This window comes from Camelus dromedarius, chromosome 1 (genome assembly GCF_036321535.1).
Source record: "Camelus dromedarius isolate mCamDro1 chromosome 1, mCamDro1.pat, whole genome shotgun sequence".
Taxonomy (NCBI): Eukaryota; Metazoa; Chordata; class Mammalia; order Artiodactyla; family Camelidae; genus Camelus; species Camelus dromedarius.
In genome coordinates, this window is record NC_087436.1 from 94147964 (window position 1) to 94279477 (window position 131514).

The following is a 131514-nucleotide window of genomic DNA, read 5'->3' on the forward strand; positions in this document are numbered from 1 at the left end:
CCCAATGTTCATAGCAGCAGTACTTACAATAGCCAAGACATGGAAACAACCTAAATGTTCATTGACATATGACTGGATAAAGAAGATGTGGTATATATATACAATGGAATATTACTCAGCCATAAAAAATAAAATAAAGTCATTTGCAGCAACATGGATAGATCTGGAGATCATCATTCTAAGCGAAGGCAGAAAGAGAAAAAAAAATGCCATATGATATCACTTATATGTAGATTCTAAAAAAGAAGGACACAAATTAACTTATCGACAAAACAGAAACAGATTCATAGACAGAGAATAAACTTATGGTTATCAGGGGGTAAAAGAGGTGGGAAGGAATAAATTGGGAATTAAAAAACTGCACCTCTTGGGGAGTGATGGAAATGTTAGCTATCTTGAGTGTGGTAGTGGTTTCATTGGTATATACATCTATCAAAATTCATCAAATTGTACATTTGAAATATGTGTAATTTATTGTACAGGAACCATACCACAATAAAGGTGTTAAAATTTTCTTTAATTAGAGTATTTTCTAACACCATATCAAAATATAAACTCAAAATGGATTAAAGACCTAAATGTAAGACTGGATATTATAAAACTCCTAGACAAAGATATAGGCAGAACACTCTTTGACATAAATTTCAGCAATATTTTTTTCAAATCAGCTCCTAGAGTAATGGAGATAAAAGCAAAAATAAACAAAAAGGGACCTGATTAAACTTAAAATCTTTTGCAGCAAATGAAACCATAAACAAAATGAAAAGACAACCTGGAGAATGGGAGAAATATTTGCAAATAATGCAACCAACAAGGGACTAATTTCCAAAAAAAAAAAAAATGAACAACTCATCCATTTTAATATCAAAAAAAGCAACTCAATCAAAAAATGGGCAGAAGACCTACATATACATTTCTCCAAAGAAGACAGGCCCATGAAAAGATGCTCAATATCACTAATTATTAGAGACATGCAAATCAAAACCACAATGAAGTATCACCTTACACCAGTCAGAATGGCCATCATTAAAAAGTCTACAAATAATAAATGCTGGAGAGGATGTGGAGAAAAGGAACCCTCCTACACTGTTGGTGGGAATGTGAATTGGTGCAGCCACTATGGAGGACAGTATGTAGGTTCCTTCAAAAACTAAAAATATACTTACCATATGATCCAGCAATCCTACTCCTGGGCACATATCTGGAGAAAACTCTAATCTGAAAAGACACATGATCCCCAATGTTCATAGCAGCACTATTACAATAGCCAAGATATGGAAACAACCTAAATGCCCATCAACATATGACTGGATAAAGAAGTGGTATACACACACACACACACAGGAATATTACTCAGCCATAAAAAGGAATGAAATAATGCCATTTGCAGCAACATGGATGGACCTAGAGATTATCATATTGAGTGAAATAAGTCAGACAGAGAAAGACAAATATCCTATTATGTTGCTTATACATGGAATCTAATTCTATTTACAAACCAGAAATAGACTCACGGACATAGAAAACAAACTGTGGTTACCAAGGGGGGAAAAGGAGTGGAGGGATAGATTAGGAGTTTAGAATTAACAGATATACATTACTATATATAAAATAAACAACAAGGACCTACTGTATAGCAGGGGGAACTGTATTCAGTTTCTTATAATGAGCTATAATGGAAAAGAATCTGAAAAAAATGTATATGTATAACTGAATCACTTTGCTGTACACCAGAAACTAACATTGTAAAGTGGCTACACTTCAATAAAAAATAATTTAAAAGAAGAAAATTTCTGATTTTAAGTTATATTTCCCCAATTCCTTCTAATCCCTGCTTACTTCTTTTTCTGTCTAGCAAACGCCTACTCATCCTTCAAAGCCCAACTCAAATGTTACACCCCTACAAGTCTTTCCCAAACTTTCACTCAAACAGATTAATTGTCGTTGTTCCTATGACATCTGTCCACACTTCTGATAGCACTTTTACAGCACATTGTAGTCTATTTTCCTAACTGTCTCCTCTACTAAACTACAAGCACCATGTAAGAAACCAGAGGTTGTAGCCATGTTTTATATTTGTTCCCTTCAAGGCTGACATAACACTCAGTATGTAGTAGGTGCACAATAAATATTTTTAAGAATAAGTAAATGTAAGAATAAAAAACAATGTCTATATGTTTAAACAAATGCCATCCTCTTTTTTCTAGGTTAACCGCTGTCTCTCTCCATGTCTGTTCATTTGCTTGTTTTTAATTGATAAAAGAATAGTTGAGGAATTGGGAATTAGGGAATGAGTATTAGTACTTGTATCATTTGAATCAAGGTGAGAATTAAGGGAATTTGAAGACATATTTGATTGAAAGTAGGGGGAAAAAGTTGAGAAGCAGAAGAAGTAATTTAGGGCCAAAATTCAGAACTATGAATGAGAATCCCTCAATCACTACTATCCTAAATCATGATTTGTCATGGCCAAAAGCAGTGTGGCTTTAGCAGACCTGGCCCAAACTCAGAGTCACAGTGCTAAGGGTTTATAGCCCAGCTGTAAGTATTATGTAGTTGGATGTGGAGGTAGGTCACTTAACCCACCTTCCTCTGACAGTTTCTTCCGCTGACAAAGATAACTAGAAATGCCTGCCCACCTAGCTCACAGAATTACAGTGAATATCAAAAGTCATCAGACTTGTGCCTAAGAGTTGCTATGACACCCAATGCAAATGTGAATCATGCAGCTTTACTATATGTAGGAAAACATAAATGTTTGGTAAATAATTGCATGAATGAATAAATAAGCCCAGTTTGCTAATGATCTCATTTAAATCCAAGACTAAATGCAGAAACGACTTCATCTTTAAGGCTTATATAAAATATAACCAACGTATTTAACATCATCATTACAAAGAAAACCCTCTTCCCCATTAAGTTGCTGCTGATTCTTAGACTTTCTTCATATGGGACAAGATTTTTTGTTTCATCATTTAAGATATGGCTTGAAAGGCACCAGGCCTGAGAAAAGTAACATTAAGACTTAAATCACACTAAAGAATACATGGCAAGTTTCCTTTTTCAAAAGTATGTTCTAATATGGACTAAGGAGAAGATGAGTTTCTTTTGTTTTGCTTTAAGTTTTAAATCAAATGTAGTGCACTTTGTTACCTGCACTGCTAAAGGGGCGAGTAATTGAACTAGAGGCCAGCCACCTACCACTTTGGTAGACTATAAAAGGGGTCTTTCTGCATTTCTTCCATTTTCCTACCCTTGAAATTTTGGACCTCCTGCTTAATTTAACCTGACAGCTAGTTATAATATTGCTCTGAAGTTAAAAATAAAAAGATAACATAACCCCTAAATTATATATATTTGTGTATGTGTGTGTCTATAGATTTAGATATTTCTGACTTGGAAGAGCATTAGAGTAGATCACAGGGAATTGTACTGATTTATCCCCACTTACCAAATACTCACTAATCTGCCCTTGCTATGATCAAAATAGTCATCACAAACACCATAATGAAAAAAATCCACATAAAGAATCGGTCTATGACTTTTGCCACCTTTTTCCATTCGCTCCCCTTGGAATTGGTGGCCCTGTGGTCTTTGAGGCACTTGGCAATGTATTCAATATTCTTTGTTAGTACTTGATACCGTGCACAGTAACTGTCAGCATCCTGCGGATTCTCACCCTGGTATCCCAAGTCATTCTTTAAGAGTTTGTTCATTTCCTTCTTTCTGGGAAGGTCTTTGTTTCTGGTCGTATTCAGATTAGGTTCTGGAAGTTTGCCATAAACCTTTGTGAGGTGGTCCCGCTGCCTGTCGTGGCGGGGGCTGAGGCAGCTCTCACCCACGTCGTAGACAAACAAGATCCTGGACATGTATTTCAGGATGACCACCCTGGCCCAGTGTGGCACTGGCCGGGCCTCAGCCCCGCAGAAGTGGATATTCATCACCATAATGGTCAAGGCAGTGGAGGCTGTGATCAAGGCCATCGTGGCTATGTAGTATTTGCCTGGGAAACAACAACCACCAAGTTAGCTTAAAACTGTCCTCATGTTTGGCTCAAAAAGAAACAAATGCCTCTTCTGAGGAAGCTGTATACACTAATAGTTCCTAGTACAAATATTTGAATAAAACGGGGTTAAAATCCGAGCTCTGTCACTCACTAGACTTGCAACCTGGAGCACTTTATATGTTCCTGGTAAGCCTCAGCTTCCTTCTCTATAAAATGACCACATTAATAGTATCTAACTCATAGGAATATGGTGGGGCTTAACTGAGAAAATACATGTAAAGTTCTCAGCACTGTCCCTTGCACTGAGTTAAAAGGTTTGTAAAGTTTTGCTGAGATCATGATGTGAAAAACTGCTTTGAACAAACAAATAAGCAAACAATGAAAAATCTTGGCCAGTTCTCAGAATTGTCTTTGGATCTCATTAATATAAAAGCTCACTACTATTGGGGAAGAAAAGAGACACTCTGTCAGGGTTAGTCTTTAACATGTGATTACATAAAGCAAGTATTCATGAGAAAAGAAAATTAAGGAAGAAAACAATAAAGATAGGGTACAAATTTAAGAAATATAAAACAAAGAACCTAAAAGATGAACAAAACCAAAAGCAAGCTATTCAAAAAGAGTAATACAATTGATGAACCTTTGATAAGGCCGCCCATGGATAGAGGTGGAAGAGAAAAAAGATGCAAAAGAAAAAAATGAAAGAATAGAAATTTAGAAAATAATAAAATAATATTATAAATAGCTATATGATAATACATTTGAAAACCTAGATGAAACTTCTACAGGTATATAGACTATCACATTTAGTGTAAGAAGAAAGAACGCTTGAAGAGAAATGGGAGTTAGTCAAATACCTCTACCCACCCACACCCAAAAAGTTCTAGAGCCAAAGGTTTTATAGGCAAGTTTCACCAAATTTTTAAGAAACAGATAACTCATATCTTATGCAGGTTGTTTCAGAAATAGAAAAGAGGGGAAAATGCCTAGCTCATCTTATGAAGCAAATGTAACCTTGATTTCAAAAGTAATAAGAAAGAAAGTATTTAGGCCATTTCACTTATAGACACATTTGAGAAAATCCTATATAAATTACTGGCTAATTAAATCCTGTCTTTAACTGATAATTCATCATGATGAAGAACTGTTTGGTTCAACATCAGAAAACAGTAGTGTAATTCACTACATTAATGGAGTAAAAGAAAAAACTCCTTTATCTTAACAGATAAAGACAATGCATTTGATATTGTTCACCATCTGTTTACTATTTGTTGAAAGCTCTGAGTAATCTAAAAATAAAGGGAATCTTTCTTAACATTGTAAAGGCTATGGGTCAAAAGTCGGGATCAAATGCTATACAATGAAAAAAGTTAAACACATTTCTATGAGATTGGAAGTACATTTCATAAGTGATACAAATAACAAATTGTGATTATGAATTAATAGTCTCAAGATCTGTGTGCACCCTTCCTAAAAACATACAGTTCATATTATCACAGAAAAAAGTAATGCTTATAAAATTCTTGAGACATGTCCTGAGACATCTGTCTTCAGAAACTGAGCCAGCTTGCTTCTGAATGTCACTGCTCAAGAAGAGAGAGGCACCTGCCAATTGATCCTGCCTCAAATATGGTTATGATTGGATGTCATCACTGTCAATCATTTCTGCCTTAGGAGAGGTAATAAAAGTGCCAATACACCTCTTCCTCTTTTTTAGTGGTGGTGAGAAAGGAGAGAACCTTCTGTATCTATTTTTCAAAAATGAGAGAGAGAGAGAGTGGGGGGGGGGGCTTGCTTGGAGAGACATAGCAACCAATGTAGTAATAAAGGCTGAATATTGCATAATACTAGATTCAGTAGAGGGTAAAAAGGCAGTGTGAAATCCCTTTTATATTTGTCTCCAAGTCCTTTGGTGTTCTGAAATTTCTCCTCATTGCTTACTTTAAAGAACCAAAAGTTAGGTCTAGCTTCTGATCCTGGTAAGCATCTATTACAATAGCAAGTCACTGAGATAGAGGTGTTGGATCTAGTGTTACCCTTGGTGGCAGGAATTAGGTATTAAATGTGTTAGGAGGGATCTCAGAACGAGGTAGGTAAAGGAAAAGAGGGAGGGATGGTAGCCACAGTCTACGCTCCTACCCTTAGAAGGACATTTTAGTATTGCAGATTTTTGAAAATGTGGTCTTCTTTTAGAATCACCTCAGGTTCCCAAATCTTGCTCAAGATTCCAAAAAAAAGAAAAAAACCTCTTTGGGTGTAGAAACCTGCATTTTTAACAAGCTCTCCCACAGCTATTATTCCCAGTAAAGTTTGAGAATTACCCTGTTAAGGGTGGATGGCAGGCTTAGAAATCCAGCTCATTGTTTCTATCACATTTACCACTCTTCCTAAGAAGAAATCCCTTGTGATGTGAAAAGATAATAATGGTCACTGTTTGCTGGGTGCTCACATGCCAGGCTCCGTGCCAGGCACTGGCATGATGAGGTAGCAATTACACGGAATTTGCAGTTGATGAAGCAACTTGCTTAAGGTTGATCAAGGAACAAGTGGTGAAGTGAGAGTTCAGATGCAGACGTCTTGGACTTCAAAATCAGGGCCTTAACCTAAAAGCCAGTGGTTTTTAGACTTGAACAAAAAGTGTATCAAAATCACCCAGAAAGCTTGTTAAAACAGTTGGCCAGACCTCACCCTCAGAGTTTCCAATTCAGTTGGTCTAGGGTGGGCCCTGAGAATTTGTATTTCTAAAATGATGCAGTTGCTGTGGGTCCAGAGACCACACTTTGAGAACCACTGCTCTAAATTCTATTGCTGGCATTCCTCTTTTGTGTAAACCTGGAGACCACGAGACCAATTTTGTCTCCAACAGCCACATCTGTATTCAAAGATGCCAACTGAGGACACTAAATGAAGGATGTGACAGCCCGTGTTGAGTTTGAGGTTGACCTAATTGTTATCCTAATTGTTACGAGTTTAGAGGCACAGATATAACCCCAGTCACTACAAAGCTAGGCTCAAACTGTAAGACACTTGAACTCACCTATCAGAGGGACATTCTCTGAGGCCGGCATGATCTCTGCCACCATGAGCTGAAATACAGTCATGGCCAACAGTATGGTCACTCCCAGGGAGACCTTCTCCCCAGAGGCTGCTGGGAGATAAAAACTCAAGGGAGCCAGAAAAGATATGAGGACGCATGGGATGAGGAGGTTGACGATGTAGAAAGAGGACCTCCTCTTCAGAAGGAGAGTGAATGTCACATCTGGGTAAGGCTCAGAGCAGCAGCCGTAGGAGATCACATTCTTCACAGCAGGCATGCCATGGACCTCCCACTCCACATCTTCGATGAAGTCGGAGAGGTCTCCACTATCCAGGGCGTTGAATATGTCCACCTGATTGCCATTGTAGGTCCAGGAACCAAAGGTCAGGTTGCACTGCTGATTATCAAAGGGGAAGTAGGTGACATCCACCACACAGGAGCTTTTGGTGATGGCCGGTGAATCCCAGGTGATTAGCCCGTCATACCGCAGGACCACATTGGTGTTCACAGGCTCAGAAGATTCATCATCAGCCCTGAAGGTCAGAGGAAGAAAGTGAAAGCTGTACCTTATTCTAGACAACTCACCGTCCTATGCCCATCACTGCAGTGTCTTTGGCAATGGATCACCATTCCTGTCACCATGGCTTGAAAATCTGGAATCAACTCTAATTTTGCCCTTCTTCCTCATCTCCTGTAACTAGTCAGGGCTGGGTTCCTTTTGATTCTTCCTTTAAAGCATCTCTGCTCTGTGTCCCTTCCTCTCCACTTCCAGTACCACTCTCCTGGTCCAAGTATAACAATTCCAACATCCAGCCAAAAAGTAAATGAGGCTAAAATGTGACAGGGAGGCTCTGCTTACCTGATTTTGTTAACTTTGGGCACAAGAATAACAAAGTAGCTTTTTGTTGCTGTTGGAAGAGCTGTATGTGCTTACTGCAGAACATTTGAAAAACACAGAGAAAATTTATTCACCCATAATCTAAGAGATAATAATTTATTCTAGATATATCTTCCTTTTGCTTTATCAACATTTATGCCTGGTATTTGGGGAGTACAGAATTGCTGTTTTGCTTTAAGGAATGACTCATTCTCCACCATCATGAAGGCAGATGAAGCCAAGTCCTGGATGTGGGACCCAAGTTAGATCCAGCTGCTTCACTCTCTCTGGAATTTAGATCTTAAGCAGAGGAATCCAAAGACCAAAAAGAGTCACCCTGGTGATGGCTTCCTATAAAAATCAATTAATTTTTTTAAAAGATCAATAGTCCCTGCTGTCTTGAACTATAGAGTGGTCCCAATCTGTCCTTTCCAAGGTCTGGTCATTGACCTTTTTTTCCCTTTAATTCAGTTAGCTGTACCATGTACTTCCAACATATTCCTTTTATTCACAAGTTAGACAAAGTCAGTTTCCAATGCTTACAGTCATAACTGATATGCTGTTAACATTTTAGTGCATATTTTTCCAAGTCTTCCTTACAACTTTTTCCCTACAAAATATATTATGGCTAAACGTAATGTGGTATTCAGGATTAGATCCTGGAACAGAAAAATACATTAGTGAAAAAAGCTGCTGAAATCCAAATAAAGTCTGTAGTGTAGTTAATAGTATTATATTAGTTTTGACAAGTGTACTATGGTCATATAAGATGTAACATTATAGGAAACTGGGTGAAGAGTATACAGAAACTCTGTGCCATCTTTGTATCTTTTCTACAAAACTAAAATTATCTCCAAATAAAAAGTTAATTTACCAAAAAAAGTTGAGACAAAATTTTAAAATGTATTTAGTCATCTGTTCATATTCTTCTGCAACATTATTTTTAAGACTAAATGGTATTCAACTATATTCCATTATAGAGATATGCCATAATTATTTAACCAGTTCACTGATGTTCAACATTATGGTTGTTTCCAGTTTTTACATTTATAAGCAATGTAGTAATGAACATCCTTGTGGTCAAATTGTTGCATTTATCCATTGACCCTTTCCTTAGGTTAAATTGCTAGAATAGGGTGTGGTAGATCAAAGAACTGGCAGGTTATTAAAATTTAGGTACCACAATGTTAACCATAATGGTCTGATTGGGTCCACTGTAATCAGACCATTACAGTTGAATTACGGTGCTCAGTTTTTAATGGACGTTTAGAGAGAAGATCTTTAATGTAGGTCCTGTGAAGACAACAAATTGAATTTTTTGAATGCCTGAACATGATCTCTGTAACAAAGAGAAGTATATACAGTCAGTTATATGAGAAGTGAGAACTGGAACATCACTCACCCATCCTACCTTCCGTGGAGACCTGGGGACCAGAAGATCCAAAACAAAACTGTCTGCAATTGGAAGGCAAAGAAGACTAGAGAATCAACCCAGAGGAACAGAGAAGAGTTGATTACTCAGTGTGGTGAAAAGGTTCTATGGGGAATAGTCAGCGGGATCGGGGCTATGATTCAAGAGGTCATGATCCCTGGGCCAGCTCTCTGAAAAAGGACTGAGACTAAAATCCAGACTGCAGCCTACCAGTGCTGCTTCCTGAAGGGAAATCCATGCCCAGTAGAAGGCTAAGCTCCCAGCAGAGTCACCCTGAGCCACCTCTCATTCATCTTGCTCTGGGTCAAAGGGGAACCTTTCCTGACTCTCAGAAACTTGCGTTTCAGAATAAAAAGACAGAGGACCCCCTTTGACAACAGGTGGAGCAACTGAGCCTCAGCTGTGACAGAGCAATCTGCTTCCTTCTCAAAGTGCGGTCCATGCGCCAGCAGCACTACTCTCTGGAGCTCGTAGAACTGCAGAGCATCAAACTCAACCCCAGACCTACTGAATCAGAATCTGCATTTTAACAAGTTCTTCAGGTGGTTTACGCACACGTTACAGTTTGAGAAACTTAAACCTTACCTACCCATTCACCCAGGCCCCTTACTCTCAGATCGAGAAAAGGCCAACTGGTGATCTTATGGTCTAGTTCACCTTCCACTCCATACAAAGTCCAAAACCCACAGGCCAGTTTCTAGCTGGCCCATTCTGATTTAATCTTAGTAGTATCATGTATTATTGATACACGACCTTAGACAAGGGAGCATCGCTGTTACGGGTTGAACTGTGTCTGTGAAAAATTCATATGTTGAAATCCTAGCTCCTGGCACTTCACAATGTGACTTTATTTGGAATAGGGTCATTGCAGATGTAATGAGTTAAGAAGAGGTTATACTGATGTAGGGTGGGCACCTAATTCAACAGGACTGGTGTCTTCACATGAGGGAAAATACAGACACAGAAAACACACAGGGAGAACGCCATGTGAAGAAGGAGGAGGAGACTAGGGTGATGCTCCTACAGTCGAGGAACCAAGGCTGCCAGCAACCACCAGATAAGCCAGAGGAGAGATATGGAATAGAGTCTTCCTTGCAGCCCTCAGACAGAACCAGCTTTGCCAATCCCTTGATCTTGCACATCCAGCATCTAGAACTGGGAGATGACACATTTCTGTTGTTTCAGCCACCCAGTTTGCAGTACTTTGTCACAGTAGCCCCAGCAAACTAACACAGCTTCCCATACAGTTTCTCACCTGAAAAGGGGACTGTGACTCTAAGATTTTATGACCTATTTTTATCATCTGAAGCTTTATGATCATCACTTCAGGGCTTAGGAACACGAACTGACTAAAATTCATGTGTGTTTAAAACATTCACGCTTTTTTTCATTATGTTTCCCTTCTATTAAATCAACAAATTCATTCCTGAGAAACTGCTGACTTGCATTTACTTGTTATACAGGACAATATCCGGCCTCCACACCAGGTCGCTGGGGATCCTGATGGAGTCCAGCCCATCATACTGGTCTCGATCCCACGTGAGATATGCGTCGTGCCAGATTTGGCGGATCCATAAATAGGCCGTCAGAATTTGGTTTCTTTCATCCTGCAAAATAAACCCAGATGTAACTTTGTCCTGGAGACACCTCAACTGAATGCCCTTCGTTTCTACAACACTTGTCTTCAAAACAGGATTTCCAGGAGCACTCATTGATTTCCAATACGTGAGTTAGAGTTTTCCAGTCTACCCGTCCTCGATGGACTGCCAAGGCCATATTTTTTTTTTGCTTGATTTAGTGTTTGGAATGTAAAGTGGACAAATATTTAAATCATCAGCTCTTTGCATGGATCAACAGCTTAAATTTCTCTGAATATTGATCAACTGATGATTCATTTGAATGAAAAAGTCAGGAAACATCAACAAGGTACAGAAGAAAAGCCTTTCAAGTTTCATAACTTTGTGTAGTTAAAATATAGACACTAAGTAAGGTCTGTCATTTTAAAACACCACCTTTTTTTAAAAATTGGGATAAAAATTCACATGACATGAAACTCACCATTTTAACCATTTTAAAGTATACAATTCAGCAGCTTCTAGTTTATTTACAATGTCACGAAACCAATGCCACTCTCTAATTCCAGAACATTTCATCACCCCCAAAAAGAAACCCTATGACCATCAAGCAGTCAATCATCATTCCTCTGTCATTCCCACAGCGCCTGACAACCACTACTCTGCTTTCTCTCTCTATGGTGCTGCTGATTTTGCAAATTTTGTAGAAACGGAACACATAATGTGTAACACCATCTTGCTTTAGATGTGAATGTTAATGGCCAGGATTAGGTCATGTTTAGTGAAATTAATTTTGTAGAAAGCTTTCTTCCCCTGGAATTTCCTTTTCCCACCAGCTTGTCCACAGAGCTGCCTGTTCTCATTTCCTCTCAAATTCCCAGTTTAAGACATTCCCTTTGGAAAGCACTGTTAGTTTCATTCTAAACAGCACTCCAAAGAGTCACCGCTATATGCTACTCACCATATCCTTGATCTGAGAAAGTGTAATCTGGAGCGTGACATTCAGGACTTTATCTGTATCCTCTACTGGACGAAGAGCGTTGGAATAATCTTCAAAAAGGTCATTAAACAATTTCTGAGCATATTTTCCATCTGCTGTTTCTACGGCTGCTCGAAAAGAGGGACCTGGATCAGACTTCAGTGTCGTGTATTTCAAGGCAAAGACTGAGGACTAGCATTGGAGACGACCCAGCATCAGAGACAAGCTCTGGGTCGATCGATGGGAGTTATTTTTCTGGCATGCCCTATGGGATCAGCATGAGTTGGGAAGAAGCTGGATTACTCCCTTGCAGTTAGAGCATTTGTTCTGTTTCCTGATTCATCCCACATGCCACCAAAGAAGTGCCCCAGATGAGTCAGGATAGTTACACACTTACCAGCCTCTTACCTCTCAGTCTTGAGGCAGCAAAGTAAATCCAGCAAAAAGAGATGCAGGAATGGGGCCAGTTCATCTTTTCCCTAAGCCTCTGTGAATCCCCAGCCAGGCAGTGCAGTCTTCCACTTCCTTCCGTGAATGGGAAGGGTCTGGGCACAAAGATCCCACTCCGCTGCTGTCCCTGCACAGCAGATGGCTTGCAGCACACAATGGGCTGAGGTCCTGAGATCCCTCCCCCGTAATCTGAGACCGGCAGCTCCAGCAGCTGAGATACCAGGAGCCCCCATGGGTTAGGTCAGGCAGTGCTGCTCTGTGGGGACTGTCCCAGTTGAGGATCCCTAGTTACCTTCAGCAGAAATATCCTGACCAACCTTTCAGGGGAAGAGAGGTAGGAGCTGGACACCCCCAAGATTCCACCTAAGCAGAATGGGCACTTTTTGCACCTGCAACAAGAAGATTCAGCCTGAGTCCGTGGACTAAGGAAAGCTGAACCGACCCAGCCATGAGATAGCTGTCTGGAAAGGCCCTATGCTCTTTGAGTGGCATTTGATAAAAGGAAAGAGAAGTAGTTCCATGATCTCCAGAATAGGTTGGCATTTGGGTTTCTTCTCTGCCTTCTGTTTCTCATCACTCCTTCAGCTGTCCCACCGGGCTCGGATCTTGTACAGTAATATGTGTGAGTCTATGTGTGTGTATATTGGGGGCCGGGGAGCACTGGATGGGAGAAGAGCAAACACTCCCTTCAGAAGCAACAGCAGCACTGTGACTTGGATTAGGAGTGGAAGACCTAGGTCTGACAGCCAACCCAAACACTTCTTTGCTTTATAATCCTCAGCTTCCCTGAACTAGAGACAGGAAAATAATATTCCCTCTCTCCAAGAGCTACTGGTATCACAAAGCACTCTGCAGATTGTAAAGCACTATGTAAATGTTAGTAATTTTCACCTCTGATTAGCTGTGCAGATGCAGAATTCTGTACTCACCAAGTCACTTAGGGTTTACTAGCTCTAGGGGAAAACAAAGGTTCAAGGGCTCACCAAATCAGCACAAAAATGATTCATAACTAATGGTGATATTACTAAGATGTTATCCTTTTACATTTGAAAATGCTACTTTGTATAATTTCAGCCATTTCTCATATGTGATCTGATATTCCTCACACAAAAGAATGTCAATTTCCAATTGCCAAAGCCTGCTTCTCCTCTTGCCTGGAGTGGGGGGGGAAACTGCCTTAGAAAACCAAATTAAGATCATTCAGTTGCCTGGAGTCACTGCAAGGGAATTGCATAGCTCTATTTCCTCAGGTTACAGCCACCTGATGAGTCACCAGCCCCTCTTCAGGAATACATCCTACGAATGGAATAGACAGACACTCAAGCTGTCAGCTACGGGTTTCCTAATTGCCTATGCCCTTGTGTTGATTGCGAAGATGTTATTTTTCTAATGCCCCTCGTCTGACTCACCCATCAAATGACACAGTTCCTGGTGCCCACACTCAGCCCTCCCTCTTCCAAAAAAACCATCCGCTCTGGAATCTCAGAAGCTGAGGGGCCTTTTGAAATTGAGTGAATGCCTCATTTTCACATGAGGAAACTGATGTCTAGAGATGCGAGTGGCTTGCTTCCAGCAGCACTTGGCCACCGAGACAGAATCCAGGCCACCCGCCCCAGCCCAATGTGCTCACCACAGCCTCTCCTCCTCCTTGTCGTCCTCCACCCACACAGCACTTGATGCCTGCTCAGTGCTGACTTACTCATAGTGAGAGCCTCTCTCCCTTATGTGTCCTCAGTGCCTCACATCACAGGGAGCAGCCCCTGGAATAGGAGCTCAGCGAATGCATGGGGTTCGCTACTGCAGCTGCTGCTTGAACGTGGCCTTGAAAGTGGTCACCTTTGGTTGTCTGATGGCTTTTCATTAACTCAGTTCATTCAATTGGTCACTTGCAGTTTTTTTTTTAAATGGTAATAGCTGATACTCACCTATCAGTGTTAACACAAACGAAATTAAACCAATACTTTAGGGGGGTGCAATTCTGTTTTTTATAGCAAAGACATTAATGACTAGAAAGCAAATTCATTTTAAAAACAACCACTAGGTGTTTTCCTAGGGGACCTACTCTTACCCAACCACTACCTTTCCCTTAGCTCCAAACCATACCCAAAAAGAGAGAGACCTGTAACATAGTGGTCCTGTCACCTGCAGGATACTAATGGAAGGAGAAATCTGTTGAATTCACCATTTTAGAGTTCAATATGGCTAAAAAGCAGGCAGAAAAAAAAAAAGGCAGGCAGATATGCTTTAGACTGATTTTCTAAAATGTAGGTTCAGACAGCGAAAATAATCTGAATAAACGTCAGCCGTCCAGGAGTTTGGAAACTCCTACTTTCCTGAGCGCCCATTAATTTAGGATTAGTCATATCTGTTGGCATATTAACTCAGGTTCACAGAGCATGAAACCATTTAAGTTGGGAAGTTCATGCTGTTCGTTGTAGTAGCTGCCTTTTCCCTGCTTTTGGGTAGAAATTCTGAATAGCATTTCACCATAGTTTGTGTGATATCACCATGTGAGGGCAGTATACTCTGTCCAGAAAAAGGGACCCACAATTCAGAGAATTCGTAGAAAGCACAATAACCTTTCTAGCATCTGTACCCTTTGAGAAGCAGCACTCCTTGCCACAATTAAGTGTTCCAGCCATTTCAGGGTCACTGGGAGCCAAATCCTCCTCCGTGGACCAATTCTGAAGGACTCATCTATTTCCAAAATATAATATTAGGATATCAGAGACATTCTGTAAGATCTTAATATTTTTAAACACGGTTTTTATTATATAAGCAATACATGTCTAGTGTAGAATGATTAGAAAGTATAGAAAAGCACAATGAAGGAAAAGAAAGGAGAAGAATCCAACCAGGCAGAGATAGAGCATCTTTTTTAAACGCTCATGGCACTGTGCTGTCATGTCCTGTGAGATCTGGAAGGACATCAATCAGTAGCAAAATTCTGCCTTACTCCATGAAGATTATGAGCACAAAGAAATGCACATGATGCTTCTAAATATCCTTTCCTGTTCTCAAGGGGTTGCGTTGTAGTTCACACAGGATCTCCCTTGAATGGCCTCCCATTCTTTTCTACCCCTCTCCCTCCCCTCAGAGTCTCTGCTCAACCCTTTTTTGGCTGAAGATGCTGAGAACCCTTTACCCATTGGGGTCAATCCTCCTGGAAGGCATCCCTGGCTCCATCCCTGGAGGAGGATGGCCGTGCTTCCACTCTTTGGAACAGAGCTCTTGCCTTCCCCCCAACCCTTAACGAAGGCACTAAGGGTTGAGCCCAGGATCTCCTGCATGCCAAACATGCTCTCTACCACTGAGCTTTATCCCCACCCCAAAACATCCTAAATTTTATTTGTTAATGAAGGTAATGGGGATTGAATCTAGGACCTCGGGCATGCTAAGCATGTGCTCTCCTACTGAGTTATACCCTCCCACCCCAGTGCTTGGCTGACAGAGAATCCTAGTGAATTCTTTTGCAAAAAGGCCCTCTCCCCAGTAGCAGAGCAGGGGAAAAGCAGGGAGGGTGAAGGAGTGAAGAGGACAAATTCTGTTACATGTATTTTTTTAAAACAAAAATTGCAAAAGTCAAACATAATATTTTGTAAAGGATATTTTCCCCCACAAATTAACATGGCATGAATATTTTCTCAATTTCGTTAAGTTTAGAATCAGAATATTTTTAATCCTTAAAAAGCTCACAGAATCCATCTAGCTGACCGCCTTCATTTTACAGATGAAAAAACTGATGTCTGCCAAAGATGGGTAGATGGGACAGGACGACAACTCTCCACTGAGAGCCAAGCCAGAGTCCCTCAGCCTCCCCTAGGAGGCCAAACTTTCAGCAGAGGAGAGCTGTCCTGGGTGATCAGAACTGTGGCACCTAACCAGTGGCTCCCAACTCAGAAGATGCCCAGACGGACCTCTGGGTCTGAGAAACTATTTCACTGCTACTTTCTAATGGATTCATCCTGAGCATGTGTCTCAAAGTTTAAAAACTCAAAGCTTTTTTAAAGGAGTAGTCTCCAGATTCTTTCACCATGCACCAGAGTTTGGGGTAAGAGTTGGTAGCTGGGATGTCAAATCATGCCCAAAGTGCTGTGGCCTACTGAGGCCACACTCTCTGAACAGTTTTGGGTTTGCTTTGTCTCTATTTTTATAACCAAGGAAAGCAGTATAGAGTTAAAGAACATAAACTCTGGAGTCAAACTGCTTGGATTCAAGCCTGCCCACCACTTACTAGCTGTGTAACTTTGGATGGATTACTTAACCTCTCTGTGCCTCTATTTCTACATCTACAAAATGGGGACAATTACAACAGTACCTGCATCTTAGGGCTGTTTTGAGAATGAGTTAAATGAGTTAACATATGTGAAACCCTTGAAACCAAGCAGGACCTTGGTGGGCTTTCCCAGAGACAGACACGTCCGCCAACCTCATGTCCCCCACCTCATATCCCCCACCTCTTGTTTGTAGAGAAGCTTTAGCATCCTTGGCCTCCCACAAGTCCAGAGAGCAAATTTAATCAGAGAAGTGAGAAAATGAGGGAAAAAAAGATAGAACTCAAGCAAGACAAAATAACAATAGTTTAGCCATAAAACAAAGCCTTTAGTTCCTCCACAAGGGCTATAGATAATATCCTGAGCCATATCATTGAGTTGTTTTGCAGATACTAAACCTCCCACATGTAGAAGAAATTAACTGAATGCTGACCACCAGCACTTAGACCCCAGACTGGTTGGTACCAGAAGGTTGATGATGTTGACTTCCAAAATACCACCCTGTTACCTCACCACCAGCCAATCAGAAGACTTTCCATGAGCTGATCGGGCACCCCACCACCCTAACCCCTAACATTGCCTTTCCTTTCCATGAAAGCCATCAGGGAGTTTAGGTCTTTTGAGCATTAGATGCCCATTCTCCTTGTTTGACACCTTGCAATCAACGCTGTGGTTTTCTTTGCACAACCTGGTGTCAGTAGATTGGCTTTGCTTCTTGTTGAGTGAGAACAACTCAGATTTGGTTCTTTGGTTCAGTAACATCCTAGAAACAGTGTTTGATCATAAAAAGTGCAAAATAAGGATAATTAAAGGGGGAAACAGGCAATTCAGCACTTTTTAAATTGAGCATGTAACCTGTAGCCATAATTCACCTATCTCCCTACCTACCTATTCATTTCTCTCTCCTCTTCCCTGCCTCCTTCCCTTCTCTCTCTTTCTGTCTCTCTCCACCAACTTCTTGACAGACCTGTTTAGAGAATAATTATTCCATCTGACAAGCAGTTTGTACTATGGGTGGGAGAATATCAGTCCTGCCATCTTCTTGTTGTCTTCTTTCATTGCAATATTAATGTTGTCAATCCACTGTGGATTTACTTACCTACTTATTTTTGTAGCCATCTTTTCAATCCTCTTCTCCACTTTGTGAGAGTTAGCTGATCTAAAATCTATCACAGAGGTTGGCAAATTCTTTAGGTAAAGGGCCAGACAGTAAATATTTTCAGCTTTGCAGGCATATGGTCTCTGTAGTAACTACTTTACCCTGCTGTTATGCTGTGAAAGCAGCCAAACACTATGTGAATGAATGGGCATGGCTGTGTGCCAATAAAACTTTACAAAAATAAGAGGCTGGTCACAGTTTGCTGACCCTTGATCTAAGTCATCAAACCCTTAAATCCACTTAACCAGGCTCAAGCAAACTGTAACAGTGGTCAGTGTCCCCGATGAAGACAGAGCACAGCCAGAAGGGAAAAGAGAGCTACGATGCACAGGCTTGATGTGGGCAGATGCGTAGTGAGGCTGGGCTGACACCGAGTGCAGCTCAGCCAGTTCAGTGAAATTCCACTGTCTCCCAGTGCAGGCTCCCAGGGGCCCCGGACCAGATTCCTAGAGAGAAGGAGCTTTCATGCATAAAAGGAGCCTTTCCATTGAAGAGCCAGAAGCACATGGGAACTGGAGAGTCCACGGCAGCCCTGTTGATGTCTGGAGGCTGGACAGGCCTGCTCACTTCCATAGAATGACCATTAGAATGTCCTGGGCAGGTAAACCACAGCTCCCAGATAGGGGTGACATACTTAGTGATGATAGAAACCATGGTGACAGCCAGGCCAGGGGCTGAGAGCAGTGAACAGCAGGGCATGTTCACTCACTCATAGGAGTCTTTCTTGGGTCCCCAGCAATGAGACAGAGAGACCCTGGAGGCAGGACTCCAGCAATTTCACTAGGTGGAGACCCAGAGCACTGGTCTGTTTCTAGGACAATGACCCCTATCCCTCAATTGTACCCAAATCCATCTGGCTAGGAGAAATGCAGGCAAAATCAGACCAAAAGGAATTCTGGAAGGGAAGGAAGGAGGACTTCCTGGAAAACAGGAAAGGAGCTACATATCTCCATATGGGGCTGGAACCCCAAAGTGTACATGCTGGTGTGAGGCCAATTCTTGTGTCTCACTCTTTCCCTGCAGTCTTCTGGCAATGTTAGAGGTGTGCATTGGACTGGAAAATTCTTTGTAGCAAAACCCAGCAGGACAACCTCTCTTGGTGCTTCTGAACATGGCAATGAAAATGCCCAACTCCAGAACTTTTCTAACCATGACTTAAAACAGGCCACATCCCTGGGCATCCTCTCTGACTCCTCTCTCTCTCATGCCTGATATCTTAGAGTGTGGGTCCACCACCACAAAATATCACAGACTGGTGGCTTCAACAACAGAAATTCACCTTCTCACAGTTCTGGAGGCCAGAAGTCTGAGATCAAGGTGGTAGACAAGGTTGGTTTCTTCTGAGGCCTCTCTACTTGGCTTATAGGCAGCTGTCTTCTCTCTGAGTCTTACCTGGGAGTATCTGTGTCCTAATTTCCTCTTCTTTGAGGATACCAGTCATATTGGATTAGAATCCACTCCATAAACTCACTTAACTATGTCTTTAAAGACCTTATCTTCAAATACAGTCACATTCTGAGGTACCAGGGGTTGGGATTTCAACATGGGAATCGGCGGGGTAGGGGTGGGGGAACACAAGTCAGCCCATAGCGCCCCACATCCAACCTGTCAACAAATCCTGGCTTCTCCGCCTTCCAAACACACTTGGCATCCAACCACCTCCCATGCCCTTCACCACCGTCACCCTGGTTCAGACCACTGCCAACTCCCAACAGCACCAGCGGGCTTGTCTCCTAGCAGCAAACACTGCCTCATGTCCCATTCTCCATGTAGGAGCCAGGTGATCATTTTAAAGCATACATCTGACCATGTCACTCCTCTGCTCAGCCCTACCCAGTGGACCTCATTTTGCTCAGAGTAAATCCTCAGCAGCAACTCCAAGGCCCCTGCGATTCCATCTCTAACACTCTCCCCTCGTTTACTGCACCCCAGCAGGCTGGCTTCTTTGCTGTTCCACAAACCTGACACCGCTCCTGCTCAGGGCCTTTGCTCCTTCTGTTCCCCTTCCTTACAGTGCCCTTGACCATGTCCTCCCAGTGCCCTCTCTCTCCTCCTTCTTGGCTCAGTTCAAATGCTACCTTATCAGAAGTTCCTTCCAAGACAACCGTGCACACAGCAACTCCACCACTCCACCCCAATCTGTCCGTCTTCCCTGCTTTACTGTCTCGTCCCACTGAGGACCATGTGCGTGTGCACTTGTGCTTGTTTATTGTCTGTCTCCCTACTAGAAATTAAGTTCCCTGAGAGTTGAGACTTGGCTTTGTTCTGTGCTGTACTCCTTGACACAGAGAAGATATTTATTGGCTGAATAAATGAATAACACCCAGAATGAGAAAAGAAATCTAAGGAATTAGAAAGCGGGGGAAAAGCCAGCTTTCAGACAAAGGAGTGTAGATATATTTCCTATGATTCATAAGCTGACTAGAATCATTTCAGCACTCATGGCTGGGGTGTTATGTACAGCCTCACAATGCTAGTCTACTGCGGTATTACATTTTAACCTGTATCAAAGCAAGTTCCTTAAGAATATGGATCGTGACTTCTAGCTCTTTGATATGTTGCCTGTGCCTTGTACGTAGTTCTAGATCAAAGGGAACAACTACCAGGAGGAGGGCAGGGGGCATCCTCCTCATGTCTCTGCTGACCTGATACAACAGAAAGAATATAAAGACACAGGAGGAGTCCTGGGCCCGAGTCCAAATCCTGGGACCACCACTTACTCATTATGTGAGCTTAAGCAAGTCACATAATTTCTTTGTGTCTCAGCTTTCTCATTTGTAAAAATGATAATTAGAATATTCACTTAAAAGGGTTATTGTGAGGATCAAAGAGAAAACATAAAGTGCCAAACACATGCTTGGCATACAGCAGGCTTTCCATAAATGTTAATATGATTCCCCTGCTGAACCACATGGGCTCCAGCAGTCAGCAAAACCTCCCCTGATAAAAAGAGACCCATTTATGTTGCCAACAGAGGAGCCGAGTCCATGAAGAGCCCTGAGCAGGTGATAAGGGACGTACAGTTTTCTGGGTCAGGAGAAGAGCTGACACACGATCCAGGGTATCCTATGTGTCCGGGTAACTATCCGGGGACTGGCGGGCTCTGGTGTCTGCGCTTTGTCAGAGGTCGCACCCTCTTCTCCCTGAGATCCCCTAGGGGATATATTTGAAAGCCATAGCCTTCTGGCCGCCTCTTATTTCTGGGGTCCGTCCTCACCATGTGCTGAGGAGCCCCATCCATGAGACCCTTTTGGCCTCTTTGCTAAGCCACTTGCTTCTTGGGCCTTTTTGGAAACTTTTCTTTGTTCTCGAGTTTCTGATCCTTTTTCACTCCAGTATGTTCTCAGCGCTGGCTTTACTTCCTCTTCTCGCAGCGGCTTGTGTGGTTCCTATTGCACAATATTTTCCTGCTGTTTGCAGTCACCATCTCTCTGATGATGACGCAGAGTTAGGTGAAGGACAAGCGGGGAGGAGGCAGGAGGGGACCCTTGCCTCTCGTGGACGGTAGCACGATACTTTCAGATCCCTAATCCCCACCGAGGGGAATGCGGGAACGCCGGGCCAAACTCCGACCCTTCCAGGCCATTTGGGGTACACTCCCACAGACCCGCGCCACCGCGAAGCAGCACGACCCCGCGGTCCCAGATCCTCACCTCTCCCACCCCCAGGCCCTGCCCTTTTCCTGGTAAACGGGGACTAGGGGGACGTATTAAATCGGGAGAGAAGCGAGAAGGGGCTTTTTCACAGGAGCAACGCCCTCCTCCACCTCCCATCCCCACTGCCCTCAGAGTCCAGCCTCATGGGCTCAGGCCCCCTCAGCAGAGAGCAGCCAGGTGTGAACCAGCGCTTGAGGCCCAGCTTCCGAGAAGCAGGCTTGGGAAGAAGGCGGAGGAAGGAGCGTGCGGAAAGGGCAAACAGAAGGCAAACAGAAGAAAAGTCCATCCCCAAGTTTTTCCCCAGGGCCACTTCAAAATTTTCTGTTCTCTCTATATTTTTCTTCCCTACCATTGCCCTTAATCGAGGATCCTTACACTTGACCAGAAAGAGAGGAGACGGGGAGAGACACAGGAAGGACAGGGAAACCATGGGTGGGCAAGGGGGGGGGGGGGCTGCATTCACTGAGCATGCGTGAACCCCGTCAGTGGCTAGGCCGTCAAATTCATGAGCTCTTTTCCGTGCCTTTTGGAGCCAAATGGGGGCTTGAGATAAAAATGGAAAATGGATAATATTGACGCTATATTTATGACTTTGATAATTTTGTTTATAATGAATTTTTTGCACTATTTTGACTGTTTAAATTACTGCATTAAAATGTTACCTATGTTTATCACTGAAGTTTTTCGCATCTCCATTCATTTGCGTTTGCCTCGGCCTAGTCCTGGCCTTGGGTAGATTTAGCCCAGCTGATGGTGCTGGTCAGTTCACCTGGTTGATGGTTTCTTTAAGAAAGAAAGGCTAGAAGCTATAAAAATAATCTGAAAGTATTGAAGTCTTTTTTTTAATGCATAACTGCAATCCTACGAAAAGAATTGGAATAAAGAACGAAATTCACAAAAACAAACCTTTCTGACACAATTCAAATCCTTTATTTTCTAACAAAGCCGGTACTTCACCTTACCAGCCACCAGGTGTCTCTGTAAACTCCCTGCAGGTCCCTGCACAGGGCGTTGGAAGATAACGTCATAAGCGAAATCTGTGGTTTTTAACCAGCTCTAAAGAGATGGCACAAAAAACAGCTTGAAATGTTGACAGCGTCACTTACCAAATCTACAGAGATCCATCCATTTCTGCAGGATTTCTGGCTAATAGCTAGAAATAAACTAAATGCTTATGATAATACAAACTACTAACAGGTTTAAGCTATGTAGTAGATTATTAGTGTCTCCTAATCAATACACTTGCTAGAATGTTCCTGCGTTATTCTTTGCTCATTCCTTAGCCAGATCACTTTCTAACACAGCACAGTTTTTCAAGACCAAAACAAAATATTCCAGGAAGGTCTTAGAAGAACTAACTCTTCACCGGATTTGTAGGACTAGATTGCTCACTCCTTTTGGGCAGAGAATTTCGAAAACAGTATTCAAACTATTTGCTTATGTTTTAAAAATGCATGAAGTGCTATGGTCAAGGCCAGAAAGCAAAGCAGTGAAAGAGTTGTGCCATTCTTTAAAAATCAGTTTACTTAGGCGTGTTATCATCCTCTCCCTTCAACCACTCCACCTAACCTCAGAACCGGAATGTAATCACTCCAGTGAACAGAGTGTTTCCTCTGACCTTAATTTTTTTTTTTTTTTGACTTTATTCTGCAAATCAGCCCACCTCCATTCAACACCCTAGACGGACCATAGCGCCTTTCTCAAAGGGTCCAGGAAAATGACCCTTATGGGAAACCTCTGTGACGATGCTTCTTGGGCGGCAGGCATTTTTTCTTCATTTAATTACCATGAATAATAAACACAACAGGAACAATGGCCAGTGTTTATGGAGTGCTTGCTACGTGCTTGTCAGTGTGATAAGAGAACCTGACAAATATTATGTCTTTGGAAGGCCTTTGCTCTGGGTTTCCATGACAGTCAAACTCTTGTTTTTCCCCCTAGATTTCTGGGCAACTTGTCCTCATCTACTTGCTCCTTCAATATTGGATTCTTCAGATTCAGCCCCAGACCCTCTTCTCTTGATCAATGTAGCAGAACATCTTAGCAGTTAAAGTCTCAAACTATAAGAAAAGAGGGGGAACAATAGTGGATTTCAAGAGGGTAAATGAACTGCATGACCTGAAGAGGAGAGCCGACCGCAGGCTTGGTGCCTCATCTCCAGGGAGATGAACTCTTCATATTAGAGCTTCTCAACTTTAAAGTGCAGTCAAATCACAGGGTAGAAGGACGTGGCTGGGCTGCACCTCCCAGGCCTACAAAGCCTGTACTGGCCCAGCTTCAAGACCAAAGAAAGAGCCCAGAGTCAGTGACAGAGACATCAGGGGTTTAACGGATAGGGGGGCTTACATGTCTGAAGCCAGGTCTTAGAGCGACTCCCCACTGAGTCCAGCAGGACATGGCGGCCGGCTTCGCTGCCAGGGTGCAGGGGGAGGTTAACAGTTATAGGGGGAATTGATGTCAGGTTGGCTCATTGGTTACCAGGGAAACCAGCAGAGGGGCACGCCCCTCACCGCCCCTTGATGAGAACAATCAGTAGCTGGGGCAGGGGCGAGCATCTAGGAAGGCCAGTCCTGTGAGCAGGGTACGGTTGAGCCGGGAATCAGCCACCTTGAGTGGCCTGACCGCACAGATGTTTTGTTAAAATGCAGGTTCTGAGCCTGCTGGTCTGAAGTGAGATTCTTCGTCCGTATGTTGCTGATGCTGCTGGTCCATGAATCCCATTTTGAGTAGCAAGGCTCTAGATGATGCTATTATAATGAGGTATTAAAAAAGCATATCTAAGTTGCCAGTTACAACAGCAGACCAGATCAATCTATTATAATGGCTGAACTGTGGGATGGGAAATACAAATTGTGAAAATGTTAAAGAATACATGCTTCTGGTTTCCAAAACTCAAAGTCTATTTGAACTTAAAAAGGAACTTAAAAGTTCTATGACATCAGAAATGAGCCTTGATTGTTTTTAAAAAGGCTCAACCTAAAGACTAATTTTGCATATTTGAATTGCTAGGTCCAGTTTCCTGACCAAGAATCAATCATCTGACAATTCATGATCTGCCAATTTGGCTTGTATGAATTTTTTTTGGTATGGGGGGGTGATGTGAATGATTATTGCAACCACAAATTGATACAGAAATAGAAATTCCAGGAAGGTATAAATTAAAAAAATAAGAATTAAAATATGGCTGACAATGGAGATTATGAACAAACAGCCTTAAATCCATGATAGCAACAATTTAAAAATAAATTTTACACAATAATTTCTGTAACCATTGCAATAATTAGTGTGTGTTTTGTCAGTTTTCAAGGCGTTTGATGCATTTATGAAAATCCAATGAGTTCATGTTGTGATTTTAATTAAGTGGTTAGAAGAACTCAATTTGGGCTTGCAGTCAATGCTTAAATGTTTGGGGACAATTATTTCCTTAAAATTGTAAGCTTTGCTTTATTAGTTATATATGTCCTACAGAGAGAGAAATACTGATTTTTGACGATTTAAAAGAATGCTAATTGCATAATATATTTACGACACTCTTTGACTGTATCAGACACTTCGAGTTCTCTGCCAAGCAAGACTTCTGCAAAGCCTTTTTCCTAGAAAGCACTGCCCCCATTTCACATGTCTGTTTGTGTCTGGGTGCACTTAATGACTCTTACCCTCACTGTGAACTCCACACCACTGTAATCCTCAGAGCCCTACAAAGTTATTAGCATTATCCCACAAACAGATGAGGAAGGAGGCTTGTAGTGTTTTAAGTAACATGTCCAAGTGGCAGAGCTGGGATAGAACCAAGGTCTGTCTTACTCATGAGCCCGTGATCATTACTGTTACACTGAATTTAACAGACAATGCTCTCTAACGCTGAACAGTAATGCTCCTCAGGGAGCCAGCTGTGGTCTGCAAACACAAAGTCACACGATTACAGGAACTCCCAGAGCTCTCCCCGAAAAGAAGATTTGGGACAAATCAATGAACACTGCTTCCCTGAAGACCAGTCATGGAAGAACACAATGAAAATATACACCTAAAATGCAGCCTTAATATAAAGTATGCCACTTGCCTTTTACAAAATCCATGCACTGATAAGAAATTGAAGGCCCTACAGAGTGACATTTCCTCTTTTTCACATGGAAAGGCAGCATAACACAAGGAGTTAATTGTTGCTTACATTTGTCTAGGTTCAAATCTGAGAACTGCTACTTTTTAGCTGAGTGGCCTTGGGTAAGTCACTCAAACTCCCTGTGTTCAGTTTACTCATCTCCAAAGGAGGCCTAATAAAGGATCTACCATGAGGTTGCTCTGAAGATTGAATGAGTTTAAAACTGTGAATGGATCTCTAAAAGTCGGTAGCAAACATTACTGCGTGTCAGATAATCTGTTATAGACACCCCAGTTAGTTGAGGAATTAGTACTTGAACTCAGGATAGTAGACTCAGCACCTCTGCTCCAGATCAGATCTCTGCCTTATCCATCTCAGCCAGGCCTTGCTAACATTTGTATCTGCAGGCACGAGATGCCCTCCCTGTGCCCTCTTCCTTGCTTCCATTGCTGCATTTCTTTTCACTGTGTAACTGAAATCCCCAACTGCAGAGAAGGTCTATTTATAGCTGGAAAAAATTAGTGTTATTTAGCCTGAGCTTTTCTGCAACCATCAGTCCATTACTGTAAGAGCATCTGCATTTGCATTGCAACATCGTTCTGTTTTCCCAGTGCCCTGTAATCATTAATTAGCTACTCAAAACAATGTTTATTGAATGTGTACAGAGAGAAAAGCCTGATCTGGCCTTCTCCCATCAGAAATCTGCCTTTTTCTGGAGCTCAGACTTCTACATACCAACCGCTTACTAGGTAGCTCTACCTCAATGTCCCACGTGCGATTTAGACAAGGCCAAAATTCAACTCACCCACCCCTCACCTCACCTTCTCCCCAACCCCGCCCTCCACCATGTGCTCCTGATTTTGCTGGATGAGGACACCGTCTCCCTCTCCCCATGCCCAAAATGGGAGTTGTCCTAGACTCTCCCTACAAACCCCCTCAGCCCATTCATCATTCCCATCAGCTAAGGTCATGTGGCCCCTCTTGTCTCTCCTGACACAGGACAGGGAGCATGGCCTGGGCTACTCTGATGGCCCACCGCGGAGCTGGTCCCTCCACTTCGGGCTCGTCCTCCTCCACACTGTCATCACGTAGACATCTGACATCTGACTGAGTTACACTCCCTCATCGTCTGAATCCTTCCATGTTCCCCCGTCATCCATAGGATGGAGCCCCGCCCTAAGCAGATGAGGACCTTCATATTCTCAGCAGTGTCTTCCCCACCATTCTCATCTCTGGCCGTCCACCCGTCATGTCGCTAACAAGTGGATTTCCTGCTCTCCTTTCTGTCCCCTTGCTGCCGTGTTGCTTCATGCTCCTTGTTGTCCACGTTGTTCCTCAGCCTGGAACACGCATCCCACCTTACCCAACCAGTAAATAACTTCTCCTCTTTCTAGACTCACTTTGAGGGTCACCTAATCAACGGAGCTTTTTCCAACCTCCCCGGGCAGAATTCTGTACCTCCTCCTCTGTGTTCTTGAGGTTTCTCATATGTGCTTCTATTATCATGTGGGTCCAGTTGTTTGTTTATGTTTGTCCCCCTAGCCAGACTGAGCACCTCCCAAATGCCCTACTTGTCACCATATTCCCAGTGTCTGGTATACAAGAGGCGCCCCTAGTAAATGTTCGTGAAATATATGATTGGAGTGGCCAGAGCCTGTCAGGAGATCGACACCCTCCCAGATTGCACTTCCCCCCAGCAGTTCTGGCCTGCTCCCCCTGAGGACTGGCACTGTCTGATACCCACTGTGGGAGGATGGTTGAGTGCTTTGGGTCTTAACTTGACTGTGAACATCCTTGGGCCAAGCATGGCTCCCTGGAGGGTAGCCGTAAGAGGAAGATGAAACAAACCCGGATGTAAATGCAGCTGGTGGAGAAGCCAGCTCCTTATTCCTAGGTCCATCAACGTCCCAGATTGTCAGAGCAGAACCCTGTGTTTGTCCTGGGAACCAACAGATTCCAATTAGAACAGAAGAAGCTAAGTGAATTTAGATTCCACCTCTGACCCAAATCCAGTGTTGTAACAGCTCAGCTATGTATGTGCTCAAGATTCTAAGCTCTAGGAGAAGGACATCTGGATAAATTTATCTTAGGTTGCAGACCCCTCAGTGGGGGGTTAAAATCACTTAATTAAGTGTTTTTGATGAGAATAAATGTTCTCAGATAAAAATTAAAATTGTTTGCTAGTTTCCTAGTACAAACAGGCCCTGGGAGGTATGTTCTGATCAGAACTCTGCTGTTCAATTCACTCTTCCTGCAAATATTTACTGAAAGCTGGGCAGAGAGTTTACAGAGGAATTAAAGTATCCTTTCCTTCAAGATGCTTGTGGGCTATTTGGAGAAAAAGACAAACTTCTAAGAAAAATTTAATAATAGTAAGAGAGTTAAACAAGTAATATAAGAAGAACAAGACTTTCAGGGGTGACTCACTGCCAAATGAGAAGTTCAGAGAAGGGAGAAGACGTTGGCCCCCAGGGTGGACTGACAGTGGGGCTCTCACCTGACAGGTTGCACCGGCAAGACAAAGGGCTTGGGGTAGCAGGAGGCGGCATCTTGGTAGAAAGAAAAGAGCAGATTCTTTGGAATTTGGAGTTTGAGTTTCTGTTCTGCTACTTATTAGCTAGATATTATGGGCATATTTGAACCTCTCTGTACCTCGGTTTCCTCATCAGAAAAACAGGGACAATGTGATCTACCTCGTGGGCTCCATACAGCAGTTTAGACCACCAACATTTAGCACAAAGACATGTGCTAAGCCCTGGAGTACAAAGATGGAAAGAGAAGGGTCTTGCTCTCAAGGACTACCACGTGAGGAGAGGTCAGTAAATATTAGTCCCCCTCTTCTTTACCCTCCAGGCATCTGTCACTTTAAAGGAGAGGCGGCCGGGTCCAGTGGACCACGATTAGGTGGAATTCAGGACATGTGTTCACAAGTTTGGAGACAGAGTAAGCTCTTTACTTAACATCCTGCCCTCTGGTCCCACCTTCTACTAGGAAGTGGATCTGTACCTCCTGAGGCCAGAGCTCCTGATTTGCAGCTTCCCCTTTGAGCTTTGATGAAGTTTGTAGGGAGCCAAGATCAAAGACAGTAACCCTGAGTCAACTGCTATCATTACCCGAAATGCCTGCGGTTTACTCCCTCACTTAATTTTTGTTATTAGAAAAGACAACCACGAGGGGGCGCAGGAGCGAGAAGCTGAGAACCAACCCCGTTTATCAGGCAGAACGCCTTTTGTTTTCTTGCCGAAAAATATACATTGTGGGCTGAGAACAATACCTTCTGCACCTTCTGCAAACTCTTTGTAAAGAACATGGCTCTCTTGAGGCTAAAAAGCATTCTTAACTCAGCCCACCCTCCACAGCCCATCAGGCTGGGCGAAGGGTTTCTCAGCTCTGACTCCATTTTTCAGTGTTTCCTCCTGATTAAAAGCCCCTTGGCTCAGCAGGATTGTCTATAACGATAGTAAATGGCTCACATGATGATGAGGCAATCTTTTCACATCTTGAGCTGCAAACCATCCTGTAAAGCCTCACCACTGTCAGAATCCACAGCCCTGGATTCTCAGGAAAGCCATCCACCTGGGTTATTGGTTTGGGCTCTTATTCCCCACCCCCAACCCTAACCTGTTTCCCACACTATTTACAGAGACTTGAATAGTTATCATACGCTCTCTATCTATGTCAATCCTCATTAAAATCAAGCACTTCTTTGTCAGAAAACAAAAAATCTCGGATCCCTATGTGTCTCTGAGGTCACAGTAGCTCAAGTCCCCATGACAAAGCTTGTTTTTTCCTTGCAGGAGTCTGCTTTCACAAGGGTTCATCTCTTACGTTTTCTTTGAGACACTCACACACACTCCAGCAACAATGGAAAGGAACATGATTTCCCAAGCAGGTTGCCTAGAAACCACTCCTGTGTTTCTGAAACTAATTTAAACATGAAAATTCAGTTCCTGACTCATGCCAGGAATGCTTGTAATGGTTTTCTCAGTATTTTACTTTCTTTTTCTTTCACATTACAAAATAATGCATGCTCATTGCACAACAATTGAAAAGAGTATAAAAACATAAATGTCCAAAAAGAGAAAAATCCTCCATAATCTTACCGTCAAAGGCAACTACTGTTGTCATTTGGGAACATTTACTTCCAGGCTTCCCACCCCCCATGCATTTTTAACATCATTGATATTAATACTGAATTTACATAGATCTTGCTTTTTCCACTTAGCATAATGTTAGCATTTCCCCATTTGGCTAAAATTTTCAGAAAAAGGATTTTTTTTTTTTTAATGGCTGCATTATATTACAGTCCATTTTCCATTATTTACTTAACCATTCTCTTCATGCTAAACATTTAGGTTATTTCCAATCTTGCACCATTTTAATAAATGTTGCCATGATCATCTTAGTACAAAACATTTACTATATACTTCCTGAGGGTAAAAATCATAAAAGGAGTTTCCAAAAGCCTGAACATTTAAAGACCTTTTTTAAAAATATTGAACTGTTGATGATTTTAAAAATTTTAACAGTACATTAAAATGTAAATTTTCTTCTCTCTTATATCTAGTACCGCTTCCTAGAGGTAACCACTGCTACTAGAAATTTTCTATGAATATAAAAGAACATATATATAGTTTGTTTATTTGACACAATATTTGTTCTACCACTTTTTTTTTCACTTATTGCATCTTGGACATCATCCTACATCAATCTAAATTGATCCGTTCTTTTTGGAGTTGTGCGATATTCCATTAGATGATGTACTGTCACGTATTTGCCATGGGCAGAACGTCTTAATGCACTGGCTGCGTCTAAGAAGCAGTGCTGCTTAATGCCCTGCTGGGCTCCCAGCAGCGGGTCGGAACCGACACAGCTCCATTCACATCACACCTTTGCCGGGAGAGGGAACAGATGGTGGCAAAGCTAACAGCTTTACCTCTGAAATTAGTCAGTATTATGGTCTATAGGGGCTGTTAAACTTTTCCTTTTCTGTTCTTTTTTTTTTTAGCCTAAAGTTTGTACCCTTTTAACTAATCTCTCCCCTATTTTCCCTACTCCCCAGCCCCCAGCACCCAGTTCTACCCTCTGTTTCTGAGCTCAACTTTATCTGATTCTATATGTAAGCAATACCATATGATACATGTCCTTCACTGTCTGACTTATTTCACTTAGCATAATGCCTTCCATTCATTCATATGAATCCAGAAATAGCAAGATTTCCTTCTTTTTAAAGGCTGAATAATATTCATCTATATATTATCTATATATCACATTTTCTTTATCCACTCATCCATCCAACAGACATTTAGGTCGTTTCCATAGGTTGGCTATTGTGAATAAGACTGCAACAAACATGGGAATATGGATGTCTCTTCAAGATAATGATTTTGTTTCCTTAGGATATATACCCAGAATGGGATTGCTGAATCATACAGTAGTTGTATTTTGAATTTCTTGAGGAACCTCTATGCTGTTTTCCAAAGCAGCTGTACCAGTTTATATTTCTACCAGTAGTGCACAAGGGTTTCCTTTTCTCCACATCCTCACCAGCATTTGTAATCTGTTGCCTTTTTGATAACAACATCCGAACAGGTGTGAAGCAATATCTCATTGTGGTTTTGATTTGTAGTTCCCTAATGGTAAGTGATGTTGAGCACATTTTTCATGTACCTGTTGGCTATTTGTATGTCTTCTTAGAAAAATGTTTATTCAGGTCCTTTGCCCATTTTTAAATTGGATTACTTGTTTTTTTACTGTTAAGTTGTATGAGGGTTTTTTGTATATTTTGGATGTTAACCTCTTATCAGATAGTCAGTTTGCAAAATTTTTTTCCCATTCCATAGGTTGCCTTTTAATTTTATTGATGGTTTCTTTTGCTGTGCAGATGCTTCTTATTTTGATATAGTCCCACTTGTTTATTTTTGATTTTTTTATCTCCAAACTCTTCTGATCTCCCACACCTGATGATTAAAATTTTGAGCATGTACCCCCTGCCATTCAGGTATGTTTGTTTATTTACAGATATATACCTGTATATTTTATTAACATAGTATTATTTATATCATAGAACATACACTAAAATGGACATTTTAATGGATTAAGTTAAATTTATTTATTTATGTCTATAATAACAAAATTGTATATGATAAATAATAATAAAAGCATTGTACTCTTTTGATAAGAGCAATGTGATTGAATATGCTTCATTATATTTAAAATATTAGTTTAACATCTTCTATTACAGATATTCTGGGGTTCAGCTTATTTCGGTGGTTGAGTTTAAGGGCTGTCATTGCAGGAAGAGAGCCATCACAAAGATCTCAACAGAAGAAGAGAGTTGCCGGCCCCACTTAGAGTGCTGCTCACCAAAAATGCAAAGTTGTTTCGGAAACAATGTTGTGCCAGCATTATTAAGTTTATCTTTGATTCATAGTTACTGTGGAGAAATCTAATTTTAAAGCTACTTGTCCATTTTATACGTTTTCGCTTAATTAAAGTCAAATAATACATTCCATAAATCCACCTAATCAGGCACTCATCCGCTTCAAACCTGCTCCTCCCACCATCTTCCCGTCTCAGTTACTGTCAACTCCATCCCCGCGGGGGATCAAGCCAGAAACCTTGTGTCTCTCCCTTACGTCCTTTCCTTCCCTTGACTCCACCTGGGAGTCATCAGGAATCCTGTTAGCTCTACCTTCAGGACAAAGCCGGAGCTCAAGGACTTCCGGTCCTCTCTCCGGTTGTCCAGCTCTAAGCCACCATCTTCTCTCGCCTACAGGTCATTGCAGTGACACCCTAACCCCTTGCCCTACTTCTGCCCTTTCCCCTCCAGACCCTGCATCACAGCAGCATGTGTGAGCCTTTTAAAGATTGTGTGTGTGTTTTTAAATTTCAAACTTACAGAAAAGTTATAAAAATAAGAATAGGACAAAGAGCATCCTATTCTGTCATCCCGTAGCCCCTATGGTTAACATCTTGCTTGTCTTTCTAACTAATCATGTATCCATCTGAAAAACATATATCACAGCCTTTGACTCCTAACCACTACAGTGCGCATTTCCTAAGAATAAGTATATAGTCTTACCTTCATAATAGTAGTTCAGTTGCCAACCTCAGTGAATATAACATTGATACGGTAATTTTATCCAAGCTGCCACCTGTCTTCCTAGGTTGGCAATTGACCCAATGATGTCCTGTATGACATTTTGTTTCCTGTAGTACAGGATCCAGTTTGAGATCAGGGTCAGGTATAGTATTTAGTTGTTGGGATCCTTGAATTGACTTTAATTTGGAACATTTTGCACTGTCTTGTCTTACTTGTGATACTGACATTTGTGAAGAACATTCATCCTTGTGAATTCCTGGCCAGTGATGTTCTATCCTTCTTAGGGTAAAACATCTGGGAGCACACAAAGTCCACCTGCCCCTTATTGGCAGCATAAATTTTAATCACCCAATCAAGGTGTTGTCTGCCTTCTCCACTTATAGTTATTGCTTTTTCCCTCGAGACCAATAAGCAATCTCTGAGTAGGCACTTTAAGATCATGCGAATATCTCGTTCCTCATCAAAATTTCTACTTAGATTTAGCCACTATTGATGATTCTCAACTGAGCCAATCTTTTATTGGATGACGGTAAATGTTAATTTTTGAACTCCAACAAACGCTGCACATTTAGGAGTCAGCCCCCCGCATTCTACTGTAAGCAAGATCCCTCCTTTCCAACATTGGCAACATAGCATTGAAAAATGTGGATAAAGTTGTGCCAACGTGGACAGTCATCAAAGCTGACATGAAGGAGGTCAAAATGTTGCACAGCTCCAGGAAAGAAATTGCTCTCATTTAACTGAAGCCAGACAGTTTTTACTGGTGTCTCAGACACACCGCCTTGCTCTAAAACTGTCTGGATCCCTTCCCCTTTGATTCCAGGCTTGGTCTTCCTGGCCCCAAGGAGTCATCCTAGTCAAAAGGAAGATGTTATTCCAGATGCTTCACCTGGGAGTGCCTGTCCTTCTCATCAGACTGGCCGGTCTCTGGGAAAGTCTCTCTCAAGTCAGAAGCAAGGTTCCCTGTGGCTGAGGGACCAACAGGCATGTAGCCTGGGGCCTCATTTCCAGCGTGGATGTCCTATTTGGTCCTCTTCCTGCCATCATACAGCTCATCCACGATGTCACATAGAGCTAAGAAAGTAATATCTCAGAGCCCTGATGACCAACCAGCGAACTGGTCCACTCTCTGGTCCCAAGAAGCAGACAAGGTGGCATTTTTATTTGTAGATTAACCATTTATTAAGGCTCAGAGGCTAATGTTGGTTGGCTTTTATAAGGAAGTTACACAATAGCAGCTTATATTTTTCCCCCTCCGGGTGAGGGAGGAAGTGTTTTTTCAAACACAGTGTGTCTTAGCAACTGAAAGGAACCCTAAAGGGCCCCTTTCTGGTCTGTGGCTAATACAGGTGCCGTGGGATCCCCATTTGCTCGAGATTAGCATGCCCACAGCAGACAGCCTCTTTGTCAATTGGCTACATGTGCTTCCTGTCCCAGCGGTTTGAGATGGGCAATTGCAGCCACTACTACTGGATATAAACAGAGACTTTACAACCATGAGGTTCCTTGTCGGTTGCTTTGGCCTTCCTGCTTCCAAAGCTCAATGGAAAATAAAGTTGATCTCCTGGCCAACCACTCCATTTCCCAGCCAGTTCCTGCAGGAAAGATTCCCGCGGAAGTGTGACATGGTTAAAAGGATACCTGGGGGCTGTAATTGGTTATCTATCCTTAATTACCCATAGCATTTAGTGGTCACAATGGAAAGGAAAAAGCATATGTTCATCTTGTATTTAACTGCTTGATTATGGACGCCAAGACAGTGTTGTAAGAAATCATAATGTTAGAGCAGGGAAGGACCCTGGACACCAGATTAGAGAAACTGAGGCCCTGGAATGTCAGACTTCTCTCTGGAGGCTGTGACACTGGCTAACAGTTGAGCCAGAACTAGAACCTCAATGTCCTAGCTGTGGTCTAGAGCATTGTCCCTGACACCAGTGGCATTTTAACGATGGCAGAAGAGAGATGTAAGAGCTTGATTTTAATCCTGGGATTCAATCCTACTTGGGTCTGATATTTCTGATAACCCCAGCAAAAGGCTTGTGGAAGAGATGCTAATTGTCTCCAAAACCCATTTTCCCACTCTTTGCTAATAAAATACCAAACGTTAGCAGGTCACAGATTGCTCAGGAAAGAAAGTCACATTTCCTAGTATGCCTTGCAAATGAACGCATGTCAGAGTCCTGGCCAGAAAGATGTAAAAGATTGTAGTGAGTGCTTTAAAGGAGTAGTATACCCTTCTCTGGCCCTTTCCTCCTAACCAGTGACTGGAATGCTGACCCAAGTTCTGGAACTGCAGCAGCCGTCTTGGGCCCCAAGGTAGAAGCTGCATGTTGAAGAGGGTGAAAAAACAGGACAGAAGGAACCTGATGATCAGGAAGCCAACATACCAGCCCTGGGTTTCCTCTGTTTACAAGAGAGAGAAATACTTTAAAATCTTTTTAAATCCACTGTTATTTTGGGTTTTCAGCCTCAAGCAAAATAATGTAACTCTAACACCAGCAGTAAAACTATTTTGAAAGTTTGTTGTGGAATTCCCTGGGAAAAAATAATAGGTTTTCATTTCCTGGATCTAGACGCTTACTTAAAGAGAAGGGTCTGTTTCATAAAGAAAGGTGGGAACCAAAGAAAGATACCGATCACAAACATACAGCCACTGCTCATTTGAGTTCCTTTGGTTTAAACCAGTTCCTCTTTTAAAACAAGTGTCCCTTGGGAAAGCTAAGCTTATTGGTGATTCTCAGATGTGAGAATCAGAACATCCTCCTTGTAAGGAGTCTGGGGAAGGGGAGTTGTTGTGACTGGGCTGGAAGAGGAAGTGACACTATGGGGAGGGTAGGCCAAGGCTGGGTGGGACTGATGAGGGTGGGGGAGTTCCGGAGGCAGGGAAATGAAAACGTGAGAAAAGGGCCAGAAAGGGAGGGGCACGGGTGCTGGGTGCTAAAGCTCCAGGGGACAACTTTGACTTGCATTCAGGACACTGAGACAGCCCATGACCACGAGAGGGCAGCAGCGGGAGATGCAATTCCAGGTCCCCAGTGTAACCCAGACTTCCTGTCCAACCTGGGTTTCTCTGCTTTTCTTTGTCCAGAGTTGCGCTCCTTAACCAGGAGGAGTGGGGAGGAGTTGCTTCCCTGAGCAGAGGAGGCTGGGCCAGCAGCTTCCATACGTATCAGTTCAGGGTTCCCTCCCTATCACCTTTTGCCATCATACACATGTTAACATTTTATCAAGATAGACTTTAAATTGGATTTTTTTTAACTTAGCCTTGCCCTAAGCAATATAACTTGTGAATGACGGATCTGTTATGATATTGATATATATATATATGGCATAATTATTATATTAAAAAATGTCTGTATCACCAGAAAATCATATGCATATCATGCTTGGAGAAGCATTATTTCATTCAGTCCCGCCAGTGATCCAACAAAGTACTAATCCTAGCCCCACTTTTATAGAAGAGAAAACTGAGGCTCAGTGAGGTTAGCTAGCTTCCTCAAGAGTTTTCATCAGAGCTGAGATTTGAACTTAACAGAAACAAAATTCAAATGACTAATTTTGAAGATGGACTTGGCTTTATTCAATGATTCATGACTCGGCATCCCATCTAGCGAACAGACAGGAGCTCTGAGCGGCTGAACAGTCACAGAGGGGAGGGATAAGGGAAGAGAAGCTTACATCATCTTCCTCTGGGGGAGGGGAAAGGGTCTATGTGGCAGATTACCTCCTTGGTGCTGACCAGAAAATTCCAAACTGGAATTAAGATGACATTCCTGGGGGATGTTGAAACTGCAATTAGCTTAGGTATTAAGTTTCTGTTTGGTGACATGGGCTTAGCACAAGTGACTCCATTTGGGGCCTGTGGTCACTTTATTACCAGAACCAAGGTCTGTTTGACTTAAAAGGCAGTGGTCTTTGCTTTCTCCCAGGAGAAGGAAGGCAGAGACCCCTAAAGCTAAAGAGGATGAGGAAGAAGGGCCAAGACTCCCAGCCCTATATGAACACCCTCCCTTCAGCTCTCCCCTACTCCCCCCTTTTTCTTCTTTGTCTTCAGTCGCTAAGAATGTCTCCATCTCACCAAAACAGAACATTCCACAATGCATCCCTTATGAATGAAGACTGCCAACTCCACGGCAGAAAGAAATTTCCCTTTGGGAATTTTTATCACTTCTAAAGTGATGATAAAGAAATTCAGCTGTAGTTCTGGATGCACCGGGAGAGAGGAAGAATTGAAGTTTCTCGGGAGCCTCACACACACCTGTGGGAAGCAGAGTAACGTGCGCTTATCCCATGGAGCCCAGAGGACTGCTGCAAGTAGAAACCTTAACACGTGTCTGAAGCAACTGCTTGTAACTGAGAATTATGGTGACAGGTATGGAAGAAACAGAAAATCCCAGACTCTGCAGACACTGACCAGCTGTGTGACTGAGGGCAAGCCACTTACCCTCTGAGCTTCGATTTCCCCCATCCATAGAGAGGATGACAATGCCTGTCTCAGGGGGTTATCATAGCATTGGACGAGGAATCTATAACCTAGTGCTAAAACACACTACCATTATTATTATTTTTTAATTACTGCCAGAGTAAAGAGGGTCTTCATATTCAGAACCCAATCAGCTTCAAATAAATTGTAGCACTTGGCAAATGTTGCCTTTTCTACTTGGAAACTTCACTTAAAAAAAAAGAAGAAGAAAGGAAAAGGCAAGGTGAAAGATCAGAAGGAAATTGTTGCCCTTTGACCTATCCCTGACACCAAAGTCCCACTTCAGACACTGCTTCCTCTTTCCCTAGTACTCTAGCCCAACATGCAAACCCTTTGCTCCCACCCCAGGGCCCCACAGGAAGACAGACAGGACAGACGGGACATGTCTTTGCCCAAATTAGTTTCACTTCCTCCCCATCAGGCCCAAGTCACAGAGATGGAAAACTGTTTTCCATAGCACTGATGGCTGCATTTCTGTTTTTATCAGTAAGAGGAAGGCAAGAGACTTAAGTCAGACAGCTGGGTGAGGCAATGTATTTTCCAGCTCCCAACTACACATGTTCCCAGACTTATGATGGTTCAAGTTCTGGTTTTTTGACTTAACGATGTTGCAAAAGTGATACACATCCAGCAGAAATCGTGATTTTGAGTTCTGAATTTTGATCTTTTCTGGGCTAGCAATATGCGATACAATCCTCTCTTGTGATGCTGGGCGTGGGCAGCAAGCCAGCCAGTCCCCTGATCACGCACATCAACAGCCGACGCCCTAACAACCATTCTGTACCTAGACAACCATTCTGTTTTACATTTTCAGTACAGTAGTCAAGAAATTACATGAGATAGTCAACACTTTATTATAAAATTTATTATAAAATAGGCTTTGTGTTAGATGATTTAGCCCAACTGCAGGCTAATATAAGCATTCTGAGCACGTTTAAGGTAGGCCAGGCTAAGCTAGGATGTTCTGTAGGCTAGGTGTATTAAATGCATTTTCAACTTACAATATTTTTAACTTACCATGAGTTTATCTGGAAGTGAGTCAAGGAAGATCTGTACACTAGTACTTCATCACATTTCCTTGTCTTCCTTTCTAACCCCATGTTCTCATTAACAAACCACCTATTAGCACCACCGATAAAAAATGAAGAGCGGAAGCTACCTTTGTCTCCTGCCTATCTACCATCTGACCTCACAAGATGAAAGCTACGTAATGAGAATAGCAGAGAAAAAAGATGGAAGGAAACTGGGTGCCCAACATCATGAAGCCAAGCCATATACCAGCTCTGGAAATCTTATATATGATGAAATCACCAGGAAGCCCTCTGAAAACCAGATGGCCCTGGCCGTCTCAGGACCACTACCATCCCCTGTAGTTCTCTGAAACCTGATCTCCAACCTCAGCCTGCACTAATGCCAGCACAAAATAAGCTCTGTAGAACTACAGATAAGCTTGATAGCATCATTCTCTTTGCCTCATCAATGTTTCTATTTTATATCCTTCCCTGCTCCTATCTGGAGAATGATATTCAGTCATCTGGGACTCATTCTGTAGAAAGAGCTTGAAATGACCCCAAAGAGAGGGCACCATTCTTGTCACAGCCTGAACGTAGACATCTGGGACCCCAGCCTGTCCCTTCACCACCACTGACATGTGAACAGCCCTCACCTTAGGTAACTTCTCCATCTCTGAGGATTTCATCCGTCTAACTAATCAACATAGTGTTGAGGGAGTTGGGTTTGGAACTGTCAGACACCCATCAATAGCTGAGAGAGAAAGAAATATATTAGCTCTGTTAGTAGTCACATTGTGCCAAACAGAAATGGCATGTGTCTTATGCCTAAAAAGCTGGTCTTTGATTTTGTATGGGGTTTTGCTGATGCTGTTAGAAAATACTTTACCACTAAATGAAAGTAAAGATGGACTGTTTCTCTGAAGAGTCAGAAGTTAAGAGAATTTTAAAAAAGGAAAGTTGATACAATTTTGTTTGATCTTTGATGGCATTACTTGTCCCAGAATATTGCGTTGGGAATTATTTTCCCCTTTGATCTTGCAGAACAGTATGAATGGACATCTATATAAAATACCCTGGGCATGAACAACAAAATAAAAGAATTTGCCAGGAATGGGAAAAGCATACCTATTTAAATAAGCAAAAATGTTAACTCCTCTGTCTGGCTAACTATTAAGTTGTAATTCCTTCCCTACTCCATGCCATACCAACCAACTCATCAGCTGCATCCTACAATGTAAAGAGCATAATAAAATTGATCTTTCAGTTTTATCTCATCGTGCTGCCAGGTAGCCCCTCCCCATGTGTATCTGCTACCTTCCTCCTCCAGAATCCCTTCTACCTCAGGGACCAGAGAGTCACACTCACCCTGCTCTTTGGTACAGTGTGCAGGCCTTAGGAAGATCCGAGGCAGGTATGAAGTATTTTTTAACATGTCTCTCTCTCACATTCTTTCCTTGTTTTCCTGCATCTATTACAGGCTACCCTCCTCCCCCAGATACTTCCATCCCCAGCAGTTCTGTCCATGATCTTGCGTGCCTCCTCCTTCTGATTAGACCAGCCTCAGAGCATCCATGAGGCTGCATGATACGAAATGAACACGGGTCACCAGAGTGTCAAAATCTTGGCTTTTTACTTCCAAACTGTGTTATCTTTGTCCAGTTAACTTTTCTTAGATTTTCTGCTTTAAAACAATAGGTATAATACTACTTCATTGGATTTTTGAGATAATTAAGTGAGAAAATGTATATAACATTTATAGCACATTAAGTGCTTATTAAACAATATTTTTTTCTTCCTCATTCTGTTCCCCAGAATATTCCTGGTTTGGAGAACTCGGTCATAGGCAAACTAAGTAGTTTGGCTTTATTATACCCAAATTTCACTCAATACTTTCATTCATCATTCTAAAGAACACAACAACATTGTCATTTTTGGCACTAGCCTCTGGGGAGGTAGTAAGTTCTTTTTTTGGTCATAGGTCATTTTCATAACTGGCCTTTTACCCTCACATAATACAGCAGGATCTGCTCAGATCGAAACTGTGAGGCCCTTCAATGGTTTCACACTTAGCACGGAAGCCTCTTTGGACCCCTGGGAACCAGAACAGTACCAACCAAGAAGTTTCTACTTCTCTTCCACTCAGAGGGCTCTGCCGAGAAAAGGTAGGAGGGCTGCCCGCTCAAGTGTGGCCTTCAAAGACAAGCTGGAGATGAAGACTAGATGAGAATGTAGCCTGTGGCCCTGAGGAGCCATGTGGACAAACCATCCACAGCCAGAAAATGGTACCTGCAAACACAGCCTGCAAGACATGGCCAGGGCTTTCCAATATTGCTTTAGCCATAAAGACGACGATTCTGCCTCATCTCAGCCGTCAGTGTGATTTGACTTGATGCTGGCCACACAGGTCCCATTTACAGGGAAAAACAACTTGCAAAATCATATTTTCTTTTCCTTTATACCTCCATTCCAATTAACCCAAGGGCCACGGACTCAGTTGCAAATGGGGATGCATTAGTTAAGATACAGTTGAAGCTGCTGTGAAAAAGAGACACGAGAATGGAAGTTAATTTTCCTGATGTAATAGTCTGAGCATAGGTTTTCCAGAGCTGGTATGTAACTCCTTGATGTTGGAGACCTGGTTTCCTCCTATTTGCTCTGCTATTTCAAGACATGGCTTCCATCTTGTGATGTCAGATGGCTGCTTCATCTCCCACCAGCATGTCCACTTCCTAGCTGGCAAGAAGAAAAAAAGAGCAAAAGAGGGCATGCTGCTTTCCTTTAAAAGCAGTCCAGAAGTTCCAAACATCAATTCCAGTTTTATACTATTGGCCAAAATTGTGTCACATGATCAGACCTAGCTGCAAGGGAGGCTGGGATGTAGTCCTAGAGGGGCAGTCATGAGTCTAGCTGGAACATTACTATAGAAGAAGGACAGATAGTAATATTGAGGCACAGTTAGCATTCTCTGCACAAAAGATCAGATAGGAATGTAAGTCAGTGAAGACTGCTAGGTATAAGGGCACGTGCATATTTTATGTAGGTGACAGATCCTGAAGCAAACAGGAGAGCCCCAATTTGAGGGGCCACCACTTTCACCCTAGATAATACTGTCATGCAGAAATTCAGACTCAGTGTTCCAGATCTGTGGTTTTCAAGAGAAGCCAGAAATCAACTTAAAAAAAAAAAAAAAGATATCTCCTAATTTTAAAATATTGGCTCAAAAAAATTTTTTTAAGCATTGTGTGGGCCAAATATATCTGTGGACTGACATTTAAGGCCCTTTATTATATTCAATGTGCATGAAAGTGTTAATTGTGCTTCACTCTCTGCCTGAAATGCAAAACTTTTGAAATCCAAAATTGGAGCTAAAAGACAAGGTTAATAATAAAGAGTTGTGATCAAGATAAACTTTTTAAAGTAGGTAATGTGTTTGTTAGTTGGGCATTTAGATGAGAAAATCATTTGTTGACCAAATGTCATATTTCACTTTTAGGTGTGAAATAGTTTTAATCTCTCTCTGGGTTGCAGTGACCAGGTGTTTTTTAACCAGATAAATGAGTTGGAGGAAACATTCAGGCTCCTTTCTTCCTGTGCAAGATGGAGATGATACGCCTGGCAGCCACAAAATGTGCTGCTTGGATCTGCTGGGGAGACCTAAGTGACCGTGCCCCAGATGCCCTCTGGGTCCGCCAGCATGTTTACATGAAGACAAACTTCCTGAGCTGCTCACAGCTAATAACTGAGCACAGAGGGTGACTTCTCCAGGGGTCGACTTTGGCTCCAGGACTTCTCATTGGCCGAACCTTTCTTGTAACTGTGCTACAGTCTAGGACTCCACCAGCCCAAGTCGCCTTTCTTTCACAGGTATCAGAACTTCTCTTCCCACTTTCTCTTGCTCCCTCCTCCTTTATTCTGCACAGGCTTTCCCCCTCACAAATCCCTCCCACATCTAATTCCATCTTAACATCTGCCAATGAACATATTGCTAATGGTAGCGACAGCAATTACAGGAGCAGTTACACTTTACTGTGTGCTATGTACTGTGTTTACACAAGCACATTCCCTGTCAATAGTAATAACAATAATGGCTAACTTCCTTGAGTATGTTCTAGGACTACGCATTACAGCCTTACATGTATTGTCTTCACAAAAATCCTAAGGTGGGTAATGAACTGCCATTCTTCTGATTTTACAGATGTGGGACCAGATTAAATAACTTGCTCAAGGTCATGTATCTAGTAGGTGGTAGACAGCTATTCAAAGTCAAGTTTGTCTGACTCCAAAGCTTAGCTGCTCACAGTCAGACACTTATGTGCTCCCTCCCCAATTTCTACCATATCCAAATATCACCACATACCATCCCTGTGACTTCTTTATAAATAGCACCTGTACATTTATTTACTTAATATTTTTCCTTAAATTAACTGATTTTTAAAACCTGAATAAATTTATTTTTAAAAGAGACATAATATCCCTAAAATAAATGGTAAACTTCTATCCCTTGTCATAAATTAAAGATAATCCCCAAAACAAACATAATAAAAAACAATATTATCAAATTTTATCTAGAAAATAGTATAACATTTAAGGAGATACTAGACCTAACCAAAGACTCCAAATCTGAAGTCTGTATTCATTTTATGTGTGTGTGTTTTTAACGGGAGATTAGTGAGTGTTAGACGTTAAAGAAATGCTAGCTTCAAATGAAGGTTTTTCTCCTGACAAAACCAGAAAGACTGAAAAAAATTTAACAGGGACTAAGTTTCTCAGTCTGTGACTCAATGCTCTTTAATGCTCTGTCCACATATCCCTAAAAGCCTCGGGGTGGTATGCTATGGGAAATAATGACTATGGGAAAGCGAAGAATGCTCATTTGGATGGAAAAACACTTTTATAAAATTGTCCCTTGCCCCCCAAAGAAAAGAAAATCAATTTCATTCCTTTTCAGCCTCCACAGGTTCTCAATGCACACAATTGTACCCTCTGGTTTATCTGGAGGGTGCAATCTTTCAAAAGTACAACAAACCAGAGCCTGCAGCATGAGTGAACACTGCGTTTTGGGCAGGTGTATCCGGTAGAGAAACAAAACACCTCTCTCTGTGGTTAGGCCGCCTAGTGCACTAGAGTTCAGCACATTCACAAATCAGCCTGCCTGGGAGGAGGTGAACCGCACACATCGACAACGTGGGGCCAGTGAAAAACCTCCCACCCTCTTTGGGCTTGGAAGACAGCGCTGATCCCAAGCTGAGCAACACTGATGGAAGAGGGCCGGCCATGCCACCCACCAGGCTCTGCCTTGGGCCCATTCCAGCCACAGCCTCCAAGTTACTCATAGAGACAGTGGAAGAAATCCTGCTGCAATAGATCACAGTTTTCCTGCAGTGGAAACACATTTCAGTAAATCATACCCCGACTCTCCAAGGTTTAACCCAAAAGGAAGAGATTAGATTCTGGCCATTTGGGATTAGAAAGTGCTTTAAACCCAGCAAGGAGGTGGAGAGGGTGTTTCACCAGCCCCTCTTTCTGACTCTGAGTACCTGAATCAGTTTTCATTGTGTAGCGTTTGTGTTTGGTTTGGTAAGCAGTTTGCAAATTTAGTTGGACTTGGAAATAGAGAAAGGCCTGGGATGCCATAGTAGAGAAAGCTTTCAGGTCCTCCATTTATCATCACAAAGTCCCAGTCTTGTGCCCATTTTGCAGATGGGAACCTGGAGTCACAACTGAAATTTCACAACTGAAATAAGGGCTGGAGGCTGAGGTCTGACGGTGGCTCTATGGCTGATTCCTCATTCTGAACCTCCTTAGACCTCCAGGTCTTTAGCATGTTACCCTTTTTAATAGATCACCACTCTAGCAGATGTAAGTAGTAAAGGTGGAGGAGGAACAATTAACATTTGCTGAGTGCAAAACACCTTACATGCCTCTTCCCATTTAAGGCTAAAATTTCTGTGGAATATACCCACAAAGAAAAGAAAATCATCCTCTCTCTGCCAATGAGAAGACTGAAACACAAAGAGGTTAATCGTTAAAATCACCCAAAGTAAGGTTTCAAGCCAAAGCATTGGGGTTCTGACCCCAGTGGTCACATTCACTGGGGTTCTGACCCCAATGGCCTTTTGAGTCAGTCATACCTGAGTTCAAATCCAGGCTCTATCTGCTAGTTGCTGTGCAACTTGGGGCAAGTCACTCAACCACTCTGACCACCTTTTTCTTTTCTGTAAAGTGAAGATAAAAATAGTGCCTATCACTTAAGGCTGGTAGGAAGAGTAGTTAAATGAGGTAATGCAGGCAACATGGTTTATATGGTGCCCAGGACAGAGGAAGTGCTCAATAAATGCTGAGTATTATTGGTAACATAATTGTGACCCAAAGGATTGATCCACTTCCTCTTCACTTCTCCGTTGGCTGTCCTCCTTCCAGTTACTACCTGCTGTTGACTTAAGTAGAGCCTTCTGTTATACCTCAGTTGCCACACACAGCTGTGGGAGGGAAAGCCCACAACACAGAGGAAACTCGTCCAGCCTCCTTATACGGCCTTTCCCCTGTGAGGCTCCACGCAGAGAATCATGGCGGCCCCACAAAACACGATCAGAACCAAGGATTTTTAAAGACAATGACAACATCCAGGAGATAGGTGGCATCGTAGAGCTGTTTGTCATAAAAGGTAATGCACCCAAAATCAGGGCCTCGGAGAACAAGTCAGAGGGTGCCGAAGCTCTACGTGTGCCCAGGACACTTCAGAGGGTGAGCCCGCTGTAAGAGCGAGCATGGGGATGACCGTTGTCTGATGAGAACTGTAAAGTTTGCAGAGTTTCTACATGTGATGACATTAAAACAAGTCTGAATTCTTGGACACTCCTCACATCAGGAGGAAGAATCTAATTCCCTTACACGTGAATGTGGGCTGGACTTAAAGGACGCTGTGTGACTTCCGAGGCTGGATTATAAAAGATGTTTTAGCCTAGCTCTCCCTCGGGGTGTTTGCTCTTCAAACCCGGCTGCCAAGGTTTGAGGAAGCCCAGGTGACAACGGAGAGGCCAAGTATGGATGTTCGCGTCCTCAGCTCCAGTTGAAACCTGAGAGAACAGACAGCCTTTGAGATGCCTCTGGCCTCAGTCAACATCTGACTGCAACCTCATGAGAGACTCCAAGTGGAAACCACCTCCTGAGTCCGATTCATAGTAAATGACTGGTGTTCTATGGCAATAAATAATTGGAACGGTACAATATGTTTCACAAAGCTCTGCCTACGGGTCACTCGTAGCTACCATGAGCTTTACTTTATGTTTCTTAGAAACTACTAGTTTAGCACTTACTCTCACTATACAGAAAAATTAAGTTTTGTTAGGTATTTATCAAATATTTTTATGATCCACAGTAATCATTTTTATCAATTTTTTAAAATATAACTGTAATAAGAAGTGGAAACCTGAGTCACTTTATATGAGTTCTCCTGAGGGACAAGCAGCTGGGTAGGATTTCCATGGAATAAACCTGAGAAGTATTCTTTAGCTCCCCACGCCATCAAAAATGGGGAAACTTCAGAGTGAATTGACCCTTGAAGGCCTCTTTGGAGCAGGACTGGAGCCAACAGACAAGCAGAGCCTTGATCTGCAGGCGGCCCCGCGTGTCAGGCTGTGGAATGCTAATACCGAGGTTGCCTGCAAGGTGTCAGCTAACTGCCAAGTGATTTCTAGGAGCTAAATTTGTCGTCGACTCTTGTGTATGTAAAACTTCCAGCCCTCAGCAGCCTACCAAAACCAAAAATGGGTATCTATATAAACATTCACACATATCTACACACACAAATACAGACACGCACACACAGGGACACACTATCTTACCTATTGTGTGTCTTGAACAAATTACTTAACCTCTCTGTGTCTCCGGAGGGTTTTTTTGGCCTCTAAACTAAAGATAATAATAGAAGGGAGGAGCTCAAGCGGTAGAGCACATGCTTAGCATGCATGAGGTCCTGGGGTCAACCCCCAGCACTCCTCCAAAAATAAGTAAACTTCATTACCTCCCCCCAACCAAAAAAAAAAAAAATACATTAAAAAAATTTTTTTAAGATAATGGTTACATTTTCCTCATAAGATTGTTGAAAAGCAAATGAGCTTAGGCTATTTTGAGCCCTAGAGTAGAACACACTCAATGAATATTAGTCATTATAATAATTCATACACTACATACAGACATAGAAAAGGGACTGTAAGAAATTGCACCAAAAAGTTACTGTGGTTGTCTCTGAGTTATGGGATTAGGGATGCTGTTTATTTTACTCTTTATACTCTTTTACACTTTCAAAACATGTTATAATGAATTTGTATTTCTTTCATTAATTTTTTTAAAAACATCATTTCAGTAGAAACTATAAAAAAATTTAAAATGGATGTGGTTACTGCAAAGATGATAGGATACCTTTTTTAATGTTTTAAATTTATTTTTCATTATTTCAATTTGACTTAATCAGTAGAAGTTTTAGGTCTAAGGAAATGAAGATGGAGGATGAATTCATGCTCTGCCATGTGGTACAGATTCAAGATGTCACAGAGTCTTACAGATTGTTAGGTGGAGATCATTCAAGATGGCAGCAGTCATGGTAGACTTCTTGGACGTGGTGGAGCTCAAGGTAGATATGGGGGGGTGAGGGCCTTTTTCAGAAGATGGGTCCCATTCATGGCACAAACACACACACACACACACACAAACACACAAAGTTTTGAGCTTCAATTACACCAGTTGCTGAGGGAATAAAGTTTTCAAAAGAATTCTCTGTTTTCAAAAGTATACTGCCTAATGCAGAAAGTGTACACATAAACAAGTAATCTTTCGATTTAATGCAATAAATACTAACATTGTGACATGCACAGGATTCAGTGGGACGCCGCAGTCTGCCCCACTTCCCTTGGTCTCCAGCCTGCCAGCCTATGCTCCAGATATTGGACTTGTGAGCCTCCACAATGGTGGGAACCAATTCTTTAAAATCAAGTTCTCTCTCTCCATTCTCCATATGTACGTATACTACTATTACCATTTTTATTATGTATACTGTTAGCCAAATTGTAACAACTTATAAATTCAAATCTACCACATTTCTTTCTACAATGGTGAGTTCAGAAGGTGGAGCAGGTCAGGCTCTTAATTGACACTGCTAAGTCATGGCTCTGATGACATGGCTAGCCTGCTCAAAATCTGTGATGTTTCTCTGTAGTCTTCCAATAAAGCCCCAATTACATGGTCTAACATTCAGGGGTCTCTGTGCCTAGAGTTCAACCTCCATTCCCATTCCTACCACTTATGATCTGATAAACTGATTATTGTGCACCAGTATTCACCCCTCCCCTTCCAATGGGCTGTTCATAGGTGTGGCTTGATCTGGCCTTGACTATGCACATGAGGACCAGCCACTGCCAGGGATGGCAAAGCAACAAGACAGAAGGAACTGTGGTTTGAAGTTCCTTCTTCTAACCTCAGTAGGAAGGAGAGCTGCCTCTCAGCTTAAACACGGAAGAGAGATAAAGCCAAGTATTTTTTGGGTAGGGGTTGGGGAGGCCAAGGGAAGAATCTTATTTCAGCAGCTTGCCCTGAATCTTAACTAATACAATGGCAAAATCACTGGGGGACTTTGGGAAAATGGAGATAACTATTATTCAATGTTTTTTAAATGTGCATTTTTCTGTGTTATAAACCCTCCATCTTTTGACTTTTGGCAACATGTGCTACAAACATAAAGGCCTGTTTGAGTGAAAAGCTTGGTAGAACTCAAGGAGAGGCTCTGGGTCCTGTAGCTGGGCTGACAGAGCAGGAGCTCCGAGCCAGATTGCCATGGCAACACAAGCCCACCTGAATTCACAGACATCTCAGGGAGGGCATCTCATCACACCAGGTATGGAGTGGAGAGATGATCTGATTCAATCTAGGCCCTAGCGGTCAGGATAACTCCTACGAACACCAGTGATTAATCCAAGAAAGCAGGGATATGTAGTGATTAAGGGCACAGACTCTAGAGTCACACTGCATGAGTTCCAATTTCTGCTCTACCACCTACAACTGTGTGACTTTGGGGGAGTAACTTAAACCCCTAGCCTCAATTTCCTTATCTGTAAATTGGATATAATAATAATGTCCACCTCACAGTGTTATCATAGAGAATGAAAAGGAATAATGTGCATAAAGCACTCAGCAGAGTGTGTGAGATAGGATGACAGATCAATATGGATTAGCTTTTATTAGTAATAATAATATTAATTAATTTTATCATGATATTACTATGAGACCCTAACTATCGTTCAAGGCTTAGAGAAGAATCATTAACTCTGAGATGCCTTTGGCAAAGTCAAGGGCTCAGATGTTCCTGACTTGACCGGAGGAAAGCAGGTGGGAGAAGGGCGTCACTCCAGCACGTGAAGTGTCGTCGCAGGACCAAGTGCCAATAGCTCCATTGTTCAGGTGAGAAAACAAAGAAGTGGAGAGAGGTGCCTGAGGAAGCAAGTCAGTGGCCGAACTAGGACTAAAACTGGGGTCTCAAACCACCATTCTAGTTACAAGACATTTTAGCAAAGCCAGGCTGAGCAAAATAAGAACACTATTACCTGCAGCTTCATGTGCCCGGGGACCTGCCCGCATTCCTTGCTCCGTCTTCCCATTGTGTCCCTGCTCTCAGTCAGCCACCTGCCATCATCACTTAGGGACTCAGGCAGGAAAGCCACAGTCGTTCTGTGCTTCCTGTTTTCCCTCCCCTCCTACTTCTAATCGGCCCTCAAGTGGTGTCTATTTCGTCTCAGAAATTGCTCTCAAAATCCACCCATCTCTTTCTACCTCCACCCCCAGCCTATTTCAAACCACCTACAGTAGCCTCGTAATTGACATCTACACTTACTTTCTTCATTTTCCTCTCCTCTTGGCAGCCACAGGGATTTTTAAAAACCCAAATATCATTATTCTTGCCCTGCCTAATACCTCCCATCAGCCTGCCACTGCCCCAGGATGAAGTTCAGACAGGCTACCTTGTTAGTGTTAGCTCATAACACTCCCCCCAGCTCTCAAAGCTCAAACTGTACCAGATAGTTTTTCTTTTTCTATAACAAAGAACAGAGCCCCCAGCCTTTGAATGCTGTTTCCTCTGCTTAGGATGTTACTGAACTCAGTCCAGCTGCTCGCTGCTCAAAAGTCAATACCCAAGAGGGGCAAATGTTAATAGAAAGGAACGTTGCTTTTAATCAGAATGCTGGCAATCTGGGGAGACGGTGGACTCAGGATCCCCATAAAACCATCTCGGAAGATTCTGCTCCACCATGAAAGAGTTTAAAGGGAAGAAGGGAAGTAATCTCAGTTAATCATTGAGACGGGGTCAGAGTCCTTGCCATCCTTCATTGTGTGCAGGCTTGCAATTTTTTCTTTAGATGCTTTCTCGTTCACACAATTTTTTCACGAAGTTTATTCCTGAGATTACCAAAGGGGAAGCTAGGGAAGAGATCTGGTCATCTGTTAAATATTTATTCTTCGTTTCTACTTCTTTGATCTATGCAAAGAGCCAAAAGGCTAGGCAAGGTATTGTGGATCAAAAGATTTGAAATGTGCTTGAGCAGGAGATGAGCAGAGCATGAGAGCATCTGAGTTAGTTACAGTGTAGCTTTGCTAGAGTGACAGGCAGACCGGGTTTCCTGCTGAGGGCGATTTTCTGCAAAGAGCTGCTTACAAATCCCCCCCCTGTCAGATATCATCCCATTTCTACAGGATTTTGGGTGAAATTCTGTCTTATGTAACTACATCAATTTGAGAAAGAGTGTCGTGGTCTTAGAGTCAAATATATTGACATGGGTTGAAGCAGCTCTTCGCTGACAGTTTTAGGTGCCTGCTGACATATACGGGCAGAAAAAGCTACAACTATTTTGATGCCCACAAAGATACAGGTTACTATGCGCAACAGTATTAATCTCATTCTCTTAAGGCCAGTTCTCAGACTTGTGCTCGCCACAGATCCAGGCCTGGGGACATGGAGGGGCCTTTTGTACTTGGCGGGGTTGATAGGGTTCTGCTCAGTTCCAAGGTCACTGTTTCCTTCTCCACCTCCCTTCATTGAACTCATTCATTCATTCAGAAATATTTTTCATTTTTTATCAAGCTCCTACATATGCCAATCACTGTTCTAGGTCACAGAGATAAATAGCCTTTTTTTGTGCTGTGATCTCTATTAGAAATCTGGCAGGAAACTGTGGACCACTTTCTCAGGCTAAAGTTTTGTTTTGTTTTGTCTTTTTTTTTAAGGATGATGAATTTTACATAAATATCACTTTATATCAGTTTACTTATTTCACTTGAACCTCACCACTATAGTTAGATACAGTAGATATAATTGTACCTCCTCTTTTTCCCAGCATAATACAAACAGGGTTGAAAAGAATATTACAGTTATGGTAGGCAGAATAACGGCCCCTCAGAGATGTCCGTGCTCTGTCCCCTGGAGCTTGTGCTGTGCCATGTTATATGACAAAAAAAGACCTCCTGAATGGAACTGATACCAGGAGATTATCCCCATATGGAGATTACCCAGTATTATCCAAGTGAGTTCATTGTAATCAAATGGGCCCTTAAAAGTGAAAGAGGAAGGAATTGGGAGTTTGGGGTTAGCAGATACAAACTATTAAATATAAAGTAGATAAACAACAAGGTCCTACTGTATAGCACAGGGAACTATATTCAATATCTTGTAATAACCTATAATGGAAAACAATATGAAAAAGAATATGCATATATATGTATGACTGAATCACTGTGCTGTACACCAGAAACTAATCCAACGTGTAAATCAACTATATTCCAATAAAAGAAAAAAGAAAAAAAAGTGAAAGAAGAGTTTAGCCAGAGAGATAAGATGGAAGAGGAGGCAAAAGAGATTTAAGACTTGAGAGAGACTCCATCTGCCACTGCTGGCTGTGAAGATAGAGAAAGAGGGCTGTTACGGGTTGAATTATATCCCAGGCTAATGCTTTCTAAATGCATAAAATAAACACAGAAAATTATAAAAGAAACCAAGTGTGTTGGAATAGTTACCAAACTATTTTAAAATTGTGATAAGGTAACGTATACGTTTCTTTATTATTGCCTTAAATAATAAGACCTAGCAGTGGGTTTAAGAAATACTGTGACTTCATATTAGCAGCCAGCATAAGTGACATTTGAAGATATCTATAAAACAGTAGTCGGTGACAAAGTCTCGAGCACAATTCATATGGCTGTGGTTTGTTGCCGACATTCACGATGGAAGGAAATGCTAAATTTCAGTTAGGGGTTAGAAAAAATAAAGATGCGAGTTTTTTCTATCTAAATCCTTAGAGCTCAAATGCCCACCAAAGACTCCAGAGGGGCCCCAAGATTAGGTTCAATCCAAGGAGAATAGTAAGAAAAATAGAAGCTTGCATTCTAGTCGGGGAAGTTGAATAACAAACATGATGACTTCACATGATGATGAGTTGTTTAAAGACAATAAACAAAATCATTGCCGACCATAGTGTATCAGTTAAAGAAAGTAAATAAAGTGATAGAGATTGACTAGTATTGAGGGAGGTTGATTAGAAAAGTCCTTCCGAGGAGGTGACCTTAGCTGAAACCCAAAGGAGGAGAAGGAGCTGGTCTCATGAAAAGCCAGGGGAGAGGGTTGCAGAGTAGAGACGGTACAAGGAAGCCTGGGCTTGGCAAGGGAGGGAGATGAAGTCAGAGAAGGCACGTGTCAGTCTTAAAGGCCAGCGGAGGAGGTCCCTGAGCAACTGCTCCAGTTCTCTCCTCCTGAAAACTAGATGCCATGGACACCAGCATCTGGGGTTATTCTAGGAGCCCTTGAGATACCGGCAGAGAAAGGACCTGGTGAAATAACGCTCCCTGGGAGCTTCCCATGGGTCACATATCATCCATCTCCTTTAACCCTATGAGTGCACGCCGTTGTCTCTGAAGTGCGTACTGGAGAGTCCCTACTTTTCCAAGAGGTTGGTCACATCGTCTGCTTAAGGTCACATCGGTGGTACATGACAAAGCTGAGATTCCGCCAAAGCCCTTTCCCTTGACTCTAAAAGCCCTTTCCCCGGACCATCACCCTTTCTACCTCTTGTCTATGGATAAAGCATAAATTCTTTCAAATCAAATTCACCCGCCTCCCCAGTGGCTCCTCAGACACGCCCATCTGCGATCCTTTCCCCCCCTGCAGAGCAGCGTCTCCCGGAGAAGTTAAAAATCCAAATGCAGCAGCTAAAAGCTGGAGGGCCTGAGGGAAGCCACTTAGCCCTAATTTCCTAACTGCTAAAACCAGCATAACCATGGCAACCCACTCCCAGAGCTTTTATTAAAGAACCCGACAGTGAAAATCAGCTTAAATCAATGTAAAGAGGAGGAGTGTTCTGTTCTCCGTAAGCGCAGCTGGCTCCATCCTCCCACAGCACCATGAGATGCTAAAAGCCTCCCCACTGCAGGGCCGCCGGCCAGCCCACCAGGCACTCCTCACCCTTTTCTGAGACAGAAGCTCCAGTGAGCACTTCTGTGCACTCGTGCGCCCATCCCCTTCCTGGGACAAGTTTCTCTCACAGTCGGTAAGGGTCCAAATGAGGGGTTAGACGTGTGCTGTGTTCACCTTCCTAAAGCAGCTCCAGCACAGCCAGGGAGCGTCTCCTTCCCAGTTTCAAGGAGGTGGGGAAAAAAAGGGAAAATCAGGCAGAGCGCGAGGGTCCAGTCAAAACTTCTCTACTTTCACTCTCTCGTTTTTCTCTCCCTTTTGCCATTTCTCCAACAACTTGACCTCAGAGCCTTCTCCTAAAAATGTCCCTCGAGATCTCTGTCTGGTTGGCGCTTCAGCCTACAGTATTTGGGGTACAGTTTCTCCTGCTTCATCCAGGTGTGTTGGGCAGTCAGATCCCTGCCTCCAGGATGAGAAGAGACACCAGCAGCTCTGTGCCTGGCTTGTTTAAGGTCTTGGACCAATTCACAAAGACCTTACTGGACTGGGAAACTTCAATGTACTGGAGGCAATTTCCAATGTACTTGGGGCAAAGTACATTCCATGCACTGTGGGCAACCTATTTCAGACCAAGTGGTACATCTTCTTACCTCTTGTATTTCTCTGTCACCAGCAAGACTGAAGATGCCCCAGAATTAACAGAGGAGAACGTTTTACTGTGTCTCCATGTGACCCACCCACATGGTAAGCGCATTACCTTTATTTAAACTTATTTACATTGTGAGGTGGGTACTAACATTATCTCACACGATAAAATTATTATTTCATAGAACCAGAAACTGATATTTAGAAAGTTTAATAAGTTCCCTAAAGATATTTAGGGTTTTCAACTCAGGTCATCTGACTCCATGGATTTTACTTCCCCAGATAATGTCTCCTGGTCAAAGAATGAATCTAGAACGTTACAGTGCTAATTAACCAAAGTCAGCTGTGGGCGCAGAACTGATTTGTCAACATGAGGTGATATGGGTGGCATTGTGTCATGGGGATTCTTACACATGTACTGTAAAATGGTCACGGATACCTTTGTGAATGGAAAATATTAACTGCCCCGAGATTGCTGCAGGCGCCTTGTGGAAACCAGGGCTCTGACTGACTCAGACGTACAGTGGTACCTAAGGGTGGCAGCAGCCTCCTCTTTTGATGTGGCTTTCTTCTCAAGCCTATCTTGCCAAACTGCTAGAGAGAAAGAAAATTCCTTCCATGGGACTCAATTCCTCCCTGTGTTGGCCACAGCACACAGGTTGGAGGAAGGGCAAAGAGAATTCAGGAGAGCGAGCGGGTGAACTTCTAGCTGTGGCTCGTAAGGAAGATGGGCTTCCCCAAGCTGCACCACCCGATAGTCAGCACTCAAGATTGACAGATGGAAAATGATCAAAGGGTGGTTGGAAGGTTCCTCTCAAACTGTCTTCACAACACAGCAGACAAGGAGCATTACCAGGGGGAAAAAAGCAAACACTGTGAAAGATGAAAATGGTCAGAACAAAAGAGAGGGTTCCTCAATTTCAGCCTGACACTGAGAACCGCAGCCCTAATGCCTTCCTCCGCCCTGCGCCCTGGCACACTCAGGATGCCCACTTTCCTCGCTTGGCTTCATGTTTTCCTGGGTGGTGGCAGCTCGCTGAGGGCAGGGATGCGGCTCCCTGTTCCGTTGTCACCCCCGCCCCCAAGCCAGCACAGCACCCACCACATGGCAGGTGGTCAGAACCCCTTTGGTGAGTAAGCGCATGACATTCTCAGACCCAGGAGGCAGCCTAAGGAATCCTTTGAAATCAAACCCACTTTCTCTTGGGAAACATAAGCCTTTGGTAGCAACGTGGGAACAGAAACTAGAGTGGGATCAAAGCAGATGAAATCTAGAGAGACTCCCAAAAGGAAAATTATGTGTCAAAATATAACAGGTTGTAACAGACCATACTTCAATAAAAAAAAAAAAAGACACACACAAAAAAAGTATCAGAGGAAATGAAAAATATATATGTAACAGGTAATTTCATAATGCGATAGGAAGTGCTGCCCCATACTTTCCATGCCAGCTTTTGTTTGTCCTTTCTTTTGTTGATGTGGTGCATCATGTTGATTTGTGTATGTTGAACCACTCTTGTGTCCCTGGGATGAATCCAACTTGATTGTACTGTATGGTATTTTTTAATGCTGTTGGATCCAGGTTGCTAATATTTTGTTGAGAATTTTTGCATCTATTCTATATTCATCAGAGATATTGGCCATAATTTTCTTTTTGGGTAGTGTCTTTGTCTGGTTTTGGTAACAAGGTAATGGTGGCTTCATAGAATGTGTTTGGGGTTTTATTTGGATTAAGAACATTTCTATTTCCTTTGAACGTGAGACTTACATCCCCACTTAGGTACACTCAGACTCAAGGCTGAGTTCTGGGAGGCAGCATGGTGAAGGTATGAGCAGTCAGGGTCCCCACAGTGCCATGTGTGTGTCTGTGTCTGTATGTAGAGAAGGCTATAGAGTGTGTACATATACGCACTCTAATCGTAACCACAGTACCATTGAGGCCTCTGAGGCTGTCCCTCAATGAATAATATTTCTCTTCCCTACCTGGGTCTGAACAAGTTAAGAAATAAAATAGAAGAGAAAGCTGGAGGTCAAGATGTCACCTTTGTTACTGATAAAGCTGGCTGGAAGGACATGGCTTAGTCTCCTAAAACTATGGGTTAAATGAGCTTGCTTCCTGGATGCCAGAATCAGGTGGATTTCCCACCCATTCTCAGCAGTGCTCACCAGGGGCAGGGGGTGGATAGAGGCCAGCACCTGCTCTGGGAGAGTTTTCAGCAGGAAGGGTCAGAGAACATGCACTCTCCTTGGCCAGGCCTGGCCCCAAGAGTATACGGAAAAGGACTGAGCCAAACATACCCAGGTGTTTTCCCCAAATTTAACAGTGAGATCATTTGCCTCACCTTCAAAGTGTGGTATGTATAAAAGGGCAAAGAGAGAGAGAGAGACCCAGAGTTACATTAATCAATCTGTAGCATTTAATCACATGAATTAAATGTTTATTTGCATATTGTTCCCTACTTTTGAACTGAACTCCCTTCAAGGAAGGTTTTATGCTTTATTTATCTTTGTTTGTCAAAGCCTGTACTTGGAAGGCATGCAAATGTTTGCTGAATGAATGTGGACCTAAAGTTAAGACAGCCCCAGGGTCAAATCTCCTTCTCAGCCAATGACGGTGGAAACAGGAACAAACTATTTACCAGAGGTTGCAAAGGGCCCACAGACCACATCCAGCCCAGAGGTGACATGTTCAGCCACAGAGTGTTGGCCTACCACTGTCTTAAAAGTTGTAAATTAGTTGCTAATACTTAATACTCAGGAAGATTTCACATAAAGATCTAGATGTCTGGCTTCTCCTAGAAACTTGGAATATTGGATATAGCAGATAGATCTCTAAAAGGGCCTTAGTTCTTCACCCCTCCCTTTGTCCACACACTTTGCAGTGTCACCCTACAGCTTTTCCCATAAAAGGGCTGGAGTTTGTATCCGTACCCTTTTCCTCTGGATCAGCCTTGTGACTTGCCTTGGCCAATAGGGTATGACAGAAATGACAGTGTGCCAATCCTGGGCCTGGACCTAAGAGGCCTTGGACACATCTCTCAGAAACCTGCTAAGACCCCATGTGAACAAGCTTGGGTTGGCCTACTGGAAAGTGGGAGATCATATCAAACAAAGATAAATTATCTCGGTTGTCCCAGCCAAGACAGGAAAGAGCCTATCCAAGTTCAGGAAAGCCAACCCAGAGCTACCCTGCCAGCTGATCACACCTGCATGAGTGAATCCAGCCAAGACTAGAACCACCCACCTGATCCACAGATTGTGGATAAATAATCAATGCTAATTGTTTTAAGCTACTGAGTTTTGGCATAGTTTGTTATGTAGCAGTAGCTAACTGATGTACCTGGCCATACTGGGCATGCTGTCCCACATGGCAGCACTTAGCAGGGGTAAGCAGCCCCCTGAGATGAGACGTGAATTCTGCAGCTCCCTACTGCTTCTGCCACTGTTCCCTATTTTCTCTCTGATACAGAAGCCGAGTGATACTTGACATTAATTGCCTTTTTTTTTTTTGAGTTATATACTCTTTTGCGGTTCTATTTTCTAAAGGAACAGAACAATGATGAGAGTTATGGGACCATCATCATCATCATAATAATGTTTCATGGTGGGTAGCACTTACTGAGCAGTTACATGTGCTTCAGTGCGTGACCTCTCTATACAATGCGATGAGGTAGATGTTATTGCCCCATTTTAAAGATGAAGAAATAGAGGCTGGGAGCTCAAGTGACTTAACTGTTTGAACCACAGGCAGGCATGACAAAGTCATGCCTTAAACATTACCTACAGCCACTTTACCTATGAACTTCAACAAGAATGTTCATTTTCCATTTTAAATTGTTTGTGTTGTCTAATTGAGAGACTTCGACTCTCACTAGTAACATTTCATTAATTGTCATTCCTGAGGTGGTCTTTTTCTCATCATTGGGTTAAAAGTAAACTAAAAGTGTTCTTATAACCATGACTATTAATAGAGATTGAGAGAGCTATATATTATAAGCAAAATGAGAGAGTGGAGGAAAAAACTGTCGTCCTGTATTGACCGCATCTATATACCTCAGTTTGAGCTCTTGATTTAAACCCTCTTGGCTTCAGTTTTCTCTGTAAAATGGGGTTAATTACACATGACTTAGAGGAGTCTTTAAGAATTGAGTTAGTTTTAGCAAAACAGACAGTGGTCTAGGGCATAAACTCTGGAGCTAGACTGATAAGGTTTAAAGCCCAGATTTCCCACTTATTAACTAAATCCATGCGAATTGCTTAGAGAGATACAAACTGCCCCTAGTAGAAGCTCAATAAAGTTACTTTAGTCCCTTTGCCTTGTGAGAATTATTCTAATCTTTACATTGTTCTAGTAAATGATTATCAATTAAAGCTAACTTTAAAGGAGATTATTATTTTAGAACTATCCTAAGAACGGATGGGGACCAAAACAACATCAAGTGGTTAAGTATTGAATAACTTTGATAAGAATTATGAAATATGTATACCTTCTGACCAAGGTATAAACATCTATTGAAGAGACCCCAGAGAAATAAGATAAAGGCAAAAACATTTAGATATTCACGGCATCTACTCAAGCAATGAAATATTTAGCCATAAAATGAGTATCACCATGGGAAAACATGAACATTTGCTCAGAAAATAATGTTAAATGAAAAAATATGTACACAAAATAGTATATACACATTAATTGCCATTCTACAAAGATACAACTACACATTGCAAATGATTGGAATGGAATATTGAATAATATAAATTGTTGCCATTCCGGGTTTATAAGATTTTAATAACATTATTAACAAATATACTATAATTTTAAAGTTTGGAAAATGCAGATCATTATGCTACACTGTCATAAAAATGTAAGTATTTGTAGGCCATTGCTCAAAGTGAATCACAGTATATTATTTTACTGGTATATATCAATAAATTTGAGTATTGGTATGTTTTATTGCAAAATTTTTATTTTTATAAGCAAAAAATTTTTATTCTCTTAGAACCTGCAATCCGATATTTATACTGGGATTCTTTCTCTCACTCCCACTCCCAAACCCACATTCATTCCTTCTTGTTGTTAAAAAGCAAACAGAACAAAACAAAATCCCACTTCTAGTGCTGGATCAGACTGTATCAGGGGAAATAAACAAAGGTTTCATCCTCACCAGGGACAGAACGCTGTGTTCAGCCAATCAGGTAAACAGCATAATCCCATTTCTCCCGGTTCCAAGTTGTGCAGTGGAACGTCTGCACACTGTATGTCACAGCCACACTCACACTCGGCATGCCCCCTCTGGTTGCACATGGAAAGGAAGGGCTCCCTCTCCCGGATTCTACCACCGAGTAGAAGACCCTCCGTCCACTCTAACATTCATCCAAAGGAGGGTGTGGATGCTTTTGTGGTTTATTTTAACGATGGAAGAAGGGAGCTACTGACTAAAGACAGCTTCATCAACGAGCAGGTGGGACGTAGTTCTCTTCCTGTTCTTACCAGTTGAATATAAAACTCTGGTTTTTCCCATCTGTAAAACGGTTGATTCTTTTTGCCCTTTCCTACTTCATAGATGATGATGGTGTTGGTCATAGTGGTAAGAGCAGCTAATGAGTGCCTACTATGTGCCAGACCCAATGTTAAGCTCTTAACCCTCATTTACCTCACCTAATTCCCACAAAAACCCATGAGAAAAGTATTTGTATTATCTCCAATTTTATGTTTCAGAAAGCAGGGATTTGGAAAAGCTACATAATTTGCCTTTGGTCACACAACTAACCAAAGGCCATGAAAGAACTTAAACTCAGATTCATCTGATGATGCTAAAACCTGGCTTTTAAACTTTATATCATATACCCTTGATATAAATTTATAAAACATCATAGGAAAGCATGTTAAATATCCAGAAAGGCTGAAAGAGACATATTAGAACATTAATGAAAAGACAGTTTCATGTTACTATTCTTTGTATGTACTATGGGTTCCAAGAAATGTTCACTTCTGACACATTCTTCCCTTCTTGTTAGGAAGAAAAACTAGAAAAAAAAAAAAGTTTTTAAAAAAATAATTGCTCTCAACCTGTAGAACTTACAGTCATGTGATACCAGCTCAGAGCACCAGAAAAGACTTTCAAGGTCAGAGATCCCAGTCCCCTCCTTTCATAAGTGAAAACACTGCAGCTGGGAGAACATAGGGCCATGGCCACGTGGAGCCAGTCCAAGCTTGATTTTGCCAGGCTGTGTTTTGTTCTCTCCTGGCCCCTTCCACAAAGTTTTAATCTCTGTTCAGATGAATCTTGGAAGCAATGAAAAATTCACCTGCCCTCTCTCCCTCTTGGTCTTCCTCCCTCCCTCCTCCACCCCCACCAACCACATCCTTGTGCCCTGGGTCATCTTCAGGCTGTCTGTACTTGCTGGGCTGTGTGATCTTTGATTAGATGCTGAGAGAATCCCCCAGACCTCATCTATTCTTAGCTCACCACGTTGCAGGTAGTCTCATCACTCAGCCGCAGAGAGTGAGTCCCCCCACCAATCTGAAGGCAACTGCAGAACTGCGTCTCCAGCCTTCGCCCAGATTCATGCAGTAGCAAAGGTGTGAAATACAGCCACACAAAATGCAGAGTGCTACAGAAATCCAACCGATGAAGGTCCCATTCTTTAACATTTCAGTTAGACCCAATCGAAAAATTCTCTATGGAACGCATGCCAATCAAGCCTTTGCCAACCCCTTTCGAATGAAACTGCTCTTGATAAGGTGACTACTATGTTAATAAATCCAAAAGCCAATTCGCAGTTCTCTTTCACTTGAACATCAGTAGCATTTGACACAGTTGAAAACAGTGCCCAGACAATGATGTCACTTGGCTGAGAGGTTCATCGACACCCCAGGAACAGAGTTTTAGTAATTAGTATTAAAGTGGACCAGCATTCCTTGTAGTTGTTGAGTATATATTTGTAAAGTTAACTGTGTCTATGTCCCTATATGAAATAAGTTCAGCTATTTTTATTGTCTTTAGGAAGTACATTTGTCAAGTCTATATAAATCTGTTAACAGAATCTGCTAAGCCTAAGAGGATGTAATACTACAACTACTACCCATGCCCCTGCCACATGGGGAGCATTCACTATGCACCAGGAATTGCAGTCTGGTGGTTAAGGTCACAGACTTACTGGAACTTTCTGGAGCCTCACTGCTGGGCTTCAAATTCTGGTTCTGAGGCTTACCAGCTTAGAGGTCAAGAGAAATATAAAACATGGAAGGCTACCATGAGCAGTTGCCTCAGTTTTTCACTGCATAAAAGTACCCAGCCAACAAGTGAGTAGTGGCTGCAATTCTACCCACAGTCCTCTCACCAAGCCCTGTGTCCAGAGCAGGGTGATGTCCACCGGAAGCAGGGGGCTCTGCTTGCAGAAGTATGTGCCCATAAGACGCATCTCTTCAGAGGAAGTGACTTTTTCTAATTTACACAAAGGTGTGGAATGCCCCACAGCAGCCCTGAAACTGGGTTCTCAGGAGGCATCTCTGAAACTGGGGCCACTGTCTTCAATATAATTTGGTAGTGGGATCAGTTACATTTAGAACCTCAATGCCCAGAACACCACCTGGCACATAGCATTTAGCCACACTTATTGAATGAATTAAGCATTCTGAGAACAAGATATAAGTGCTAAATGTTGTGAAATATAGCAGTTTCTCAAAGTGTGATTCAGGAACCCCCAGGGCTCTACAAGACTCTCTGTGATGTAAGTGCTCATAAATTTGCTCAAAAAATGTCAGTTATTTAGAGTGATAATGCCTGATAATGCCTTTAAAACGTTTGAGGATGTGTTATATATGTGAATTTTCATGAAAAAGTTTTAGAAATAATAAACAGTAAATTGCTATAGAATCCTCAAAAAAAAGTTTGAATTATTCATAATAATACTAAGGACTTACCTATTTCATTCATTCTCCACAAGTATACAGATTTCATAGAGATGGTTTCAGATTCCACATTACAACTAACCTTTAAGAAACTGTAATATCAATTTTTGGAGTACTTTCAATGAAAAATATCCACAATGATCTGAAAATGCTATTAAAATATTTGTCTTTGTGTGAAGCTGAATTATCTTCATATATATTTCATCCAAAACTATGCAATGCAACTTGCCCCAGATCAAATGCAGAAACAGATATTAGATGCAACTATCATCTATTAAGTTAGACATTAAAATAATTTGCAAAAATATTAAACAATGGTACTCTTCTCATTAAAATTTTTGTTTAGGAAAATATAGTTATTCTTTAAGAATGTGTTGTTTATGCTAACATTTAATGGCTTTATTATTATTTAAAATGAATTAGTATATATTTTGGCATTTATCCATTGTCATTTTAGTTTGGTTAACATTAACTACAACCCATATCAACGAAAACTCCTTAGATTTTTCAATGATTTTTAAGAGTGTAATTAATTTTTAGGCTTAATTTTTAAGCCTAAAAATTTTGAGAACTGCTGATGTAAAAGGCAAACTAGATTATCAGAGCCATCTAGGGAACTTTGTAGGGCTACAGATTCTGGGGCCCACCCCTCTAGATTCTGATTCAGTAGAGCTGGGACAGAGCTCTGAGAATTTGTATTTTATAAGAACTCTCCCAGTAATTCTGATCATCAGCCTCTGGTACAAACAGTGAATATAATAGAAGTTTGGGGAAATACAGCCCTGGGAGGTGGGAAGTCATGCACTGTAACTGTCAGGGAAGACTTCGGTTATCCAACAAACATTTATCAAGCACTTACTAAGTTCCAGGCAATGTTGGGAATGTTGGCCAGACACAGGCCCTGTCCTGAAGAAACTCACTGACCAGCGGGAGAGAGGGACAGGGCAGGCAAGAGCAACAGCACACAGTCATGGGGTCCATGGTGGGGGAAACGGGGTGCTGTGGGAACATAGAACGTACACCACTTCAGAGAGCTGGCCTTAGATGATGAGAAGCTTCTGGGAAATCAAGGAGAAAAGGGTGACAAGGGTCTAGGTTATGACTGAAGACCTGGAGGCAGATGGTCATGATGCCCATGTGGTGGGCAGTACGTAGACCAACCTGGCTGGCATGCAGGGCTGGCTAGAGAGCAAAGCAAGATCAAGTCAGAGAGGCTGGGCGGGCCAGATGATGGAGGAGTCTAACACCAGTGAGCTGCTTGGAGTTTGGTGGAGAAAGATACACTTTAGGATTACAATTCTGGTGACCTAGTAGAGGATGAGGGGTTAAAAAACAGGACGCCTGCTGGTTGGCAATTAGAATAATGTGATTCTGGGGGCCATCCAAGCCAGACAGGGAAATAAGCAGCAGCGTTTCTGCTCGTGGTCTAAAAGAAACTAGATAATCCTCTGAAATCAGACAGTGGTTAAAGTAAATTTGATAAACCCTCCCTGCAATTTCTGTGCCCCTTTTGTTTGGATTTCATGAATCATTTTATAGCAATGGCTCTTGAGGTTTGAGAATCATGGACTCTTTTGAGAATCTGATGAACATTTTAGATGTTCTCTCCAAGAGGGGAAGAAAAGAATTAAAGCAAAAACTTATGTGTGGCTAGGCAGGATTTTCTCCACTCTCGTGTTTCTTTGCCCTCTTATCTTTTTTCTGTCTTTCTTCCTAAAAGAGGTGTCATTTGGTAAGAGGGAAAAAAAGAGATTCTTTCAGCAGAATGAGGCACTAGAGTTTTCCTGTAAGAGGTAGTTGAATATTAGTAGTAGAAATGCTGAGAGTGGAAATTTCACTCTGAAGCCCAGGAAGCCTCTTCCTAGGGAGCTCAAAGGAAGGGGGACAGAGTCCAAGTTTGGTGGAAGAGAAGGGGGAGAACTAGATTACACAGGGTTTGACTGATGCCTTGTGGAGGAAGTAAAGGGCTGTACTCTGAGTAAGAGGAGCTGCCTAGTAATGAGGCTTCCTCTCCAGAGATGGACTGTATCTTATACACACCAGACATGGTAGCCATAACCAAGGGTAGGTTTACCTCTTCTCTTATCTCAGTTTCTTGTCAGTCCTCATCTTTCACAGCGTTTGGGGCCAGTCTTCCCCCAGTCAGGACTGCTGGTCCCCGTCGTGCAGGCTGTTCACTGAACAAAACTCTAGGTAGAAGGGACAGTGGAGACTGAAACTGAGCCTGTGCCGGGCTTGCCGAGCTCTGTGGGCTGCAGAGGGGCCATGTGCACCCAGAGCAGGCACATTTTCTAATCCTTACAAAGGTGCCCTGCAGGCTAGCGGCGCTGGACCAGCTGCCTCACCCTCAGATCCTCCTGCCTCCTCCTCTTCCCTTTACCACAGGGGCCATGGCAGAGAACGGTCGGTGTGTAAGTCTCCACCGTATAATGTGGGCTGGGGACATGGGCCAGACTCCCAACTCCTCTCCTCCCTCTCCCTTGACCGCTCCTCCATCTCTCCCTCATGCCTCTTCCAGGGCCTCTTACACACAGACCTCACTTTCTCAGCAGAAGGAGATGGAGGTTGAAGGAGAAAAATTATTCACTACATAACAAGTGATCATCTTCTACAGAGGGCAGAAAGAAGGAAACAGACCCCGCAAAATACTGCAGCCTCGCTGGGCCCCTAGGCCCGAGCCTCGAGCTAAGAGGAAGGCTGTGGAAGAGGACAGCCCAGAAACGAAGCCTGGGTAACAGCGTCAGAACTGCGACCACAGGAGGCCGCTGCCTCCTCCCGCAGCTGTGCGGTGAGTCGGCTTGGCTGGCTTCCAGCTCAAACACCTGCTGTGGCCCAAGTCTTTCAGCCAAAATCAGCCCCAAGCTGATTCTAGCTTAGTTCCCTCCCCTCTACCTTTGGGGGAGCTTTGAAAGTGTGGGAAATGTGAGTACACAAGTCTGGTTGACTTACCCACTTCAGGCTGCCCCCGCCTCCCCCGAGGGACTGGGCTTTCGCTGCTCTAGGCAGTCGCTTTTCTGAGCCCCATGGTGAGATCTGTTCCTTCTGGTTTCATTCCTATGAGAGCAGGCTAAGACCCAGAGCTTCATCTGGAGCTGAGGAGTAACCTGGTACCACAGGGCTTCTGACTTCAAGGAGACCAGGTGTGCACCGTCATCACCGTAACAAGGTGAACACTTGGTACACTCTCATTACATACCAAGCTCCTTCCATTCAGTGCCTCACCTGATCCTCACAACCTGAGGTATTACTCTCTTCATTTCATAGATGAAAAAACTGAGACTCAGAAATATTATAAAGCTTGCTCCCACCAACTCCACCAACCCATCAAAATTCTCTCCTCCTGTCTCTTTAGATATGATCATGTGTCAAACTGTATTTATTGCAGCCCTTCTTCAAGGGAAAGGGTCCCTAGGAATCCATTTCAAAGATTCACACTTGACAGGAATGGCCAGAGAATCAGACTAGACACGGAAAGAAAAGAATGTATAGCTAAAGGTCAACTAGACTGTTGTCTGATGGTCAGCTGGGAATGCGGGAAGGAGGTGCAAGGGTGACTAATTTCCCAGAGCAAGTCTTTATCTCATTACAATCTGTCAGAAAATTGCGTAGGTGTTTTATTGAAAACACTGATTTTCTTCCCAGAAGGAGGTTTTGAATTACATCATACATGGAAAGGGTCTTAATCTGGGACAATTTTTCTTTTTAATGCTATTACAGTCAACATCACATTATAATGATGTATTACATGACTGTTGCAATTTAAGTATGTAGTAATAACACAAAATCATGTGTCAGAGTAATCCCAAGAAAGCAGGATCAACCTACATACCCCGCCTATAATAGCTGCTTAATAAATGTTTATTCAGAGAAGAAATGAGTGAATGAACTTTCCCAAACAGAGAAGGAATGAGTGAACTAGATCAAAGCTGCTCAAAGTGTGGTCCAAAAACCAGACAAGGCAGGTCTGCAAACTGTTACTGGACCACAGCAAGAGAAGCACAGAAATCAAGAGTATGTATTTAGAAAATTTTTTAGCAGTTGGGTAATGTCTGTTGAATCTAATATTAAAAAATAGGACTTGCGTATTTCGGTCTTTTTTTACTTCATTTTTTTCCTTTTAATTCTTTGTCTTTTTTCCTTCTAGGAATTTATTGTGCTTTTAAGCAGTTTTGGTCTGCAATGATTGGAAATTTTAAAAAGAAAGAAAAGGTCTTTTACCGCAGTAGTTTAATCAGATCACAGACCCATCAGAAAGGCCAGATGACTCTGTCACATGAAAAGTTCCATTCTGAGAACACCCTGGCAGAGAAGAGACCCTGAGTCCGTTCTGCACAAACCTCCAGCCAGTCAGCTCTAACAACAGCCTCAACCAAGATGACTGTCATTTTTTGGAGGGGAGGGAAATAGTGTGTCCATTCAAGAGTCCTCATCGAACAGCTTCTCAGAGCCACGCCACAGCTTAGAGGCTCAGCCACATTCATGCCCTCCTCCCTTCCCCACCCCCAAACTTCAGAACGAACCAGGGAGAATCAGAGATGTTGGCATCAAAGCAGAGCAAAATCCGAGGCTCTGTGTTGTGGCAGGATGAGGGTTTTCTTCCCCCCTCACCCCTCTTCCTTCCTCCCCAGAGCCCCCTCCCAGCCCTTCCTGGGAGGAAGTCTGGTAAAATGGAGGAAAGTGGCTGTGAGAGCCTAACATCGAATAGTTCTGTCTGACACGTGTCAATAGTAATCAAGGGAAGGTGTGTTTGTGTCATAGCTGTTTCACTCTGAAGGACATAAGCCTCCACCAGGGACCTTCTGCATGGAGTCTAAGCCTACAGGAGGGGCAGAGAAGGTACAAAAAGATGGGAGGATGGCAGAGGGGAAAAGATGGGCAAAGAAGACCAGAGAAAGAAGAGCTGGATGGATGGTCGTCAAACTCTGTAATGAACTCACAGGTGACTTGATAGGAAAGTAAAGACATCTCTGGACTTCACATCTGTCATACTAAGACTTTTCTTTCTGGGACTGGGTGTTCCTACAGGCCCTCCCAGTTATGTAACCAAGGAGCTGGAGTGTGGAACCGTCAGGAGCACAGACTTGAGACAGATTGCCTGGACGGAATCTTGACTCTGACACATGCTAGGTGTCTGACCTTGGGTAAGTTTCCTTATCTGTGAAATAGGGATGAAAATAGTACCTTCCTCTTGGGTGCTCACAAGAAAACAATTTAACATACATAAAGTACATAGTGCCAGATATATCTGTGGTTTTTACTGTGGCTTTAAGCAAGGCCACACACACACACACACACACACACATATTTCCAGTACGAAGTTCAATAGATGCCCACAGATGCAATTAACAAGCATGTCGTTACAGGTTCCTCGGAAAAATCTGGGATAGTTACCATACTGCCTGTACAGACAACAGCGTAGGAGTATGTATACTCATTAACAAGCTGACATTAAAAGCTGTTCACAAGACAGTAAATGAAAAAAAAACAGATTGGAAATTAGGTTGTACCATACGATCCTATTTTTGTAAAAATACACGTGTATGCATATAAGAAAAAATTCTGGAGAGGTAAATACAAAAATTGACGGAACAGGGATTATTGGAGTCATTTTAATTGTCTTTTGCTTTCTAATTTTTTCAACAATGAGCCTGCAATATTTGTATAATCTGGGAGAGACAGATGTAGAAATATATACCTGTGCAAAGAATCTTTCCTTTATAATTCCTTTAACCTGTTCCAACCAGGCTGGCTTGCAGATTTCCCTTCTGAGCATTTGGGTGGAGGAAGGAAGAACATCCTTCAGGTTCCCCCGGAGCCCATGAAGCCCCAGCCCTGAGTGATTCAAGGCTCATAGCTCTGACTGTTGAGCTTATAATAACAGGCAAGGCGGCGCTGCTGGCTGGCTGCCGTGTTCTGGGTCTTTCTGCGCCTCTACTGTTGCTGGTTTCATGGGCTGGTCTTTCCCACTGACATTTTCTTCTTTTTTTTTAATCACCTGCCATTGCCTCTGACATTTTAAGAGAAGGGTAAACCTTTAGACTTCTATCATTAGAAAAGACCATGAAAAGGAATATATATATATACCTATATATATAGATATATATATATATAGCTGATTCACTATGCTGTACACCAGAGATTAACACAACATTGTAAACTGACTATACTTCAATTTAAAAAAACAAAATAAAAATGAGTGATAAAAGGGAAAAAAAAATAAATTTCCATCATTGAAACCTGAAACAAATGGACACGGAGTCTAGAGCTCAAAGGTAGAGGCTGGGAGACAAAACCTGGGCCTCAAGTCCCAGTTTTTCCTGAAGCCACGTGTATGTCCCTGGGCAGCTAGAGAGTCAGTTTCTTCGTCTGCAAAGTGATGAGGTTGAGCTAAATCCTCCCTGAGGTCTCTTCCAATTCCAAAAATGTGAGCTAGTAATAGCATATTAATATAATATAATAATAGTAATAATATACAATATAATATACTATATTATATTATATAAACTAATACTATATAGTATAATAATTGTAATAATATGACAAAATAATAGAGAAGCAGAAGAAAATGTTCCAGCCATATTGACTTAGATCTTAGACCCTGAATGGAAGTATATACACTAACAGAGGGAGAGAAAAAAAAACTCAGTGTGCATTTTCATGCAGTATCCAGAGAAGTATTACAAACATGGTTTGGGTACTGGATTAACAGATAACTTCCTTCTTTCAAGCTTTTCCATTTGTCAAGCAGAGATACAATCTATGTCTGTTAACTCATCTAATGAGCGCTTAGTAGACAATCACACAGGAGCGGGTTCAATTCTTTTGCTAAATGTGTTCTGATAATAAGGATGATAATAGTGACCGCCAGGGCTTAGACACAGAGACCTCGCTTCTGGTCAGCAGCTGCGTGCGTGGCCAGGACATGTCACATCGCCTCCCTGGGTCGCATCTCTCTCTCTCCTCCTTCACAGGGTCATCTGGAGCGTCAGAAGAAAGCCTAGCAGAGCAGAAGAAGGGGAGTTTGGAGCCAAGAGTTCCAAGTACGATCCTGATTCCGCCAAGTATGAGTTAGGTGCACAGAGATGAGTCACGTAGCCCTCCTGAGCCTTAGCTTTCTTGCCTATAAAACGGGCCAAATAATAATAACCCACAGCATTGTTGTGAGGTCATCTGAGACACCATATATGAAGTACTTGATCGTTTATAGAGTGCTAAGCAAATACTGGCTATTTCCATAAGACATGGAAAAGCACTTTGGGCACTTTCAAAGTGCTATATGAATGAATGTGTGAGATGACGGTAATGAGGATTGATTCACTCAAGAAGTAAGAGTTCTGCATGTACTGTGGGCACAGCACAATTTTTGATGCTGGAGATACCAAAGATGGGTGGCACGGGTACCTGGCTGCAGAGAGAAATGATGAGAAGGAGAAAGGGAGAGGGAGAGATGTACCTGCCTGAGAAGTTCATGCACACAGTGGAGGGCTTTCTGAAAATTTTTTAAAAAATATCTTGAATCAAAATACTCAGTAAATCTTTAGTTCCCTGAGATTACAGCTTTACAATCCAACAACTGCCCTTTGGTTAATTCCGGTGACTCACTTGTCAATTGCACCTCTGCCTTTTTCCATCAGTGTGAAAGTTCCACAGACAGAAGACAGATTGGGGCACCTTACCATGTTCTATTTAAACCATAAAGGGCGAGCTCTCCAACTGCATCAGCAGATGGGCTCTAGCTTGCTGTAACATGGCTGCTTCTCAAGCCCGTGCTACCATGTACATGGACAGATTCTTGGAATTGCTCTACAGGGCCCAGCAGGCAAGCTCTTGCTTTACTTTGAGTCCTATCTAGACCCTGAGTTCTAGTCATTTCCTTCCTTGTTTTCAGAATCCATTGGAAACTTTTCTATGTAAGCCCCCAGCACCACCCTGCTTCTGTAAATCCTGTCACTTTTCTATGCCAGTCTGTTTGCTAATCCATCCCTTGGAACAGCCCTAACCCAATAGTCAGTTGGGTTGGAATCCCCAGTGAAGTCAGTCACTTCTGGAGGGAACTGAGTATTGAACACTGATTATTGTGAAAAGCATATGTGTCCCTTTTTTGAGGCCAGCAGAGAAAAAGTTAAGCCTGCTTTCTTTTTCAGAGGGATGGTTTATTTTTAAATGATGTAGTTTATCTACATCATCCAGGCTTCTCAGTTAGAAGAATAAACTATCCAGTGTTCCCTCTCCCTTTTCCTAATTCATTTCTTTATAGCACTGACCACCCATCCACATTTATCTGATTTGTTTGCATAATTATCTGCACATACACAGCTATCCCCACCTAACTAGATCCTAAACTCCATAAAAGCAGCAGCTTTGGCAGTTTGCAGTCTTGGTGCTAAAAATGTCCTGGTCCCATGGGGGAATGGAAACAGAAACACATAGTTATGAAACAACATGGTAAATCAGTGATGGCGAGATGCTCGGGTTGTTATCTCATTTAGTGACTGAGTCCTCTACTTTGAATCGCCCCCATAGCCAACATAAGGATCCCAGTAAATGCTGAATGAATAAACCGGTGAACGGAGCCTTTGCTGATCCCTTCTATAAAATGCTGAAATGTACCTGCTTCGTGCTAAGAAAAAATCTTGCAAATTATAAAGTACAGGAAACTTGGATTGAAAAGTGAACTTGTGAAAAGTGAACAAGTAAAACAAAACCTCTCTCTTCATGAAGCTTAGAGAAAGAGCACCCAAAGGGTGGTAGGGAGAGTGAGGTGGGCTGAGTCTGCCACCAACTCACAGAGCTTCGGAAAGATCTTAATGTCTTCATCCACCACAGAGCAGGATCCTCCCAGCTCTGCCGTGTATAATATGGCAACTGAATGGTATAGCTGCCATTTATTGCAGACTTAGTATGTGCCAGACGTAGTGCAGCCTTTACCTGTATTCATTCCTTTAATCCTCACCACCCTATCATATTATTTTCTCCACTTTACGGATGAGGAAACCAATGTGCAGAGGCTAGTTAACTTGCACAAGGCTGCAAAGCTAGGGAGTGTCAGAGCTGGAATTCAAGTTCTGGCAATTTGACTGTAGAATCTGAACTTTTTAAAAACTTTCAAAATTATAAATTATATTAGGCATACACAAGAGTTGTAAAAAAACACGTAAGTTTTTGAAGAATAAGTAACAGAAAAAATTAAATGATCATTCATGTACCCACTTCCCAAACTTAAGAAATAGAACATTACCAATACCTGTGACACCCCTGGGTGACCCTGCTCAATTGTATTCCCTTCCCTCCCCAGAAGAGGTAACCACTTATTTAAATGCTGTGTTAATCATTTCCATGCTTAAATGTTTTTGACCCTATTATATTAAGTTTTGCTTGAATTTTAACTTCATATAAATGGAATCATACTATATATATATATTGCTACTAGTTTTTTAATCTTTTCTTTTTCTTTCTTTTTTTTAAATGGAGGTACTGGGGATTGAACCCAGGACTTCATGCTGCTAAGCATGCACTCTACCACTGAGCTACACCCATCCCCCACTACTTGCTTTATTTTCAACTTTGTCTACATTTATTTATATTGATATGTATAGCTATAGTTCATTTTGATTGTTGCATAGTATTCTATGTGTGAACATACCAACATTTAGACATTCCCTTTGGATGACAGTGGGTTCTTTCTAGTTTTTGCTATCCCCTACAATGCTACTAAGAACATTCTCATACAGGCTTGCCAGGAAATCTATGCAAGCATATCTCCAGGGCATGAAATATCTAGGTCAAGGGTGTAAAATATTCAACACTACTTAGCAATGCCAAAATGTTATATTAATTTACATCCCCACAAGATGCATATAAGTTTATTGCTTCATATCCTTGCCGATACTTCATAGTCATACTTTTTCTCTGCTAATGTGGTGGCATGACAATGATATCTCATTATGGATTTAGTTTGCATTCCCCTGACTCCTGGTGAGACTGAACACCTTTTCTGTTGTTTATTGGTCATGCATATTTCCCCTTCTGAGAAATGGCCATTTTAAAACTGAGCTGTTTTTATTGTTGATTCATAGTGGTTCTTTATATATTTATAGCAGAGCTTCTTAAATAAAAATATGCCATTAGAAGACCCACAATTCTTGAACCCTGCTATTCCAGAATTACTCTTTTGCTTATTCAGATTAAAATTAATCAACACACTCCATTCTCTCCCAAGCAAATAGAGATCAAGCGTGGCACTTCCTCAGTTTTGAGGCTCAGGACAGTGCAGTTAGCCAGGCTGTCAAACCCATATCCTTCAGAAGCAAGAAGCCATTACTTACCATGAGGGGCATGGTGAGGAAATGCCATCCTGGAGCCCCGTGGAAGTTGGAGGCATAGAGGAGAAGCTGCTCAGCAGGTGTGAGGGAGTCACAGCTATTGACAGATAAGCATCACCAAAGCCGGAAAAAACACCCAACTGTTCTTTCCTCCCACCCTCTGACTTCTAGCCAAAGTCTCCCAAGAGCTGCATCCAAGTGGAAGCTAGCCAGGAAGAGATCCTGGGTGACGCAGTCCCAGGGTTAGCTCCCCAGGCACCGGGAGGGCAGCCAAGGGTAGAAAATGGAAATGGTGGGGGGAGGGGCGGGGGGGGAACAGCCAGCAGGGACCACCAGGACAGTGGGGTAAGAACCACCTGAGACTTTTTAATAGGGAAAAGGATGAAAGGAAGCTCTCGCAGGAAGGCTGCCAAGCCTTAATCATCAACGTGTGACAGGGATCATTCTCAGCATCTTAGCTAAATTAGCACGCGCAGTGAACTTTAAATATAATTCACCATATAATAAATAAACTGGTCAAGTTTAATTACACCAAAATTACATGGCAAAACTGGGACATTTTGAAAAGTAACAGCATGAAGGAAGTATCTCCATATATCTGCCTGAGCCTCAGTTTCTTATAACAGAAAGAGAATATTATCCACCTTATGAGCATGTTCTGAGGATTTAATGAGAGGAGGACTGTAAAGTGCCCAGCACAAACCCAGAAGCAGGAGGCATTCAAATGTAGTTTGTCGCTATTGCCACCGCATGCCATTTTACTCACTGTACCCTGTTGAACGTTGCTACCAATGGCGCCTACATCTGTGTAGGTTTCCCATCTCGTGGCTCACTGCTGACAAGTTCTGGAATATTCTGATCTTATCCAGAATGTTCAGCCTATGTATCTGCATAGACACATAAAAAATCCATACTGGCACCAGCATTTGAACAATAGTTCCACAATCATTATTGTGCTAATTCTTAGAGTAACCCAGGAATTAGTATCTGTTTTAAGTTAGGGAAACTGAAGCTGAAAGACACATGACCCAGACTTTGTGACTCCAAAACAGATCACAGCTGTCTGGACTCTTACTGCCTCATCATGTCTGTCCATTAAGTGTTAAGTTCCATGTCAGGATGTATTTTAGAATCGACCACAAAAATTAATGTGGACTTTAGGGTGACTCGAGTGCTCTTTAGGAACTTTACATCACAAGTGATTTCTGTGGTTTATTTTATCTTTTCTGTTGAAAAACTGCTGAAGATCTTGGAGAGTGTGTATGCATCTTTCATTTATCAGAAGAGATACAGACTGAGGAGAAATAGGGCCCTACCTACCCTTGAGTTGTTCTGATCTGACTCAATCCATAGGAGAGCCTTCTCGGCTTCGGGGATGAACACTCACAGATGCCCAGTCCCCTCTGTGGTATCACAACCCAACAGGCGTGGCAAGCGGGACTCCTTCCATCCCATCCCATGATGGGTGAAGTGCCCTTCCCTAGTACCAGATCTTTAAACAGAAAGAACCAGGCTCTCCTCTCCCAGTCACTCCCTCATTCAAAGGAAATACCTGAGACCTGAGGGATGGAAAAGTAGTGAGATAAGAAAAAGAGAGTATTTTCCAAGCTTTTCGAAGCATCACAGCATGATGTATTGCATCTCTGCCAATTCATATGTAATCAACCTACGAAATTATACTGAAAAGCCAAGGGTTAGAGCAAACACCTTTGCAAACGACGGTGCTCTGTAACTTAGGTCCCTTTCTCATTGCTAGGAAGAAAAATAAAAGGGGGGATGGACAAAGAATTGAAATATTTTATTAAAAGCAATTTTTAAAATACAGGCCACTTGACTGGTAGGGTTGGGACCTACAAGGTTACATGAGATCGGATGTGGCAAAACCACATGGTTGGGCTGCTCTGGGAGGAAGTGGGGCACAGTGGTTTTGAGCAGAGCTTTGGAGTCCAACAGACCCGCTCAAGACTCCTGGTGCAGCCACTCACCTGCTGTCTGGCCTTGGACTTGCCGGTCAACGTTCAGTTTCCTGTGCAATATGGTACTCACAGTGTGGCTACCTACACACCACGTGGTGAGATCACACACACACTCAAGTGCTTAGCACAGGGCCTGGCACATCCAAGCCCTCAATAAACTATAACCATTGCGATGCTTTCTGCTTTCTTATCAGCCTAATTTCATCACACTAGCTTGTGCCACCGTATTTAGATAGTCAGTATAAAGTAGAACAGAATAGGATGAATTACTCAACCACTCAGCCAACTCCTTAATGTAAACAAGAGCATATTTAATGTTGCTACGCGGGATGGTTAAGAATCAACATACAATAGTCCACAAAAAAAGGTACTGCAAGTTTTGAAGTGTAAGAAGCATATGCCTGCATCTAAGCAGGAGAAAGAAATACACAGTCATGTAGAGCATAAACTGCATGGATTCCAAGAAAATGGCCTATTTTCACTTCTTACCCCTGCACAGCTGGTGAGGGTCTGCTTCCTTCCTGTAACCGCTTTGCAGCACATCCGTCCAATTCTTGACTTTCTCTCCAATTCAATTCAACACGACTTTGTTTAGCTGCCTTTCTTTCCCTGAGCTGGGCCCTGGGGACACTGAAATGAACAGGAGGTGGCTCTGCCTTCAAGAACTGTAGTCTAATAAGGGAGAGAGATGCTGACTGGCTTCAATTTATGCCAGTTCCTATCACTGGGGAGAGTTTACACGTGGATTCCTATTCTTAGGTGTGAGGGTTCTCAGAGGGGGCGTTTAAGCTTGGCTCCAGCCAACAGGCAGACGGCTCACCTGTGTGTCTGCCCAGGTGAAGGCAAAGTCACCTGGCCTCGCCCTCTCTGGCCTTCCCTGGTAATACCACTTCTGCCATGGAATCACCTCCTCTCCCCTCTCTTAGAATCAGGTAACTAGGCCTTCCCATTTTCAGATCCTGGCCCCCTATCCCCCAACCCACGTCAACCAATCTCTATTCAACAAGAAAGAAAGAAAAGCTTGGGGAAAGCTAGTTGTAATGATTAGAAATTGATTCCTGCTATTGTGTTAAATACCCTCCACCCTAAAGACTGACCCTGAAGGAAAACCTGCACGTGTTCTTTAAGACCGTTGGCGATTGATGGAGAAGAGGAGGAAGGTCAACAGGGATACTGAGGAGATGAACTCCCATCGCCTCACCTGCCTGGCCAGCTTTGAAGCCCTCCAACCCTCTGGCTGCCCAGCGTGGAGAGCTGGATATGGTAGTTCGCAAATTAAGGCACACAGGTGATACTGAGGAGAGGATGAGCTGTGGGCCTGGAGAGCTGGAGATGTCAGGGTGAAGGTAGCTATGTCAGCCCCAGGGAACTGAAGGAACCCGGGCCCCAGAGATGAAGACCCAGGTCCCAGCCCCTTTATTGGATGTGGATGAGCAAAGAGGAGAAAGAGAAGGCAATGTGGAGACAAGCACACGTTTGATTTTGACATTGATTAGCGCTATAAAGAATCGACCACATAACAAAAGTCTAATCATGGTCATTACGCCAACTGCTCACCGTTGGTGTGTGATGGCGTGTTACACCCTAACCACCATGAGCTTTAATAAACGTGATTCAGAGTGGTTCTAGGTTTTATTTGATTGGGTGAGTAAACGAAACACCTGGGTTCCAGCTTTTGCAATTTCTGAAGCGACATAGTCCTCTGTTCTCAACTTTAACATGATCAATGCCATTGCTTTTAAGCTATTAGATAGAATGGGGGTAGGCAGTGTTCCTATTTACTCAGTATTTCTCCTGATAACTTTTTATTATCTAAGCAATTGCTATACCGTTTTCCTGTTCCCTGTGCTTGAAATTTGTGATTTTTTCTGCTCAGGTGTTTCATATTCATGAAATTAGTAAAAGTTACAAATTCCACCTTTTTTCCAACACAGATACATATACACCTAGATATCTTCCCAATGATTCTGATTAGATCCTAAAATTAATAAATTATGTTGCCATGCCAGCTCAGGTTAGAGTTCAGACAACAAATCTGCTGAATTGCCGTCACAGAGAACCGAGTCTGGTCTTTCACAAGACCTACAACAAGCTAGGAGTCCCAGGGTCAGAAGACGCTGGCGAAGTGCAACGGTCCCCAAAGTGAAAGTCAGACTTCCTTGCGTCTGCTCCAAGCTCTGCTGCCATCGCTTAGAGCAGTCTGCTCTCTACCTGGAAGACGTTTCCTTCAGTCTGTTTTGGTGAATGAGAGAGGACTATTTAGTGCATAATTGGAGTTCATTAGGTGAAAGGCTATACCATAAATAAATGCTTTTAAAAAAAATAATCACAGAGACATATGACAGCTGTTTAAAGTCATTAGACAGTATCAAAGTATCTTACGGCATTGAAATGTATTTTATATACAACTCTGAATAAACAGTGGGTGGGAAATTAATTGCAAGAATCAGTTGACGGTTGTTTTAAAATTTGATTACCTAGTAAAATCTAGCAGGCAAGTGGTCTCAACAAAATGACTACTTCAGGTGAAAACAGTACCACTGCAGGCATGGCACAGCCCAGTAAGCTCATTTCACTCACACATCAGCTGGTGTTTGTGAGTAGGTAGGAAGACTTTCCAAGTGTAAAAACTAATTATATCCAAGAGCTATTCATTTAGTTATTATTTAAATAAAATGTCTTTAAATACAGAATGCTTTGGAAAACTCACTTCATTGTCCAAAATTATGGAGACCGCTTTGGTTTTTTTAGTTGAAGATGGAGTATTCATTACAGTTGCTCAAGGCATCTTCTAGTTGGCAAGGGCAAAGAGTCCATTTGTAGAGTTTATTTTGTAAAAACATCCAGTAGCCAAGTCTCATCAATTGTATCCAAAAGGAAACACTTTTCAGGAAGGAAACGCTGCTGTATCCAGAAAGAGTATCAATCCTTGCTGGCTTGTGGGCTCTCCCTGTCTCAGTTAGTCTTTGGGCAGAGGAAACGAGTGTTGAGTAAAGTCTTTGGGGTTTAGAGGATCTTGCATTCATTAATGGAGAAGAACCTCCTTCTGTTGCGTCTCCTGGCTTGGTTGACAGCAGTTCGGACGGCACACTCAAATACCTGCTGTACCCCCCGATTGCTGAGGGCTGAGCACTCCAGGTAGCCCTTAGCTCTCACATCCTGGGCCAGTCTCTTTCCTTCTATGGCATTGACGCAGGAGGCCCTGTGGGGCCCCACCTCCCGCTGGTCAGTCTGGGTGGCCACCACCAGCACAGGGGTGCAGGGCAGGTTGCTCCTGACTTCACCGATCCACTTGTTTTTCAGGTTCAGGAAGGAGTTATGGTTGGCCACGGAGTAGCACATCAGCACCACGTCCGCCTGCTGGTAGGACAAGGGCCGGATACTCCTGAAGGCATCATTGCCGGCTGTGTCCCAGAGCCCCAGGCTGATCTGGATGCCATCCATGAAGACGTCCACGCCTGTATTCTCATACACCGTGGGCCTGTAGGCCTCCGGGAAGGTCTCTGAGGTGAAGCGCACCAACAGAGAGGTTTTCCCCACCGCAGAGTCTCCCACCAACACACACTTGATGGAACTCAGCATCTTCTCAGCCTGGGTTCCTAGTTACAGTTCAGAATCCCGAGGGAAAGAGCCCTCAGTGGGCTGCTGGGGCAAATGCCATTCAACACAGGGAATGAAAGCCAGATGGGCTTGTGTTCTCAGGACCTCTGACAGCAGTTTGCAGAATGTCACTTTGCCCGGTCCATCCAAAGGAGATGCACGATCTACTCTGGAAACCTCCAAAGGCTAGTCTTCAACTGGAACAGAAAGAGAAGGGGAGAAATTGAGTCTTTTTTCCCTTTCTTGATGATGGGCAGCTTCATCATTGGGAAACTGATTAAACAGGGGGGCCTCCTCAGTGGAGCCGTCCGACCCCACTTGTCTAACTCACCCTTATCCTGGCAGTGAAAGCTTGGACCTGTTATACCCCAGCACTTACACCCACAACCCCACCCAGTCAAGAAGCAGAAGCTGATTTGATCTCTAAAGTCAGCCTAGCGGTAAAAACACCAGCGACTGCTCTGGTGGCAACATGAAAAAGACCTCAACAGCAACCTGCTGTGTGAATGAGACGTGTTCAGACAGCTCTCTGTCAGCTTCTGCACCAAGAAGTGGGGACCGTGGCTGACAGCGGTCTTGGCTGTTTCAGTTTCTAGTGGATCCCAGCCACTTTGGGAACGGCAAGAAAGAGCAGTGTGACAAGCCACACATACTATAAACACTTCCCCTCATTTATCGATTAATCAGCCAGTCCTTGGTTTATGTGCTGAGGTCAGAGAGAAGAAATCACCAGAACTCTAAAAATTTGCTGTGGTTTTTCCCTTGAGGTTTTTTCAAAAAACTGACTACAGGTGTAACAGAAAGAGCAATGTCCTTGGCATTTTCTGCATCTGAAATCAGACTCCATCACCTATACAACAACACGGCTTTGAGCACATTGCTTGATCTCCAAGCCTCAGTTTACGAATCTGCAAGATTGTTACAAATTTAGGAACTACTTCTCAGAGATGTTGTGGGGATAAAATTATTTCTTTTCTGGACAGCTACCTATGTATCAGGAACTCTGCTAAGCTCCTGGTTAAACAAAATAACTTGCTTAAAAGCAACCATATTCAGTGCTTGTCACTTAAACAGAACCACATAAACATGACAAAATCTGAATTTCATGAAAGAGTTAAGTAAATTCTCATTCACTGCAGGTGGAAGAGCTCCAGACTGATGAGATCAGTCGTGGAGTTGGTGTCCCCGTCTGCCAAGGGATGTCATCACAAGGCCAGCCCAGCTTCAGACAAAGGAAATGTCTTTCAGACCAAATTTCAAAGTAAAGGTTATTAATACAATCTGGGCTTTTAACCTCCCCCACTGGCAATCTTCCTGCCATGTCACATGTAAAGTAATGTAAAACAGACCTATATGTCTGCTTCAAAACATAATTTTTAAAAAACACTCCTCTAAATCTGGACATTCCCCTCCAAGACAGTTTTATCCTTGTCAACCCACAGTCTGTTTAATTAGACATAATAGCCTTTGCAAATGAGTTAAATAAATAATTCACAGGATTTTCATGTATCCATTTTTTTACCACATATAAGCTGAGTGGCCTTGGTCAAGTTACTTAACCTCTCTGAGCCTTGGTTTCCTCATAAAAATGGAAAAATAAGAAATGCATCTTCTTGATGAAATTACTGTAACAATTCAGTATGTGGAGAGTCTAACAGCACAGAACCTGGGACATGGGGTCTATGAGCAGGCACCATATTTTACTATTTATTTAAAATACCAAATATTGAATGTCCAAGCATAGGGGTTGGGGTGTCAAACATTTGCCTGGAGTCTCTCTGAAGACTCACATCCAGTCTCTCTCATACACAGTGGTCCTGGACACCTCTTTGTCACCAGACCTTTGAACAAGGTCCCCTTGGGTGCTCATTTGGGTCTCAGACTTCAGCTCCTTTTACATACAGATGACTTAAATGAAGCTTTTGTGACCCTTTGTTACTTAGTCCAGCCCTAAGACCCATTAAGACATGTTTTAAGTTTGATTTTGACCCTAATGTAGCAGGAAAAACATGCATGTAGTCAGGCTTTCGGTTATGAAAAAAATTTCTTCTAAGATATTGAGTAAAGCCAAGTTTCCTGAGTAAATATTGACAAAAGGAAGTCACTGGGGCAAAACTGTTAAGAACACAGACTATAAAGTCAGGTAGATCTGGAATTGCATCTGGGCTGACAAACTGACTACCTTAGAAGTTTCTTAACCTCCCTAAGTCTCAGTCTCCCACTCTGTAAAATGTGATGTGATAATATCTATAACACAGAGTTATTGAGAGTATTAAGTGTGCTCAGATGTATAAAATCCTTAGCATAGTACATAAAGTAAACATACTGTAAGTACATAGTCAGCAGGTAGAAAATACACAATAGTCCTCATTACTAATATCACTGTTAAATAGTAATTACTAAATATAATGATAAACAATTATTAATTGTAAGTGAGGAATCTGAAGTAGCATTAAAGAGGTTTCTATGGCAAAGGGCGCTCTGTGTGTCTTATACCCAGCCATGACTACAATACGTATAGGCTGCAAAAAATATATTCTTGTAGCATAAAAATAAGAATATGATATGGACAAAGAAATTTGTGTCTGCATTTTGCTGCTCAGAGAGCTACAAAGATTCAGACTGGAGAAAAGGGCTCCACTCAATCAAGTGACCTTCATTCCCAGCCAGCTGTGGCCCTAAGAGGCACATCGTGTCAGTTCTCAAGGCCTCAGTTTCCCAAAGCATAAAGTGATTGGTCAAGATTAACTCTCTCAGTTAGTTTCTATTGAAACTGAGGCCAAAGAAGAAAGCTTTATTGCCTGCCACCATGTATACAAGAACGTAAACCTCTGCACTACTCCATAGCAGCAAAGACGGATGATGAAACTTGATGACATGCACAGTCTTCAGCAGATGGCTAAATATGGAGCTAGGAGAAGGGGGCCAGGGGAGGAGCTCCAGTCTGGATTAGAGCAATACCCTATATAGACAGGACAGATCACCTTCAGACGGTGTGTCTCATGTGCCCACAGCGGGGCCATGATAGGTCACATAATGTGTGTGGAAGGCTTATGGGCTTGATTTCAGTGGAATTTCACCTAAAGAGAGAGATTCTCCCTAAAAGAGCCTCTAGGGGAAAAACAGAAGAGGGTTTTCAGTGGTATTTTGCTATACGGAGGCGTTATAAGAGTGAGTTCAGATAGCATCGTGAGCGATGCACTGAGTGACCCTTTAGGACTTAAATCAGACTGGAATTAATGAACCTTCAATCCCAGAACCTCTCAGGTCTCAATAACTTGATTTCTCTTCTCTCTCTCCCCTTTCCACCGTTTTTACAGAAAGGATGCCTTCCCCAGGCCCCCAGGGTGCACACACAGAGAGAAAGGGAGGGAAGGGAGACTTCATCTTGTAAAGGCAATGGTGTCATCCACAGCAAAGGCACAGAGGCAGGCAAGAGGGAGGGCTTAGAGATGAGGTGTCCTAGTCCATTCCACCTTCCGGAGAGCTGAGGGCTGTCCCATAGGAAGTCCCCATTTCATTTTAGCCTCAATTCTCATCCCATCTCATCCCAACAGATCCCCCACTCTTTATTCTCTCTCTCTCTTCAGACACACTCTGTGCTACTCTATTTACCTGGAAAGACCTGCTGTCACCCACTTCGACCGTCTCCAACCTCCTCTTGAACATCTTTGATGGCCTGACTCACTGCTGGACCAGGTGCCCCCTCTGTGTCGCTGTGATAGCCCTGCCCTCTACCATAGCCATCTCCACTCTGCTGAAATGGCTGGTCCTCCTGGGCTCCTCCCCTGTTTGAGAAACTGAAATGAGAACTACCCTACCTTCCTCACAGGGAGCTTGTAAGCACCAGATGGAAATGACAACCACCCAGCAGTAATGTGTGCCTGTACTCCGACAAAACGCTGTACTTTTGGGAACACTCTCTTGATTATCTTATGAGAAAGCCCCTCCAGAATGACAGAGCACAATATAAAACTAAGATGAAATTATGACTCTAATTATTATTATTACACATTTTAGGTTATCTGGGCTTTGACTGAGGTGGCTTACTTCAAAATGCTGATAAAACCCTCATTTTTTTTTTTTTCAAAAATATGAACCCATGGCAGTCATCAGCCAGGGACAGCCTATCAATTACGGAGAATACATCTAAATGTCATCCTTCTGGAAAGAGTTTTGGGCAAAGGACCTGTGCTGGCAGCAGCCAATTTATTCATTAAGAAAATTGTTTCTGCTGCGAATCTAACACACTTAGGTGATTAGGAAATCACATTTCTCAGCAATTCATCTCCTGCCCGCACCTTCTCTCAGCAACCCTTCCACAGCCTAGCAAGGACACCACAGCAAGAGCAGGCCCTGCTCTGATGAGTGATTCCACGTCTGGCTTGGGGGGGTGCTGGGGGGGTTGGGTGCTTCGTTTCGTTTCTTTCTCTTGCAGGGAAAGAGAATCAATTCAAAACAATCTTAAGCCACTTGATAGAGGAAAAGCATAGCCATCTCTCAACTTTATTACTCCAAATATTATTCACTTTTCATTCTCTAATAAATATACACTTGTGTATATCTTTTAAACTTTTTTTTCAATTTAGAAAAATTTTTATTTTCAACATAGTCTACATGCTTGCCAGGTTTTAGCTCAATAGCTTGCCATTGTTTCAACAATTCATAATTGCCCAGCCATTCCCCACTGTTTTGAGTCCTTTGAGCAGCCATTGAGTTAGTTCCAGTAATTCACCATAATTAACAAGTGCTACTTTATACATAAAATATATGTGCATATACACATGTATAGAAGTTATTTTTACGTGAAACAATTTTCCTGGGGGATATAGTCACAAATGTGGCACTACTTGATCGATGGGTCATTTTGTGACTTTTATTTACATTATTGAGCATCTTCTAAGGACTGTATGTATTATTTATTGATTATTTTATTTATTTAAAAAAAATTTGTTTTGAGCTTCCTGCATGGCAGGCACTGTATCAGGTCCTGAGAGCCTAACAGTGAGCAGGACGGCTGCTGTCTTCATGGAGAGGACCATCTCACAACTGCAGAGATGTCGGCCAGTGAAGAATCTTGCCTACGGTCACACAGGGAGACACTGCTGGAGGCAAAGTTAGACCCAAATAGAGTCTGACCCCACAGCTGCACAGCTCCACGTGGCACCCACACCTCATCATTCTCATTGTTCTATCCAACGCATCTCACATAAAACTGTGCTTCCTAAGCAAACCCAGTTTCGAGACACTGTTTCTAGCCATCCCTTCTAGCTGGGTCCCTACTCCCATTCTCCTCTGCAAATAAGGAGTTCTTAATATTTACAAGAAGTGTCCTGTGTCTTAATTCAGAAGTTAGTTCCACAAGTGTGTTCAGTTGGTGAAAATTAATCAGTTTGCAGACCTACAACGTGTTCACTTTTCTGTATGTAAACTTCAGCAAAAAAGTATTTTTAAAAATTAAGGCTACCACCTTCTTAGGGAACATCTTCTCAAAGAGTATTTTATCTTAAGTTTCATCTTGCAAGGGTTCACTTCACTAATTCTCAATCCTACTTCAGTAATACCCCACCCTACTTCAGTAATTCCCCTTAGCTAGTTTCTAATTGCTACAAATAATGATTAAATTCCCCCTGCAAATCACAAAAGGAAATCACTTTTAAATTCAGTTTATTTTTATACACAGATCATCTGTATTCCAAATGGATTTTATTCTGAAAGTTTGCCTTTAAGATGCTGGTTTGCAACTCTCACCACATGTTCTCCAGAGTCAAGGTTCTAAGCAGTATTTGCATTCCTAAGCTTAAAGCTGATTTAATCCCATTATAGTTGAATGAAACCAGAATGTCATCAACCCCTGAGGCCTCTTTGAGCCCTGCCCCTCAGACTCCAGGCCAAGTAGGGACCCTGGCACCTTCCCCTCCTGTTCCAGTCCCCTGCCCTGACATGTTCCTTCCAATCCTACGAGCACAGTAATTGGATTGTCACCACACCAATAGAGTTCTCAATTTGGTCTAAGTTCAGAGTCAAAAACAAGGCTAGCCAGCCAGGCAAGTGCCCAGAGCACCATTAAAAGACACTAGAATCTCATCTCAAAACTAAGGTGATGGGGAAATGTAGTTACCGCAACCTCTCTCAACGTGTTTGGGCATACATGTTTGGGGTCCAAGCTGAATTGTTCAAGGAAAGAAAAAGCAAAGAGGCAAATATGTGCATATCTAACCATTCTAGGATATAAGGATCCTATGAGGCAAGGCTGGCAAACTATGGCTCACCTGCAGTCAAAACCCACCACCTGTTTTTTGCATGGCCCATGAATTAAAAATGGTTTTTAGATTTGTAATGGTTAAAAAAATCAAAAGAATAATATTTCATGACATGTGAATATTATATAAAATTCAAATTTAAGTGTCCATAAGTAACATCTTATTGGAACACAGCTCTTTCATTTATGGCTGCTTTCTTGCTACAACTCAAAGTTGCAAGAGAGACTTAATGGCCCACAGAGTCTAAAATATTTACTACGTGGCCGTTTACATAAAAAGTTTGACAACCTTTGCTATGTAAAAAAGAGGCAACTCAGCGTAGGAAGGAGAACACAGACCATGGGGTTAGGCAAGCTTGGGTTTGGCTCCAAAATTTGTTGCCGGAAACACTGGAGGAGATGTGAGAGGAGAGGAGAGTGTGGTATTTCAGACTGGAGTATCTGCTGCCAAGCCAGAGAGATTTCAGGAGAGCCAAGGGGGCTGTGGTCACATTGCAAGGGATGAGAATGAGTGGGAAAGGAAGACGGATGGCAGCAAAGAGACTTCTTCTCCCATGAACTTTGACATGAAATATTTAGTTACACACATGTTCTTGCCTACACTGTTTATGATGACAAAAAAAAATCATTCAAGAACAAGTGGTTAAACTAATTAGTTTATCCCTATAATTGATACCCTTTAAAATGTCAAGGCACGAGGACATGAACTGACACAGGAAAAGGGTCCCTGAGCTGAACAAGAAAAAAGCAGGTTTCAAAATATGCACGGTATGATTCCAGAGATATGAAGTCTCGATCAATATATACCAACATGTCAAGGTGAATTCACTATGGTCCTAGGATGGTAGCTGATTCTCATTTTCTTCTCCTTGTTTCTGTGCACATTAAAGTATTTCTAGAAGCATGTGTTATGTGTGCAGTTATGAAGTACTTTGTGTTGTTTCTTAAGTGTGGTTGGAAGGGAAAGAAAAGGTTGACCTGAGGCCCCTTGAGGCAATAGAGAATTTCTATGAGCCCCCATCAGTGTCCACAGACAAAAATGTTCTACATCTGAACAGCTGAATTTGTTTAAAATTCCTGAAAGCACTGTCTCTGGCTTCTGTTTCCTTTTTAAAGCTCTAACTTGGAAAGAAGACAAGCTGAGCTGAGTAACGATGCCTCCTCTAACAAATGTTCTAAGTCCATCTCTCTTTTTCTTGCTCATGAGAGAGTTTTTAAAGTCATATATATATGTGTGTGTGTGTGTGTGTGTGTGTGTGTGTGTGTGTGTGTGTGTGTGTGTATTTTAGATACTCAAAGATTGAATACAACCTGGATGTTTGATAACATTAAGGAACTATTGCTAATTTTGTTAGGCAATCATCATATTGTGGTCATATACACTTTTAAAGTCCTTCTTATTTGACAGGTGAAATGAATATGATGCCTGGGATTTATTTCAGATTATTCCAGAAAAGAAAAAAACAAGAAGTAAGGATGACGGATGAAATAAAATTGGGGAAATATTGAGAACGTTGAAGGTGAATGATGGTATGTGGCAGGTATATTAGTCTCTTCTCACTACTTTTATGTATGTTTCAACTGTTTCATGATGAAAGTTTTAAAGGGTGGGATCTTTTGTTTTCTATAGCATTTTGTCCAAGCTGTAGTATCATTCTCATCTTTAGTTATAGAGAAAATGCAGAAAAGTATCACTAAAAAATAAAAAGTATACTTTATACTACAGTGACTTGAAGAAATGTTGGTGCAGCAAATAACAAGTGATGTAAAGGTAGGCAGTGCAGAGGCTGAGAGTCTGTGTCTTAGTGGAAGGGCGATGGAGGAGGAAAAGTCACAGTCCTGGGTGAGGATCCCCAGCCAAGTCATGAAAGAAAGCCTTGAGCTTCAAGTACAAGTTCTAACAGCATCTCAATAAGACATCACCATCTGTCCCTGGGAAGTAAAGGCCACGTCTAGAAAACATTCTACCCAAAAGATACTCTTAAAGTTACTTTGAGATTACCTGAACTTCCTAACGGTATAAACGTTCGTTACCCTCCCTCGGCCCTCCTTGCCCCAATTCTGCAGAATTAGCTCTTCGCAAAAGCGCAAAAAGTAATAATGAAAATAACTTAAAAAGAAGAGAAAAGAAACCCAAGAGTGAAAATGGATTACCCACACAAAGCCAGATCACAAATCAAAGAAACCCTGAGAATGAAGAAGACCTTCTGCCTTGGGATCGTTTTTGTCTGAAAAAGTGAGGGGGCAGTGGAGAGTTTCTACTTTCAGATTTTACGTTTCCCCCTTAGACTTAAAGTAGCTCTGTCTGATCTTTTCTGACTGTGAAAATATGAAATCTGCCTGATACCTGGTTGACCTCCACCAAGCCCAAGATACCTCCCAGCTTTAAAGTACCATCCATGATGAAGAAAACCATCCCATCCCAGGGTTTGCCCATCCCCCACACCGGAACCACCACCATCATTCAATACACGTCTTCAAACCATTAGCGGTGAACAGCGTTTCCTTTCCTATTCGCTGATGCAGTCAGACTGAAGATGGCTTCCTCATTCTGGCTAACTTCTCTCATTTTCTCTGGATCATTTCTACATACTTTTTTTTTCTGATTATAAAAAGTAGTTCATACAGGTTACGGAACTTCTCAAAAATACCAGACTACCTAAAGGCCCTCAAGAAGAAAACCAACTACCACCAACAACCAAAAGCTGTGAGATATTAGTGTACCTTTTCCTGTTTCGTTTTTTCAGTGTGTCATTTTTTTTCAAAACTAATGTAATACTTTGTATATAGTTTGCCATCTTGCTTTTTTAATTTAACATTTACATCCTAAATATTTCTTATATCATTGAGTCTTCAAACATAATTTTAATGACTATCATATTTCATTATATGAATGTAACATTATTTATTTAATCAACTGCCTATTATTGGACAGTCATTTCTAATTTTTACTATAACACTGAGTGAACATTTAAAAAATAAATTTATGTGGGGAGGTGCCAAGATGGCAGATTAGAAAGACTCACAGCTTGCCCTCTCCTACAAATACACCAAGAATTACATCTACAAACCCACTGAATCACACAGAAAACCTACTGAACTCTGGCAGAGTGTCTCTTGCTTTGAAATACAGGAAGATTCTCACAAAATCCAATAAACAAGTTCATGCTTTATGGCACAGGAAACTATATTCAATATCTTGTAGTAACTTATGGTGAAGAATATGAAAAGAATATATGTATGTTCATGTATGATTGAAGCATTGTGCTGTACACCAGAAACTGATACAACGTTGTAAACTGACTATACTTCAATAAAAATATATATACAGAAAAAAAATTTTTAATAAATTTGTACAAATACACAATTATTTCTGTAGTGTAAATAGTGCAATTACTGGAACAAGAAGGGTGAAAAAAGTCAGGTGAATTTGTGTTCCATATGCAGTGTATGAGAGTGTGTATTTCATCAGACTATTATCATTGGGTATAACATTTGCCAGTTTAATCTGCTTTCATTTGTATTTCATTTACAACTAGTGAAAATCAAAATAATCTGTTATTAACCACTTATATTTTTTCTTTTCTAAGTCATCTACTTTATCTACTTTTCTACCAAGGTGGTCATCATTTCTTAATGATTTTTTAAAATCTTTTTAGAGATTAAGGATATTAGTCCTCTCTTGGTAAAATAAATATATAGCAATTTTTCTTTACATATTTTGTATCCATGAGTTCTGGGAATTCCCCCAAATTCCTGCTACTCCCCCACCATTGAGCAACCCCTAAAGAAATGTGAAATAGTATGTCCCCTGATTGTGGAAAGAAACTTAGCATGATTAGATACCTGAAAGGTCATCTAGTTCAACCCACTCATTTTCCCCATGAGGAAACCAGGGCCCAGAGAGTGGTGGTTTCTTCTACTGGGGGCCCTGAAACTGGTCACTGAGTCAGCACTCTTTCCATCTACACAGGATTTTTTCAAATATATATAATGTCTAATTTTATATCCCATACTTAATTTCCTTAATTTTTAAATGCAAACTTACATAGATAGCTTAGATAGATATTCCATATTGATGGATTTTTACTCAAAAGATAACTCCCAGATTTAATATAAAACTCTTTTTCAAGCAGATCTTCTCTTTCTCATTAACTTCCTTCGAGAGATCGATCATCTCTCTTTAGGGGCAATCATTAAGCCTTCCAATATTCTCTAGAATTAGGGTCAACCATTAATTTACAAATTGCTCAACTATAAAAGAAGTCAAAGTATTTTGTTCTGAATATTTAGCCCAGAGCACTGCAGAGAGTGAAGTGATTTAGTTTCAGGTTCAAAGTATAACATTACTCGGGGGAGGGATATAGCTCATGGTAGAGCACATGCTTAGTCTGCATGAGGTCCTGGGTACAATCCCTGTACCTTAAAAAAAAAAAATCTAAAAATGAAAAAGATAGAGAAAAAAGTATAAAATTGCTGATACTCCATCGTTTGCACAGACCCCAGATCGTGAAGTCAGGGTCTTGGTTAGTGTCTCATCACCATGGCTGACTAGCAGCCTAAGCTTGGGCAAGTCACATAACCAGAACTGCAAAATGTGCATAATGATGCATAGATCGTAGAATTTTTAAGGCAATTGAAAAGATTCTATCTGCCATGCCTAGCAGAGAGCCTGACCCTAAGTAGGTAAGAGTAACAATTAACACTCACATAGTATTTACCATTGGTCAGATTCCGTTTGAAGTGCTTTGTGAAAATTAGTCCATTAATCATTACAACACCACCACGTGCTCAGTACCACCGTTGTCTCATTCTACAGCTAGGGAAAGTGAGACACAGAAAAGTAAAGTAACTTGCCCAAAAGGACAAGCAAGCCCACTTATAGTGCTGTCTCTTATCTCCACTCCCACTGTCTCTTGTTTGGGAGAAACCTACCTACTGCGCAGCCTTGGTGAAACTAAGCAATCTGCTACGATCTGATATTTGTGTGCCCCTAAAATTCATATGTTGAAACCTAACCCCAAGGTGACAGTATTAGGAGGTGGGAGCCTTTGGGAGGTCAGTAGGTCAGGAGGGCAGAGCCCTCGTGAATGAAATTAGTACCCTTATGCAAGAGCCCCAGAGAGCTCCGCAGTTTTGCCCTGCCCCTTCCACCGTATGAGGACACAGTGAGAAGGCACGCTCCCAGAATCAGGAAGCAAGTCCTCACTAGACACTGAATCTGCACGAGCCGTCATCTTGGACTCCCCAACCTCCAGGTCTGTGAGAAGTAAATTTCTATTGTTTATAAGCTACCTTGCCTGTGGCATTTTGTTACAGCAGCTCAAATAGACTAAGACACAATCCTAAAATAAAGGCAGGAAATGAGGAGGGAGATCTGGAAAGATATTTTTCAGCTGGTGGGTGATTTCTTTCTTACTACAGGCCTGGTTTCTAACAACATTTGAAAGATTTCTCCCTTAAGCAGACACTCTCACGCACCATGGAAAAATGTACAGAAGTGTGCAATCTTTGTAGAAGGCAGTTTAACAGAACCCAGCAGCACATTTAGTGTTTTTGACGCCTGGAGCTGATCATTTTTCAACCTCCTTCATCTATATGGCAAAATTAGTTTTAGTAACAATGTGTAAGAGTCGGGAACAATCATTATTTCCTTGGCTCATTCTTTAGCTTTAAAATAAACAAGGAACAATTTACAAGAAAAATAAATTTCAATTTTAAAAGTATTATTCCAGTGTTATTCCAGTGCAGTAAAATACTTCAGGTATGAACTAAAACTTGCAATTATCAGTCAAAAATATTACACCTTGCAATCTGAGCTCTGCTTTACTGTTTTAAGTTTGAACATAAAACAACAAAAACTAACATAGGATAACAGAACTGAAGTAAATCAAGTTCTGTTTCATTATCTCTATAATCATTATGCTAACATTCTCTAATTCTACTCTACTGCTTAGGAATCATAAGCAGGAATCAGGAATATGTTGTGTCATAGGGGTGGGAATCAAAATCTGCCCTAAGTCAACTCTAATGGAATCCACACACGCCACTAAGCACTCGCACTAACTGTATCACTGCCAGCACATGGGGAAAATAAAAAGCAGACCCACATTGGTTTGATTATTGTCTTAAAATTCTCAGCAGATGATGCACCTCTTATTGCCTGTACCTGGGGTGGACCCCTCTACCATCCTGTCCTTGGTATGTCCCTGCTAGTAGCAATCAAAAATTTAAATGCATTACCTTTTAACCCAGCAATTCCAATTCTTCAAACACATTGTCTTGTACCTACACAAGTAGTCAAGACATATGTGCAAGAATTTTCATTGTGGCATTATTCACAACAGCAAAAATAGAACTGAGAGTAACTGAAAGGTCCATCAACTACAATCAATATCTTACAGTAACCTGTAATGAAGAAATGTGAAAATGAATATATGTATGTATATGTATGACGAAACATTACGCAGTACATTAGAAATCAACACATTGTAAACTGACTATACTTCAATTTTTAAAATGTAAAAAAAAAGAGGCAGTGGTTAAATTAATTCTGCCATATCCATACAGTGGAATCCGATACACCATTAAACTGAATTAGGTTGGAGGTGGGATGAAATAAGTGAAGGGGATTAAGAGATGCAAACCTCTAGGTATAAAATAAATAAGTCACAGGAATGTAATATAGAGCATAAGGACTATGGGCAACAATATTATAATAACTTTGTATAGGGACAGACGGTTATCAGACATCACACAGTGAATATTTCACAGTGTATGCAAATGTTAAATCATTATGTAGTATAGCTGAAACTAACATAATATTGTATGTCAACTCTATTTCAATTTTTTAAAAAAGGATTAAATCAGCCCTGTATGTATCACACAGGAAGAGTATCCGTGACATATTAGTAACTGAAAAAGAAAGCAATTGAACAATTCATAATCTCATTTACTTAGAAAAATAAGTGTACAAGCCTGGTCTGATGCCCTTGAACACCCAGAATAGCCAGAATGGCCTGAGTCCAGGCAGAGGAAAGGTATCTATCTGTTCAGTGATGGACAAAACCAGGCTTGCTGTGAATTTCCAGCACAACGTATACATGCCCCTCTACAGACAAAACTGTACAAAGGCACAACAGTTACTCCCTAAGATTTCTAAGAGAGAAAAGGAACAAAGTGCAATAACCTAAGAACCCAAGTTTGTACAGACTTTCTTAAGTGTTTAAAATTTTCTTTTGGAATACTGATGTATATGCTTTCTGTATTGATTATATTGCAGATGTAACACATAGTAGTTGGATTAACTCTCTCCGCAGATGCTCAACCTCTGATCAAGGACTTAACAGAAACTGGGAGAAACAAGTTCATAATGACCCTGAAACTATCAGGATACTCCAGAGCAAAATTCTTTTTTAAACTGTTTAATTCATTGCTTATGCATACATAATATTCTGTTAACATTAAGTTCCAAATCCACAGAAGTCTGGAAAACATAACAAGATATCTGCCTTTAATTGGCTTTAAACTAGGCCTACTTTTAAAGAGCCTGATGGGGACAGAAGACAATAAGGACAATTTAAGATAGTTTAGACTAGATCTAGAGGTTTTTTAAATAAAATTTTTTCTACTTAATTAATAATGCCTATGAGCCTCACTTTTTTGTTGTCATTCTTGATAGAAGAAATGACTTCATGAGGAGAGATAATGCGATGGCCATGCAGAGGCCGAACAGGATGGCCATACTTCATAATTAGGCCCCACATATCTTAGAGAATAAAATCCTAAATTAGAAAGAAAAGAAGCAACCATCTGCATACAAATGACCTCACATTGAGCTTCAACCCAGAAAAAAATAAAATTTAAATGGGTAAGTGCTATAATAAAGGTAAATGCAAAATGCCAAGAGAACTCTAAGGGCAGAGTGCTTAAATCTTCAAGGAGGGTAGGGTAGGAGGGGCAGAAAGGAGTGACATTTGAAATATGCCTTGGAACGGGAAAGAAAATGGGATTGGTGGACGGCATTCAGAGGAAGTGGGTGGTGCCCAGGTGTGCATGTGGGGCAAGTATGTGGAGGTAGAGAGCTGGCTTTGGGGGCTGGAGCATCGGTGGAAGATGACATTGGAAAGGGATACTGGGGCCAAATAAGTATAAAATAACCTCCTTCCAGCCGTCTCTCTCATTACTTTTGTCCTCTTCCTTGTCTGCAGTTCAGCTAGCCATTGCTGAAATCTCTCGGGACTATGTAGCATCCACCAAACTCTCCCTGCCTTTCCAGCCTCAGCAATCTTAAGTGTGCTGTTCTCATCTCCTGAAATGTGATCTTCCCTGCTCTGACGCTTCCTGGTAAATTCTACCTGTCCCAGAGCCCAGCTCAAATGCCACCTCCTCCATGAGGACTTCCAGAAACTCCTAGTAAGCATTCTTTTTCTCCCTTATTTGAATAGTTAATACATGCCTACAGTAAAATTCAAAAAGTACAAAAGTGAAAAATATGTCTCCTTCCCATGCCTGCCCTCCAGGGCCCCAGGCCATTTTCCCCAAGGCAACCACTGTATTAAGTTTCTCATGCATTTTCCCAAAGCGATCACATTATGACAAGTATTCACAAATGTATATGCACAAACGCATATGTGTAATTATCATAACACACACAATCACTCTTTTTTTGTATACAGACTATAGCATACTGTACCACACTCCATGATGTTTTTCTCATTTAATTTTTCCTTTATCAGTAGACTTTTCAGGCAAACCTCCAAGATAGTGAGGGTTCAGGGTCCAGACCACCACAGCAGAGCGAATATTGCAATAAAGTGAGTCACATGATTTTTTTGGTTTCCCAGTGGATATAAAAGTTATGTTACCATACTGTAGTCTATTGTGTCACAGCATTATGTCTAAAAATACTGTACATACCTCAATTAAAAAGTATTTTATTGCTAAAAGATATTAACCGTCATCTAAGCCCTCATTGAGTCATAAACTTTTTGCTGGTGGAGCCTCAATGTCGATGGCTGTTGACTGAGTAGGGTGGTGGTTCCTGAAGGCTGGGGTGGTGGCAGTTTTTTAAAATAAGACAAAGAGGAAGTTAGCCACATCTATTGACTCTTCCTTTCCTGAATGATTTCTCTGTAACATGCAATGCTGTTTGATAGCATGTTACCCACAGTAGAACTTCTTTCAAAATTGGAGTCAGTGCTCTCAAACCCTGCCACTTCTTTATCAACAAAGTTTATGTGATATTCTAAATCCTAAATCCTTTGTTGTCATTTCAACAGTCAAGTTCACTGTCTTATGTGGGCACAGTTCATGGTGCCCCAAAACAATTACAATCACAGCACCAAAGATCACTGACCCCAGATCACCGTAACAAATATGATAGTAATTTAGAAGTTTTAAATATTGTGAGAATTACCAAAATGTGACACAGAGACAAGAAGTGAGCAGTTGCTGTTGGAAAAATAGCTCCAATAGACTTGCTTGATGAAGTTGCCACAAAACTTCCATTTGTAAAGTCAATCAATCAAGAGAACTGTAGTCAAGCGGAGCATAATAAAACAAGGTCTGCCGGTTTGAGCTGCCTGATTTTAAATCTCTTTGGTAGAGGACTAAGCAATCCCTCCTCAGCTGTGGATAAATCTGAAAATATAATACTAAAAATAAATGAAGAGTCAGTGTGGCGGTTTAGCCTTTTTCTCATTGTATTATATTGTGCTGTACTGTATTGTACTGTCCTGTATTTCTCACTATGTTTACACAGAGGCAGTTTGCAGTGGCCAGCACCCTGCACTGCGAGTCAGGCTCGAATCCTGGCTCTACCACTAACTGTGACTTGCTCAAGCATTAGCCTCTCCGGACTTCAATTTCCTCATCTGTAAAATTAGGCATTGAACTCAGTGGGCTCTTAGGGCCCCTCCAGTACTGACAGTCCATGTTTCCATGAAAGCTCCGATGTCACAAGCTGATTTGAGAGATGTTAATAGGGAAGAGGGGCAGATGGTGCAATGTTCCTGCCAAGGATGACCTTTCCCCACTCCCAGGCTTCTCCTTGTACCTTGCCTTGCTTGTCCTTCCTTCCCCACCCACCACCTTGACCCAGAGGCATGCACACTTAAAAAAAAAAACCCTCAGTCTGGGTGCATCAGCCAAATGAAGCACAAGGGATCCCAGCAGGTGTCTGATGTCAAGGCTGTGTTCAGTCGCAAGCATCTTAGATATACACAAGACAGAAACAGAATCTGCACCTCTTTTCCTGGGGACATGTTCCAGTCCTATTTAGAGTCCACGGGCCTGATTTGTGACCAACAGAACTTGCAAATACTTTGTGCCTTAGGCAGTTTTCAGAGACTGATTGGAGGAAACACCCAGCCCATTTACACACCTTGGCAGCAGGACAACTAGGTGGCCAAGGTGGCAGAGAGGCCCAATGGGTAGTGCCATTTAGATCCCAGAAAATCCCTCAGTTCTCTAAGGCATCCTCATGGCTTTCCTGGACAAAAAATAACAGCCGTTGGCCACATCACTCATTTGCCTCCCAAAGGTCCATACTGAGGAGAGAGGTTCTCAGGCCTTGTAAAAGCATCCCCACAACATTAAAAGGACAGAAACCACTGACCAGATGTCCATGGTGGAGCAACTTGTACAGGTCTTGGCAGGGAAACAGGCACTGGACAACCATCTGGTCTGGGCCGGGTAACTTGTGGCTCCCTCTAGGTGAGCCACAGCCCCTCCCTGGAATTTGATGTTCATCCTTTATGCCAACTCTCACACCTCCATGTGGCTATTCTCAACATGTTTGAAACCAGGAGGCCTAAACCTAAATCTGTTTCCAGCAGCAGGGACTTTCAGAAAACACTCCACGGAATTGACTTGCCATTGCCATTCATTTTTGCTCTCATTTGTCTTAAGTTTTTAAATACAAGACAACTTGCCACAAAGGAAAATTTTTCAAAGGAGAAACACTCACACACACCCCTCTCTTTTCATTGAATTCCTTATTATTTCAGAAAAAAATATTAATAATGTAAAAAATGTATATGAAAAAAAGCAAGTTCAAAACAGTATGTGCCTTATGATCCTGATTTTTCAATAAAAATAGAGAGCAGAGTATGAAACTAACCTGTAGATTCCTCAAAAGACTAGGAATAGACTTACCAGATGACCGAGGAATCCCGCTCCTGGGCATATATCCAGAAGGAGCCCTACTTCAAAAAGTCATCTGCACCCCAATGTTCATAGCAGCACTATTTACAATAGCCAAGACATGGAAACAGCCTAAATGTCCATCAACAGATGACTGATAAAGAAGTTGTGGTATATTTACACAATGGAATACTATTCAGCCATAAAAACCAACAACATAATGCCATTTGCAGCAATGTGGATGTTCCTGGAGAATGTCATTCTAAGTGAAATAAACCAGAAAGAGAAAGAAAAATACCATATGAGATCGCTTATATGTGGGATCTAAAAAAAAAGAACATAAATACAAAACAGAAACAGACTCATAGACATAGAATACAAACTTGTGGTTACCAAGGGGGTAGGGGGTGGGAAGGGACAGACTGGGATTTCAAAATTTGTAGATACTGACAGGCATATGTAGAATAGATAAACAAGATTATACTGTGTAGCACAGGGACATATATACAAGATCTTGTGGTAGCTCACAGTGAAAAAAATGTGACAATGAATATATGTATGTTCATGTATAACTGAAAAATTGTGCTCTACACTGGAATTTGACACAACACTGTAAAATGACTATACTCAATAAAAAATGTTTTAAAAAATTATCAAAAATAAATGAAAAAAAAAAAGAAACTAACCCAAGATGTTAGCAATGCTCTGGTACAACTGTAGATTTTTGTGTGTGTGCTTATCTATGGTTTACAAATTTCCTTCATGAACATACACTGCTTCTGTAACAACAACAAAAAAAGAGCTGTAAAAGTATTTCATGATTCTTTGTAAAAGAAAATATAAACACATTCTGTAGTCTCCTCCTGGAAAGAAACAGCATTTGTTAGTATCACCAGATACTGTAGTCACTTTCAAGAAAGTATGACATGGGAGACCTAGCTGGGGTCAGGATGGGCCCCTGACTGCTGAAATGACCCTGAACCTGTCCAGGACCCCACCACCACCACCACCGTCACCTCATCTGTGGGAAGAGCAGGTCTCACTGGGTCTTTAAGTCCCTCCTTACTTAGTCTGGAACTCCTCACAGATCTTTCAGATACCACCCCAGTTAAAAAAACAAACAAAGGAGTAAAACCTTGGAATATTTCAGTGATGTAGATTGTGCCCAGACCACCCTGCTCAGTATGCTATAAAATTCCTGGGGGAACTAAGATCCAAGAAAAAGAGGTTTCTTGTGTAATAGAGATGGTGGGCCACTATTAGGATTTATGGGAGCATCTTTCCTTTTGTCATTGACTACAGAAAGGTCAAGGACATGCTTTAGCCTAAGGCTCACTTCCTCTATATGGTCCTGTGAATGGGATCAAAATACAGGAAGTCTATTAGCCAAGATTCTCTGTTCATTGACAATGCATGGATGGGCACTGCCAAGGTACCATTCTCAGACTTGCTTGTTTTCTGTTTCCAAGCATCACCAACCCTCTTTTTTTCTGATCAGTACCTCTTCATATAAATCTGTCTTCTCAGGAGATGACTCTCTAGGCATCTTCATGTACTAGCCTCTCCTAGTCTTGGCTTAGCGGTACAAGCCCACCTGAAATTACTTTCAAGAAACAGTAGTAAGTCTCCAAAAAAAAACCCAGGACATCAGCATTAGCCAACTTCTTAAGTCCATAATCCCAAAGTGAACTGGAATGCGCCAGAAGACAATCCTCTCACCTCATTCTGTCCTCCTCTAACAACATTTTCACTTGTCCATTACACCCCTAGCTTGCAGCACTCACATATCCTGTGTAGACATCCGTCAGAATGCTCCCTTTGGGTTTTTTAACCCCAAAGTGCTTACCTAGTAAGATTAAATTTGAAAACTTCCCTGTGAATTCTTCAGTGTTCCATCTCCCAGGAAGCTTTACTAGACTGGCCCAAGGAGTGCGTGTGCACTGTTTTTCTAAAATAAGATCCCAGGAAACTTTACTATCATAGAGTCAACTATCAGTAGGTAAACTCTGCCCCCTCCTTTTGCATTGTGGGGCACAGAATGAGATAAAGGGCTTCCTTTCTCTATCACATACCAAGTCTGTTACAACGTCTTCTCCTTTAAATGATACTCTCCTGGCTGAATTCCAGTATCTTCTCAACTATGACTCATCTCTGCTACTTGTGCACAGAACTGAGTTTTCTGGGTTCCTCATTTTGAAGACAGACAGTAGTTCCGAAGTATCTGATAAGACCCCTACAGCACAATTCTTGATCTGGAATCATGAAGAGGCCAAGCTCAGGGGAACCCTCCCCACAGGGAGATGGCAGAGGAAGTAGCGCCCCAATCTCTCAGCAGCAGTTGCCATCCCTGCTCAGGATGCCCTGCAACAAAGTCTGACACGCAGGCTTTCCAACCAGCTGGTGCAGCAGGCACAGCAGGCCCCCTTCAAGGGCAGCTCTACGAAGGTACCCGCCCACACGGGGGACATCAGGGTGATGGGAAGTCCCCTCCCTACAGAGCATCCCCCCCCCCATTGGAATAGCCCTTTCTCTAGAGGCTCAGAGCTCCGCTGAAACCTGAATATCCTTGGAAGGTAAAGCCCTTTTTACCATTTCCACATTTATATGAATGTGCTTCCAATCTCATTCTTTCCTCCAAGCCAGTTGTGATTGAATGAGGAGAAAGTTTCACAAAAAAACAAAAACTATATACAAAGAGGGGTAAGACATTGGAAGATACCTTTTATTGGGGATTAATCCCATTCTCTGGGCCATTCCCATCTAAGTCTGGGCCTCTCCTAAATTGGAATAGCACTGGTGGCCAGTCTTGGCCAGTCTCCTATATGGTCTGTGGATCAGTCATCTGAAGTTCCATTGATCTGAATTCTCAATAATAATGTGCTCATTCTTCCAATATTACTGCACTCTGACTATGTGCTGGGCACTATACTAGACTTTGCACAGGGAATATAAAGCTGAGGAATTCTAATCTATCTCAAAGTCAAGTGCCCAATATATGGATGAGGATCACCTGGGTTCACAATGCCACTCATGACTAAGGTATTAAGGAAGCACTTGGTGTTTATCTACTGGATTGCTACTCACCCCACAGTGCTGTGATGTACCATTAGTCCTAGAAAATATCATTATTCTCAATTTACAGAGAAATTGATGGAGGTCCAGGGGGTAACGTCAGTGATCCCCAAACTTGATCATCATCAAAATTACCCTGGGAGGTTGTTTAAAATGTTCTCCTCAGTCCCTTATGGGGACATTCTCATTCAGTTGTTCTGGGAAGAACCAGAGAAATTATTTTTAAAGCACCAGAATGACTCATAAGCACAGTCAAATTGAAGAAACACTGTTACAAGCTAAGCACAGCGTTCTTGGACAGCTTTTCATTCGACCTTCACAATATGGGAAATAAGAATTATTATATTATTATCCCCATTTTACATGTGAAGCAGCTTCTGCACAAAAATCAATTGGCTCAAAAAACAAAACAAAACAAAATCTCTCTTTCTCCATTTTCCTTTTCATCTGTTAAAAACAAAGCAATGGAACTACCATAATTGATTATCTCATAAACAACCAATTATGACATCGCTATTTGCAAAATCTCTTTTGGTCTTTGTACTATCTACATAGAAGCAAACAGCATGCTATGAATCTAAATAAAAGTAACCCAAGACATCAGCTAATGTCTTTTTTCATTTTGCCATCAACATTAAAGATACTTAAGAGATACAACAATGTAATGGATGGAATTTATGTAAATACCGAATGAAATAAGCCAATTATAAAAAGGCCTGTTTGAGACAATCAGGTAATTATGATTATGAATTGGGTATTAGGTGGTTCCAAAGCATTACTGTAATTTTGTTAGGTGGGATAATGGCCGCATGATTGTGTAAGAAAATATTCTTGATTTTAGATATGCATAGCGTCTATGGGTAAAGTGACATGATGTCTGGAATTTACTTAAGTACTTCAGCAAAGAGGGAAAAAAGACAAAACAAACATGACAATATCTTGACAATTGCTGGACTTAGGGGATGGGAATATGAGGACTTTAAGATATGTTCAAAATTTTTACAATAAAACATTTTTTAAATCAACACCTTCACTTCTCCAAAGTGCCATTTTCTCCTTGTAAAGGCAAGTTCTCAACATCTATTAAAGCAGCTTGCCAATAAGCATGATTATGTATCAGATATTTCCCACACGTCTGTTTTTTCTAATTCATTCTTCAAAAAAGGTTGTTTTTACCAAAGGCCATGAAACATACTTAGGCTAAAAAAATCTTTATTTATCTGAAATTCAAAATCTAACTAGTATCTTATTTTTTTATTTGCTGGGTCTGGCAACTCTAGGCAAGGAATGCATGCTTTGGTGGGGAGATATGTTCAAATTAGCGTTTGGGGGTCATTGGTCCAGCTGCAAAACATATATTAGGTAAAACATGACTTGTTCCATTCAACTTACAAAATACATATACTGAGGGCCTAGTGTACTAATATGCAAAGATGAACAGAAGATAGTTCCTACTCTTAAGAAATTCACAGTGTAATGAGAGAAGGCCACCAATTACAAGATAATGTAAGTTGTTCCTTAATTTAACTTATGATATTATCTGTGGCAGGCACTATTAGTTTTCTACTCAGTATCTGTGCTTCTCCTTGTCATTAATAATAGAATCCAATTTTATTTGTAATGCAATGTGCAAACCCTCAGGCAATGGATCATGCTTGGTCTAGGTCACTATTTCTCAAACTTTTTTTCATTATTACCTGCCTCAGAGCACTTTCATACACTTTTTTCCTAGATTACCCCCCGTATGAAATTTTAATACCATATATATATCACGTCTGTTTATATATTGTATGTATATCTGTGCTTTCATCCATAAAAAGAGTAAGATTTTTTTCTGCCTTACCTCCCCACCAATAAACAACATTCTCCTCCTTAGGGAGGAGAACAGCACCCCACCCCATCCACCCTCACCCCATCCTCCACACTACCCCTCTACTCTGACCACAGTCCTCACCCTCCCTCCCCGGGGAGAGGATGCCTGGTCTAAGGCAATTTTAACAATTCTACTTCCTGTTCCCTCACCTTCCTTGCAGCTGGGCTGGCCATATAGCCCAGTCGTAGAAATGACAAGAAAGTTGATACCTGTTTGGGAGCTCTCTGGGAAAACTCTTGTTTTCCTAGAAAAAGCAACAGCCACTGCCAGGTCAGCCTCCTTTTCCCCTCTACCCAACTCCACACCTCTCGATGGAGGACAAGGCTGGAATCTGTATGTTGCAACCATGATGAAAGAAAGACCTGAGGACTGTGGGGGCAGAATCATTGAGCCACTGAACCAGTGGCAGAAACACAGACTTCCAGACTTCTTGTTACGTGGGAGAAATGAATCCGGATTTTTGTCAGTTACTGTTAGTCCGGGATTGTATAACTTGCAGCTGAAAGTATTGCTAACTGATGTCGTGTCTTGTCTCATGAGCAGCAGCTTGTCTGACATGACCGTGGATTATTGTTAAACCGTAGCCAGAGAGAAGCACAAACAAAAACAGACGTAAAGTATGATCAAGAGTATTACACAAGCAAACAGGAGATTTCACTCTTGTTTAAAAGGAAAATGCTCCCCATCACTAATCAACCTTTCAAATTTTAAAATACTCCAACTAATATTTGGCATTTGAATTGAACAAACTTTGAGATATTTGATTTTACTGTGTAGCAAAATGGCCATGAAAGGCTTCAAGATAATTTTCCTACTTTATACCAAAATGAATATATAATGATTTGCCTAGTAGGTATGTCTTTCAAAATATTTGAAAGTCAATTATTTCTAAATTAAATATTTAAGATGCATAAGGAATGTGCTTCTTAAAGGACCCCTTTGGGAATCTTTTCACATGTTAAAAATTTTAAATAATCATCTATATTCATCATTTGAATATTTTATATTTTACTTAAATTCTGACACTAGCTAAAGCTAATTCTCTCTTATTTTAAAAGCATACACCCCACACACTCCAACATCTCTCATTAAAAGTGATTTTTCTATGGCTTATCAAGGTTCAAGATAAAAGAGACTCAAGAGCCCTCTAAATCTAAAGATCCTCAAAAATCTTAAAAGATAAAATTTAATTATAGCTTTAGGGCTTTCAAGCATTAGGTTTTTAAAAATGTCAAAATAATTCTTATATCAAAATCATTTTATTAGTTTCACTATTAACCTCACACCATAAATTGGCTTTCTTTTAATAAAGATTTTTGACCTTTTTATTATAAAAATAATGCATGCAAATCACAGAAAATACAGGAAAAATAAAAATCAGTTTAAAATTACATGTAATCTCATACACTAGGTGATAACTTTTGACATGTTGGTTCATCTACCCCCATATTGTTAATTCATGTACAAAAACTACATAGATCTTTTAAAACAAATATATATAATTTTGTGCTCTGAGTTTTTCATTTATTAAACATTCTTCAAAAAATATATTAATGAATATTTAATAGGCTTAAGTATAATGTATTTAATCATATCTTTCTGTTGGACATTTTAGATGATTTTTAGGTTTTTCTATTATTTAAAAAATCATGTTGAAAATCTTTGCTTTTATAATAAAACACTTATTTTTTTCTTAGGAATAATTCTTAGAAGTAGCCACAGGACATGAACGTTTTAAAGCTACTCATTCATCCTGCCTAGTTACTTGCAGTTTTTCTGAAAAGAAGCCTTTCTAGAGCCATCTAAAATAATTCAAAATAATAATTTAGACCAGAGCATATTAAGTGGTGAAAAGAAAGGATCACTGAATTTTTTTCCCTTGACTGGTGATACTGTTTATAGATTGTACTTTCACCAATATTTTATAAAAAAAGGAAAAACTTGATAAAGAATCTAAAAGTTCTTGATTAGACTATAAAAGAATGTGAAGGCAAGTAACTTTGTCTTATTGTTTATCCTGCGTTTTACTCTAGTCATTAATTTGTTAAAGATCTAGTACTTAGGAATTTTTAAGCACTCTCAAAATTGGCAAAAGAAGTGAAAAGTAATTATAATTGGTAGATAAAATAATGAGCTACATACCTGTTGAGAAATAAGGCCAATCATGACCAAATATATAAAGGAAGGATATATCACCTCCACATAGTGTGAATGAATGTAGGAAAAATTTTAAAGTACGATCATTTCAGCCCTCTAAAGAAAGGACCAGTAAATAAAAGGAAGCTTTAAGATAATATAACTTGATACGTTTGACTGGTCGCAGGTCGAAAAAAAAAATTGAACACGAGCTTAAGCTGAAGAGCTGTTAACTTTTTTTCATGAGAACAATTGCACAATCTAGTTTCTAAACTGAAAACCACAAGAGTCTAGCCCCTGTTGGAAGAGAAACTTTTGTTTTTCCTTCCATATCTGTGTGTGTTGGGCCTTTCCTGGATGGCATGTCAACTGAGTAGCCCTTGGGGAAATCCAAAACTGTTGGTTTGGGTTTTGAACTTTTGGTCCAAGTTTTACATAGAACTCCCTGGCTGCCATGCCAAAACTGCCTCTGTATCTTCATGGCTGTAAAATTTAATAGAAACATTCTCACAGTCTACATTTTGAAATCGCTTTTCCTGAGATGTAGAGGATGAAAAGAAAGAAAAATTAGTTACAGGACTCAGGAAAGATACCATAGTTGCTTGCCCTTCATTAATTCAAGTGATCCATTTGAACATCAGCTGTATTTCTATTATATTAAGAAGCAATGTTTACTTTAAGCTTCTTTCTATAGATTCTGCACATTTTGGATGGAAAGCACTAGCATGATGGTGTTTTTAAAATGAAAAAATTTGAGTACTCAGAAATAAAATGTATACATGTATATTTAGGTTAAAGGCATATGCCACATTTGCTACAATGAAGAGTGTATTACTGTTATATTTTTAAAGTCAACATTATTACAGATATTTCTCTGATATTATAGGATATTCTGTGTATAGGAATATAGTGACAATATCATCTTAGTAAATGTAGGAAATTGTGGTACCGTCGACATGTAAGGTTTTTCTGCCTTTTCGTCTCCTGTTTCCTGTATATATGTCCTACACCCTCTTCTACTGCTTATCTCAGGAAAAGGAAGAGAGAAAGAAAGACTATCAACATAAATTACAGCAAATTACTGCCCAAAGACATTGGGGTTTGAGGAAAATCAGGTTTTACCACCAAAAAAGTATACCAAATGGGATTTCTAGACCTCTAAGTGTTTTTGTAGCTGATGACAGTGGTTTTACACCATTTAAATCATTTAAATTAAATTTAAATTTAAATCCAAATATATGGCTTTCCTTTTCCATATTATAAGGAATCATCACAGGCGTTCTTACACTTCTCAATTATAGTTGAGATCATTTTCAGCTCACGATTGGAACAAAGGCAGGCAGAATTTTTTGTGGCAATTGAGAAAAAGGGTCATGATAAGATATGTGTATTTAGAAGTACTCAAGAAGGCAACAGCTGGAATAGCACTAGGGGAAAGCAAAGGCAAAGTAGAGATCCTGCCCAAAAGAAAGGATCCTCTGAAAGAAGGGAAAAGCATCAAGGCAGAGATATACGCCAGTCGGTTCCTCATATCAGCAACTAGGTTGCTAGGCTTAATGCCACGCAGGGGATGCAGTCTCCAGGAGACAAGAGGGGTGGAGAGTTTGCCACTGTCCTGTGATGTACATGGAATATTTCTGTTTCGTGGGCTATAACTGAGGATTCTATGATGCAGTATTACTATTAAAATGCATTAAATGTATTCAATTAAAATACACTGAATACTTTGAAAAATAGATTGAGTACACTGAATTGAAATTGGAAGAAGACCTAGTCATGGTGTACAATAATTTAAATGGTTGCAGAAGGTCAGGTCACTAATTACTGGAATGTATTTGCTACGGATTTTCCTTTTCTATCTTACACCATGCCAGACTAAGAGAAGCCTGACTCATTTTTTTGCCAGTTGCTCATACTTTTTCTCTGGAGGGCTGAAGACAGGGTGAATTTCCCCTCCCCATCCTCTATCTCCCTCACTCTATTAACATGACATGATAATATGGTTTTATCACTTTTAACAGAGTTGGCTAATTTAAACAGACAGATTTGGGGTAAATTTCGACACCCTGCCTAAGCCCTTATCACCATTCAGGTGGACAAGAGATTAACAATGCCATGAGTTTTTGCCGAAAACAGCCAGTTCCCTGAATTGCAAATCAAGTACCCACTAACAGAAGATGGCCAAGTGGGCTTCTGTGGTCTAAAGACTACACAGGAAAAGGACTATCTCCAAAGTCATCAGGGCCCAAACAGATGTTTAGCTTCAGATAGGAAAACCAACATTTTACCCTCAGAAGCAAGTACATTACACACCTGCTAATGCCTTCACCTCTAAAAGCAGCCTGGCTGGGTACCCAGTAGTCCCTGAGTACCATTCACCACACTCTGGAGTTGGCCAGATCGATTTTTACAACCTGCCTGCATTTCTTGTGCCATCCAAGGTACAATATGACAGTAAAGAAGGCGTTAAAGTAGAATTAGAGACTGTTTTCTCAAGTGGGAACTGATCCTGGCTTCACATAAGAGAATTCAGAATTAGGACTTAGGACATTCATCTTATGTACTCTGAGAAGAACCAGCTCTAGCCCTGCATGTTTACCCAACGTAAGCATGCAGTGCTGTAAAATGACACACTATCCACCATCTTGTCCTCATGTTCGCCATCAACCGGAGAGTCAGTATTTGTCTTTAGCAACTAAATCTGACATCAGCAATAACCAGAACTTTCTCAACCCCTGCAAGTCTCCCTCTGCTGTATTGATAGCCTTGAAGCAAGATTTCTTAATATGATTTTGGACTACGGCAGGTGCAATTTACAGGATCCCTAAATCTCTTAGAAGTGTATGGTAAACGTGCATGTCCCTGGACATGTGCTGTTTCTCAGGGAGAAGGTCTTTGGTGCTCATCAGATTCTCAAAGGAATCTGCTGCCAAAAAAGTGATTAGGAAACACTGCTCTGAAGTGTGAGCCAATTAGTCCATGCAAAGCCCTGTTAAGTGGGGAACAGGACAGTCAGCAGATGCTGGTAGAAAGAGGTCTGACTTCGGGTGCTGGGCCCTTGCACATCCAACAGACATTCAGTTATGCCTTCCAAACTCAGGAATACTGTTGATTTGTCCTTGATTTATCAGGTCATGTCCCAAGAGATTAGCGACCCCGATGATAGAGAATATGAAACCTTTTTTGAAGTTAATGAACCTTCAGTGTAAAGGTGTAAGAATCCAAGATGTTAAAGGCGATTTGAGAGCTTACCACTATCACTAAAGTTCTAAAGCCAGGGGGGTACGTAGTCTCGGGACCATGGCTTCTGCTACTGCAACATTTACTTTCAATATGTTTGTTCTGTGGTACATATGTTGTTGCCACAGCATCTGTCTAATTGTTATTACTACTTTGAGTGCTATAGTTCTATATATAAAGTACTACATTTCATCAAAAATTAGACTCCTACCCCTCTTTAACATGATATTATCATACACTAAGGCCCAAATATGTTCTGAACGTAGCACCACATATCTCAGGTTCATTCTTGATTACCACCTCCCAGTGATTTGATGTTAAAGTATTCATGGGTCCTTGACTCTCCCTATGACCATTTATCTCTGTGCTTCCCCTGTGTAGTTTCCCTGTTTACAGCTACTTCCAAATACTTGACAGCAGTTACTTAACAGTAGAGGAGAATTTTGTGGCGCAAACTGTATTCCCCTTTAAGGAAGTATTACAAGTACGGCCTCCTGTTTTTAGTTTTTTTCTACAGATTCAACACAATAACTTGTCTGTTCTCGGTTTTCTCTGTCGTCACATCTCTTTTACATCGTAAGCCCTTCGATCCTAAGCCTCATGGTAACAGGCTCACCCCTCAACACACAAATAAAAACACACACACACACACACACACATAGATACACGTTCCCTGGGTCAACCCAAACTATTAACTTTAATCCAGTAGTATTCCTCAGAGGATGATCTGCAGACCATCTATATCAGAATCTTTATGAGATGGGAATATTTGTTAAATATGCATATTCCTGCTGGCCTCCAGACCAACTGGATCAGAATCCATGGAGGTGGAAGCCACTTTTGTTACCATGGCCCCCATCCATCCAGGTGACTCTTAAACACACTAAAATGTGAGAACTTTTATTTAGAAGAACTATTTTCCCATACACAGTCAATCTCTTCTTCCTGACTGGCCCTAATGAAACCTCCTTAGCATCCACCACTCCAGCCTGCCAGGATCCTAACTCCCTTTACTGTACCCTCCCCAGGGACTCATTGTCCACATCTACATGGCAAAAGCAAGCCTCATCTGGTCCACAAAACTCCTCAAAGCCTTCCCTTTAAATATTAAAACTACTTAAGATCACTTATCTACAGGCTTTCTCCACATTTTTTTAATGCACACACACCACACCTACAATGCATGAAGTAAGAACAAAATTCTACTATTTCACCATTCTAACACACCAAAAGCTTTCATTTTTTTACACACGTTTAATCCTCATTCAAAATGAAACCAGAATGTAAGTGCAAATTTTAGTCCTGATTTTCTAACTTAACATCAAATCAAATATATTTTCATAACTATCCTAACTATAACCATGACCTGTAATGACCACAAAATATTCCATGGAGTTAGTGCTGCCAGAATCACTTTTGCTTAATATTTTCAGATTTTTCTGGTATAATAACAATACAGTGAATGTGTTTGTCATGTTATTATTTCCTTCTTTAAATTATTTATTTAGAATAAATTCCCAGAGGTAGAATTAATGGATTAAAGTATATGAGCATTTTAATGGCTCTTGACACATATTGCCAAGTTGCCATGATTGTGTTTTACACATTTCCTCAGTGATGATATGCTGCTAAATGTTTATTTAATAGCCTTGCCTTAAAAAAAAAATGTGGAGAGCCTAATTTACAGTGTTAGCCAATTTTTGTGGTGTAAATAGTCCCACCATGGCCAGTTTCAGGTTACAAATATGACACCACAATGCAGAGTTGGAAAGAGATGCTTAATAGCATGCCATTGTATAATATTTCTTTCACACAGATAATCTGAAGTAGCTAACTTCAAGAGCATAGATAATAGTCAAATGTGGTAAATAATTGGGAAGTAATGAGTTTTGAGTATTACCTTTATTTTTAATATAATTAATGTAACTTTGATTTATAGAATTTTTTTTTAATTTTCAATAGTGATTGTGTTTAACCACTGGCTTGTGAAATTTCTGTAAATATTACCATCAGCTCTTGCAAGCAAATACAGGCAGGCTCCTGCACACCGCTGGATATATCTTACTTGGTATTTTGCAAAAGCACATCTTTTTTTTTTTTTTTTACATTGAAGTCATTGAAAATTCATCTTATTCCATCTGTGTCAGAAGCAATAACCATGCTTTTCAGTTAGCAGATTATGATAACACATAATGAATAAAACATAATACAAAAAAAGATAGAGCAGGAGGTCTACCTGGATCAATTAATTCTGCCCATCCTCCCCCAGTTCGGACAATACTCTCTTCATGTGTTCATTTTACTAGTGTTTTTCCATGGATCACCTATAACAACTACTCACCCATTTATTTACTCAAACAATGAATGGATGACTGTATATAGTTCTCATGGCAAATGTGATGAGAACCATGTTAACCACTCTCTTCCTTGGTTTTCTTTTCTACGAAATGGGGAAGAGGTCACTGCTGACTTCAACTTTACAAGAAACAAGTGTAGTGATAAGAAGACTCTAACTTACGCTCTAATAAGCAATTGAGCATTCTGTAATGCTTGGAATTTTTCTTCTAAAAGTAATTTATTAGTTTTCTGTTTTACTGAAAAAGAGACATAGAGAGGTTTGGCATTTCTTCCCAGGAAAGCAAATTCTTTTCTTTGGGCTTTCTCTGAGTACTACTGAATAGCCTCTACATGTATAGAACACTTTAGAATTTTTAAGTGGCACCCACATTTGCTTGTTAAAATGTAAGTACAGTTGACAAAGACTCTAAACATGCTCACATCCTTGACTGAATCATCCCACTCCCAGGAATTCTCCTAAGAGATAAATTCTAAACGAAAGAAAATGTTTTTGTGTGACGTTATTATTCATAATAGAAGGAAGATCATTTTACCTCATTTCAGCACTTACTCAACTTATCATCTCAGTGCCTGGTGCCCTGGTAGGAGAGTTCTGGATTAATGGCTCCCAGATGCTCACCTGTAGAACAACAACAAGTCACCTGGAAGAAAAACATTTGCATTTTTATGATACAGATTCCTGGACCCCACTCCAGGGCTGGGTGTGATACATGAGAATTGGTATTTTTGAAAAGCTTTCCAAGGGATTTTGATGTCCAGCCAGCTTAAGGAACTACGATTCTAGGCCAGAACCAGACAAATCAAACCATCTCTGAACTGTGGTCCACATCCAGGGAACAACAGTATGACAATGTCTTATTTAAGGCATCGAGAAGTTACTCAGGACAGTCAAGCAACTGCTGGAGTCAAATGACTGAAGAGCCGCAGAGGGGCAGCCTTAATTCTGGCACCTTCCCCTCTCTCTGTTCACCCTTTCCATCTCTGCCACCCGCACCCCCTTGCTCTCACTGCCCAACCCAGACTCAATACTGCCCTGCTGCCTTCCAGCAGACTCCACTTTGCCGCCCCATCCTGACTTGTGTCCACCCCCTTCCATACAAAGAACCCCCAGATCTCCTCCCTCATGACATTAGTGGGGCTCTAGAAAGAAAAACAGTATTACGATTTGACCAAAGTAATCTACATGTATAATTGAGAATCCTCTGAATAATGAACATATAAATCATATTTGCATTTTTAAAGGCCACTTACTAATCCTAAAGAATCTATGACCTGAAAAAAGAGTGGAACAGGAAAGCAGGGTGCTTTTTAATCTTGGCTTTCACCCACACCCAAGCATCCAGAACCCAAATAAGCACTTTGGTTATTTATTGTCAAAACGGTCCCAACTCCTGAATAGAAGTGTTTTTTTCAGCTGTTCCTTGTTAACACTAAAATTAAAATATATAACATAAAATAAATAATTTAACTTAAACTGGCCAAGGAAGAAGAGTCACCCTCTTGCCTCTAACTCCAAGTACTCTATAATTCCACTCAGAGCATTCAGAGAGCATTATCCACAGATGTCCACAAATAACACAGCAGTCACTCAGAGAGTTGTCCTCTAAGTGAGAATTTGCTATGGAAAGGCTTAAAAAGTCAATTTCTAATCTTGTTTTCCTTTTTTCATATGCATTTTTGCTATAAAACATCCAGCCCTGTGCCTAATCCATGCTTGGTGCTCCAAAAATATTAATCCCCAGCCTCTACCTTCACCCCCACTTTACTGGAATTACAAAAGTCACTTTACAGCTATCTTGTTCCCAAGCCAGCGACCATATATTATCTTCATTCTAATGTTCCCAGCCTTGGTAAGACTCATAATAGCTATATTTACTGAGAGTTTATTTTATGCCAGGCACTAGGCTAAATGCTTTACATATTTTTATCTCATTTTATCCCTACAACAACCCTCTGGAGTAGATATTTCCAGTTATTGTTAGAGCTACTTTACAGATTTTTGTTTTTTAATATCTGAGGATTGAAGAAGTTAAGTAACATGTCTGAGGTTCTCATAGATCAGAAGCAAGAGCACCAGGATTCAACACAAGGCAATCTGGCTCCAAAGTCTGGGTTCTTATTCACCACGCTGTATCTTTGTTATTACGTGAACACAGATATTTCATGGCTCAGGAAAAAAAAAAAAAGTGCTCTGAATCATTAGGAAAGGAGCGGAAGCAAATCCACCACCTCTCATTCAGACACGCAAGGGAAACCATACATAGTTCATGGAATTCTTGTTCTGGTGTTTGAAGAGTAAAGACTTGCCTGTAACTGGACAGCCAACTTGTCCTTCCAAGGGGAAAGCCATTTTAATTACCGGATGATTGAAAGGCCTCCTTAAAATGTAGTACCCAGAAATGGAGGTCTTACAGGTACCCCAAGCCACACAAGGCTTTCTCAGCATGGGTGGTGTACTGGGGGAGAGAGTGGGGAGAGGGAGGTGAAGGGTCACAGACACGGAGATGCACAACACAGCCCCAAGCATGAGGAGGGAGGACCCCCAGGCAACCCCCCACATGGAATTCTGCTGGAGCTGCGAAAGCAGAGGAAAAAGAGCCTGATGGCCCAAAGAGACCAGAAAACCACTGAATAGAGCCTCTTCTCCTCAGCAGCCTCTCAAGGCCCTCCATAATCTGTCTACATCTTAATTTTCCAAGCTTATTTTCTGCCCATATGTAAAACTAATTTTCTTCTTTTCTCAGGCCAATCTCCTCAACTAGACTGGTTGTCTCCCAGTACATCTCGCCTTTGTGCCTTTGACCACACAGTCCTCCTTCTCAGTCGACTCAATTCTCTTGTCTTTTCAAGGACCATGTCTTCCAGACAACTCCAGCCTACCCTCAAATCTTATTCTCCGAACTCCTATAACTCTTACAGCCTACAGCCACCCAACGCGACCCTTAATTCCCATCTTGTAGTGCCTCCTGAATTTTAGTTCTTACCCCGACTACTAGATTATAAGGTCCTTCAAAATAGAGAATTCTTTACATTTCTTATATCCTCCACAGCACCAGCTTAGAATGAATATGTGATTATTGACTACTTGTTGTTTAGTTGAATATTTCAATGGCAGCTTTAATTTAGTGGGGGAAAAAAACCCAAACCCAGTGATTTCCCAAACTTTATTTAGTTATGACCCAGGCTACTGACTGGTACGTCACAGCATGTCTCCAAATCAAACCACCTCAAAAACTAAGTTTAATCGAATTTAAAAATATATACTTATACATCATATACCACTTTTAGAAATTTTACATTGGGAATAGGTGAAATGAACAAGTTAGAAATTCAGATCTGAAACTGTATCATGTGGATTTTGGTTCTGTTTCTTTTCTGAATTAGAAATTTTTAAAACTCGTATTTGTACAACTTAGAGAATCTTTAGATTTACTTCATCAAACAGGGAGATATTTAAACTACCCAAATATTTGAGCTCAGTCATAGCAGTTACAAGCATATGAATTCTCTCGGAGAATATCTGGAAAACCAAAAAGCCAACTACTATAACTTTTAATGTTTCAAAAACTATGCATCTTGTTAGGACTTGGGGAAGGTGGTAGTTGGGTATCAGAGCAAATCCCCTTCCCCATACTTTACAACAGGCAGAACTGAGTAATTGCTATGTTTAGCCTATAATAAAAGCTAAATAAATTCGGAAAGATTTCTTTTGACTCTGAAGAAATATTTTTAATGAAGTAAAAATCTTACCTGTTATAGAGTGCCAAAGAAATTTCTTGACACTAAAATGACTGACTCTGGAAGTCCAATTTGTTCGGAGCAGGTAAGTAAAAGCAAAAGCAGCGCAAGGCCTTTCACGGCTTTAATTTCCTCCTAGGATCGACAGTTCCTTCCTCCTCACGAATATAACCAATTCACATTGGAAGATGTTAAATTGTGAGAGTTGGGCCAGTGGAGACTCCAACCCACAGTGGTTGGGTTTAGTGTGCGCGGCGACTGAGGCAGCAGGAACAATCCGAATGTGACAAAAGAGATTAGCAAGTTCCTGTGCAGAAGTCAATTTCCTGTAGCTGGCTTCGCCGAAAAAGAAGGTTTCGTTTGTGTGGGTTTAGTGATGTGTGTGTGTGTGTGTGCGTGTATGTGTGTGTGCACGTGCGTATCTCGCCATGACAATATGAAAACTCCCCCAGATAAGAGGTAGAAAAAGGCCTTTGCTGCATGGTTGGGTTTGTGTTGAATTTATCCTCTCCCTTGGAACCATTTCCCTCTCCCCTGTCCCCCATTTCCCACCAGCAAATCACCTATGTAAAACTGAAGAAAGGAAGATTGAAAAACTAAGATGATTCCTTAAGGAAGTGAAATGAATCAGGGAGAAAAACAAACAAACAAAAAAGGCTGTAAGGCCACACTACAGACTGGTCTTGATTAATTTAAGCTTAGGAAAAAAGCACTTTAGAAATGACATGTCAGCTTGGTGAACACACTGACTATGGAGGGAAATGGTAGGTAGGCGGCTTGCTTTGCTTTATTAATAACTACCAAGTAATGACTTGGAAAGGACAGACAGCCCCAGTGAGGACTCAGGCAGCCCCGTCCCGCGTTCGCCCTTTGATAGACCAGCATGTGTGTTTGCGGTACGTGACTGTGAGTTGTTTTCAGACTCCTCGGAGTTTCATTATTTGCCTCCAAACACAAATGTACTTGTTCTGTCCTTCGGTGCAATGCAGGTGTAGAGACCATCTGCACCTGTTTAGATTATGGATGAGTTGCCTACACAAACAAATTTAACTTTCGTGATGTGGTCACAATCCCCTATGCCTCGAATCTCTGAATAACTGTAAATGCTCCCTCCCAGGGTGAAATCTTGGTCAAATGCCTACATGCAGGATAAAAATCAACTCCATCAAGTCCACAGGCATTTATAGAGCCCCTGCTATGAGCAAGACCCAGTGCTGGGTGCTGGGGCTGGGGAGGGCACACAAGGATGAACGAGATGGAATCTCTCACTTGTCATGGCCTAAATCAAGCAGAGGGGAAAGATGTGGACATAAAGGAGATACCATGAGTCAGGACCTAATTACAGATCTCACTCAAAAAATCCCGAGACCCGAGAGTCAGGTGAAAGGAACAACGTGTGTCCAATCTTTGGCTGGTTAAAATAACCATTAGATGTTGACACAGATTCTCTCAAAATATTCCAGGGATCCTTGGCTGGCTTTCAGGAGGTCCTGCAGACCCACATGTATCATCTGAGGGCCAGCCTCATCATTGCAGACTCAGAATCCTGTCATGTGCCTGATCCTGTGAACTGAAGAGAAGCACACAGACCAAGACAGACATACAGACATACAGACAGACATACTCCCTGTGCTTGCAGCACCTACATCCTAGTGGGGGCAGACCAAAAACATTCATACAAATGCAATCATTACAAATTACAATAGCTGTTGCAAAGGAGTCAGAGAAGAAGCTGAGCTAGAGAGCAAGACAGTGTCTACGTCCCAGGGGTGGTCAAGGAGGGCCTCTTTGTGCAGCTGACATTTAAGATGAGACTTGAAGCTGTGAACCTCAGCTCTGGCTAAGAAGTTTTTAAGAAATAACCAGTACCTAGGCCCCACCCCCAGAGTTTCTAGTTTGATTTGTCTGGGTTGGGGCCTGGGCATCAGTGTAAACTCTCCAGTCATTCTAACGTGACTCTACTGCTCTAATGATGAAAAAGAGGAGCCTAAGGAGAGTAGAATGAAGGAAAGTCCAAACAAAGGCAATTGCATGTGCAAAGGCCCTGAGGTGGGAAGAGCTTGGCATGTTCAAGGGAGTGAAAGAGGACTGACATTGTCTGCTGGGCAGTGATAGCAGGGATAAACGGCGCAAGTGAGCAACAGAGATGGCTATGCAGCTACTAGGTCCACAAGAGACTCTTGCGTGAACCCAGGCATCAATTTGTTAATGTGTAGTAAGAACTCAATTTGGCAGGTGAGATCCTGAGCCCTCTGATAAGCTTCTTCCAGAAAATTCTCCAAGGAAAGCCAGATCACCATCATGGTGTTATTAGGTAAGCAGAACATATATCTGCTGGATATTTTATTTATTTACCTCTCGTTTGGGTTGACTGAGGGCAGCTTATAAAAATACATACATCTTAGCATGATAAAACAAATTTAAAAAAAGAAATGGAATGATGAGGCCAAAAGAAATGAAGGCAAAGATTAAGCTAAAACCAGGGATGAGGGTGATACCGAAAATGAAAACGCTGAGGAGTTCTAAACATTTACGCCACCGGCGTGAAGCAGCGAACACCACCACACAGAAAGCTGCGGGCCTACTGAACAAACATGAGTGCGCCGCTCAGGATGCTCAGGATGGTGAGGGCGTCCTCGCTTCCTGGTGCTGAGACTGAAGAGAAACTCGTTGCCTAGATTCTCACAGGAGAACATCCGACTCCAGTGGAAAGCCATCCTTCGGCTGAACGCAGCCAGCCACAAGTCCTGCGAGGCGGTTCCTTACCTGTTTCCTCCGTGGCGGCTGATTTCATCTCATGAAAATGTCGACTGAAAGCTACCCCAGGGCACACGTAGGGGACGGTGTGCCAGGGCATTAGTACAGCGTGTGCGGCCCCAGGATGCTGCTCCATTAGGACAGTTTAATGCAGAGGTGAAGATCGGCTTCAGGTGTGCCTCAGAAAATTCAGGAGAACAGAGTTTTCTCATCCAAGAGTCTAAAAGATTAGGGGCAGCAAAGAGTTCAAAAATGGTTGTACTTCCAGCAAGGGATCCAGTGGTTTCCAAGGGTCCCTGTGCCCCTTGAGAAGCAGAGGAGTCGGGCAAGGACAGCTGCGTACAGGGGCAGCCCCCTCCACCTCCAGGAGAAGGGGGGACTCTGCCCTTTGGGAAACAAAGCAAGAGACACCACAGGCGTGCTTTGTAAGTTCAGGGCCTCAGGCCTTGTGCACTTTCTCCACAAAAGAGCATACATACGCACGGTGAGGGCAGACAGGGTGTGCCTGCAGCCCAAGTTCTCCCACCCTTTCCTGGATGGTGCTGGAAAGGATGTTGCCCACAGAAAGCCCTTCTCCCCTTGGCTCCCAGGCTGCCCCTCCGCCTCTTCTGAGGGACTTGCTGTCAGTGTGTTTGTAGTTGTAGTTTGCCATGTTCTCATAGAGTCAGGCTTCGCGCTGCCTCCTGTTCCTGACAGTGAGAAGTGGTTTTTCCTATTGCCTCTTACACACCTCACATCTGCATGTAAAATTTAATCTCAGAGGGGATTTTCTTGATGGGGTCGGAGGGGGAGGGGTTGAGGGACAGCCATCTAACTTTCTTCCTTTCCTAGAAATCTCTCTTTTTGGTTTTTTCTCTCTTTCTCTCTCTCTCACACACAAACACACATTTTTTAACAGATGAGGTAGTAGTGAGGGAAGGAAGCAAATAACCTAAAATCACATGTACACACTACAGGCTTACACACACACACACACACACACCCCTCTGGGTGTGTCATTTCTGATGCTGTATAGCCCAGCCTTGGGACAGAAGTGGGGGGAAATCCTGGGGAGTTCACAGTGGTGGTGGGAAGGAAACATGGGTATGGAGTTCCAGTAAGAACCAGACCCTCATTATAAGCTGGAAGTCTTCCATGATGGCCACCCACCCCAACTGTGAGCCAGGTTCATGCCCTCCCATGAGGGCCCACAGCACCTGTTTACACTGCCAAGTGCTCACTAAAAAGCCAGTCATGTCCGGGGCCCCGGAGGCCCAGGGCCTGGCCTTGCTCACTGGTGCGTCTCAGGCAGTAAATAGTCAGCCACTACAGAAGCATTTGCTGACCCATGGATGGACTCCCTCATCTGATCTCACAACAGCCTTATGTGGTCATCATTTTTAAATATAATTTACAGCCAAGGAGCCCTCAGCTGGTTAAATGATTTGCATGAAATGCCACAGCCACGAAAAGCAGAACAAAGATTCACCCCTTCCTCCCGCCCTGGCTCTTTACTCTGCTGTCTCCCAATGGGGAGGGCTGGGCTGCTGGGGGGGCAGGGGGCAGCCCGAGCCCCAGACCGCTGAGCACCCCTCCTCTGAGGTTCCTAGGCAAACACAGTTGGCTAAAGGTCATGACTTGCTTTCTCAAAAACACCCTCATTTGAAACATCCTCTGATAAGGCAGATGAACAGCTTCTTTTCTCTTTAGCAGCCTCCCAAGAACGAGGATCTCTTTCATTAAGATTTTTAAATAATATAATAATTGTCTGTGTACTCTGAACTCATTCCTAAATGGTATTCTTGCCCACTGCAAAGGTCTCAGCCATTTACATCAAAGAGAACTCTTAATGACAATGGTAATTGTAACGAACAGGAAACCTTGAAAACCCTGTGATATCAATCATTTACTCAATTTTTACCCTGGGTTAGTAAGATGCCTCCCCCTTCTCCTTACTGTTAGCATATGAAGTGAAATGACTTGGATTTAGTGGGTAGCTTTTAATGTTTACACGGACCCTCATTCACGATATGCCACACCAAAAATAAAATATTTCAGTGGGTTCTGAAGATGGGAAATATGTACTAAAACTTTGTCTGAAGTCTTTGAGTTTCAAACCCAGGGCATTCATCAGACTGTAATTATTTTTACCCAGCTCCTCACTAAGAGATAAACAACGGTATTAAACCAGAACACGCATTCTTTCTGTTTGATTTTATGATGGAGATTGTAAAATGTTAGCTCTTCGTAAGAGAAAGAGCTTAACTCTGATGTCTCACTTTCAGTGTAAAAATACATTCATATAAAGTACCCTTTAAAATTATAAATATTAAAATATCCTGGAAATGCCACAGGCTAGAAAAGACAGGAATGATTTTCTCCTTATGCGTTTTAATTCTTTATAAACAACAGCCTCCCTAACCGAGAGGAATATCATTTCGAACATCTTCTGACTTCCCTCTTCCAACCACAGCCATGAAAACATCATTCCCCCGCTGTTATTCTCATCATCCATTTTCTCTTTAACTGTTTTAATGTAACATAATGTATTGCTTTTTGTTTCAGCGAATGTCAGGTTCTCAGGATTCTCAATTGCCGTTTTTATCCTGGTTTGTTTGCCGTGTATAACTGTGTTTATCTAGCAAACATTTACATCCTGGTCCTTTTTACTGTAGAGCCATAATTCATAACAAGGCAGGGTCTTGTTGCAGAAGACGGCAGCACCCACTGTAATCATTCCAGCTGTGGCTCTGAAGTTACGGTGTAACTTTTTTTTTAAGTGTCAGAGCAGAGTTAATGTCAAATGACTGTTACCCTTCCAGCAATCCCTGAATATTTGGTGCACTTTTCCAACACTGCAGAGGCTAGGCAAAGCACTTTTAGAACCTTTTTATAATATCTTTCAGAGACAGTTTAATGAACTACAAAAGGAAATCAGTATCACTGCATTCTATTCACAGCTTGTTTTTGATTCAAAATACAATCAGCTTGTTCCCCACTTTATTCACTGGATGTAGCTCCAAAGGGCTGTCTCCCAAAATCAAATCCACCTGAAGAGGCCAAAGATTGGCTGTCACTGAAGGAATTTAAAAGAATGTGCCTGGGGCTCCAAGAACAAACCCCGACAAGAAGTTTGAAACGCAACGTAAGAGCAGCGTCATTGGGTCAAATGCACAAACTCCCAGGGGACTCCTGCACTGTGCACAAGACCCTCTCTGATGGAGAAATCCTAATCTGTTTAAAAAAGAAGAAGAAGACCATCACTGCGTCTTCTCAAATTCATCTTTTACTCGTTGCCTTGATAGGGATCTTTGGTTTGGGCACAAACATCACAGTAACTGCAACTCAGCACACCTGCTCAGAGCGGGGGTTGTCAACGTTTCAGTCACAAGGCAGGGCCCAGTGAGTGCTAACTTGCCGTTGTTTCAAAATAACAGATCTCCCGCACAGTTCTGGAGGGAATGGGTTGAAGCTTTTACCCCAGGACAATCTGAAATTTTGGAGCAAGTAGAAATCTGGATTCAGACAAAGCAAGATTCAAATCCCAGCTCTGCTTATTAACCAGGACGAGGCCCTGATTTTCCCACCTGGAAAATAGCTATAATAATATCTACCTGAGAAGGATTCTGTGAAACAGCTGTATCGTCCTTGGAAAATGGTAGACATTCAATACATGGTGGCTATTTTAGCCACTCCTGTTTTGGATTTCTGCCTTCTGGAGTTTTCTCCCTGCATTCCTACCCTCTCTTTAAATAACAACCACTGAATTTCAGAATTTGACCTTTGCCAGTGCCCAAACTCTCAATAAAAGAGGTCCTCATTCTTAGGAGATTGTTAAAGCCATACAAGCTTACACATCATGCATAGGAGTCTAATGCCATGTGTTTATTGTCTTAACAGTTTTAAAGGGTCTAGAAATTTTTACTCAGGTTGTTAATGGTACTTTATTTCTTATGCATAATCTGAACAATCATAGAATCTTCAGAAATGCCCTCTGAAGTCTTCTGCTCATCACACTACAAATGTCTTAAGATAAAAAGTATATCATTTCCTTCCTCGTTCAACAAATTATTCATTGAACACTTGCTATAATATTTACTGAACACTGTGCTAGGCACTAGCAGTGAACAGTAACGACCCAAAAATAAAATAGCCTGCTCTTATGTGTTTACATCTACCAGAGAGAAAAGCAATGAGCATGATGATTTAGTAAGATAGTAAGTACACTGTACTGTGCTAATTACTAAAAAGGAAAATAAAGCAGGGAGGAGGAATAGGAAGCTTGGGTGGGGTGCATATTTAAATAGGATTGTCAGGAAAATTCTGGGTGAGAAGATGAGGGAAGTAAGGGCTTTTTTAAAAAACATCCAAGAGCCACATTAATGTTTAGTGGTCCTTAACATCAGCATATATCCCTAGATCTGATGATCATTTGCCTTCTCCCTGATGAAAGGCCTACCTCCTCCTCCAGACTTGGGAGAGAGGAGCTGAGCTCCAGCTCAGAGGGGAAGCCTTCCCTCAGCTGGAAGGGGGGCTTGTGCACCCTCACCTGTCAGCCCCAGGTGACAGTTCCACTGAACTGCTCACTGACCCACACTTCTGGTCCTTTCTGAGTCTCTTCTCTGAATCTTTGTAAGTCATTTTCATGACAGACTTCTGATGTCTAGAGAGATATACGACCAGAGCTAAGTACCTAGTGGAAAATTCCCAGGTAGTAAGAGGAGCTTTTTAAGACACAGTGTCATGATGCTGCCTTGTCCTTCAGTTTGCTGGTCTCTGCTCCCTTGATCTTTTTAACCAAGTCATAATAATAACAGAAAGTCACACTGGCCTGCCATGTATTGCACATTTAACATGTGCCAATTAAGTGCTTTTTATGCAATTTCTTACTTAGTCACCCCAACAATTATGAGGTAGGTAATGTTATCTTCATTTGTAGAGGAGGAAACTGAGGCAGAGAGAGCTTATGTGTCTTGCTCAAGACCTCAAGGCAATAAATGGCGCAGCTGGTCCATAGTCCATCTTTGCATTTCTTTATGATGGTATCCTGTTGAATTTTGCCATATCATTGGTACACTTGACTACAGGAAACAGCTATATCATTTATATGTTATTAATTAGGTCTCTCACACTAGGTAGGTACACCAACCTCCAAGCCGGTTTGCCTGATTCTGCATGGCATATTGACAAAGACTGATACTGAACTTAAAAGCTGTCATTATTCTCATCCCCAATTTTTTTTTCCTTCGCACTCTTAAATAAAAGTTCTTTGCTCCTTTTGTCTTTTTTTCCTAAGATAACTCACATTATAGGTATGAATTTTAGACACTTTTGTTTGTAGATGTTATTTTTATTAGCTATTGCCATCATACAAATAAGCTGGAGGAATTTCACCCACTACTGAAAAGTTGTACTGACAATGTAAAGGACATGTGTAAAAATGGCTTTCATGTGCATGAATAAAGTTCTGGAAGCTGTTACAGACATTCTGATTTATAGAAGAGGTGAGGCACCATCTTCTGAAAATCACATAAAACTAGAATTTATATGGCTTATCAGTTCATAATCTGAACAGGTGGGTCTCTAAAATGAACAAAATACATCTTACAGGAACATATAACCAACACAAAGAAGTCTAGGTATGTTCTGAATTGAAGATATGTTGACCAGTGGTATTTTAACTTCATATAGCAGTTTAAAATTTTTTTTGCACAAATGCCAAGCATGTGTGTAGATTGTTGGCTTTGGATGAATGCAGTTGTTTTTTGCTTGTTTGTTTTTTAAGATTCTGTTTACAGTATTAAAAATGGTTGAGAAAATCATCCCAGGATTTCTTTAAGCTCATCAGAAAGTAGCATACTTCTTAAGCTGGTGTTTACTTCAGTAGAAAATTTATATTTGACCTATTGGCAAATCTGAACTAATTTGGCCTGATCTTTGGGAAGGCAGATTTGAATAAGCATATTCCTTCCTCCTTACCAGTTAACTTTCTGCCTTGGAAATACCCATTTGCTCAAATGATGAATGTTGAGTTAACAAAGTAAAATTGTGAATTCCATTCCCTTTATTATGGATGCAGCCTTCATGGAGAGAACTCACTTGAAACACCTATGTGAAAGTTTGTACTTACAGTAGTTATAGATTACAATTAGGCCCCAAGATAAAAACAAAACAAAACATCATGTCATCCAGCTGAGACTTGACACCAGTTGGCATTGCTTATTAGAAAAATAGTCATGGGTTCAATGAAGCAGAGGCAGGTGTAGGCAGTAGGGGCAACTACTTTCTTCTGGAAGGCACCGATTTCATCTCTTTGCTGATGGTGACCCAGTCCTAAGAAGCAGGCAATTTCAGCCCACTATAAATCAAAAAATACTTCATGAAATGGATATGTGCACACAACATAATGTTAAGTGAAAAAAGTAGGACACAAAACTTGACTTTGAATTCAACTTCTTATATGCACAGATGCAGATGTTAATGGAGGTAACCTCTAGGTGACAGGACATCAGTGATTTTTGTTTTCCTTTTATTTATATGAGCCAGTTAGAAAATTATTGGGATTTTTAACTGCATTGAGCAAGTCTGCCTAAGTTTTCTCCATAAACCGTTGTTACTGCTTCAGTCGCAATGTGTTTTGCGTAATAACCAGAGATTTTATAGTAGTTGATTCTCAGCGAAGAGTCACTGAACCATAGCTGAACCTTGCAAAGTCATCTTCCTCATCGCTCAGCCTATGCTGGGTCACATTTAGATGATTTCAACCAGTTGCAAATTCCACTCCCACACAGACTCCAAAAACAAGGGATTCCAGAGGCTTTTGCATTCAACCTCTTAGAAGTCTTATCTTAAATTTCCCTAAAAATGGAAATCATAGCTGGGAAAGATCCTAGGCTGTCTAGCAGCTTTCGCTTCTCATGCGTAAGATAAAGGAGTACTCAGAAGTAAAAGAGTGAGGTTTCTGGGAAATTTATTCAGTGTCTGAGCTCAAAAAGAAAGAGGTAGTGGGAAATGCTTGATGCTTATTAGAGGAAAACATGTTTGTGACAAGCGCAGTCAACGATTGCAAGATTTGGTTTCAAATTAAACCTGCTCTTTTCTTCTTATTATCATTACCTAAATTATTATAGTTGTGCATTTTTTTAATCATTTAGGAGAAAAGGGAGTATTTTTGTAAATTCTCCTTAATGAGTGCTTTCTGTTTAAATGACATTTAAAATTGTACATAAAATTTCAAGGTTAGTCATAAACGATTATCTATTCTTTTTACTTTTTTTAACCACATAAACCTTTAAAAGAACATTTCTATTAAAACATTTTTTTCCAAATAAAAATTTTAAGTTCTCAAATGTTTATCAGAAACAGAATTGTTTTTATAATTTTGAATAAAACTTTTCTGTGGTATGTTTATTATTCAAAATAGAAAATAGGACTGTTTTTGCTCTGTATAATTCCTGCCTTTTAAAATCTTCTAAATATAAAATAATGAGGTTTTTTTAATGCTTTGGGAGGAAAATATTAAATTAAGCTTTAACTTTGAATTTTTGTCTTTCAGATTCAATTTACAACTTACAATGTACTTGTATGTATCTTAGCATACTTTGTCCTCACAAAAATCTCTGTAAAATAGCTAAACCATTATCACTATTATTGTCAGCAACCTCATTTTATAAATGAGAAAACTGAAAAATAAAGAGGTTAAGCAACTTATATAAATAAGTCCACACAGCCAGCGAGAGAGAACCCTCTAGATCAATTTACTCCTATAGCATTTTCCCTCCAGAAAACAAATTCCTTTTTTCCAGTTGATTCATTAAAATACAATAAGAGATACACATTGAAGAGAGACATGCAAAAAACCCCAGAAAATCTGTTATTTTTAAGTGATCATAGATTTATTAATATAAAGAGTAAGATACAAAAATAAAATATCTGTATAATGAAATCCTAATTTTACATGAAAATAATTTGTTCTTACGTCTGAAAGACTAAAATTAATTACGTCAAACAATAATAATGATTATCTCTGGTAAAATTCGAGATAATTTTTTCACTTTTTAAAAAATTTTTTGCACCTTGCAAATTCTTAGCAGTCAGTAAGGATCAACTGTATAATCCGAAAAATAAACATTGTAAGCTATCTTTAATAAAGTTCTATAAACATACAGTTCTTTTCTTCAGTGATTCGCTAATGTATTTGGTTTCGCTTCAGTTTTTTGGTTTGCTGGGAATTTTTTATTTAAAAAAAAGGCATTTGTGGTTTCAACGTAAATTTTTAAAAGTAATGTGAAGTCACAGTACCATATTTTGAGGATTTGGTTCTCTCTTCAAGCCCATGTAGCAGTATAGGGCAAGTTTGGAAAAGTTAACCTGAAAAACTATTTCTGTGCTTTTCTTTGTCTCTGCAGTAAGTCCCAAGGTCTAACTGTTAACTTGGATGACAACTTGCCCAACAGTCCTTTCTTTTCCTTGCTGAAAGAACCTCTATTTGGTGATGGGCAAAGTGTCCCAAATCAGGGGATGAGTCATAATGTCCTGTCTAGTAGAAGAGATTCTTCTGGTTCCTGGCTTCCCAGGTTCCCTTGCAGCTATGGGTAACCATGTGACCCCATTCTACTCAGTGAAATATTCAGGAAAGCCTTCTTGGGTGTTCCTGGGAAAGGAATTCCTCACCAGTTAGATCAGGGAGAAACATCAGACAGCCCCTGCCTTCCTTTCAGGCTTTGACTGTTGTCATATGAGAATGCAGTGTTCTGAGGGCTACAGCAGTCATCCCGGGACAAGTGGGAAAGCCCAGAAAACTGCAGAAACCCAGAGCCAGAACATTGTTGACCCACTCGCTACCTCTTTATTTTTATTATATGATATAAGAATATCTTTGGCTCCCTGTTGCCAAACTCAAACTTCCCAGCTTTATTTTCAAAGCCCTTCCTAACATGGCCCCACCTACCTTTCTAGCCCCATCTCCCAACTTATGTCCTGTTCCAGTCATAGTGAACACTCTTTCATGCCTGAAAAGCCTTTCTTTATGTGCAACATAAACATTGCTTGTTGTGATAGAGACTCTTGGTTTTTCCCCCAAATCCCTTTCTTCAGTGATAGAAAGTAATTTTCAACTGCACACAGTACTGCCTAAGACAAAGGCTATATGTCCCAGCCCTCCTTTCAGCTGGACGTAGTCATGTGGCTTTGTTCTGGCTCCTGAGGTGTGGGCAACTTCCAGGTCTGTCCTTAATAGGAAGAGGTGCTCTCTTCTTTGTCCTTTCCTTCTTAGATGCTTAAGTTTGAGCAGCCAACTTGTATCATGAAGTGAAAGCTGTGAGTTGAGCTTGGAGGAACAAGATAGAGGGAGGCTGGGTCCCTTATGAGCGTGTTGCTGCCACACAAGCACTGGAGCGCCTGCCTCTGGATTCCATCTACGCTGGAGGCAGAAATAAACTCCTCGCTTGCACATCCCATTATTGGTTTTGAGTTTCCTGTCATTCATAACCTAACCTCATCTTAATTGACATATGAATTTATGAGATAAGCTAGTGATAAAAATGCTTTTAGAAGAGGGATGACAACAATATCACTGAATTCAGAAGAAATGAACAGAAAGCTGGAGGTCTGGGACTGGCATGCAAAGGAAAACAGAAGGCTGAAAAAGAGAGGGCTGTGGGCTAGAAATATGGTGAGAAGCCAGGGCCACTAATGACTATCTGGGGGAGAGGATGGGGACAAAGATTTGGCAAAAGAAATTTTAAGATTACTAGTAGTAAATCTTAAGTCACCTAGTGTACTCTGCTACGATGTAATTCCCTAATGTTACCATCAAATTCTTGGTAAAAATCTGATATGCACAATAGCCTGGTGTGGGCAGGTTTTTTGGAAAAATCAAGGAAAGGGGTTTGAGGTAGAATAAAACAACAGCAGAAGTGAAACAGCAAAAGGCCGTGCATCCAGTGAAAGCTGGAAATTAGAACTTGTAATAAGCATAAGCTTCCCCAAATCTCCTCAAAAATAGATAGAAATGCTATATTTCTCATTTGATATGGAATGATTTTTAGAGCCAGTATTGTGCATGTTTTGATGGCATGTTTACATTCATTTTGCATATCATTTTTCTTAATGCCAGAAATAGAGTCTTACTAGACATATAGTTTGGCAACTTATTTTTGTTTTGTTTTAACCAATCAGTATGCCATGGACATCGTTCCAAAGAGATTAACCTCATCCTTTAATAACAACATAGTATTCCATCCTATGGAAGTACCATAATCAACTTAAGTAGTCCATACTGATGTAAATTCACTTTTTTGCTATTGCAGACAGTGCTATAGTTGTACAAAACAATATAACGCTTGAGTGCAATAAAGTAGTCTTGTGGAATAAATGACAGGAAGAGACTTTGCAGGGTTTCCAAGTAGATATATTTTTTATTGTAGAGATAGTACCAAATTACATTCCAGATAAGTCTGCCAATGATGAATGAGACCACCTCTTTGCCTGTACTCTCACCACACTAGGTGTTACAAATCTTTTTTGTTTTCGTCAGCTTAAAATTGGAATCATGCTAATCAATTAGTAAGATTTCACATCTTTTCAAATATTTACTGGTCATTTGTATTTCTTTTCTGAAATGCATATTTATGTCCTCTGCTCATCTTTTCCATTAAATTATTTATTGTTTTCATATTGATTTAGAAAAAGCATTTATATAGTAAAGATATCAATAATTTGTCTATGTATATTTTACAAAAATAGCTCTAGGTCTGTCTTTGGCTTTTAATTTTGTTTATGGTGCCTTTTGCTGTGCCCAAGTTTTTAATTTCAGAGATTGCTTAGAAAGACTATTTACCACTCTAAAGTGTAAACAATATTTTCCTATAATTATGATTTATCATTCTTTCAAAATTACATAGCAATAATGTAACAGTTAAATGAGTATAATCCTTAGTGCCAACCTGCCTGAGTTCAAATCCTAATTGTGCTGCGCAACCCAAGGAAAGTTATTTAACTTCTACGTGCCTTGGTTACCTCAACTGTTAAATGGAGATAATAATAGCGTCTACACCTCACAGAGCTTTGGGAGGGTTAAACGAGTTAGTGCACACCAGGTGCTTAGAACATTCCTTGCAACACAGAAATCTTCAATAAACATTAGCTAGTATCATTTTGCTGTGTCTTAATGACAGCAGTCTTCCAAAATGTTTTAATACCTCCCTCATAAATAAATGCTCCAGAAATGCATCCAATTCTTGTATGTGGCCTTAACCTTTCTGCCACCTGCCTGGATCAGTAAAAATGAAACTCTGCAACTGAAGACAGACAGAAAACTGAAGACTGCAGATGAGAAGTTCAGAGGGCCACATAGCAAATCACATACAAGTACCAGTAGCAAAACCCCAGCAAGTTAGAGGCAAATAGAAGAGCATGAGGTAGGAATTGTATTTTTCAGCTGTGAGTCTTGCCCTGACAAGGCTCCCAAACAGCAGCTGCACAAACCCGTCTTATTCCATCTGAGGCAAATGTGCCAATAACATTCAAAGGAAGCTCGTTACCTATGCATTTAGCTTACACACCGAGCAAGTCTCAGGGATGACCCTGTGTGCAAACCTTTCAAAAACTTTGAAAACTTTTTGCTTAGTCCTGCACAACTTTATGTTGTTATCTGAGACCTTGATCATTGTCCTTGTTATGCATTTTAGCTGAAGATCAAGTTTGTTCATTGTTTTTACAATGATAAAGTATGCCCACATTTTGTTAATAATCACTGAAATCTACCAAAAAGGCACATGCTGCCGGAGTACTGGGTACTCTTAGTTCTTGTAATTCCTTAATCTTCCATATGTATATTTTTTTTGTTCCTAAAGCTGAATTTTTTTTGTCTTTTTCCTGGTGAGTCTTGCCAGAGTTTTCTCTAAAACACTAACCTATCCTGAGGAACAGCTTTTGCTTTTACTTACCAACTCTTGTTATATCTTTATTTTCTAATTCATTCATTTTCAGTTTTCTCTATTTCATTCATATTGACACTGATAGGCAACAGAAGGTAAGGACTGCTTTTTGATTATACTCATTTCCAAGTAAACAGTTCATCTCCCTCTTACTTTCTTTGATTTATTTTGTTCTTTGTTTTCTTTTAAGCTGCTTAAGTTAAATGCTTAGTCTCTTTCTTTTGAGTTATTCTCATCTCATAATAAAAACATTTAGTTGTGGCAATTTAATCTGAATTTCAAAGGACAAGGTCACCCCCAACAGACATCGAGGTGACATATGATTTATAAAAGTAAGACCTGCTCTCACAAGAAAAGGCCTGTGTCAGATGACTGTGGGGAGAAATGACAGAACCTTAGAACTGGAAGCAGCCTTGAGGAGAGCCAAAATCCTTCATGCTACAAATGAAGGCTCAGATGACAGATAATGAGATAATTTGTCTGATATTAACAAGTCAGATAGCCTCACACTAAGTCTATGCTCTAGCTGAGCAAGAAGTCTTAAAAAGCAAAGCAAGGAAGAACTACCTCTTTCCCTCCCTTCCTTCCCTCTGCATGATACCAGATCACCTAATATCCCACAAAGAACCTAGTCAGCCATCCCCTTTCATAAGCACCCCAATTCCAAAATACTGTCCAAATTCTGCTTTCCAAGTCGAGCTTCAGCTGGGAACTGCCCCAGGTCTCCTCCTCCCTCACTGGAGGAAAGTTCTAGAAGGCAGAACAAGGCTGGCTGTTGGCAACATCTGCTTTGACATTGAATTCTAGATGCAAACACAGAGAGCTTGAATAATTAAAGTTAACTCAGTGAAAAGACATGTTACAGTTATTGGAAACTTTATTATGGCTCCTGCCCTCATATCCTCTCCCAGTCACCACGGAGTGACTTCATTGCCTTAATCCTGCAATTCTTAACTGGAGCTAGGGGAGAGCTTGCTTGCTTATCAGAATCACCTGGAGAGGTTTGTTTGTTTTTTTTTTTTTGGTTGAAATTACACCCGCTTCAACCCTGGAATGACAAGCAATGATCTAATCAAAGAAGAAAGGCGATAACAAAAGAGTCAATGGAACCTAGGAAACTAGTTTTGGAAATAATCAGAAATCGAGACAAATGTTCATCAAATTTTTTTTTAATTTTTAAAATTATTATTATTTCTTTATTTGGGGGGTTAATTAGGTTTATTAATTTATTTTAATGGAAGCACTAGGGATTGAACCCAGGACCTTGTGCTTACTAAGCATGCACTCTACCACTGAGCTATACCCTCCCCCCTCATCACATTATTAATGATGAAAATTTTGATCAGCATGAATGTCCAACAATAGGAAAATAAATTACATTATAGTAATCTATATACAGAATATGTTTATAACTATTATCAATGCTTTTAATAACATAAGAAAAGATGCATAGTTTAACTTCCTTGGTAAAACACAGGATACAAAAATATATGCAAAGTATGATCTCAAGTGTTTAAATATTTAATTTATATACACAGCAGAAAATGGGAAGAGGAAGATCACCAAAATGCATTTTTGTTTGTTTGTTTTAAATGGGATTAATGGAGAGTTTTAAAATTCTATTTTCTTTTTTTCAGTGTTTTTCTCACAAGTTATATTCTTTTATAATCAGAAATAAATTAAGATAAACAACAAGGACCTACTGCACAGGGAACTATATTCAATATCTTATAATAACCTATAATAGAAAAAAAATCTGAAAAAGAATATATATGTATAACTGAATCACTTTGCTGTACACCTGAAACTAACACAAAATTGTAAATCAATTATACTTCAATTAAAAAAAATCAAGAAAGTTTTATGGGTATAAACTTTAAATCTGTACCTTCTATTTCTTGTAATCAGTTCTGGAGAGAAAAAAAGAAATAAGGAAAAAAAAAACAATTTGAATGTAACCGGCCCACTCACACTGATGTATTCCTGCTGAAGGTCAGCCTGTTTTCAGGCTCCCTTCACAAGGGAAGGCATCATTGGGAATATATTGACCATCACTCTGAGCCCTTATATACATTTTGTCCTTGCACAGAGCACATGTACCTCTAATTCCATCTGTCAAAACCCTGCTTAGGTGCTCCATCTTCCACGAACCTTTTCCAGGCCCTGCCAGTCAAAATAAACTTACTCCTGTTTCCCTATCACCTTCTCCCCATATCTTTATTGCAGTATGTATCATAAATGCTGCCTTGTAGTATAGCAGTTATGTGTCCTATTGTCTTTCCTGCTATTCCGAACCCCTGGAGTACCTAACATGGCAGAGATCACATTTGATCAGCTGTATTCTAAGCAAGGTTCTTTGTCTTCATAGGAAACCTCCCAGAGATGACCGGGAGTTAGGGCAGCCAACTGCCTTTTGCAACTTTGGGTTATGGGTTGGCTAATATCCAGGATCTGAGCAATTTACTGAGGTGGGATAACAGACAGTTTTCTTAAACTGGCCCCTCCGAGGAGACAAGGGGCTCGAAGGAAAGTTGGCCTGATTGCAAGGGATGCCCTCTACTGACAGTGAGAGTAGACTGGGTATAGGTAGAGTCTGGGATAAGGAGTTGGGGGAGCAAATAGACAACACCTGGGAAGTGTCAATTGGACCCACTCCCAAAGACACCTACAGGGAAAACTGGGTGGTGCTTTTGCAAAAAGACAAAATTCTTAGCTTTGGAACATCATAGATGCAATGTAATTATTTGTTCACTTAGTCATCAAACATTAACACAGGCTATGTGCTGGGTATTGAAGATTAGACTATATATTGCTGGGAAGGTTATAGTGAAATGGTCACTCTCACAGACTTAAATGCAGCTGAGTTGAATTGATTTAAACCCACTATATTAGTTTGCTGGGGCTGCCCTAACAAAGCGCCACAGGCTGGGTGGCTTAAACAACAGAAATGTGTCATCTCGTGCGTCTGGAGGCTGGAAGTCCAAGAGCGACGTGTCAGCAGGGCTGATTCCTTCCGAGGCTGTGAGGGAAGGGTCTGTTCCTGGCCCCTCTCTTCTTGGTTGTAGATAGCCTTCTAATCCCTGGGTTTCTTTACATTCTATCCCTCCTATGCGGAGCTCTGTGTCCAAATTCCCCTTTTTATAAGGACACCAGTGTATTGGATTAGGGAGCACCCAAACAAATGACCCATTTTAACTTGATTACCTCTGTAAAGACACTGCCTCCAAGGAAGACCACATTGTGAGGTACTGGGAGTTCGAACTTCAACATGTGAATTTTGGGAGAATACAATTCAGCCCGTAATGCCCAGCCACATTGTGGGGGATAGCCCAAAGCTAAGTCCAGACACCATCAGGCAGCCTTGAACTGCTTCTCTGGCCACGTTGCTTGGGGATTAGCACCCACATTATCCCTGGGGGCAAAGGAGCAGGGACACCAGTCACAGCAGCACAAGGTGTGAGATGGCACTCACATCCTGCCAAGGGGCCGGCAGGCTTCTCTGAAGCTCGAATCCTATTTTCCTGTCCACTTCCTGGCAGCAGGGATAGGTCCACAGTAAACAAGGACGATGATAGCAGGTTCTGGACCTTCATTGTGGAGGGCTTTGCCAAAGGCAGGAAACAGACTGAGAAAAGTGAGAGCCCGGTCCTTTAAATACGCAGCCCAGCGAGACAGGCTAAACACATCTGAACGTCTCCACCAAACCCCAACATAACCGATAAAAGCATTAAACCGAATACCACTAAATAAAGCAGATTGGCATCTGCTTTCACTGAAATATAAAACTGAATTTTCAAACAAGTCCCAAAAAACAATTAAATCTCTCAATTGTATACATGTAAAATATCTACTTCATATCATTTACTAGTTTCAATCCCTTTCCAAACACCAAACAGGAACTAAAGTAGAGAAGACATCACTGAACAAAATGAGGATATTTGAAATACAGTTGCTCTTCGTAAATGGCCCATGACACATTAACTCAATCATTTAAGTTAATGCATAACTCGACATAGCTATTGAACAGGAAATGATCTCATTTGGTAGCATCTGGCAAAAAAGATACAGCTGAAAATATATATATAGTCAACAATTTTCAATTAGAGCACAAAAACAGATAAGATCTGCTGAGCTCACTCATGTATCCTCATTAGAAGTCTACCTAGTGCGTTTTCTGTTTTACCTGTAATCTTTCAATCTTTTACCACAATGAACTCTTACATTGGGATGGTTAGTGCGTGTAAGTGTGTAACGAGTAGGTAAAAAAAATTTAAGGTTAATGATTGAGGGTGCGTTAAGTGTGAAGAGTGAAGACTCTATGTCATCCAGTTGCTAAATTTTGGTGTAGAAAAGATACAGGGATTCCTTTTAAACCTCAAAGATATCTGGTTAGTATTCTGAGCCTCATCAGAAGTGGGTAATAAAGGAAAAATGCATAAAGCATTATCTACCAGCACGCTCTTGAAGAAGTTGTGCTGGATTCATGGGCTTATTTCTGATCCCTGCTGGTAAAGTCATAATAAGATCTTCAAGTGTATCACATTCTATTCTGAATTATTGCTGCCATTAGGGAGAGAATCCACATCTGGGATGTTAGTGAACTCCTTGGCTGGCTTACGCTTCAACCTTGATTTCAACCTCATGCAAGCAAGCCTTACCCAAGAACTCCAGACAAAGCAACAGTCCTTGGATTTGTGTTCAGACTCTTTTTCTTCTTCCTCTCCCCAACCTCGTCAGAGTAGTTGTGATTAGGACAAAACCCCAAAACAAGCAAGCAAAGGAAAGAAGGAAAGGTGTGGATAATCAACACCCATGTGTGTGCTAACAAGTACAGATAACATCACTTACACGTTGAGAAACAAAAATCAGTACTGATATTCCAAGGGGAATGCAGCACTTCGACATCAGAAAGTAATCCTTCCACTCTCATTTATAACTAGTTAGACTTAAAATGTTGAAACCATAAAGTGGATGTAAGCATTCAGACATTGGCCTCATCATTTAGAGTTTACACCAACAAGATACTCTTTTTTAAATAATGGTAGAGCAAAGATAAAATTTGGGGAAAAAGATCTTTTTTAAGAAAATCAAAACAATCTTCCTTGATATCAACAGGGTGATCATTTTGACTCAAGTCTATTTCTGTAAACACAGGCAATAAAATTGGAAATTGCCCAATCTTAATTAATTGTAAGAGCTCCTTAGAGATAATGCTGCTTGTGAAGCCCACGACATCTGGTCCATATCACAGCCCTTTCCACCGTTCTTCAGAACCCACATATACATCCAACATTGCCACACCCACTCTCCAAACCTAGCACTTTCTTATATTCATCTGTACGTAGGCAGATAGGCGTGTACTTTTATCTTCTTGTTTACCTCCACCCTCCATCTGGCCCCTCAACCAAAGTTAACTACCTGCTGTTTATCTTTACGTAGCCTTCGTCTTGTTCATATAATCATAAGTATACACATATCGGAGTTGCCATTAACTGTTTTACAAAAATAGAATTATATTATATACCCTTTTCTGATTTTATTGTTTGATTGCTTAACAACCATACATCATGGCATGCCTTAACTGGTAAGAATCTGTGGAAGATTGTATTTTCCAAAAATAGCCACAATGTGTCCTGTCCCACGTGTTCTTCCAGAACCTTGCCACTGACCCCTAAAAATGTGGGATCTGGTTCCCCTCCTCTTGAACCCACAGTGCCTGTGACTGCCTTGACAAATAGAATGTGGCAAAAGTGATGGCTTGTGACATCTAAGATGAGATTAGAAAAGATGACACATCTTCCGCCTGCTTCTCTCCCCGTCTCCCCGTCTCCCTCTCTTTCTCTCTCACCAGCACCATGTTGTGAGGGAGCCCGAGCTATATTGGGAAACCTGGTGTAGAATTTCTTACTGACAGTTCCAGCTTAAGTCTCAGCCAACAGCCAAACGGCCAGACATGTGAGTGAACGAGCC

The 131514-nt window shown here is 41.3% G+C and overlaps 2 protein-coding genes across 13 annotated transcripts; both read right to left on the reverse strand.

The window, feature by feature from the left end:
- Positions 1-498: 498 nt before the first annotated feature.
- CHRNA9 (cholinergic receptor nicotinic alpha 9 subunit) lies at positions 499-76267 on the reverse strand. Of its 6 annotated transcripts, XM_064487261.1 has the most exons (7): positions 76156-76172; positions 72236-72356; positions 12314-12482; positions 11888-12033; positions 10805-10959; positions 7044-7576; positions 499-4003 (listed from the first exon to the last, which is right to left on the reverse strand). In XM_064487261.1, exons 3-7 carry the CDS (start codon positions 12375-12377, stop codon positions 3462-3464), a joined length of 1440 nt encoding a protein of 479 aa, XP_064343331.1. In that variant the 5' UTR covers positions 12378-12482; positions 72236-72356; positions 76156-76172; the 3' UTR covers positions 499-3461. The 6 variants fall into 6 exon arrangements, with proteins under 6 accessions (XP_064343331.1, XP_064343327.1, XP_064343345.1 ...); XM_064487257.1 differs by lacking the exon at positions 72236-72356 and having other exon boundaries at positions 12314-15052; positions 76156-76240; XM_064487275.1 differs by lacking the exons at positions 12314-12482; positions 72236-72356; positions 76156-76172 and adding exons at positions 14935-15052; positions 71473-71913.
- RHOH (ras homolog family member H) lies at positions 73247-111161 on the reverse strand. Of its 7 annotated transcripts, XR_010381555.1 has the most exons (4): positions 110882-111161; positions 107665-107772; positions 76156-77242; positions 73247-75677 (listed from the first exon to the last, which is right to left on the reverse strand). XR_010381555.1 is itself a non-coding variant. In XM_031435569.2 (3 exons), the coding sequence occupies exon 3, from the start codon at positions 77025-77027 to the stop codon at positions 76452-76454; it is 576 nt and encodes a 191-aa protein (XP_031291429.1). In that variant the 5' UTR covers positions 77028-77242; positions 107682-107750; positions 110882-111161; the 3' UTR covers positions 73736-76451. The 7 variants fall into 7 exon arrangements, 6 of the variants coding, with proteins under 6 accessions (XP_031291429.1, XP_010978676.1, XP_010978675.1 ...); XM_031435569.2 differs by having other exon boundaries at positions 73736-77242; positions 107682-107750; XM_010980374.3 differs by having other exon boundaries at positions 73736-77242; positions 107665-107750.
- Between the last annotated feature and the right edge of the window lie 20353 nt (positions 111162-131514).

Excerpts from the sequence above, each read along its gene's own strand:
- CHRNA9 (XM_064487257.1), bottom strand. The coding sequence starts at position 12,377 with ATGAACTGGCCCCATTCCTGCATCTCTTTTTGCTGGATTTACTTTGCT. Across the intron at positions 12,034-12,313 it reads TGCTGCCTCAAGACTGAGAG|CCGTAGAAACAGCAGATGGA; the intron begins GTAAGAGGCTGG and ends CTTTTCGAGCAG. Across the intron at positions 7,577-10,804 it reads GATATTGTCCTGTATAACAA|GGCTGATGATGAATCTTCTG; the intron begins GTAAATGCAAGT and ends TCTGACCTTCAG.
- RHOH (XM_031435570.2), bottom strand. The coding sequence starts at position 77,027 with ATGCTGAGTTCCATCAAGTGTGTGTTGGTGGGAGACTCTGCGGTGGGG.